The sequence below is a fragment of the Melozone crissalis genome, unplaced genomic scaffold, assembly GCF_028551555.1.
Source record: "Melozone crissalis strain CALT ecotype California unplaced genomic scaffold, PUWL_Pcris_2 ptg000081l_1, whole genome shotgun sequence".
Classification (NCBI taxonomy): domain Eukaryota; kingdom Metazoa; phylum Chordata; class Aves; order Passeriformes; family Passerellidae; genus Melozone; species Melozone crissalis.
The window spans coordinates 8,228,067-8,372,245 of NW_026535858.1; the positions used below are offsets into that span (position 1 = coordinate 8,228,067).

A 144,179-nucleotide genomic window follows, 5' to 3' on the forward strand; every position below is an offset into this window, starting at 1 on the left:
ATTTAAACTGATATACATCTGATGAAGTGAAGTTTAGCCATGCAAAATTCCACTGATTGAGCAAATGCATAAACAATGAACATTATTCCCCTTCAGTGTGTCAGAAAAAGATACTGTCTACTCCTTCCAAAAAGATGATTTTACATTTGAGACACGTATCTATAAATGTCTGTATTTTGCAGTTTTGAAAACCTAAGCATGGAAATGTATTATGTTAGACATTCCACGTGCTTCAAGGGATTGTCTTCTACTGAGCACATTATTTTTGAGAAGAGCTAAACCTTTCATTAGTTTTATCTGCCTGAATGTGTTGCCTTAATTGTGTGTTTTATTTGCTCTATAATATCATATGTGCTTACTATGCTTCAGCAGGCAAACATAAGCTGGGGTCAGAGTGCAGACTCAGACAATATTCTGCAATTTTCAATACCCTGCAAGATTTGGGATTTCATTAGTAATTTTTGGTTTTATTTTATTATTAAACACAGAATGAGAGCACCATTGAACTGATTCATCTTAGGCAATGTACTTATATGCCTGGCTTGGAATTGAAAAAATATATTTTAGTGACAACTTTGCTTCTGATCTCAGGGAAAGCACTGATGGGAATTAGTTAGCTGCTGTGCCTTAAAAAAAAAAAAAAGGCACATAATTAGAATTCAAATTTTAATCTTGCTGCCTTTGAAAGTGAAACAAAATCAGCAACAACCTAAAATCATGTCCCTTGCTAGTTTTCCCTTCAGTCAGAGGAAGATTCCCACTGATGCCAAGAACAGGACTCCACGTTCACAGGTGAGCTCTGGTGAATTTTGCTGATTGCCTGCTCACATTCCCCTCAGCTGGATTTTGGCTGGGTTTGCACTGGTCTCTCTGCAGGGATGGAAGCAAAGACTTCTGCTGCATCAGGTGGAAAAGCCTCCTTCAGAAGGAGAAGTTAGCTGAGGGTGCAGCTCCTGAGTGAGCCACAGCCATGCTCATCTGGCAGAGTGGTGTGTGACAGCTGTGTGTCAACAACAATTAGACAAAAAAAAAAAAAAATTAAGGGCTTCAATGGCAAAATAAACAAAAATGTACCTGTATGGAAATAAGAGAAAGGCAAAATGCTTTGAGGTCCAAACATGGTGAGTAAAATGAGTATCTCCTTTTCCAGAATTATTTTTGTTGTCATATGCACAAGGGCCATGTGCCACCACACCAATGGTGCTCAGTCCTTTGGTTATCTCTGAAAACATGAAAATGACACTTGGAATGAAAGTGCAAGAACACTGTGGCCTCCACTGGATCTACCACCTGCCATTAGAGAAAAGAGCTACCAGCAACTTTCAACATTTGGGGTGGCACCCAGGCATGCCAGCCCTAACTAACTGTTCTTGGTCTCTAGACCTACTGGAGACTTGTTTGGACATCTAACTTCCTAATTAATTATTCACCTAAGTCCTGACCAGAAGCAAAACACATTTGTCCAGCAAACTGTGCAACCACTCTGGGAACTGCTGAGCTCCTGCCTTTTTGGTGTGCTGTTGAAAATCAAATTATATAGCTTGAGCAACAGAACTGTAATTAGGGTCAGTAGAAAACTGTGGGTAGGATAATATTGTGGATTCTGCAATTTTTTGTCATGTTGCTCCAAAATATGCCAGAAACCAGAAGTTTTATTGCTTGACAGTGCATTAACACTGTCAGGGAAATATCCTCTGCTTCCTGATGTGGAACTGGCCCTCCTGTGAGCCTGTTGCCAAGGCTGGCCTCAATTTACAATAATTCACAACTGTGCTCCTCCTGGAGTTGGTGGCAAAGCTCTTTGTTAACTCCTGTAAGAACTGGACAGGTCTAGGCAGGGAAAATAGGGAGGGACAAGGAAGATGATGGAGCAGAGCTGAGGAGAAAAGAAAGCAGGCTGTGGTGTTTCATCATAATCTCTGGCTCTCATACTGGTACCACCAGCAGGCTTTTTCATGGATTAAATTTACTTTGTAACTAAAAGTTAATCAGTTCTTTTCCTGTTCTCCATCACACTCAGAAAATCTCTGCTCCAGGTCACTGCTGCTCCTGCCTCTGGGCTCTTAAGCTCCTCCTTTTTCTCCTTACATTTTCTTTTCCCAACTCCTCATCCTTCCTGCACATCTTTATTCCAGCTGTTGCCAGATCTTGCCTCTTGGGGGGCTCCATTCTCTCCACTTGCACCATTCCAACCCCCAAAACAATCAGCCGTGGGCAGGCTAACACTGACTGATGTGTCATTGCTGGCCCTTTCAGCCAGGAGAATACACCTCTTGAGATCATTCCTTCAGGATGTCAGCAAATTCAGGCAAACTTTACAAGGCTGATATCATAATTGGAAGGCTGCCTAGGATCAGTTTTCATAGAAAAAATATTTTTATATATATATATATATATATATATATATATATATATGTTTTAACTCTTGTGATTATAGTGGTGGTCTGAAGATGTAACACAGGGTCAAATAATTATTAAGATAATGCAAGATCCAGGCTCAAGCTTCATTCTTTCTGACAGAAGAGGGAAATAAAAATGAAGAAGGAAAAAAAAAATAAAAGAGCTAATTGTGGAAAAGAAGCACAGAAACAGAAGAGGTGGAAAGGAAAAGAGCTATGAAGAAATATAGAATGCTTTCATTTTTTGTTTAAAAAGTGTGAAAAAAAATATAAAACCCCAAGAAGCAAAGAAAAAATAAAAGGAAGAAGAGTAGGAAGAACAGCGAGATAAGCTGGGGGTTGGTTGAGTTCTATTTGAGCACTGCAGTGAAAAGTTCCAGCTATGGAATTGCAGTCCAGAATCTTTAGATGGTGAAGCAGCCCATGGACAGCCAGGATCTCTGACTTAGGGGATACCACTGCCCAAACACTTCCCAAGAATAAAAGGCTGAAGCAACTGAGGAGCACCAGAGGAATTGAAGGAACCTCTGCACGAGGTGGAAGAAATAGACTGGATAAAAATGGAAGTGCTCAGAGCAGCTGAGCAATGGTTGAGCTGCAATTGTTGTATTCCTGCACTTCCTGCTTTCTGAAGGCATCACAAGTTCCCTTCACGCTGCTTTATGTGTGTGTGCATATATGTACACAAACACACACATATTGAAGAATTTCTTAGCTTTTTAAGGAAGGCAAGTTGGTTTCTTTGCACATGTTACTACATTGAGTTCCATTTGTTTCATTGGTAGGAATTCCAGATCCACAGATTGAAGCAGAGGTTCATGGACAGCTCTCACTGTGCAGTAGTGTATCATCCCTGTGCAGGCTGCAAGGAGAAAAGGAATTTCTTTTTATTTTTTTTTCTTATTTTTTTTCTTTTTTTTTTTTAGTAGATCTCAGTAGGAAAAGTAGAAAAATATGCAAGTCAGAAATTTTGGATTCTAATCCAGATTCTGGGAGGAACTCATCTAGGCACAGTGTCAGCTCTTAACACAGCTCTGAAGTGTCCAACTCCTACCTACTCTAGCTTTTCCTTCTTACACTCCCAGTTTAGCCCTTTTAGCTTTACATCTCCTTGTCTCCATCCCTGTTTTCACTCTCCTTTCAGCTTCAGGTTTTAGTCCCCACCATTGCCATATTCCACCTGCCAGGAATTCTAGACTGAAATAGAAATAATGAATGTACAACCTTTGGGTTGATTGGATTATTTCTCACTGAGAAAAATAATACACCTATCCACAAGCAAATTTTCAAAAGAGACAATGAAGAGAGGTCTTCTTCTAGCCCTCATCCTAGGCTCCCTTGCTTCCAATCTCTGTGGTACTCCAGGTACCCCAAAAATCTTGTCACAGGGATGCTCACCCTGCATTTATACCCTGCTCTGTGTCACAGCACACAAGTTTAATCCAAGCCTGCCCATTCTTTAATGAATGACTGAAAATCAATTGGCAGAGGTTTGCTCTAACTGAGAGAGGCTTCTGAAAAGAACAGTAAAAATTGCCTCCTTGATATCAGCATTTGTGATCCATCAGGGTATGGATGGCCTTGGATTACTTGGATTACTACAGGAAAGGATGTGAATGTTTTTAAGGCAATACAGTAACCTTCATTTTTGCTTGGGTTACTTGGGTTAGATTTATTCCAAAGAATTGAGGTGAGTTGGATACCCAGCAGTGTAACTTTCAGCTGTCATCATTAGTGCTTGCAAATGTTGGAATACTGTAATTCAGCAAGAAAACAGTGAATTAAATGGCGAGTGTAACAACCTCAGCTATGGGAAGCCTTATCTTTATTATCCATAATGTCACAACCTCCTGGATGAAATAGCCACATCTGCTTTGAAAATTGCAACCAACGACCTCAGCTCACATTAAACACATTTACAGGCTCTCAGACTTCCTGGGATGGGGAAATGATCACCATGAAGGCAGAAATGGAGACACAGAGGCATCACAGGGCGGTTTCAGAGTGCCACAGGGGACAGGAGGGAAAAACAGATCCCACATTAACTTCAATCCTAAATATCATCATTCTCTCCCCATGGTGTCAATGGATTCAGGGAATTCCCAGTGACTGAGGCACAGTGAGTGCACTCCAGGTGTGCCAGGAAAGGAGGAATCACTGAGATGGTTTTGAGCTCTATGCCAGAGAGACACAAGCAGGGATCACTGAGATGGTTTTGTGCTCTATGCCACAGAGACACAAGCAGCTCTTTTCCCAAAGCTTTTTGCTGCTGTATCAGTTATGCCAACACTTAATTCATGACAGGGCCCAACCTACTCAAAAATCCTTATGACTTGCAGGATCATGGCTTGAGAAATGATGTTAAAAATCAAAGCCTGAAAGTTTTTTGCTGACTCCACCATGCCAGCTTATTTATCATTTAGCACATGAGCAGGGCTGTCACTGATTTACATATGAAACAGGAGAGGTTCTTCTCCTCAGCTCCTGATGTCCCAAGGCTATGCATGTGTACATAAACCATATGTAAAAGAGAGGAGCTCTGTTTTCCAAGTGTGAGAAGGAAATTGTTCTGCTGTGAGACACAGGTCATCCCTTTGCCTTTGTTCCCAAACATGGCAAAGAGCAATAAAGCTGTTTGTGGACTATAATGTGACGTGGAGTAAGAACACCCAGTTCCCATTTTTCCTGCCTGTATGTATATAACAATGTCAGTGTGGGCATCCAAAGAATGAGTGGTTATGAAATAATGCTCAGCAGCAATGTATAAAAGGTAAATGACACACAGCAAAGGAATCTCCCTTCAAATCACACAGCACATGGAACCATTTTGGTCTGTGACAGCTACACCACTAGATTTTTTCCATGTTTATCCAAAGTAGCTTAGTAAGCATAACATGCATGCCATTCACTAAGTCTGTGCACCAAAATACAGAGTATGATGACCCCAAGCAATGTCTCCAGTGCTTGTAAGCTTGTCAGAAAGGAGGACTGGCTGCTGCTACCTCTGTAAAGTATCTATTGCATTTAATTTTGGTGAGAGAAGTGACAAAAATAGCTCTTGTTCTACTACAGCTATTCAACTGTTATTTCAGTGGAATTACACCTGTGTGGATTTCTTAGAGGTAGGAGTTGTGCACATGTTCTGTGAGCTAATGAGACTTCAGAAAAGGTTGTCAAGAATGGCACAAGACATATCTATTATTTTTGATTCAGAATGAACCCATTTATCTTTTCTCTTTGCTAAAAAGGGCAATTTCAGGGTTTTTCTGGTGACTGAAAGAAAAAAGCAATGCTAGATGCAGGCTTCCTTCTGTCCCATATGTCTTAAGTGTACAAAGCTTTTTTTAGAGAATAGCTTTCTTTCAGGGTAAACCAGTTCTTACTAAAAATAATTCTTAGGAGATCAGATAAAATGAGAGGAATGTTGTTGGCAGATCCTGATGCCTTATTTACAAAAAAAAAAAAAAAGGCTAAATCAGCCTAATCCAGGCCTGTAATACAAGGAGAGAGCTGAAGAACCTCCCCTGCTCCCCAGGGCTGTGGTTGACAGCTCCAGGGCTATTTTGGTGGCTGTGGCCAGAGGATGCAAAGTGCTGGGACAGCCCTCTGCACCAGTGTGCCTTGACCCCTGGGAATGCCCCACAGAGCCACTCACAGCCCCATGCTGAGGCCTTTGGAAAGGCACAGGGACAAGCTCCATGCCCAGCTGGGGGCCTGCAGACACAAAGCACAGCAGCATCTCTCAGATTGGTCACACCTTCCTTGATATGCATCTGTTTAATGAGAAATATTCAGGTCTGGCTGAGACAGAGCTCGACATACAGCGAGGACCTGGTGATTCTCCCTCCAGCAGGTCTTGAGCTCACACCCAGTGTGAAAGCAAAACTTGGATGGGTTTTGGTGTTCCTGTGCCCTTGGCTCTGAACTTCACACTTCTGCCTCCTCTTCCTTCATACCAACATCTTCTCTCAAGACTTTAGTACTGAGCAGTGCCGGACCCCTGCTAATTTCTGCTGCTGTGTATAATTTTCCATCTTTTTAGCCCATTTTGGAGGTAGATAACAAACCCCTGAGGCGGGGACTTGCGTCATCTGTTGAAAAAATGCTCAGTAATTATTTGTGATTCATTTGTTGCAGCATTTGTGTACATTATTTAATAACAGATACGGACCACAAGTGTTGAGCAGACAAAAAGATTCGTGCTGTCAGGCAGACTGAATGTGATTTTGCAGACTTCACATGTTGTCAAATACCTACATCAGTGGACAAACTTACTGCAGGTCTAAATTCAAATCAAGCCAAAGCAAACCAGTTGCCTTTTCTGTGAATTGGTTAACCTCAGTTATTTAAACTTCATCAAACAAGCTGACATGCAACTGTTTGGCCTGGTTTTACATGTAGCTTTACTCTTTGTTTAAGAGCAAACCAGAAAGGTCTGAGATGGGTTGGGGTCTTTTTTCTTCAAATAAAACATTTCCTTGTAAAGAATTCAATGACTGAATGCGTTTAAAAAGTGTCCCTCAAACAGGTTAATTTTATTTTCAAACTAGAAGAATGCCAGGATCCAGTTGTTCATTTATAATTCAGCACTAAGCTAAAGAAACAAGGGCAAAAAATGCATTGCTGTAAATCATGCTTGCAGCCACAGAACAATATAATGCAGAGCAGCCATTTTAGGTTTTTTGGTTGCTTTATGCCCTTTCCACATAATGAAGCCTCTTAAATGAATCCTTATGGGAATTGTTCCCAAGGTTTGTGTTTTGTCCATGAAATTCCAAATACAAGAGTTGAATTTTGTGAAGTAAATGGTCTGTGTTCTGTAAAAATTGGTCCAAGGTACTCTTTGTTTGGAAAGGCTTCTTGCTTTCTAGATATAACAACAGCTTTATCCTTTTAAATAAAATGTAAACCCAATGACTCTGGAAAAAAAATATTTCAGTGGAATTATTTCTGTCAGAGGGAATAAAGGTGGCAACTGCAAATCCTCAGAAGAATTCCTAGATTGTTTATAGCTAAATACATGGACCAGATCCTCCTTTCTCCTCTATTATGGAAATCTCAGAAAGAAATAAACTGTTGCTGTTTCACTTCAGTCTTCAAAGTGGAGCCCTAACAGGGGATAGAGTAGAGGCTTTACTCAGTAAGTGTGTGTAATTCTAGCCCACTTTTTTATCTTAATGCTTTTTTGATGAAATTATCACACTCTCTCTTCTGAAAATTTGCTTGTGGATAGATGTATTATTTTTCTCAGTGAGAAATAATCCAGGTGTCCAATCAACCCAAAGGTTGTACACTCATTATTTCTGTTTAAGTCAATTAGAACAGTGCAGATGTCTCTTCTATTTGATGATTTGCTTCCAGAGAAAGACTAGAGAATTAATTAAAATACACAATCTAATTGAACGGAAAATCACAAGATTTTGTTTCTAGGAAACAACTTGTGCATTTATATCTAAGAAGAGAATATATCATCTCAAGCCACCACAGTTTGACTCTGAGGTCAGTTTTCAGGCTTCAAGTCTAATTTAGTTTCAGAGTGGAGCTTAAGGTTCCCAACATGCAGAGACCTGGGTGGGGGCGTAGGGGGCAAACATGTGATTTTGGTTTCAGTTAATTTCAGATTTATTTCTGTTTAGCAGATCAGTTTTCTCTATCTAAAAGTGTTTTTATTTTGGCAGACTCCTCAAATGAAAGGCTTATTTCGAGACATTTCCTGTGGAGTAACTGCTGCTGCTGCTGAGAGGTGAAGGGAGACATCCACAGTGCTGAAGGGAACGTATGGAAGTGTCATGGCAATGACAGGCACGAAGTCAAAGGCTGCCATTATCTCTCCTTCCACCCCAGAGGAGCTAAGCAGGCAGTGCAGAGGGAGAACATGGCATCAGCAGATCCATCCTCCAGCCCCTTGGGTGCTGCCAGCCAGGTACACTGAATGTGGGCTCTGATTTGTGTTTCATGTGGCCACGGCTTCCAACCCTTCCCTTTGCTTGCACAAAGATTCCCAGTAAGCTTTGCAAAGGCATGGGGATTCTTCAGCATTTATTTCCACTGTGCTAAAGACAGCAGAAACCAGAATTCTGCACAACACTCCCATTTGGACAAACCCACTGTAAAGAATCTGTCTTTTGAAGTGAATATTCAGCAATCTTGGCATTTTGATGGATTATGGAAGATCACGTTTCCAACTAAGCATTTCTGTCTTTCCTTACTAATGACCACCCTTCTGCAATTACTCCATAGTTTCTATACCCATCTGTCACAGCCCTAATTTAATTTAATTTAACATTAAACAAAATTTTTCTTTACAGAATAAAGGAGAAGAGACAATGAAGATAAAATCTTGAGTGCTTAGGACGAACTTTTTAAATTGCCTTGTGGATTAACAGGATTGTCTCTGCTGTTACATTTAAGTCCCCCGAGTACACTTGGACAAGCCTTTCCCTGATTCTTACAACCAGCCAGAACTCCTTGGTACAGTTGCTGTAAGAATGCAGTAGCTGGAGAGGAATCATTGAACAAGTGAGGGCAGCATCTCAGGAGATCCTGTCTGCAGAACTTTGTAGGTAAAACCTCAGCTATGGAAAATTCTCAGCTTTTGAGGAAAACCTGTTGTGAAGAATTTAGCAAAAGTACACACAGCAGGATGTAGGAAGAGAAACACATTTTTGGCTGCTTGAGAGCCCTCACAGAAACCAGTAAGATGTCCAAAAGGTCTAAGAATTTGAGGGAGAAATGCTTGTGAAGCTGAGCAATTTTGTGAATTGCAGCTGGCTTCACAGAAATCTTAGATGAGGAACAAAAAATGCAAGGCAGTCTCTTGTGTGCTTATTTAATGTAATTAATTAATGCATTTTGAACCACTTTTTTTTTGGTGCAAAGAGATTTTAATTATAGCATAAAATTCAGCTGTAATTGATGTAGAAGATCTTCATGTAAATGAAAAGATGAGCTGCTGTGTTTGAAACTGGAGGGGAGAAGAAATGCCCTGTTGTAAGGTCACAGTTTGTGTGGGTTTGATTTATGTTAAAGGTTAACTGACACAGACAGGACATGCTCAGGTACTTGTGGAGCACATGAACCAGCTTTGCTGTCCTGGCTGATATGTCAGTAATGCACTGATAATGAGGGTAACTTGCTTATTTCTGTGACTTAAAACATCCATTCCAAAAATTGCCTAAAAATGCTAAAATGAAGAGGTTGGTAGAAAAAGCTTGTGGGTTTAGCTGTGTTCAAGAAGAACTTCTGTGTCCAAGACCTTCCTGCAGCCTACACCACACTGATCTTCCCAAAAAAAATCAACAGCTTTGGGCTTTCCTTAGTGATCTGAGTGTAAGTGGAAGCAAGAGCACCTCTTTCTTATTTAATTTAATTTAATATGAATGCAACCAGAATTTATTTACTAGGGTGAAATTTCCTACATCTCTGTAGAAGTCACAGAGCAGGATTCCAAAGCAATGCTTTCAGTCCCATTTTCAGGTTCAGGTTCAAAGGCATCACTTCTTGTGGTGTGCTTTGACCTGACATGATCTGATTCATGCATGAAATCCCTCTGAGATTCCCTGGGCTGGTTCATCTTCTGAGCTTTACCTGACTCCTCTCCCTTCCCAAGCAAATCCTGCAGCCTACTCTGAGTTACCACAAGTTTGGTCAACCTGAAAGGACCCCTGTGAGACAGGAATCCCTGTGCTTTGGTGGGACAGGAGGCACATATCTGCCTTCAGCTGTCCTCTGGACACTCCATCTGTCCCAGATTATGGAGAAGAACGTGAAGTTCATGATGGTTATTGTCAAATGAATCTTGTCATGTGTCTGCTTTAAAACTCCTTTTGAGTTTTTCTGATGAAGTTAAGAGATGGAAGGGGAATGCAGAGCAGCTTTATCAGAGTAACTGGCCTCCTTTGGTTCAAAAGCCAAAATTAAACTGATAAATGCAAAGCCCACCTCTACAATGGCAGACTGACTTTGGTATTATATTTTCTCTGGATTTGGTTTAGAGTAATGGTGTTATGTTTAGAGTAATGTCTATGAAACATGATTATATGGTAATTCCTAAAAAAAAAAAATTCATTCCCTGCCTTTGTAGATCAGTGACTTGTTCTTTTGTCAGGACAAATGCTGAGGAATTCATACAGGGTTTTAGTATTGTAACCTCCCCACCTTCTTCAATTTTTTAGCATTGTAACCTCCCCACCTTCTTGCTGAAGCCCCATTTCATTTCCTGCTCTTGTTCTCAGCCATTGCTCCAAAGGAGCACACAAGGATTGTCCTTGCTGCTGGGTTCTAGGAACAGGCTGGCAACCTTGCATGGATTCCCATTTAATTGTGCATTTTCCACCTTATCCATCACTTCTTGTGAAAAGAGATGGGCATGTTATCTTCCTAGCATTTTTATCTGAACATGTTTTTACCAACACATTAGCTCATATTTGTACAATCACAGAATCCTAGGATGGCTTGGGTTGGAAGAGACCTTGAAGACCATCTAGTTCCAACCCCTGCCTTAGGCATGGACACCTTCCATTGCAGCAGGTTGCTCAAAGACCCACCTAAACTGGCCTTCAACACTTCCAGGGGTGGATGCCAAGATCCAAGACCTTACACTTGGCCTTGCTGAGCTTCACAAGGTTCAGGTAGGCCCAATCCTGTCAAGGTCCCTGTGGTGTCCCTTCCCTCCAGCACCACTCAGCTCATGTCCCCAGCAAGCACACTGAGGGTGCACTCCCTCCACAGTCCCTGTCCCTGATGGAGGTGTTGGAGATCAGCAGTCCCCACAGTGACCCCTGAGGAGCACCACTCATCACTGGTTTCCTCTTGGACATGGAGCTGCTGAGCACAGCTCTTGCAGAGTGACCATCCAGCCAATTCCTTATCCACCAACTGCCAGCTTCACCAGACTGCCACAATTTCTCAAATGTGATGGATAGTGGCTCAGCCACTTCATCCACTGGTGTCCTCAGGACCCATGCACCTCATGCATCTCCTCAGGTGCCATGGATTTCACACCTTCACACTCCTCAGATGCTCTGGTACCTGTTCTTCCCTTACACTGTGTGGTTCTTCATTCCCCCAGTCACTGCCTTTGCCTTCTGTGACTTGGCTGGTGTGGCTGGAGCCCCTGCTGGTGGAAATGGAGGCAAAAACATCATTGAGACCTTACCCTTCTCCGTGTCCCACCTGGGTAACCAGCTCTTCCATCTCCTTCTGAAGATGGCCCACATTTTCCTTGGTTTTTCTTTTATCATCAATGTACCTGCAGAAGCCTTTTTTGTTCTCTTTGATGTCCCTGGCCAGGTTTAATTCCATCAGGGTTTTGGCTTTCATAATCTGATCCCTGGATACAATTCTGTCTATGTTCCTCCCAGGCTACCTGTTCCTCTGTTCTTGCTTCCATCCTCTGTAGACTTTCTTTTTCTGTTTGATTTTGTCCAGGAGCTCTTGGAGGATTTTACTGATGATTTTATGAATATACCAAGCCTATCAGATGCTAATGGTTATGGCTGCTACCAGTTTAGGATGATTCTAAACCATGAACAGGTAAGCAGTGGAAGGGTTTTATTTCTTTGTGCATGTGCCAATACCCTAGTACAGTTGTTTTAATAATAATAATAATTTAAAACATTGCAAAGCTGGCATTTCCCCTTCACCCACTGGTGTAGTCACAGCAGAATGAATGGATCATTGTTAGAAGAGTCATTTCCCTGCACAAAGCAACCTCTATTCACAATTGGAAGTTTAGAAATGTTCAATCAGTCATGACAATTAAATAAAATTATTGTCTGAGCATCTCTTAGGGTTACAAATCATTCTGTCTCCAGTTAGTGCTACCTGTGCTTTATGAGAAATCCACAGAATCTTTAAGACTGACAACAACTTTAGTGGAAACAATCTCTTGAAATATGATTTCTCTTTCCATGTTCAGAAGCAAAGAGCAGTTGTTTGTACCTTGAATAAAGAATAATTTTGTGCCCTTGTCCTCAGGACTAGAGACATGGGAGGGAGCTTAGAACAAAACCACAAAGTGTCAGTGGAAGCTTTTGAGAAAGTGAGCTATGGGAACAATGAAAAATTTGGTTTGGTGACAGAGAGCAGTTGATATTTTTGGGATAGTTGATGTCTGAAGAAATCTGTGATAAAATTTACAGCTATTTAGAAGAGAAAAAAATCAGGGAAGATAGAATTTATCTAGACACAGTAAGCCTAAGAGAAACAAGGGAAGTTTTACAAAGAAGAACTTCTGACAGTAAAATGTATTCCAGTTAGCAGAAGGCTGTTTTTTGAATACTCTGAAAATTTTGATTGGTCTTTTCCTACCTCTACTTATTTACACTGTCCAGAAGATGAATCCTTTCTTATTACCAGTAAGAAAGGCCAGCATTCAGCAAGGATTTGGATGTAGAGTCTCCAGCAGCACTGTTTAATGAGTGTATTCTTGGAAAGCACTCAGTTGACCGTAGTAGCTGAATTCCTGACTGCAGCACTCCAGGCAGTGTCAAACACTCAGGATGAGTTGTTTAGAAATAAACCTGTGACACAGGAAATAGGCTACGAGGTGGTTCTGTGCTGTCTGAGGGTGGAAGGAGCTGGAGCAAATCCATCACTGTTTATGTGGTTGTATTTGTGACACATGGGAGCTGAACTAACAGAGGAAGTGCAGAATAAATAAATACTCAGCAGAGAGTGATTATGGTTAAGATCCCCTAGTCCTGTGAGCGTGACTTAGGGCCAGTTGCAAGGAATTCCTTCTCATTGATTTTATAGAGTATATCTACATTCTGAAACAGTTTCCAGCTAGTTATAGTAATAATAATGGCATGTGTTAATGTTGTAATCTCTTAAGAGCTCATTTCTTCACATGTCTTTTTATAGAAACATTAATTCTTCTGGCAAAAAAATTTTGTGATGTTCTTTCTAAAATACTGAGGAAGAATATTTTTGCAACTGCTGCTTTGTATATTTTGGGTCTCATGCATGATTTATCACTTACTAAATTTGAAATCCAAATTATGGAACTGGCTATAGCTATTGCCAGAAAGCAGAATCTGCAGTGCTGGAAAAGGACTAAAAAGGTTATCATCTGACTAAGCTGCAACCTTTCTTGGAACAACATTTGTATTGTAGGTTACTAACAGCTTTGCAATCCACAGGTGCTCCCTCACAATAGCAAAAGTGTTGTAATTCATCTATAATCAGGACATTATTTTTACTGCAAGTTATTCTGACTTTGCAGTCAATGGAAACTAACCATCTATAGTAAAAGTGTTGTCATTCATCTATAACTGGGACTGTACTTCCATGGTAAGTTATTCCAACTTTGTAGTGAATGAAAACTTACCAGCAATAGCAAGTGTGCTGTCATTCATCTAAAATAGAAGGGAGGAGAAAGGAGAAAGATGGACAAAATGCAGGGCAATGTATTTACAAAGGAATCTGAGTAAAATAACCCCAGGGTAGTGCAAGGTAATGTTAAATTGGTGAAATTCAGTACAGCTGAAAGGCCACAGCCTTTCCTTTGGCATCTGCCTGCCTGATTTCAGAGAGGATGAAGGGGTGCAGTGCAGTGAATGTGCTCTGGTGAAGTCAAAGCTCACTGGGGTTGCAGAAGCTGCTTGCAGAGCCCAATGCACTTTAAGGTAGGGTAAGTAAGGTAAGTATTATCTTATATAATGCTTATATACCTGAGTATTTTAAAGCTGGCTTGGACATGGGAGGCTGCAGTGTAGACATCCCATACACAGCTCTTCTAGGCAAGAAATCTGCCCTTTTTATGCTACATGAGCACTGTAGGCACTTAACAATTATTAATAATAACTAATTAATAATGGTCCCAATCCTTGGCTGTGATTGAAGACCTCAGAGAATAACTCATCTAGGGTTGTAGGAAAAGATGGCTCAAAACAATCTTAACCAAATCCTGGGCCAGCTTTGTGCCTTGACTTTGCTCCAGCAAAAGATAAAGCAGGAGGGTACAATTTGTTCTAAGACATTAGCAAGGGAGGGAGAAGGACATAATGAATACATTTTATTGGTAATGCACAAGAAGAATGCAGAGTGGTGGCAAATAAGACTATTAGGGAATAAGAGTATAAAATTAGATGGAAAGGAAGAGATGAGATTGGTCAATTCCACTGGTCCTAAATCAACATTTCATCTCAGAAACCACAAAAGTCAGCAGCTGAGTGGAGGCGAATGAAAGACTAGGGTCAAAACAACAATCATAATTTATCTGAGTGTCAGAAAAGCATTTTTACACTAAGTACACAACACATCGATTCACACTTGATAGACAGTACTTACACAAAAAGAGACTTCAACCCTCCCTGAATAGCCTGCAGCACAATACAAATTCTTTTCATGGTAAACCTAGGGGGGGAAAACAATCCCTTTCTACACAAGGAATTTTCACTTAAGTATTTGAGTCTACTGGGAACAGCCTGAAAGACACATGCCACACTCCCCACTCACATCTCCAGAGGCTGGTGGTTTGATGTGCTGATGCTGTTTGATATTGTGGGGGGCACTTTTAGGAACCTTGGTGGAAAGAAGCACAGCAGAAAGCTTCAGCTGCTGGTTTCATTCCTCTTTGGAGGTGCCTGATGGAAGATCCAGGAGTTGTTTACTTGCACAACAAGGAGCAGGGTATGCTGGTAGGAAGACCAAGTTTCACCTTTGGGAGTCAAAGGACTGTGTTTGATAGCAAAAGATTTGCTTCCTTTGCTGGTGATGTTGTTTTTGCCTTTTCACAAGAGAATAAAAATATTATTCCTTTAAGAAAAGACCTTCTTGGCTATTGTTGTTGTTATCTGCTGAGTCATGCCAATAATTGTTTATTTTAGCATTCCTAGAGAATTTTAGAGATAGTTTACTCCCCCTTCCCCAGAAGGCAGTTAGGAAAAACTGTGTAATTTCATAAATAAAATAAAACTAAGGAGTTTTTAGTTGAAAGCATTTCCTTTAATGGTCTGCTATGCAACAGTTCAGCAGTCGGCTGACTCATGGCAACCTGAAATTGAAAATGACTTGGGGTTGAGAGAAAGAGAGAAGAGGACAGGAAGAATTATACTGGCCAGCATAGTTTAACTATCTATATAATAGTTGGATCTTCATTTTGTTCAACTAACCATGACCTCACAGAATTCAGGCATCAGCTCTGTGTCTGGTGTAGAGCAAAAGATGTATTTATAAATTAGATTAACATAATCTGATTTCTGATGAGAAAAATATATTCAATTACTTAATTCATTTTTGTTTTGATAATCTTCAATGCTACCAGAAGCACACTGTCAGAGCTATTTTCTTTTAGTTCACCATTTTTGGAAAGCCCTTCACTATCTCTGGAGAGAAAGCTCATGCTTTGTTGTTGCAACTGTCTCACTTCTATTATATAACAAATTGTGCTTTCTTTCTATACTTTTCTATAGAAAATAATCCAAACAAGTGAAATAAAGTATCTTTTCTTATGTATTCAAAAACCAAACTCTGGATGTATTAAGTGAAAAGAACCCTCAAAAAACCAAAACCACCAGAAAAAAAACCACTTTCCCCTGTTCCAGAAGCTTTTTTGACTGTATCCTGCATGATGTCATTTACAGTCATTGAAGAAGGCCAAAGTGATTTTGCATATGAGCTGCTGTCCTAGGACACTGGCTTTTGTAAGACATATGAAGATCTCAGCTACTTTTTCCTTTCTGAACAAAGACTGGAGTGTGAGAGATTGTTTCAGAGAAGACAGGGGAAATCTCACTGTGAGAGAAAGGATTACTCTGCTTTTTGAAGCTTTTGGATTCCCTGAATGTGTCCAGAACATTAGAACATCACGCATCCTCCTCCTGACCCTGTGTCAAGGGTGATCCATACTGATGAGATGTGATGGGATCTGCTGGGTTTGGATCTGCCAAGCCTCTTGCATTTGGCTGATATGAAACAGGAGCTCATCCTCTTCTGCTTTATGCCTGGGTGAGCCATTTCTGTAGCCATCAGAAAGCCTTCACTAGTCAGGTTGTTTGGAGAGCAGGCACACCAAACTGCTCAACCTGAGCTGGCTTAGCTTTTCAGAGCCCCTGAATTCCAGCCCTAACCTGCACCTGAGCAGCAGAAAACGCAAGAGGGAAGAATGCAAAGTGGTTTTGTGGTATCCTGAGCTGCTTGGATCCAGAGGAAGAAGGGCATGAACACAATCCTTGGACACTGAGTGGAAGAACCGTTACGTGGGTTGTCACGGAGCTCGGGTTCTTAGCGTGACACCAGCAGCTAAGAGGGCTTTGTGCCACAGTGGTTTGGTCACTGCCAGAAGAAGGGAGAGCAGTGGGATGGGATGCCGAGGGCATTGACACCCATGCTGTGCTGCTGGAGGGTCCTGTCAGCGAGAGAGGTGACAGCAGGGTCACACCAAGGGACTTGGACACGGGACACAGCGAGCAATTACGGCTTGGGAGCACACAGTCTGCTTGAGAGCAGGCAGATTTCCCAATGCATAATTCAGTACCATAAACATGTACATGACACTAACTCCTTCTCCTGCCAGACTACTCTCATTTCTTGACAATAACCTCACTAAACTGACCTGGAAAGAAAGAGGCATTCAACGTTTATAATTTGATTTCTGCCCTATATAATTTTGTCTCCTCTCCTCCTCATGTAGCTGCTAATATGAGTTACTGCAGATTTAGTGTTTTGTTACAGATTAATTCAATGGGATTTTTGACTAAGCTAGCGTCCAAAATGACTTTGCACTTGGTGACATCTGCGATGCCAGCATGCAAAATGATTCTTCTGGCATTTTTACAAATTCTATTGTACCACTGAGTAGGTCTTGAGAAATCCAGCTATGACCATATCTGATTTGGCTAAGAACACCTAGTAATATAACACAAATAGCGATAATAGTTATTTTGCAGGAGTAAAAGCTTCTGGCTATTTTCATTCCCTCTCAGGCAGACGCGGAGCCCAGGCATACTTTCAGTGGTTTTTATATACCTGTCACAGTCAAAATTCTTTTAGGTTTGACTAATAAGACCAGACAGTTGCATCAGGACAGACACATTATGATGCTGATTTTTTTTCTGTTATAGAACAATTGGTGTCTTTGAACAAAATCCTCCTTCTTCTGTCTCTGCCATCCCTTCTTCTCATGTACCTGCTGAAGCCCATTAGACATACATCTTAGATGTATCTATATAGATACAGAATTTAACATTTCTGCTTGGCTGCCTTCAAGAGACTTTTCACTGCCAGAATGGCTTTCTTTCCAAACCTTTTATTTGGAGGATGTTCTGGTGGTAGGAAGCCCAGATCTTAGAAAATTCATTATGCCTTAAGAACTGAGGTCCACTGCCAGTCATTAGAGTCCTCAGCATTTGTTGAAAGCAATTAAGGTAATTTTATTTATCAGATTCAATTGTGTCCCTTTTCCAGACTGTCTTTACATTGTTGACAAAGGTACACAACTTTTAAGATCACAATGTCACTTTTCTTCTGATTACTCATCTGCATTTTGTGATTCACCTCTACTGCAACATTTTCATTGACATCATCCCTTTGCCAGTAAAAACATGTTTTCTTACTAAACTGTTCTTCATTAGCTTCAGTTTCAGAGCCTGTCCTTGTTCCCAAGTTAGTGTTTTCTAACAATTGGCCATTTTTTTCCTCATTGATTAGTTCATCTCTTACTGTGCTACTGACACCATTAATTGACAGAGAGCAATTCTGCCTCACTGATCAAGGAAGAGGTGGTGCCAAATAGCTGAGATTCATGGTAAAATCCCCTTACATGTGTGGAACCTACATCAGAAATACACATATATTTTTTAAATTCTTCATTTTTTATAACTAGAAGTCTAGACATTTATAAAGAAGATGTTTGTTTCTTGTGTATATTTTTACTGCTAGACCGTAGAAAGCCCTGGTATTCATTCGGGAAAAATTAAATTGGAGGTGTGAAAGCACCAAGATGGCTTAACGGCATTGGGAATTGCAAAGACGCTTTGCTCATCACTTCTATTAACCGAGACGAAAGAGAACGGGCATTCACTCGCTAGCTGACAGCAAGGAGCTGGGTTAAAGTTACTTGCACAGTGCGCTGGGTCCGCTGCCGGTACCGACAGCAGAACGTAAGCCCGCATTTAGGGCAGGCGCTTTTCGGGGCTACCGAAACGTGCAGAAAGAACATTCCTGCAGAATTCCTGAGAAAGGCTTGGGCCACCGGCTGCCCGGGGCACCGAGGGGCCGCTGCCCGCGGTGCCTGCCGAACTCGGGACGGGGGGCTCGGGGGCTCCGTGTTCGCTCCCGCACCGGGCAGGGACTGCGGGCCGGCCCCAGCCCGGAGCGGGCAGCGCGGGGCCGAGCGGGGCAGGCTCAGCGGGCGGGCGGAGCTGTTCACACGCCGGGACGCGGCTCTCCGGGAGCCCATCCCGCCCCTCCGCTCCGGGCACACTCCCGACGCCGCCGGGGAAGACACTGCCGCGGGCGGGCGGTCGGTTCTCCCGAGGAGCCGCCGCTCCTGCCGCCGCCGCTCCTGCCGCCGCCTCACCTGCGGCCGGGCCGGGCCGGGCCGGGCCGGGCCGGCCCGTCCCTCCACCCCCGCCACCCCGCGCCGGGGCCGCCGAGCCCCAGCGAGCCGCCCGGGCACAGCGCGGCGGTGGGCGCGGCCTCCTCCGCCGCCCGCCCCTTCCTCCCTCCCTCTCTCTCTCTCTCCTCCCGCCCGCCGCCGCTCCCGCACCCCCGGCCGCCGCCGCTCCCGCGGCCCCGCCGGTGTCTCCGGCCGCCCCCGCCCGCCCGTTCGCGTTCTCCTCCTCCTCCTTTCCCCCCGCCCTTCCCGCGCGGTGGTTCGCTCCTCCCCGCCCCTTTCCCCCACCTCTCCCGTCCCCTCCCACCCCCGGCTCCCCGCGGTGGTCTGGCCCGGCCCGGCGGCGGAGGGAGCGGCGGAGCGGGCGGGCGGGCGGGCGGCGCTGCCGGGCGGGGGTCTCGCTCTCCGGGGGTCTCGCTCTGCGGGGACGCGGCGAGTGGCGGAGCGGGGCGGGGGAGGCGGCGCAGCAGGGAGCGAGGCAGCGGGAGCGGCTCCCCGACCGCGGGCAGCACCATGAGGTGAGCGGCCGGCTCCGGAGCGGGCGGCGGGCGCGGGGTGGGGGGCGATGCTCCGTGCCCCCCGGCTCGGACGGCGCACGGCCGGGAACGGGAAGGGCACTGGGAGCCGGGGGGATCGGCCGGCGGCGGGGGAGGGGGCCGGGCCGAGGGGAGCCCCGCGGTGGGGGAAGGGCCCATTGTTAGTGGCGGCGGGGGAAGGGCGGCCCGCCGTCCCCGTCCCCCCGCGGCGGCGGCGAAGTTGCGGTCGGGGGGCGGCGGCGGGGCCCGGGTCCGGGGTTGGGGGCGGCCCCGCGGCGGCGCCTCCCCCGGGCCGGGCACGGCGTGAGCCCCGGGCGCCCGGCTCCTTTCTTTCTCTGCCGGTGGTGGTTTTTTTTTTTTTTCTTCTCCCCCTTTCCCTCCGCCTTAGCCGGCGCGTGTTGCATTGCAGCAGCAGCTGGGCTTTTCCCTCGGTAATCAATAAAGAGGCGCCGGGGGGAAGCGGGGAGGGGGATCCCCCTCTCGGCAGCCGGGGAAGTGCCGCGTTCGGAGGTGCGCGATGTAAACACAGAGGTGGCCGCGGCTGGGGGCGGCAGGCGGGGAGGTGGGTGCCCGCCTGCCGCCTTCCCGCCGGGAACTCCGCTCCCCGCCGGCTTCATTCATTCGAAGGCGATTTTCTGCCTCCCCCCTTCCCTCCCGCCATCCTCCCCCCAGCTCGCTTTTAGCGCCTGTTCTGTTTCCGTAATCTCCTCTGTGGATTGGTGCAGGACCCGGTGAGAAATGCGGCTCGGTGGCCGGGCCAGCGCCGGTCCGGCTGCCCGGGGACGCCGCCGTGCTCCCTGTAGGCCTGCCCCTCTCCCAGACAGCTGGGGAAACGAGTTACTCATGCCTTCCCTTTTCTTTTTTTTTTTTTTTTTTTTCCTTTCGCCTGGAAGTTATTGTCTGCCTTGCAGTTGGATATGAGCGTTCTTTGTCTTAAAAGACACGACTGTGAGGTCCTTTGGAGTAGGGGTCCGGCAAGGTTTGCGTGATCAAAGTGGGCAAATTCCTCTGCTGCGTAAAACTGACGAGCCATTGGAATTCCTTGTCAATTACAGGAAAATCCTAATAAATTTTTTTGTGCTGCGAGGATTCCCTCTTGCAGTGCACCTTCAGTGGAAAGGGTAGCGTTGCAGCGGGAAGCATGGGAACAATCTCCCCGCTGTTTTGTTTAGAACTGTGTTCCTGTATTTCCCTCTAGCTTTCTTTGTTAACTGTAGGTATTTATGTCCCGCGTTATTTTAAGCTTTGTTTTGTCTTGTGATAATTTATTTTCAGTTATTCGTGTTGCTCATGTAGAAGTCAGATATCCTGCGAACGAACTTGGAAAAACCTACAAGTTTGTATGCAGGTCCTTTAAGCAGAGGTGTTCTTTTTAATTATCTTGACAGCCTTCAGCGCAATGAACGCTGCTAACCGAGCAAGGCTTGGCACAAATACCTCGGGAAGCCCCATGGAAGTTTGGGATTCGTGCTGGCAAAAAGGTTCTTTAATTGTGAGGGTGATGCTGAGTGAGGAGAGCTAGTGTAGCTGTGTAGCTGTATGTGTGCTAGGACTTGTGCCAGCTTGGAGGGAGCACAAGTATTCCTCTCAACCAGCACAACAGGAAAGTGTCTAGGCTGAACCTACCCTTAGGTTGCTTATTTAGGTGTTTGAATAGCTGACTTGCAGCAGTGAGTAAATGTAGGTAAACGAATATATTACTGGCCTTGGAGCTTTCTGCCCTGCCTGGAGAGCAGAGGGAGGTGCAGTTGTGATTTGGAGGGCTGCTCTGATGAGTGGTCGTGGGGTGTTTCAAAGGAAACTGACTTCCAGAACGCTTGGTTCCAGCCCTCTGGAAAAAAAGAAACAAGCTGTACCAATTAAACTACACAGGCTAAAAAAATGATGTGGTTAAAGAAGTATTTTCTCTCTATAGAGGCACTATTAAACTCCCTCAGTTTTGTTTAATTGGTCCGACTCCAGTGCAATGGCAAGCTTTCACTGCACTGCTCTCTCTTTGGGCTTGTTTAGACTATGGTTGATGGTATATTTCTGAAACATGTTCAAACAATATCTTCATGCTGTACATTGTTCAGGCAATGACTTTTAATGTGCATTTGCTGGTCAAGGCGAGGTCTGATGGGTGAGGAGTGACAGGGTGGATGGGACGAGCAGCCAGCATTTCATATACAGCTCCTGTGTTTGCAGATGCTGTTAAATCTTAGCAGTTCATACCAAAAATATACTTTTGGCACAATATTGATGGTCTCGTGGGATGAGTAAACTGCATTCTGTCATTGCTCTTGGGCAGGTAAGTGTGCATTCTTCAGCCATCATGAGCCTGAACTAATTCTGATGATTTTGTGTTAGGATCTTGTGTCTTGTCTGGGTGTTTAGCTGGTCAGTTACCAAAGAGGAAACTAATTTTCCTTTTGTCAGATAATACTAAACATCGTTGTGAAGAGCATCTTTGAATGTTCAAATAACCAGCAGCTCTGTAAGACACAAACACCGACACTCCACAAGAATTAATTCTTGCAGAAGTCTGCTTTGTATTCAAATTGAAATGATATGCTATTTGAATAACATCTGTTCAGGGTTTTAGGTTGCAGAGAAACCCTGAATATTGAATATCCCAGTGAAGTGGTCTAGCCTGAGTATGAGGTTACTTGGTGCTTGAATAGGGCTGTGTGTATCTGTGTCTCCTGCCCTAGGTAAACAGCTGATTCCCACGGACACCTGTTGCTCTCTTTGTGCCCTGCTCGGCTGACAGAAGTGCTGCCCCTAATCCACTTTCCTGAGAGCACTTACAATATAATAGGTATCCAGGAATGGGCATTTTCAGGGGAGTTTCCATTCACCAGCTGACTGGAAGGTGGTGGAGGTGCAGGTAACAGCAGAGTTTGGTGCCCCTGTTCTAGTAAAAGCATGATTTGCCATCCTGTTTGTACAAGAAGAACGTGTGTGAGCAGACTTTTATTGTAGCATATGTTGAAGTCTGTTACAGAAGCTGGTAAACACAACTCTGCTGCTAGAGCTGGATTCTTCACTGAAGGTTAACTGAATTACCTTCTTTTTTTCTTTTTTTTTTTGCATATCAGGCTCATTTTGAGTGTTAACTCCAATAAAAACAAATGAGCTTTACAAGATACTGACTTTTTAAAAAATCAAACTGTACAGCCTTCTCTTGGGATTACTACATCCATTTCTTTGTGTGGGAAAGAATTGTTTTTCATTAGTGTGCTGGTCAGAAAGCAGGCTGCTTAGTCGGGTTTCATTACCCAAGTTCCCAAGAACTGGGAAAGAAACAGCATTTTTTAGAAATTTTAAATTTGAGTATTTCCAGAGCTCAGTATAATACTTTGTATTTGTGATGGGCTACTATGCCCATCTATATACTATATATGTGAATTTCATTCCATATGAATGAAATAGGCAAACAGCTAAGTCACTATAGATTTTGCCTTTTCTGAAAAGTCATGTTGTATCCTTGCTTGTGTTTTCCAGCTAAAAAGGTGGCTAAATTTGTGGTCTCTAAGCCACACTGAAATTTCCATTTACTTACAATCAGCAGCTTTTCTGCTCAAATATATTGCTACAGAATGCACTTCATGTTATTATGTAAAAGTCAGCATTTTTTGTGCCTGGGTTGGTAAGCCTTCATTGTGTTTTAAGTGTTGTGCTAAGAAAACTAATCCCATACTCAGTGTTTACTGAGTGCAAGCCCACAGCACAAGTAACAAAACATGTACCTCCATTAGGACTAGGAATGCTTGGAGGAACCCACACACATTTCCTGGGGTTTCCAGGAAAGTGGGTACACCAAAAGTATTATTAGAGACAATAGTACACTTCAGTCTGCTGCAATAACTGCACTTATTTAAGGTGGTGAAACAGCGCAGCAGCAAGGCCATCAATTTGATGGTGACATTAAGTTATTCTTGGATACGTAAGGTAACTCTTTGGAATTGTGCCTTTAGTTTTAATACTTGCCCGAATGGTGTATTTGAAATAGGAGGCTTAATTTAGTTGAGAAATATTTGACAAAATGTTGGAAGTGCAAGCAGGCAGTTAAATTAGACTGGATATGCATAACTGCAAGCAATACAGTTCCTAAAATTGCTTGTATCTCAAGAGAAAAATTGGTGGTGTGGGCAGGGTATTTTTTTTTTCAGGTGGATACAAAAATTCAGGTTACTTTCCTTGTTCTTAAGTATACTAACAGATGGACTGAGTCATCTGTCTGATAGAAGTGTGGTCTTTAGCTTGCACTTTATTTGTGACAGTTGCAAGTAATTTTTGGACAGGCTGTTTCTGCCCACCTGATATGGAATCTGACAGCTGTTTTGCCCCCAAGGCCTCTGGACAGTTTAGTGAATTATTTTGATAGTAAAAGTATAAATCTTTAAAAATTTGCCCTGTGAATGGAGAGTTGCAAGAATGAGAATCCAATTTTTTTAGACAAAGCTATTTATGACCATCTTAGCAATTGTGTTGTCAGCCTCTAAAAATTAGAAACAGTCTGGGAGTGTGTATAATTGAGGAATGCTCTCTGGAAAGGGCATGTACGAGTTTTTTCTTGACTCTGGGTCAGGGTTTCGTGTTTGCTGTTGGAGGTCAGAAAACAAGAGCGGGTTAGTTGGCATCCTGCTTCAGGCCACTCCAGCCTAAAAGCCTTTTTTCTCCACTTCCATAAAAAGCAGAAACATTTTTCTCCCAGCACCTGTTTCAGTGGATGCTTTGCCCTAAGTGACGTCTTTGGGCTGTGCCTCAGGCATGTGATTGGAAATACTTTGTAATGAGGGCTGCTCCTTGCCATGCCAGGGAAGCTCATGTGGAGCTATTATAGAAGTGGGTTATTGAACCACTGCACAGAGTCATTTGCTTTCATTACTAGAGAGAGCAAATGTATTTTTGTGAAACAGATATTATTCCCTTCTTTGCTTTGACCTTTCATCTAGAATTGCTTTTGACAGTTCATGCCTGCTTCCACTCAGCAGTGGAGAAATCCATGTGCCAGCTCTTTAAACATCAGGCATGTTTCGGTTTTAAGAGTGCTGTAGTGGTGAGAGAGAGCAGAGGATTGGTGCTTTTTGTGTGCAATTAATAAAAAATTGATTTCTAGTCATAGCTTACATTAAGTGTAGCAGAGACTGAAGTCACATCAGCCTTGCTGAGCTGTCAGCTGTGTTCTTTGTTGGTGCCTGCCTCGCTCTCCCACCCCACCTTGCCCTGCCTCTCCTTGGGAATTCAATACAGCTACTTTGTGTTCTTGGGCTGTTAGAATCTCCCTTGGGATTGATGTGGGAGTGAGGTACAAACTGCTTTTGTACCTGCCTGTATTTAAACCTGCAGTGAGGAGCCACTCTTGTGTCCCTGCTGTGCCTCTCCTGCCCAAACTTCCCATGGGCTCTCACAAACCTGGAGAAGAACATAGTTTGTACGGATCTTTTCTTGGTTGGATAATATACAGAAACTTTTCCCCCTTTTAGAAATAGCTGCACCACCTTATTTTACCTTTCAAATTTTCTAACATGAGAAATAAAAACGTGTGTCTAAGTAATTGAGTCTGATTTGAAAATGCTCCGTAGCAATACTGGTTACAGAGGAAAAGGTTGAATTTTACTTCAAATACTCCTAATAAATTGTCCTTCTAATTGCCAAACCTTTTCCCTGCTATCATGTATTACAAGTCTCCTTCACTGTAGCTGCTTCATGATAAAAGTGTTCCAGAAGAGAATGGGGATGTTGTGCTTAGCAGCCTGTGCTGGTTTGTGCTGCTCCTGATGTTATGGCTCTGTATGGCAGCTTATGGAACTGCTGCTGGGGAGGTGATGTGACCTCTCTCTGGGGCTCCTGCCCAAGTGCTGGTGACAGCCTGGTGGAGAGCAGGGATGTGGGATGATGTGTCAGTCCATTTCGGATCAGTCTTTCCAGCTGAACTGCTTGTAACAAGCACATGTTTTGGGAATCGGTGCACAAGTTAATGTGAGGAATGGAAGTACAACTCTCTTGTCTCTGTGAGTAATCTTTAGGCAAGGCTCGTTAAAAGAAAACACCATCAATATTCAGGCAAAAGAAATAATGTGCTCTTGGTTTTACATATTGAAAATTCTCCAGGCAAAGCTGTTTTATGTAAAAGAAGAATAGTAAAAACAATTTCGGTTTAGTCCAAAACTGGTCTGCTTCTTTGCTGAGTGTGTGAGTTGGTGTTGTGTGTTGTTACTTTTTTTTTATTATGGTAAAGAAAGGTGCTGACACCAGGTGAAGTATGGGAGAAAGAAGTGGAAACTGATTGCACTCCAGAGGGTGATACAAAAATGCTACTTTGCTGGACTGGTATGCTGCCAGAAATAACTCTATAAACTTCTGGTGTGCAGCACAAATGCAATTGGAAGGGTTTTGTTTGAAATTGTTCTTCATTGTCTTTTCACAAATTTGAAATTTCTGTTTTCCTGAACTGGGTTACAAAATAATCTATGCTTACTGCAAATTCCACACAGAAGGTAAGGCAGGGTTGTGGTTTGCTGAAATATACGTGGTACCTAGTTCAGAACAGAACTTTTAAAACCTGAAATTAAGCAGAATGGTAAAAGAGCAAGAGTAATCATTGATATAGCTGAGGCCTATATTCTGCATTAGTTGCAGTTTTATAGCAAGTAAAGAAAGATTTAAATTTTCTTTTTAGAGGAAATAAATTTCTATGTAGGTCCTTAAAGCAATTTCCTAAAATGTAGTTTAACTGACTTCTATCAGTTTATTGCTGGTTACAATACAGTGAAAGCAGCTTTTAAACTGAAATGCTTTGAAGGGCATGCAGTTTAGGTAGAGTTTTATGTGGTCCCATCTGGCTCCTGGTGAACACTTTTCTATTTCAGTTGTGTAGACCAATATGTCTTTGTAAGTGGTCATGTCTGCTAGAACTTTATATTTTGTGGAGATTTCCATTAAGCTGCATTTTTTTTTTCCTGTCGTATGGACTGAAAATGGAAGTACTAAATGGAAAGATGATTTAAGACTCTGTTGTAGTTCATGTATTTCCAACAAAACTTTCAATAGTGCTGCATTAGTGGTATTTTTACTGGCGCTGGTGGAAAGAGGTGGTTGGTAGTTTTAGGTTCCTTTCAGCTCTCTGGTTGGCTTTGCAAATGTGACTTAAGCAAAGCTCTGAGTAAATCTGGGCATTGAACCCGGCACTATTGCTGCCTAAAATCACTAGTTCTTCCAATAACTTATGGTGAATATGTGGCTTTTTTCAGGCTCCAAGCTTTCAGCTCCAGATGAGCAAGAATTTTCCTTTTCTAGCTAGTGTATGTTTTTCATGTCAATAATGTATTACAATGAACACTATACACTGCTACTTATTTTGAAAACTTGTTTTCTCCCTGTATTTCCCTGTTCTATAAAAATCTCATTGCCCTTTGCTTTCTTTTAAAAGCTTCTATAAAAGAGTCTTCTATAAACATTGCATAGTGATGTGTGCACCTTTTATTATATCTCCTGTGTTGAACTCTTGTTGATATTTGAGGAAAATGTATGATCCATTTGGCAAGCCTCAGTCCATTAAACAGTGCTGGCTCTTCTTTAAGAGTACCCAGCCTAAGTTTTATTAAAATTATTTTATTTTAAATATTGTTGGATTTGTATTTAAAACTGTACACAGTGAAGCTTTCCTAGAAAACTTGTATTGTGTTCTTGAATGCATTTGCAAAGCCTGTTTTTAGAAATCTGCAATTGGCTACTGTGGATGATGGTAAATGAACTTCACAACTCCAGAATAAACATAGTTACCTATTGTCTGAAATAGATGGTGTGGCCAGACTGACCAAACAGTGAAACCTGATCCAAACGAGCCCAATTTTGGCAGAGATAATGAATCAAAATAGTGAATGACAGCACTAGGGAAATGAACAGTATTGAAATTTACCATTTGTATATGTAAATTTAATCACTGAATGTGCTACTTAAGAGGTATGGTTTGGGTTTTGATATGTACTACTCTAGCAGAAATACTGACTTATTTTAAAAAAAATTATGTTTAGAGGTGCTTTTTTTTCTACTTGAGAATACTTCTGCTTTGATAGAAATCTCTGAATATGGTCAGAGATTATATTTTATTTCAATTTATTGTTATACACTGATCTACTTAGTTGAATCACATTAGGAGGATGGTGCAGGAGGTGTGTGATGTATGTACATGAAATAAACATGTTTGGAACACAGGACTGCTTTCCAGTCAGATATGAACAGTCTGGTCTGGAGGCAGTGGTTCTGCCCCTAGTCTCTGGTAGCCAGCGCTTTCCCCGTTGGTCAGAGCCTGCTGTTCCAGGGCTCAGGGAGGACTGAACTTTGCAGCTCAGTGTTGCTCACACCAAGGCAAGGCTGAGGAGAGAGGTCCGTTTTGGAAAACGAGCAGGGAACCTGTGTCTAGTCATGAGTAGGAGGATGAGGAGATGAATGATTAGAGCACTTGAGTAGTAATTGCTTGAACTTTAACATAAGTTGTTGTTCAGCTGCTTCTTCAGTGTTGTGTTTGGGAGAGTAATTGACAATGAGGTTTTGTACCATTTCAATGGTTTCCTTGGGTTTTGAGTGGAAATGCAGTAGTGGCTTTTGGATGAAAATTTTTACTTTGGGGTTGAGCAAGAAAACCAAAGCAGTAAGCACGTAAAAGAAGTCAGTCAAATGGATTTTGCATTTTCAAGATCTCATGCTGCAGTCTGAAGGATTGTGGTGGAACCATTGTTCTAATTCCACACTGATTGATGAGTCCAGTAGCCTTTGGTTTGGTGATCAGCTATGTTAACTGCATCATGTATGAATTATCCTCAGAATGATTTCTGCTGCACTTTACATCTGACCTTGCATTGAATTGTGAGATGAAGAAATCTGGATGCTGCACTCAGGGATTTGATTTTGTATTCTGTCAGTATCTTTGAGTAGTCTGTTCATAAAGTTTGGAGGAATAGGGTGGCTTCAGGCTTTTTCTTTGGCATACTGTAAAGGTGACTTTGAAACCAAAGGGTATTCCTTTTATTTTGTGTACCTTTCTTAGTCACTGATGGAATAGGTCTGTGCTCCTGTAATTGTCACAGGAACATAGCTTCCAACAATACCTAAATCCACAAATGGATGGCAGGATGACAAACACAAAGGTTGCCTTGCAGGTTATGAATGCTGTTGCTGTAGCTCTGTTGCTCTAAATTTATGAACATGACAAAGGTTTTATAAGGAGAGGCAATATATTTCATTAGATCACCTGCTGCAGTGGTGGGGAGGAGGACATGGGCAATTTCACACACCCAAAGGCTGAGTTCCTCACAAAGTTGCTCAATTATTTGGAGACATCATGTGGAGGTTTTGTACTGTGTGGATTGTTGCAGATACAGGTAAATGTTGCAGTGTGGTTTATTTTTTTATAGGTAGCTCATAGTTTTGATGTCTGACCTCATAGCAATATTTGGTGTAATTCTTATTTCAGAGATTAGGAATTGGGTGCTTGAAAACAGGTTATCAACTGTAGGATCTATTTAAACTGCAATTTGTTTTTGTATTACTCTACAAAGACGATGTCTGTATAAAGGAAGTGGAGATGGCATTGCAGAGAGCAATGTCAGAAAGCAAACCTGTGAGAATACTTTTCAAATGTCACTGTTTCCATCTAAAGCATCAAGATATATTTTCCTACTGGAAGCCATTGAGGGAACAGGATGCTTGGAATGCCTTTTTTAAAGAGCACATGTTTGTTATTTTTGTGGAGACAGTCTTGGTCACTGGTGTGACTTTTGTGTAGTAAATCTGTAGGATGCAGATAGAAGTGGATTGCATTGCAAGGCTTGCATCTTTAGACACGACTAATGCTTAATAACACTTAATAGTAGGATTTTATTTTCCCTCTTGAAATCCCCAGTTACCACAGGATAGAGGAGTGTACTGTTAAGCCAATTCTGAGTACCCAGGATATCTTGCCTTGAATTTCCATGCCTCCTTTTCTCAGGGCAGATGGATGCAAAGCAAGAGACCTCTCCTCTTGTAGTGTTCCCTGCCCCAACAATGAAAAGAAAATCTTGATATGGAGACTGTTCATGTGAGGAGTGTTTGCAGCTTGGGTGATCTGTGTGTTACCCGTCTCAGCATTCACCAGATTTTGAATCCATTTATTTGAAATTTCACATTTTTCCATCTTGAATTGAACTAACTTCCTGGGCCTTGAGTGTGTCTGTGCTTGGGGTGGCTCTAGGGACTAGACTCACCCCAAAGCCCATTTATCTATCAGGTATTTCGGTTGTAGCTCTCAGTGAGCTTAGCCTGGTCTTGTCTTGGAATGGAGAGGGTGTTTAAGAAAGAACTAGCAAAGAAACAAAAACCTGAGAGAGGATTTTCTCCAATTTGCTGCTGCATATTTTTATATAATTTATGATGGATCAATGTATCCATTTCCCAGCCTCTTGAGTGATTGTAGTTTTCTTGTTCTTTTGGGAACATGGGGAAATCTTGTGCAATTCTTACTGTCTTACAAAAAACTTTCCCATGAAGAGGCACAGGGTTTAAGTGTGCATACATTGTTATGAAATCTGAAGAGAAACTAATTTTAATTTCAAAGTAGTTTGGGTAGGTGCTCATTTTTTATATTTTGTAAGACAAAACCAATCCCCCAAACAAAACAAAGCAAAACCATTTGGAAATAAAGCCATAGGCTTTTCTTTCAGAATTTGAGTGCTTTATTTTTTTTTACGTAGTATGACAGGAATGTTGTAAAATGACAAAAGCATTTAATGCTTAAGAATGGAAGTTTTGTGCATCTAAGAACTTTTTATTGGTCATTATTAAAGAATTAAAATGTTGCTGGCCATATGCACTGCAGCAGGGAATTTTCTCTTGGCAGCACCCTACCCTCCAGCCACTTAAATGCACAAAATCATTTTAATATAGAACAGAATAAATGCTGGAGGTGGTGAACTGGTGGCAAAGGTAATGTTTATGCTGTGGGTATTCTGTTTCTCAGGAAGACTGGGGTTAATTGTAGCTTGGCAAGTGGGGAGGGGGGGGGGAAAGTTCCATATTGTTTTTCTGCAGTAGATTCCTGTTGCTATGCAACAAACAGAATGTCACTTAGTACAGGATATATTAAATTGGTATTCCCAGCACATATCTGTGCCCGTTCATTTTATACTTGAGCAGGAGGGGATGGTTTGGTTTCCTGTAGCCCTGGAGTATGAGATGTGCATGGGAGCTGCTATTCTGGGGCTGCAGTGACGTCAGCGCACTCGCAGAGCCTCTCTTTGTCTGCATGGATGGGACACCTGTGCAGCACAATCAGGCTGCCAGAAAAGGGCTGCTGGTTATCCTCCCCGAGGCGGGGTGGCATTGCCAAGCAACATGTCAGCGCTTCCAAAGGGAGAAATTTGTTATGTGGGGGAAAGATGGTTGGGCTGTGAATTGTGAGGACCTTTATGCGTGATGCAGATGGCATTGTCTGAATCTTTAAACCAAAATATGTGGTTAGTTTTTAATTATTAGATTTAATATTAATATTTGAATGTGTTCATACCTCCTCTGCCTACCTCCCCATTCCCTCCAGTGCTAAACCCAGTCTCAGCATCTGAATTCTGCACATTTGCTTTCAATGGATTCTGGAATAAATGTTTAGAGCGTGTTTGGGAAAATTACCCTCTGTGGCTCTGGAAGCAGTAATTAAGTAATGGACAAATGACAACATCTGGTAAGGCATTATTTTATAATCTAGTTAGTCTTCTGTAGTGGAAAACAAGGCAAAAGTAATATTTGAAATCGAGGAGGATGTTAATTTGATCTTTGCTTCAAAATCTGTCAAGCAGTATAGATGTCTGAAATACAGAAACTGGAAAGCTGAGGATTTGTAATACTGTGCTTTTTTAACATATGCATTGTGTCTCAGGCATGATGTTTATACTGTGTAATCATCTTATTTTAGTCAGTTTTCTGAATTTTTGTGTGGGTTTTGAAGGACAATTCACAAAATCTAAGCTGAAATTAAGGTAGATAATTTAAATTAGCAGGTCAAATATTGTCTCTTTCTTGCTCTTAGAACTGTATAACACCTCTTCAAATCTGAAGCAGATTTGAAAGTAGCTTTTCTTTAAAAAATACTGTAGTATGTGTACTTATGTGTAGCTTCTTAATAAAGCAGAAACCAAAAGGAAGAGTTGAAGTAAAGCTAGGAAAAGGTTCAAAACCCATCTCAGTACTGTTCTCTTGCTTGTTTTGCCAAGGGGGTGTCTCTAATCTATAAAGCATCATTGAGCAAGCAGCCTTTAGTAGCACAAATGCCTTTCTGGTAGTCTGATGCTTAATTCAGACCTCAATGCCAGGGAGTTGTGTGCCTGTTCTCAAGCTGGCCCCATAAAAAACATTTGTGTACACAAAGAGAATTTGATGCAACCTAAAAAAATTCTTGGGGCATTTGGTGAGATCAAACCTGAGCTCTGTCACAGAAATTATTTAAGTACAGGGACGGGGATGCTTGGGGCCTTTTTGCTTTCTGTTTGGGAAGAGGGATCTCTGCTTCTGCTGCACAAATGTTTGATGAGAATAAAAAAACTGCTTGTGACTTTTAATGCTGTGATGGCTTGTTTTAGTTCTGTCTTTTGGCACAGGAAACAGTAGGAATTTGTAAAAATGGAATATTAGGAATTTGTAAAAATGTCTCCACTTCTTGAGAAGGGAGTCAGAATGAAATTTATTTGAAAATAATATTTTGATCTGTAATTTTAATGAAATGAACTTATTTTAGTGTGTAGATGGAGAAGTTGTAGAATATACCCAGGGAGGTGAGAAATTAGAGCTGTAAGTTTTAAGTAGTGTGCTGGCAGACTGCTTAGGTAAATCTTAAAGGAACTCAGAGTAGAAAGTGGATGTTCTGGAAACACACTGACTGTAGAACAAAGAGCATTTAAAAGTTAGGGTCAGGTGCTGTGCTCCTATAATAGGGCCATGACAACACAGTCACCTTTTCCTACCCATCATCTTTCCCCCCACATTGAAATTAAGTTGGGGAAAATCTTGTAGGTTTGATCCCAGTGGTCCAAAGTTCTGTTTGGCTGTTGAAAAGAAATCAATACAATCTTTGTGTATAAGTGAGCAGTGACACCACCCTGCTAGTTCTTGGTCATTAATTAATACCTGTATGCATACACCAGATGCAGAATTATCTCTAAAAGGATGTTGGAGCCTGTGAATGGTTTTATGCTGTTTTTTCCTCCCATACAATAGAGCCTGGATTCTGGTTTGCAGATAGAAATAGATGAGGGGTTTGAAGCCTGCTTTGTTTTGTTTGTTTGTTTTTTAGTTTCTTTCTCTGTTGCACAGGTTGGAAAGTCTCTAATGAATGAGACAGGGAATTGCTTGGAGGGAAGATGATTTCATGGACTCAATGCTTTCTGCAAGCACTGACTGCTTCTTATTTTTCAAAGAATTTCTGTCCTTCGGTGCTGCTTGAGAGTTGTCAGGGGTGTTCATTAGCTGTGTCCCAGCTTGTTTTCTTACTGACTAACTTAAGGCTGTGGGCCTGATCTGCCAAAATATTAAATTATTCAGCATCTACCTTAGTCCTTCAAAGCAGAGAGAATCTTAGATGGCCACTGAAGACAAAGGCTCCTAGATCATCTTGGATTAAATGAGCAATATCAGAAGCCTGGGTGCCCCAGCTGTTGTGCTTCAGCCCTCCCATGGAGGAAACCTCTTGTCTGTTTCTCTTTTACCTCCCAACTTTTGCTAATTTCTTAAAAAGAAGCTGTGCTCAAGTTTGAAGCTCTCAAATGCTATATTTTATGACACTGTGCTTAAACTGTGAATAACTTCTGAATTTGGTATTCAGAACAAGTTTTGATTAATGTGCAAAAAACGTCACTACACATTGAATAATGAAGAAACCTACTAGCTGTTCGTTTACTCCTCAGTTCATCTATCCAAAGTCAGAGGCAGTCTGAGAAAAAAGGTGGGAGGGGTGAGAGGAGTAAGTATGTAACTAAGACTTTTTAATGGTTTTACAACTGCAAGTCTCTTCTTCCTTCATATATAAGCAACCAGAACTTTGCAGGGCTCTTAACTCATGTACTTTTTTTAAACTTTGGAGTTTATTTTTAAACCAGAATCCACTGTAGATTTTTATGTTCTTTAAAAATGGAAATAATAGGCCAAATATAATGTGCTATGATACTTAAAAGGCACCTAGATTTGGAACAGATTGTGTTGCCTAAAATCACTGTAACTCTTGGGAGTTCTTGTGCTGTTAGCAGAGCATGCACATGAAGGAAACAAAGTGTGATCACAGCAAGGTGTGCTTGCCAGGAACCCAAACTCCAGGGATCTCTGCTCTCCTTGTGCTGTGCTTAATCAGAGTTGCTAGCTTCAGCCAATTAGCATCCATCAATAGTTATCCATCAGCTTTTAAGACAGGACTGGAACACTTTGTTCATTGTCCTAGTGCTTTGTGTGGGTTAGACCTGGTGGCTTTCTCTGAAGGTGCTTTGGATTGGATTAAATTGATCTCCCCTTTGCCACACAGATAAAAGATGGGTGATGTTCACCTGACTGGGGCAGTCCACTTCACTGACTCCTTTTTGGATAACTGGAAGTGCACAATAAATGATGAGATGGGTCAATTTTGTGAGTTTTGGCTACATGGCAGATGTAGGCCTGGTTGTTAAGGAAGGAGGTGTTGTGGTACCATCTGAGCAGCAAGGAACAGCTTTTCAAAATATCTGTACACATTCTCTGCCTAAATCTGTGGAGAATCCAGAGAAAAATGATGCCAGAGACCATCCAGGCAGACAGATTCTTCCTGCAGGCTCTGGTTTGTAGGTTGCAGTTTGGGCACCTTATTTAAATGTATCTTTAATCTGAGATGGTATCACCTCTATTGTGAAACTTTTTCCCATTCTGAATTATGATTGGAGGCTTTGTCTCACTACATTATTTAAATCTTCCTTCTGTGTATTAAGGCTTCCATACTCACTAACCATGGATAGTACAGACCAGCTTATTCTCTCTGAAGCTACTCTGGTGTATGGGAGGCTTTGTGTTTCTCCTGAGTCTTTTGAAGATTGAGCTCACCAATTTCATTTATCTCTCATTGTGGTCTGTTTTTAAGACCTCCTGCCAGTTGTTACTACATTTGGTCCCCTTCATTTGGAAGCTAAGGCTGATTGTTGTCCAGTCTGTCACATCCTGATTTGCATCTGTTCCTTTCCTAAATTTCTTTGTAGCCTTTAGACACACTGGCATGTGTCTAAACATAGACCTGAACTTGTTTTTTCTGTCACTCTTCCAGTGTGCCAATATTAGTCAGAATTCTTCCCCTGCTTGCATCTTCTTCTGGGCTCCTCTCCTCTCTGGTAGCAAGAATACTCTTCCATCTCCTCATGGCTCTGCTGCAGCACAGGCATTGCAAAGCTGCACTTGATACATTTTCTCTGAGTGGAGCATCTGGTGTCTGAATAAGGTTTTCAGATCTCCTTTCTGCTCTCCTTACAGTAATTTTGTGCATAAATCTCTTACAAAAATGCCCTGTGAATGCTGTCAAGAACGAAGTCATTTGACAGCATCTCTGCCCTGTTTGTAATTCATGTAGAACTCCAGAAGAACTGAAGGAAATTCTACTTACTTGACATCATTAGTTCATAAGTGGCATTGAAGATGCAATTGTTACCTTTTAGCAAGTTTTTACTGATAGTTTGTGCTGGTGTTTTTGTTGTGATTGAAGTTAAACACATAGACACTTTATGGACATGCCAGCCTGCTTCCTTCCCCATTCCAGACCTCACATCTGCTCTGGGTCATGGGTTCTGCAAACATGACTGACATCCCTCCATGGGCTGAGCTCTGAGCACCAGCTGAAATGTAGTAGTTTCCTGGAAAATGTTGCTGAGTTTCACAGCTTGGAACTGTATCTGTTCAGTGTAAGCCAAACAACTGCAGGCTCCTGAAAACTGAGGCTCGTAGCTGTGACATTCAGGTTTTTCTCATGGGGAGAAGGTACATTGTAAATGCAGACACAAAATATACAAAAAAAAAAGTCATCAGTCGTGGTTGTAGCTTGCAAATTTTTGCACAGTTGAGAAGATGAGCTTTGTAAAAGCAAATCTGTTGCTGGTATCTCTGTCAGTACTGCAGGGAAAAGACTGAAGCATAAAGAGTGAGAGTGGTGTGAGCTCCCCTGTAAAGCTCCTTTGTGAAGGATTCCCCTCCTGGGATCCAAGCAGGGTGGACTGGTTTTTGGGGTAAAATGTTGGGCTGCAACCTGCTGATGATAGCCTGAAAGAAGGGAGGAGCTTGGTTTTGGAGGAATCACCCTCTTTTTACCTTAAACTCTTCTTGCTGTAGTTACACAACTGCACTGTGCTTCAAGTTGCATTCCCTTACTGTGCTACCAGTGTGTTGCAGGCACCTGATTAAAATCCTTTCAGTCTGGCCCAGGCTGTTGTTTGCTGCAGTAGATTGTAGCAGAATCTTAAATTTGCTCTCTACTGAATCTTAAATTTGCTCTGCCTTGAAGCAGAAATTCCATGTTTTCATCAGAATGAGGTGTGTTGTCATAAAAGGAATCTGCATAGTTTAGAAACCTTTAAGGAGGTCTAATGCATGAGATTTTGTGATTTGTAGTATGTTCTTCTACAGTATAAAGTCGATAAGTATAATCATTTTTTTAAAACAAAATGTTTTACTTGAAAATACACCTGTGCTTGAAGAAGCTTTGTGCTATGAGAGATAATTTTGCTGAGATGTAATTAGCAGTGCTTCTGGCTTCTGCACCTAGCAAAAATACTATAAAATAGTTTAAGAGACAGGTGGTTTGTCTCCTTTGTACACAGCTTATTTGTGTTTCATAATTGTCAGGAAGTGTTGGAAATACTGCTAGACTGGGTTATCAAATACTAATTTTCTGTGTAGCTGCTTGGTACACTTAGGGGATAAGCTTTTAAACTGATAATCATGGATTATTTACTTCTATTTGAAACCATTTGAATTTTTATTAAAAACGGACAGTATCACTACTCCTGTCTGCAAAACAGCTTGAAAATGTGAGAACCTTTGCATTTTACTTTCCTTTTGTGTTGCAACAAGCTGCTATTTGTAGCTATTGTCTTTCCATGGAATTCCTTTCATCTCCTGTACAATGCTGAGCATCTTCAGGCTTAAGTGAGTAACTTCAGGCTGGGTGTCTCCCTGTTGGATGTTAGGCTTAAAAAGCTTCGCAGACAGTATGGAAAAAGAGATCAGAAGAGGAGTGGGAGTGGGGAGAATGCCCATTTTTTTTAACCAGCAAATTCCATGTACAGAGAGAGCTTAACTGGGTTTTTTTTGGGGGGGGGGTTGTTGGGTTTTTTTTCTTTTTCGTTTTGTTTTGGTTTGGTTTTTTTTAATTGCTGTTTATTTAAAATTACTGTTCTAAGTAAATTCCAGAGGGCGAGGTAAGTGGCCATTTTTCCTATCAAGATTATCACATGCCTTCCAAAAACAAGCACTGCCTTTTGCTCCCATCTTAACCAGCAAAGGCACAAGTGAAAACCTGAAATAGATGCTTGCATTTTAAGCCTCTCTCAGTGGTATTCTTAATGAAACAAATGTTCATTTGGCAGTGAGTGCCTTTCTGTCAGCTTTCTGCCAAGGATGCTTTCCAGGTGGTTACTGCAGGGTTACAGATACCTGTTGATGGGATGGATGAGCAGGAGAGCATCCACATCTTTATAGCCCTGCAGTTGTGGAGCTGCTACCAAAATATGTAATAGGACAAAGAGGACTTGATTTGTAGTGGTGTTTTACAAGCTTGTGTAAGGCATTTAGCCATCCTCCTTGTTTTCTGTGTTTTACCAATAACTTAGCTCAAGGTTTTGGAGTTTAATTGTGCTTGGTGAAAATAAATGTTGTTATGAAGGCTTACCTGATCACTGCTTTGTCTAAGTGCTGATGAGTGATGCCTAGCACTTGCTAAAATTGTATTTCATTGCAAGCTTTGTAGAAATTAGAAGCAGGATTTTTGTTATATGCTTTTTTCGCCATTCTTTTCCTAAGAATTCTGAAGTTAATGGAACAAGTTTTCTAATGTTAATTAAAATTATTTTTAAAACATTTTATTCCTCTTGAGATCTTTAGTTTTGGGGGGTTTTTTTCTGTGATTTGGACTAAGTGGACAAACTGAAATATCAATCTTAAATTTAGTTTGCATTTTAAAAGATCTTTTATGTGCCTTGTTTGCAAAACAGGTCATTGTCTAAAAATGAGAATTTTTGTTTCCTAGCTTTAGAATGTCTTGCTCTATGGTTTAGGCAAGGGTTGGTGAGCTCAAACCACTTTAGAATCTATTTGCTCATCTTCAGAGATAATAGTATAAAAAGCCATTTTAAAATAAGACTTCCCCCAGTATTTCCCCAGTTTGGGGAGAACTTCACTGACAGCCTGTGTTCTTTCTCCCTGTGACCGTGGCAAAAAATGCTGGGATTATTTGCAGCTCTATTTGATCCGTGGAATGCACTGCATGTATTGTTAGCTCTCCAGCTGAAGCAGGAGCTGGAGTTGTTTTTCTCTTTTGACACTGCAGCAGGTCTGGCCAGGCACTGCTGCTGTATCAGCCTTGAGTAGTTAAAGGTGATGGGATTGGCCAACTTCCCATCCTTTTAGTAGCTGAGATGTGGGAGATCATAACTTATGGAGCTGGGATTGCTTTAAAATTCTTCAGAGGACTGCAGGCAGTGTCTCCCTGCAAGCCTGTGAAGTTCTCTGTGTTCAGCTTTCCTGTTGGGTTTAGTGTCTCTTGGAAGTGTAAGCTCTTTTCCTGGATAATTCCTTACCACAGAGATTAAACACTGTGTGTGTGATAGTAATGAGGGCAACATTGGCACATCTTGCCTGTAAACACGCCAGCCCCACTAGCACACAAACACGTGCTCCTTTGCTGCTGAGATCATTTCTTTTTTCTTTTATTTTCTCTTCAGCATCAAATTTGGGTGTTGAACTCCTCGCAGTTTCTTCACAGAGCTCACAGATCTGTTAGTTGTCTGAAATTCAGTCTTATTCTGCATTGTGCTTTCTGAATTCCTTCCATCTGACAGCCTGCTCTTAGAGGGGCAGTGTTTTTCTGGAGTTTCTTGATAACCAGAGAGCAGGGCTTGTAGGGACTGCATTTAGGTTGATTGGTTTATTATGAAATGATAGATAAAAATATATCAAAAGTAGTGTAGCAGTAGATTACTTGTGAAATAATGCAAATAGGTTTGAAAGCTGTTACATCTAAAATTAATGTCAGATTAAAAAAGAAAGCTTGCCAGCATTTCCCCAGTGGTGATCCCTGGGCAGAGTGGCTGTTTATTTAAACTGGGACTTCCTTCTGACTACTTAAAACAATAGCAAATGACTTTTTATCTCAAAGACTTTGCTTCCTATCTTAGATTTAACTGCCTTGATAACAAGACGAAGAAAACAGGATGTGTAATTTAAACAAGACAGATACCAGCGTTCTGTGATTCCCTGCCTGTGGAGGGAGTTAGGCTTTGTGTGAACTACAGAGATTTTAATATTAGCACTGAAATTGGAGAGGTGCCCTGCTGGGGCCGACCAGTGCTCAGTGCAGTCCCATGCCCCATCCTGGGGAGCAGCAACAGGAGAAGCTGCTTGGCAGAAATTGCCAGCAGCCCCCTGGGGATCTCTTTTCCTCTCCCTCTGCCAGCACCCTAGAATCCATTGTCTGTTTTGAGGTGTTTTGGAACATGCCTATGGATTCCTTGTATTATTATTTTTTAAGAACCTGTTACCCATGAATTCCTCTAAATTCCTTTGTAGCTTGCTGATCTTATCTCTCTCCATAACTTCCTGTAGCAACAAAGTCCAGAAATTCACTATCTTTGTATGTAACTTTTTAACCTTTGGGGTGGTAGGGATTTATTTAGGTGGAGTCAAATCAGGAGTTCAGATTTGCGTCTCCTTCCCTTTGCCCCTGTCATTGTGAGTTCTGCTTCTTTTAAGCAGCCTGGTTTATGGTGTACAATACAGTGAATATATTTCTTTGCAAGTAAAATAAAAAGGAGGAACAATCATGTTGCTCCTAAAACCAAAAGGGCATTGTTAATTTTCCTCACTGTGGGTTAAGTGGATATGCAGATGAAGGAGTTTAAAGTATCCAAACATCACCTTCCAATTTATTCCTTTTAGCAAATAAAGGTCTGCACTAGTAAGGGAAGCTCTTTCTAAACATTTTGACAATTTTTTGACAGGTTCCTTTGGTGATTGCTCCAGCAGTCTGTAATATTTTTATGGCACAGTTTCTATAAAAGTGTTCTTTGTGTGTCTAGCACAGAGGCAGCGCGCGTTGCGTAATTTCTATGGCTGGAGGGAAGAGCCTGAGACTTGCACAGCTCCTGTGTGTGATTTACAGTGAGCAAGAACAGGGCTTTCCTGCAGCTATTCCTTGCACCAGGTCACTGTCCTGCTGCTCTACCTGGTTCATTATTCAGATTACAGGTCAGTTTTCCTTGTTTTTCTTTTTCCTTCCCCCCTTTTTATTTTTTTAGTTGTCCCTAGGTAGCTGTGTTTAGAGCAAAGCACAGAAAACTGAATAGAAATCCTGTGACACAGAGGAATATTAAAATTTTAAGCTTAGAACCTGTAATGCAGGAATGTGAGTTTTAAGACCTTAAACTTTAAATTCACAGGACCTTTGTATGTCAGGAAAAAAGTCAGTAGATTTTTATGGTGTAGTAGTATTGGTTGGCTCTTTAACCTGCCTTCCCTTTATCTCCTTGACATGAGAGTTGTAAAACTGAAGCATGGTGACCTCAGAAGATAGTTATGGTGGCATCACTCTGTATACTGTGACTTTGATAGAAGTTTTTTAGTGTAAGAGAAATATTGACTGGAAAAAACCCCAGCATCTCTGATATGGTTAAAGTGTAGTGAAATGCTTGAATTTACTCCTCTTTTAAGTTGTATGCTGGCCATTGCACTCATACTGCTTATATTTGTGGATTGGCATAGTCTGTGTATTGTGAATTACTCCAGGAATTTTCTCACAGCATTTCTGGATGTTTTAAGTCTAAATCTGACACTAATGAAGGTTTTGGGACTTTGATAGAAGTTTTTCAGTGACTTTGATAGAAGCTTTTCAGTGTAAGAGAAATACTGATTGGAAAAAACCCCACCATCTCTGATATGGTTAAAGTCTAGTGAAATGCTTGAATTTACTCCTCTTTTAATTTGTATGCTGGCCATTGCACTCATACTGCTTATATTTGTGGATTGGCATAGTGTGTGTCTTGTGAATTACTCCAGGAATTTTCTCACAGCATTTCTGGATGTTTTAAGTCTTAATCTGACACTAATGAAGATTTTGAGCTTGATTTCTCTTACATCCATGGTTGTCATAAACAGGAGTAGGAGTAATTTTTCAGTGATGGAAAGTGGAAATTTTGTAGGCTTTAGATATTGAAGAGGTTAACAATCTAGTGTTGAAGTACAGGCAAGAAACTGATGAGTTCCTGATTTGTTGTGGGGAATCTGAAATGCTGTTTAAAACCTTCACAGGTAGTGTGCACCCAGAAGGTGCAGGTAGCTACAGCAGAATTTCTTTTTTTTTTTTCTGTTAAGATGCTGGCTGTAAAGAGACAATGTAGCTGTGTATAAGAAAATGTGCTTGTGTTCTAGTTAATTCAAAATGCAATGATGTTTCCATGTCAGGACCAAAAGCTGTCTTTATTTACAGTTGTAAAGCTCCCATTGAAAGGAGCTGAGGTTATGTAATTTAAATTTAGGCCAAATTAGGTTCTTTTGGATTGTAAAATGGAGCAGTGAACGATGCAGGAAAGGCCTGACTTGTCCTGTCTCTTGGAATCACACCTAGTTGAGGATATTTGCTGACCACAGTGAGTTGCCTTTACAAATAACTTACACTGAGCTCCCATTTTAAGATGGATAACTCTTTTTGATACAGAAAACCTCTGCCTTGTGTTTCCTTTGAAAGCAGTTGAGAACTTAATTCATTACCTCTCTGATCCAATTGAGACCCAACTCTGTATTCAGCTGTTTTGTTTCTCTGCAGTATTGTTGCTGATGGCTAGCTGCAAAAATCAGAGTGTACTTAGGTGTTTTAAACAGCTTTTTTTTCACATGCCCTTTTTTTTGTCCTGGAAAATGGAACTCTTGATTGAAAAGGTGTTCACTGTTTGTTTGGGGCCATTTAATAAATGGATATTTTTTCTGCTAACTGCTTTCATAGGTGCATAATACTAGGACCTAGATTAAAATCCAAAAATACTGCAATAAATTTGGATTCCTACTCAAATTGCAGTGACAGCAAATTGATAATGAAATGTTGTCTCGAGGTACTTGCTATTATAACTGAATCACTTGGTTTAAGTTTTATCACTGGAGTACCCAGAACTGAATATTAATGAAGGTTAGACACGATTCTGGCTGTTGTTGCAGCATAAATTTTGCAGAGAACAGCATTTTTGGCTGTTGGGATTCTACACCCTGTGTACAGCAAAGGAACTGAACAAAAAGTGTTAAGCAGCAATAAAATGAAAATGGAAATGATGGCATGGGATTGTTAGCTGAAGGTAAGCATAGAGATTATGGGTGAGTTAAATCTAGGCTGAATCAAGTAAATTCAACTTTTTTTAAACAGCCTCAGAATCAATCATGTGAGGCTTTGTAAGGTGGTTTTTGTTTCCTCACAAAGTTTTATAGTTTTCAAGTCTGGAGGCTGCTGTAGAGTTGTGACATCAAAAAGTATTCAAAGTACTTGTAAAAGTTTGGGGAACCAGAACTTTATTTAAATTACATTATGGCTGTGGTCATGCAGGCTCAGACAACGAATTCACTGATTCAAGCCAACAATTGGTATGTGAAAAACAGAGACCTGTTGTCTTTGGGATTGCACTTTGAGTCAAATGGCATGCACAGGGCAGGAATTTGTGTAGTCATTCTGCAAACAGACCTTGTGTACTGTCTGACAGGTTTTTTTAAAATGCACTTTGTTAAAAATGTAACCTCTCCATATATGCTGAAGTCAAGACTTTCAAAAATACAAATTTGCTGGTATGTGCAAATTTAAATTCTAAGCTTCCTTTAGCCAGTATTTCTAAAAATGTCACTTTGTATATGGAAGGGGAGCATGGATAGCACCGACCTGATTCTAGCACAGAGAACATCCATGCAAACTTTGCCACACAATTTTCTTCTCTGGTTTTCTGCAGACAGATTCAGACCAATCTGTTACAAAAAGGAGGAGAGAAAGTTCAACATCTCCTCTTCATCCTTTATGTGTATTTATGTACCTGGCATGAAGGACCACTCATAGGGGCTGGACCTTTAGAGAGCAAAAGCTGATTTCAGAACCAACACCAAATACCACAAGCCCAGAATTCTCAAGCTCTCTCTTTAGGAAGAGTGTTTTTATAGTTATTCAGCCTTCAGTGGTCAGGTTGTTTGAATCTAATTATCAGAGCTGTCCCAAGGTGTTAGAATACATCCAGACACTAGAATTACACAGGAGAGCTGATACCAAGTTTCTCAGGGACATTGGGAAGATGGACAGCTTGGCCATTTGTTGTCACTTAATGCTCTGGCAGAAGCAGCAGCAGCTGGAGGATAAACATCTGAAGTGGTTGATAATGGGAGTTAAATTAGGCTTGAATGAGGACTGCAGCATCTGAGAAGCCGATGCATGTCTGGAGGTGGTGAAGAGCCACAAATTGCCATAGTTGGAATTACCAGGCACTTGCAGATGTTTGTGTAGTCCTTGGGTTTCTGGAACAACCTTGGTGCCACAGAATATTTTCACAGCCCTGGTCAGTCAGAAGGAACCACTCTGGGTCACCTGGTCCAGCCTCTCTGCTCGAGCTGGGTCACCCCAGAGCACACATGATGGCACAGGGTTGTGTCCCCACGGCTCTTGTGTGTCCCCAGTGAAGGCGACAATGTCACCACCTCTCTGGACAGCCTGTTCCAGTGCTCAGGCACTGCACAGGAGAAGTGTTTTCTCATGTTCAGGTGAAACTTCTGTGCATGAGTTTCTGCCTCTTGTCCTGGTGCCTGGCATCACTGAGATGAGCCTGGATCTTTCCTCCTGGCACCCTCCCTCAGATACTGTGGCATTGGTGGCATTGATGGCACTGATGGCACTGATGGCATTGATGGCATTGACATCCCCTCTGTGTTGTCTCTTCTCAGGGCTGAACAGGCCCAGCTCCCTCTACCTTTCCTCAAAAGGGAGATGCTCCACACAGCAAAGCTGCACAAAGTTCTTCATGTACAATACATGAAAAATTCTTCATGTACAATACATGAAGCTGTGCATGCTCAGGACTTTGTCAAAACCATCTGTAATCCAGCATTTTTAAAAGAAGCAGATAAAGATCCAGACTGTTTGACCAAAAAATTTGCATATTCTTATCAGCTGGAACAAATACCATTTGAGTAACCACAGTGGAATGAGTTTCATCAGGCACCTTAATAATTGAAACCACTGAAACTTAAACAGAATAATACTAAAAACAAAATTATTATTTTACTATATTAAAAATTCTTGGGAACTGTAACCAGGAGTCTGTTTCTAGAATGTTTAGGGATTAATTTGGTTTCATTTAGGGATTCATTGGTTTCATTTTGTTTCATCTTAAGGAATATTATTGCTAAAGGTTAATGGGTTCCAGAAATGATAAAAACAGATAACACTTCATGTTGATTATTCATCTTTACTTTTCACAGTCCCTCATTGTTTATGAGGACCAGGTTTCTGGTTCTCAGAATAGTAAATGCCTCCTATGATGGTAAAGGAAGAACTTCTGTTTTGTTTCTTCCCCCCTACCCAAAAAATTCTCTTTGCATGTGCTGCCATGTGTAATATTTGAAACTCGGAATATTTGTCTCTTATATGGAGACAAATTTCCTATTTCATTTTCATAGAAAATATGAAATATTTCCTAAATATTTCATATTGTCTGAAATATTTAGGAAAAATAGTGCTTTTTGAGCTTGAAAACAGACAATTTAGTGTTTCTGCCAGTGGATGGGAAACACTGAGTTAGAATCATTATTATGCAAGCCCTGCCCTCTTTTTTTTGGTGGGGAGGGGTTGTTTGTTTCTTTGTCAGCAACCTGAGAGTCTTTGTGTGTTGTGAAGTCGCACGTGTAGGGAGGCAGAACGTTCTGCTCCAACCATGAAGAGTTTGTTCTCTAATCTGTTATCCTGGGACTCTGATTTAATCAGATGCCTGCTCATAATTTACCAGCATCATTTCTAGACAGTGCTGCGTTTGAGGGACTGTTTATCCTGGGCAGATAAGTCAAAATAAAAATCACTTGGAGAAGTGTGAGAAAAAACAGAACACTGCTGAGCTGTGTCTCACTTATGTTGATGAGATATTCTGAATTCAGAGAAGACTTCTCATTTCCTAAACCATGATAAGTGAGTGTTTAGATCCTTGCTCAGTTGATTTCCTACATGTAACTTTGTCTCTGGAATGCTAAAGGAAGTTGGGATACTGTAGGCATCGGGGTTTTTTTTACTGCCACGGACATTGGGAGGCTCAAATGACACAGCACGGTGCTTTGGGCCACCAGCTGGTGCCATAATTGCAAATTAGTTGAGCTGTAGCTTGGGATCCTAATGAAGTTATGCATGCTCCTTGGGTGTTTCTCAGACATGGGAGCAGAGCCATGGCCGGGGAGCATCTGAGCCAGATACATTTGGCTGATTGATTCTTCCTCTGTGCCTTCTGAGACAGCCTGCTGCTGCCCTGGGAGCCATGAAACCAGCACCTGAGTGCTGCAATCCATTTTGTAGCTCTGCTGCTGGATCCTGACCTTGTTCTGCCAGGGCTGCTCTCTCCTGTGCCGGGGTTCGCCTGGGGTGGGTACCTGTGGAATTCCATCACTGCCTGCAGGGGTTCGTGTGATGGGCTCTGAAAGGGGGGCTGGCACCTTCTGCAGGGGTGCTCTGCCGGCTGTGAGGTCAAGGGGTGCTCCAAAAATAGCAGCTGGGAAAGAAAGAATCCAATAAACCCATCTTGACATGCATAACTTTTTCAGACTCTTCCGTGAGATTTCACAATATTTCTTCATAGTCTGTTCTAGTATTTCACTGCTGTTACTGTTAGAGGAATTTTCCTGTTGTTCTTGTTTATAGAGGATGTTATTAGGGTTTTTCCCTCTGTGTGGAATGCTTTACTCTTTTATTTTGTAACCTTGTGACTCCTGTGTCTTTTTTTGATGCACTTCTGCCTTGCCAAGTGTTTTCCCAGTTTGTGTGTCTGCTCTGGTGGAAAGTGTGCTACTTTGTGCTCGTGTTTGTAGAAAGCAAACTGAAGTTACTTTCTCTTTATGCTTTAGATTTTACATTATATGGATAGATGCCAATACCATATACTTAGCATGCAGTGCTTCCCCCCTGCCCTAAATAATTTGGCTAATGAAGGAAGGCAGTGCCTGTCACTTCTGTGTGATCTTTTGTCCTTCCAGGCAGGAAGGTGGCACTTCCCTTGTAGTCTTGTTTGTGCCCACATTACCTGAACCAGATTGTTACAAACAATTCCCAAATGACCACTAGTAACTACAGTTTTTATTTCCCCCCACATTCACTATTCCATGACAACCTCATGGATTTGTCACAGAAAAGGTTATAATGTTACATATTATATTACATTAAATCTTACATTCACAGGTGACTGGGAATCTTAGTTTTTATGAGCATGATTTACTTGGAGGTGGATTTGCCTCTCAACAGGAAGCCTCTGCTCTTGGCAGTAATAATACTATTTGAATTGTTTTGGCCAAGCCATTGTTAATATCTCTAGATCTTGCAGTGTGAGTGTTGGTTACTTAATGGAGGTGAAGAAATCGTTTGATACATCTGTACTTAGTACAATTATTTATCTTTAAAAAATTTAATATAAAAGTGTTCCCTATAAGCTTATACTGCACTATAAAAGACATGCCTGTATTTTCATGAGGCTGTTCCATAAACTGAATGTCTTTATGTGATGCAGCAGTATTTTTAGGTGTTTCAGGGTGCTGCTTTACCTCTTTGAAGGCTTTTCTAATTGTTTCTTTAGCTGTGGAGGTGAAGCAAACACAGGTGCTCATGGTGGGTCCCAGTGTATGCTGTGTTTTGTGAGCAATTGTGAATAGCATTTGCTCTGTTCCCAGACTTTCCAATTTGCTTTGAATGCTCCCTTATATTGTGTTGGCTACTTTTCTGACCATTGTTAGGCAGGAAGAGGTAAGGCTGCATGCTGGTGCTTGTTATTGTATTTTTCATTTGAATATTTTCTTCAAAATGCCTGTGCTTTTGTGTTGGTTTTGGGTTATTTTTTTTGAGAAGTCTTGCTCCTGTGGACTTCTCTGTGTGTCCACCTAATTTAGCAGATATTAGCTGTTAAAAAACACTGCCTGATGTCCCAGCTGGTGGAGGGAGATGTGTTGCCATGGCTGGATTTAAATAACCTCTGTCCTGCTTTGAGTGCAGATGCTGCTGTAGGTCTGACACAGAACCATCAGGAAAACAGCTACTGACATCCAAACTGCTGCTTCTGACAGGGCCTGGCTTTCATTAGGCTGCCTAGGTTGCTGGCAGCCTTAGGTGCCTGGAATAAAAGTTCCTAAACCAAATTCAGAGCATTGTGCTGCTGGGGTGGGTAACCAGTTTGCTGGGGGTTCTTTTCTCCTTCAGCCTGGAGCAGCCTTTCTGCAGCTTTCTGCTTTGCTCACTCTAGCTGGCAATGGGAACCCCAAGTCCCCCCTGCTTGATTTTGCTTCCTATTTGTCTCAGTTTTGTGAAAAACATCACCCAGTTCCAACCCCTGATACTTTACATGAGACTGGATTGCTCAGAGCCCCGTCCAACCTGCCCTGCACTCATGTCAGTGTCAGCCTGGTGTTTAAAAACAAGTGTCAAATTAACAAAACCCGGTGTTTAAAAACAAGCGTCAAATTAACAAAAACTGGTGTTTAAAAACAAGTGTCAAATTAACAAAATATACTGATGGGTTGCTTTTCTTTCCAGGTGAAATTAAGTTTTGGGAAGAAATTCCTTCTTGTAATGAATCTTTCCTGTAATGAACCATGAATTGCGTGTTCATATGTTAACACTGGGGCTAGAATGTGTCGCTCAAATATTAGATTTTGCTTCTGAAGCAACTTGCACAAGGATGCAGAAGCAGAAGAGCTCTTCCATGGAGCAGCATGTGCTTCTAATAGTTCATGGTTGCATTGGCCTCAGTGGCATGCTGCTGGATGGGTTCAGGAGTAGTGTGCAGTCTGACAAAATGTGATTAGTCTGCACTTAGTGGTACACGTAGTGTCTGGGAAACCCTGATGTAAGTCTTGAAAGGCTTTATCTCAACAGTCTTGCTTGATAGCCTTTGGGAGCTTTTTTCCAAAACAAATGACTCACAGCCCTTAGGTCCTTCATGGAGGCAGTGAATGCTGTTCTTTGTGCATGGGAGGAGGGAGAACAAGCGGTTTACCTTTTTGCTTTTAAAGATAAACTCTATAAACAAAACAACCCCCACAAGTAATATGCTGATGTAGGGGAGGAAAAAGGTCACAGTGGAAAAAAAGTTGAAAATATGTAATTTTTTGCAGCCTTTTTAAAGGTTGTTAGTGTTTTCTGGAACATTACCTGTTCATTTTGTGCACAGAGATGTGTTAACTGAGTTCTGTTGACTTTGTGTCACATTGCATTAACCAAATTTTATCGTTACATTTCATCGCCTGCTTTTTAAGAAATTAATTTGGACAATTGGATATGCAGAAATGGAAACTGAATTACACTATGTCAGGGACCAGCTAATTAAATTGTGGTTTTAACATATAACCACATATGGCATAAAGCTGGTAATAAAACTTCTCTTTTCCCTCTGTCTCCTTGCAAAATACCTATTTGGGGTTGGTAGTGCAGTCTGTTTGCTTACCTTAGCTTAGCAGCTGATCACATAATGTATTCTGGTGTATGAATGCATAACTAGTCTGAAAATGCTGTTTGGTGTTAATCCCCTTGTCTTGTATATAATTTCCCTAAAAAAAGGCTTTTGTGAGGCAGGTAATAACTGAAGAGAACTAAATCTTGCTAAGTGTGTAGTTGGTGTTATCAAACTGAGGTGTGTGCTACAGCATGGAGATATTCTTGAGTTAAAGAACAAAAAAACTGTCCATTAACACACCAGAAAAACACAAAACAAATAAACAAAAAAACCCAGACAAATCCCAAAACTGCCTCAAAAGTCCTTATGTGCAAACAGACCTGAAGGCCCTGGTTGGAGAGTAGGATTCCCAGAGTTTCTGTGAAGAGGGAAGCTGCAGAACACTCCCTGTGTGGTTTAAAGATTAAACCCGCTGAGAGAGAGTGTAGTGACACTGGAAAAACCCAGCCTAGGAGTAAGGGCTGGAAACAGCAGCCAAATGTTCTCTGCCATAAATCTCAAGTTATCTCAGCACTGAAATGAGTGTGAGAGACAGCAACATCCTAAAATGCAGGTTCTGACGAGGCAGGGCTGCCTGGAAAAGGTGGTTTCCAAAAGCTGGAGAGGGAAGGGAGTACAATGGTTGGAGTGTTGATCTAGAGCAGTGAAAGGCACGTTCCATTTGGAGCTGGTCTTGTACAATGGGAGAGGCCCCTGGATGCCAGCTGGATTGTGCTGCCTTTATGTGTTAAAAGAGCATTTTCTGATAATTGCTGCTGGATTAGCTGAACCAGTGAAAATCCCTGCTCAGATAAAGCTTTCTGGCACTTGCAGCCAGCACAACCCTAAACAATGGATATGCTGATAAGGAGTCTTGATTTTCTAGTGTGAGCAAAATTGTTCTTCAGCTCACCTTTGCGTTGTAGTTTCTCCTCTAAATTATTTATCAGTGCAAATAATCAATGAATATATAAATTTGCTTTTAAATACTCTTTTCCTAGTTGCAGTTTGCAAATCTTTTTTTTTTTTATTTGGAACATATAGTGGTTAGTATAGGCCTCTACCTTTTTATTCCTCTGATGTATTTTTAATACTTAAAACCACAGAATAAAAGCCTTAACTGGCTTAAGAGCTGCTGTTCTGTTTGGGCTGTTTGTGTTCCTACTTTCTAGATTGAATTTCTAATTTCAGTTTAATGAGAATTACTTCCTTGTATGTAATGATTCACTGAATAAACTTGGGTAAGAAAAGATAAGCAGTAAAATTAAGTACAAAGTAATAGTATTTTCAGTTTAAATACTGGGCTCTCAGGGTGAGATAAGGTGTAGTCAGTTATGATCCTTGAAAAGGAGGAAATAGAATAGCTGACATCCAATTCTAACTAATATTAGAAGAAAATGTCTAAACGTATCTCCCAGTTTTGATAGTAATGTAATAAATGTACTCTTGCTAAATCAGGGGGTTTTTGGATCTAATTGCTATTTTGAAAACTTCATTTTCCTGTTTTTCTAGTAAAGGAAGCCAGTAACTACTTTTGTCCTTGCCCTAAAGAAAAAAAAAATTTATCAGAACTTTAAAGGACTTCCCGACCTGGTAATACCATTGGGTACAAAGGACTTACACAATGGAATTTTTTGTAAAATAATGTATTATATGTACAGCATAATATATGAAAACATAAAAATTGTAGGCTTTTTTCTTCTGAGTGATGTTTTTAATCGAATTTTGGCTGTCCCATAGTTAAGTCTTAATTGTCAAGACTCAGTTTCTATCTGTGCCCAAGTACAGATAGAAATTCACATGCAGAGGTTTTGGATTTGTTGAATAATTATTTGTATTTGTTCATGCAGATATACTTAAAAGTGTGATTTGTCATGTCTGGGAAAGTTTCAAATGAAAGGGCTCTTGGGAAATACAATCTCCTTTTGCTATCACCAGGAGATGTGATGCAATTTGTTCTAAGACTTGGGGGTAGAGGTAGGTGGTATTTTAATGGAACAGAACATGGATATGTGCCTGTTACTGTAGATCCTACTGTTTAACAGATTTAGCATATTGTCCTGTTTCCAGCTGGGACACACATTTAAGATTAAAGTAAATGTGAGAGAGAGTTGCCTTTCGAGTCTTAAAATTGAGGTTTTGTCTCTAAACATGAGCATTTGCAAAGCAAAGGGAACAACTGGAGAGACAGCTGAAGTGCTGAGGAATTGGGAGCAGGAAAGCAAGGCAAACACAGTTTCTCACTGTTTAACTTGGGAACTGTTTTTCTGGTGTGAAGGCAGATCTCAGTGACAACATTTAAGGAGCTAACAAGCAAAGCATCCTAAAATGGGGGAAACAAAGTATTGCAGTCTGAAGCAATAATTACTTTGCCAAGAGGTTTGAAATGCTACAAGAGCTGCTCTCTAGAAGAAAAACCGGTGTGTAACTCATGAGAAAGATGTTGATCAGTATAGTAACTTTTATGACCTTGCATAGTGGTTGAGTAATTTTTTTTCTATGTGGGTGTTGTCTGCTCTGGAGTGAGACTGCTCTTTCTTTTTTTATTTTTATTTTTTACTCTGTAACCATTTTGCTAGAATTTTGATACAGACCTATTTGAGAGAGGTGACAGATGTTGAAAAATAGTTGGTTTTTTTTTTACAATGGTGCAAATGTGGATTTGTGTGGGTAAAACCCCTCCAAACAAGTGTTTGAAGCACACATCTGTGTTGATGCACTTGTGTTCAAGGGCTGTGTGCTTACTGCCACTGCACTCTCTCTGCTTAATTTTTATTGCAAGAGATGCTTGAAATAGCTGACATTGTGGGAAAATCAAATAGCTTCTACTCAGTGTTTCATGGTGCATGTAGATCATCCAGTTTTCTAGGACAGAACGTTGGAAGTAATGAATGCACAAATGTAAATGTTAATTATTAACTAGATTGAATTAGTTACTGCAGTCGTCTGTTGGTGTTCAAAGTTAAAAGTGGGTCACTGAGTCTCAAAATACTTTTGCAATGAATTCTAACATTGATTTTCCTATTTCTTCTTGTGCTGTTCTTTGCCTGCTAGTCTGGAGAGGAAGAGCAGAGCACTTCAAGCCTTTTGCTTGTGCAAGTAACAATTAGTGTACAAATAACCTGTCCCTTCTGTTTGAATTACAGCAGCACATACATGACAGCCCAGATTCCTCTGAATCCCTCTGCCAGCTCCAGAAAAAGCATTTAATTTATAAATAAATGTATAAATACTGGTAGAATTTTTAGATCATATTACCTTTACCACCTTATTGTTATCAAAGTCATTAATTGATGAAATCAAGGTTCAGACTTTAGGGGAGTGCAGAATTTTGTGCAGAATTTTTTTGGGATAGGAAGGATATTCAGAGAAAAAATTGATCACAGGTTTGAATGATTATAGGTTAATTTAAGCTGCATTTAATAAAAGAATATGTGCAATTGAGATTATACCTCAGGGACTAGGTTTTAATGGCAAGCCTTAGTACCTTGAGGGAAGTGTATTAGCAGGCATTGTTGGGAGAAGGGAGGAAGCTGGGGGATGGTGGATGAGTTGGAATCAGGAATTTCTTCAAGTTAAAATCTTGACTGACTTGCAGTCAGACTTGGAAGAAGAGCTTCTGAAGTAGCTGTGTGAGCAGCCACGTCAGGAAGGAAATTACTAATATGTAGGGTATAGGAGGAGTGAAAAAAGAGTAGTTCAAAAAGTGATATTGAGAGATAAAATGATGTGGGAAAGAAATCAGAGTCTTATTCAAATAAGACTGACTTAGCCTTGCCAAAAAGTAATTTGGATCAAAGAAGAGGAGAGTACAAGAAAAATGTGCTGTTCTATGAGTAAGTGCAGTAGTTTGGCAGGAAAATTGAATTCATGTTTCGATATAGGTGGTAACTTTGACTGCATTCAGTGGCAAATGTAAATAACCCATAATTGAAGTGAAAGCAGAATGCTTCCAGATTGTGTCAACTTGATGATGATAAGCTCTCCTTGATTTGTGAAATTTGTATGTGGAAACCTGTGCTCAAAGAGGAGAGCAGACCTCTACAATGGAGAGGCATTTAAGTGGAAATTTATTATTCCTTTGTTTTACACATTATCATAAACATCTCTACTGAATGCACAACGTAAGGATGCTCATTAGATTTTCCTCTACAAGGAAGCTGTTGTAACTGGGGTAATTTTTACACATCAGTGTTTGCTTACTACACTGTGACAGGTCTTGGGTTGCTTAAGGATTCCTTTGTTTTGAGCTGCTTGAATAAGGCCCAGAACTTTGCCTTATCCTGGTGCCCTCGGAAATGAGGACAGGATTGTCAAGAGCTCTGTTTATAGTTGAAGGATTTTGTAGTACAGACTCGTTAAGAGATGTCAGAAATTCATGAATCAATCTTAGGTGTTTTGTTGGGAGGAGAGTGTGAAAGAAATTATTGCTTATTATTAAATATTCTGACATTTATTTGGTAGTACACATCAGTGATATAAATACTATGTTGTTTATTTAAACCTCTTACTTTTAGGCTTTGAATATTAGAACCACCAGCAGTCTCTAAGATCTTCATTTAAAGGCTACAGAAGGAGAGGCTGCTTGAAACTTCAAGTGTGAAATGCATGTTGTTATTTTTGGGAAGAGCATTCCAATAAAATGAGGTGCTAAGGCAGAAATTATCACAAATAAAGTACTTGTGTATCTGCAGTTCAGTGGGATGTTCTCAAAGAATTTTATTTCTTCTCAGGCCACACACTGTCTTAGTCAAGGTGGGAGTTCTTGGGGTTCATCTGCTCCCATCACCTTGGCTGGGTTGAATTTTGAAGTCCTAAAGGATGGAGATGCCACAGCTCCTCTGGGCAGCCTCTCCCAGTATTTCACTGATTTCTTGGTGCAGCTTCTCCGTGCCTGGCTAAAAGCTCCTATTCTGCACTTTCTGATTATCTCCCACCTTTCTGTAGTGCACTTTTGAGAAGACTGGGACTCTTGTTCCCTGTAATTCCCTGTTGAGTAGTTGAGAGTGGCCATTATGTTCCTGGCACAGCTGTGAAGCCACTCCCAGTGCATCTTTTCCTCTAGCCCCATTAATGGCTTTCTCTTTGATTTGCTCCAATTTGTCCAAGTTGCTCCTTCCACTGGGGAGCCCAAAATTGGGCACAATGTGCCAGATGCAGTCTGAATAGCGGGGAACAATCGTTTTTTACATCATTGGGGTTATTTTGTCCTGGGTGCAAGTTTGAAGCCCTTGCCTCCAGATTTGAAGTTTCTGTCGCCTGATTTCTCCAGCCTGCTGAGAACCTCTGAACACCATATCAGTCTATCCCAGTTTACAGAAATGCATGCACAGACTTGCTGAAGTTTCATTACATCCCATTTTCCTGCTGATAAATGCATTAAACAGCATTGTAGTGGTGCTGATCCCCCTGAGAAATGCTCTAGTGACACTTCACCAGGGGGATGTCAAACTGCTGCCTGCAGCCCTCTGAGCCTCTGGCGCCCCAAACCTTGGTTCTTGTTCTGCTGGAGCATGGTCATGACATTTCTCTTTTCCAGGCTGTCAGGAGCTTCTCTTGATTGCCCTGTAGAGCTGTTAGAGTGGCCTCACGGTGTCACCAAATGGAACCTTCAGGTTGTCACCACATGGCACACCTTCACCTGTGTTGGGTGCTTGCTGTTCAGTTGGATGGACTCTGTGTATCCAGTTTATCATTCTGGAGTCCCTAACTGTATTTCCCTCTAATGCAATACTCATGGAAACCTGGAAACCCTGGGACCAAACTTGGTTTTGAGACCAAGGCAATTACATGTAGCCGTTTCTTGTACTTTGCTGCTCACATTTTCATGGTTAATCCATAAAACCATGGAAGGTTTGGGTTGAAAGGGACCTCAAAGATCACCCATTTCCAACCCCTGTGCCATGACACTTTCCCCTGGACCCAATCCAACCTGCCCTACACTCAATGTCAGCCTGGTGTTTAAAAGCAAGTGTTAAATTAACAAAATATGCTGGTGGGTTGTTTTTCTTTCCAGGTGAAATTAAATTTTAGGAAGACAGTTCCTTCTTGTAATGAATCTTTCCTGTAATGAACCATGACTTGCATATTCATGTGTTAACACTGGGGCTGGAACGTGTCCCTCAGAGATCAGCCACCTTCCCTTTACACAGCTCTCTACATCAGAGGCTGCCCTTATATATTAAATAGGTGATGTTAAAATGCTGCTTTCTTGCTGTTCAAGAGGAGCTGGGCATTGGTTGTCTGAAAGTAAAATGAGCTACATGATCTGTGCTGCTGGTAATGTAATGGTGGATTCTGTTGCAGCACATTCAGGAGCTGGGATTGCCTGGAGAATCTGGGCTCTGAAAGCTGTGATTTGTACCATGTGTCAGAAGCTTAGGAAATAACAGAAGAAGGTCACTTTTTTGTTAAAATATGTATAGAACATAGGAGATGTATGAATGTTAAGTGGTTTTTCACAGGAAGTCATCAGCTGTCAGTCTAGTTGTTGGAGATGTTGTTTTTCATGCCTGCTTAGAAAGGTTTTCCACAATATGTTGGGCTCAGATTCATGGAATTGCAGCAAAGAAGGCAGCAAACCCTCAAAAAAGAGGCTGTTTGTAGGAAAGAGCTAATATGTCTTGCTAGCTTTTGGTCCTGGCCTTTTAAGGCCTTCAGGTTAAAAGCTTTGAACTTTTCAATCCATCATGATGGCTCCTATTCAGTAAAGATTCTGATTTTTATGGTTGATAGCTTTGTTCAATTACAGGGTACCCTGGTCCTTAAGGTTGCTTCATTCCCAGATTTTGCTCTAGAGATTTTTGTCCATTAGCTTTGACAACAGAGACAAAGCAAGAAATTGATTTTTGATAAAAATCTGTCTTGAGATGGGTGAAAGGTCATGGTAGGAATCTCTGCTCCTGTTGTAGTGTTGAGTAAAATCAGTACCCAGACAGAATTAGCCTTTACTGTGGCAAAACCTTTGGCTTGTGGTGCCACAGAATTGAATCTGCTTCAGTTTCTGCATGGATTCTGCACTGCCTTTTAGTGCAAGCAGAGTGGTAAATGCCCTGAAGAAACATGTTTGAAAAATCAGTGGAAAAATGGATTTGATTATAACAATGTAATATTTTCAGCAAAAAAATCAGGATAAATTACCAAAAATGCCATGTCTAAGGGAACACCCCTGTGTAAGAGGATAAAAGAAAACAAGGATATGGATGAGTGCATGGAGGAAGCATAAACTGAATTATCTTATTTCATGGTTCTGTGGAGTCTAAATGCAGGACTTTATTTTACCAGTATAAAAATAATGGCTAGAAAGATTTCCCCTGTCAGTGTAAATGTGTTTTAATGAAATCCTTGGCCTCTGTATAGTCCTGATTTTTTTTCAAAACATCTGTTGGAAATATTTATTGGAAAAAAAATACCTTCATGATTCTCTGTGGGATGAAGAGATATAGAAAATAGTGGAAGAAAGTGGGAAAATGTTGCTCTTGTCTCTTGCAGGTTGTTTCATTGAAAATCTTACCTCCAAGCTAAAATAATGAAGGCTTCTAATAAAGTATATCCATGAAGTTACCACTAAGTTTGCATACAAGGCAAAGACCAAATCTGTGTATAAAATTCTAGTATATATAGAATTCTAGCATATATTCTTCTCTGTCTCAAGCTTGGAATGATGGAGGATGAAAGTTCAGAATTCTGTACTTTTTAAAGGAAGGAGACAGCAAATGGTTATTGCTTCTATCTGCTGAAGGAATTGTTTAAAAAACACCTTTACCTTTGTGTATGTGAAAGGATTTTAATGTCTGTTTCTCTTACAAAACTGGTATCTGGTTTTGGGTAACTACACAGTCTGTTTAAATGAGAGCTGAGAAGTGAAGTATCTTAATATCATCTTTAGTTGGACTTCAGGGAATATTTTTGAATTTAAGGGTAGCTAAAATTAGTCACATATGTATATTTTATTAATCCTGCACGACATTATTTTATATATAGCTAGCCATTGTTAATACAACTAGTTTCATGCTACTCAAAATCCAGTTTTTCAGTCTGTTCTTAATTCCTATTAATACTTCTGGGGTTTTTTTAAGGTTTGTCTCTGTAGAGTCAGTGTTTATTGGTTTGACTTGTTGTGTTCTCTCCTAGTTATTTTTGATTTCCTTTGAGAGAATAGGTGAATTTTTATGTGAACCAGCATATGACAAACCTGGAGACAATATTGAATTGCCAACACAAAATTGCTTTGTCCATTGCATAAAAACATGAAATACATGAATATGTGAAATGTTTGGGTAAAGAAAATTTTTTTGGGCTTTAATTTGGGAGTTCTGTGTAAAATGTAGACTTTCACTTGACATCAACCTGCTGTTCTAAATAATATTTCTCTTTCTGCCTGAAAGTCCTGCAATGATTTCTTTCAGCTGTTTGATATTCACCTGCTGCTGTGGAACAAGCTACAAATGCAAAATCATCAAGGAACAGATTTATAGCAGCAAGAGAAATTTATGAGACTTTTCTGGCTCTGACAGCAGACTTCTCCTAAATTAATGTTAAATGCTTTTATGCACAAGATGAAAACCAATTTTCTTTCAGTGGAAGGTGCTCATTGAGCAAAGAAAGTTTGTCCTCAGCAAACTGTACCAACTAAAACTCTGGAGTGTTACAGAACCCTGTGCCAGGAGCAAAGCACCTTTCCTTTGCCAAATATTAATCCCAACTATTTGGTTTCCCCTGCTTCTCAGCAGTACTAGTGTTATTTCTAGTTGGGACTTTCCATGCAGGGTTTTCTGCTGCTTTCTGATGTTGCAGCTAATCTGTATTCTGAGTAATTCATGAGAAGAAAAAGTGGGAGAGATGAATGAATCTCTGGCTTATCAGAGACAGAAAAGTGGGAGAGATGAATGAATCTCTCAGTTATCAATCAAAAGTTTCCCAGGCACAGGCAAGCACAGGAGAGCTGCTAGTGAAGCAATCTGGGATTTTTCCCTCTGCATTCACCTCCTGTTCCAGCAGGCTCTGTTGTTTGAGTTGGATCTGCTGGAAGGAATCAACAAGGACTCTTGTCCTATGGGGGGTTGTGGTGTCTGAAGAAGAATCTGCATGGAAGCAGGTCAGATGAATCAGCTGCTCCTAAGTGAATCTTCTTTTAAAACCTAAATAGCAAGTGAATTCTGGCCTGGCTGAAGTGTTGGGGTGGGCAAGCTGCATCATTTGAAGTTGGGTACAAGTGCACAGCACAGCTCAGTTCCTGCTGCTGTACCAAACATGTGATTTTCCCTTGCCAGCACCATGTTTAGTAATGCAGAGAAAGTTGAGATTCTTCCTTTCCAGCTAAGGGTGAATTAGAGAAACTTCACTTATTGAACTGCTGTGTTCACCATGTTCTGCAGAGCCCTAAAGGTCTATATTTTTCCATGATGTCTTGTTGGCAGAAGGAGGAGAAGAATTGTTATACTCAGCCCCCTCTGAGACACCCTTCTGGCTGAAGTGCTAAAAGTTTAAGAAATGAATAAAATTAAAGCAGCTGATTATGAGTTAAAAACCTCAAGTAATCCGAAGTTCTTCCCCTCTCCTCACTCACACCACCCCCATCAACAAAGCCAAGCCCTTTCCCCTGCTCCCAAAAAATAAATATTAAGCTGTGTAATTGAGTTCAGTCTGGAGCATATTTGAGGGCATAGGAAATATTTCTGCGTTAACTTCAAGATGCTAAAAAATAGCCTAACTGTAAAGCCAGATGAGCAACTTAGAATACATGGCAACTTTGTCTAGAGTGTCTGATTTAGTTAATAGAAAGTAGTGGTACAGTATATGTGGGATTTTTTTAGTTTTTATGTTTTAACTTTTTAATAGCAAAACAGAGAACACACATTTCCACTGTGATGTGCCAGTTGGGATTTAGGAACAAGCAGGAGAAATCACCTTGCAAAACACCACCACTGAGATAGAGAACTTTATATTTCCACCAGCATTTAGCTGCTTTTCAAAAATATGTATTTTTAAGATGTTAGAATTGAAAATGTTTAGAGTTTCTTTCTAGCTTTGTGCCACATGGTTTGAAAATCCTAAACAGGCGTTTGATGAATCAGTGTCTCTTCCCATTCCTTCTGCCCTGCAAAGACTGCACATTTTAAGAACATGTTGTTATGTCTCCGTAAATTGAGAACATAGCAGGAAAAAAAAACCAACCTGAATCACCAGAGGCAGTGGTAATGGGATATAATTTTTCAAACCCCTCATTGTTACATTACTGACAAAAATAGCAAAGGTTGAGCATCAGAGCTGTCACAGCTTTTATTAGTGTATTTAAGTGGCCTTTTCTGTGGCTGCAATTGCGCTGTGTTTCATATGAGTTTGGTCCTTGAAGTATGTTTATCCTTTTTACTTCTTGAGGGAGGAAAACCAAGCATCCACTTCTTGTGGAGAGGGAGAAAAAAAAAATAAGGCTTAGGTCAGCAGACTGGATTGGTGTCACTGTGCATTGAGCTTAAGAACTCGGGATGTGAAAGAATGAACACATTCCATCTGGGCAAGAGAATGATGTCTGCTAGGGTTCAGTTTGCTATGGTTTTTGAGCTTTTTGTATGATCTCATCACTGGAGGAGGAAAGTATATTCTCCCATAAGAATAATCTTATACTTATGATTCATTACTACTGTGGTTTTTTGTGTGAGCCTTTTGAGTGCCAGACCTCCCCCCACTCTTCCACCCCAAATAAAAACCAGCCACCCTGTCGTTGGCTTTATATGGTATTGCTGTAGGTGGACTTACCCAGAATAATGGCTGGCTTTAACAATCAGAGCCTTGCATCTTTGTCTGGAGAATAACTCCTCCTAACATATATTTATCCAGCTATTTGTCAAGCTTTACATTCTGGGAAGAGAGCTTTGTACACTTTGTCTCCTAAGGTTTGGTAAGCACTTTTTTTGCATGAATGTTCCCTCGTATGAATTTTTTGTTTTCTGCAAATAATTTCATAGACTTGGTTTAGTAAGTTTGCTTGGGAACATACTGAATTCTCAGTTTTTCTTTGTTAATATTTCACTGTAGCTCCCCAGCACGCTGCCCTAATAATCCAGCAATCAGTTCTTGGAGCAGCTGTGCATTTTGGCAGTAGCACGTGAAGCTGGAGATGCTCAATCTCCCACATCCCCTGATCAACTCACACCTTGAAAAGGTGCAGGCCGATCCAAGTCTGATGGTTTCTGGAACCATTACACCCCACCAGGAAGAGGAAAATTTGTAGATAGGCAAGGAAACTCAGTAGGATGCTTTTGAAGGCCTAATGACATGGCATTTTTCTCTTGCAACATAGCTGGAGACAATTTGTTTATTTGCCACCAATGTAAAAAAATCTGCGTTTGTGATCAGACCCAAGTGATTCTGGTGCAGTGAATGAAGGAAGCCATCCTAGCACAGGTCATGTAAGGGACACAGGTGTCACAGCAAACCCTGGGGACTGTGAGGAGCTCATTTATAGATGCTGAGATGGGTGAAGATCTGTTCCCTAATACAAGTACAACAGGGAAGTGTCATAAGCAGGAAAAGCAAGAAATACAATAAATGATACCATTCTTATTCACTTGGCTCTTGCTCTTTTGCAAGAGCTCATATATATTTGGATGCAAGAGGCTGGTTGAAGTTCTAGTAACAGTGTGTATGTTAAAGTCAGAATTTTCCTAGAAAAAGGTGGATCTTCAGAAAAAAACCCTAAACTGTATTTTTCATTAGACCTGTCAAAGATAGTCATGAGCTAACAGTGTGGATTTTTTATTTGGTGTAACCCTTTGAAGTTAATGGATTTCTAATATGCTTTTCTTTTTGCATTTTTAAATACTTTATGGTGTCTAATTATAATGTACAATATACAATATTCAGATGCTAAACTAGCAAATTGCCATTGAAGAGCAGAACTAAAGATTCTTTTCACTAAAGCTCATGCCTCCATGCTTTTCTTTTTTTCTTCATTTTAGAGAACTTATTACTAAGAGAGAGTAATGGAATAAATCACCCTTTCACCTGATAATTATTGAACCCTGGAAATGGGCTAGCATCCTGTGGTGGTTTCATTTCTTTCTGATGGGGATCTTTTCTTTCTTTCATTTTTCCATCTTATTCTTGCAGCCTGATAAACAAAGTGCTGTGTGGTGGGAGCTGTTGGCAGGAGGGGAGCATGTCACCTTCAGATTGATACCTGGATATGAAAATGACACACTTGGAACACTGAAATTTTAGTTACAGGATTTGTATGAAGTGAAGGCAGAAGGTTTATTATGTAGCGATTGAAAAGGTCAGCTGGAAATGGTTTGTATTTGTCATTTTTAAAAGTTTGTGAATCATCTCATATTTTTATATGAATAGGAGTAATTCCCTGTTATGAAAATTTTTGTTTTAAATGGAACATGAAGCAGTTGAGATCTAGACTTGGTTAATACTTTCAGTTGTAAGACATGGCCTGAGAAGTGGAACTAAAAATAGTTTAGCAGTTGTTAAAGAAAAGCTAGAAATTCAATTCAAGGTCATCTTATTTGCACTTGTGAAGAGTGCCACTTGAATACTGAATAGTTCTAAAATAAATAGGTTCTTCTTTATTTTTCAATTCTTTTTGGTATGTTAAATAAAATAGTGTAAGAAGTTTTATAAACTTAGGCTGAATAAGAGCACCTGAAATTTGATGGTCTCCTGCTCACTGTACCATTACTCAGTCACTCTCTGCTTCTACCTCTGTTGTAATTGGAACATATTAGCTTAGAATCACAGTCTCAATTTTTAATAGAATCTTTTTTTTTTAAATCTGTCTGGCACATGACTGAGTAGAAGTTACTTTTTGGCAAGAACTCTGCAAAGCAAATCAGTATCTAGGCCTGTCACCTATGGTTTATTATGCCTGTGATTGATCCAAATTAAAATATAGCAAAAATTTATTATGGCTTCAGAAGTTTTCCAAGTTTACTATCAGGCATTTTAGAAAAACCACTACTGTTTGTCATGTACTTTGTGAACAGTACAGAATGTTTCTAGGTTTGAACTTTGAGATGTGTGCCAAAAATATCTAAAAATAAAGAAATCCAGTAGGTTCTTGCACTGTCCTCTTCTCAAGTGAGTGAACTGTATTTCACTGTGGTATATATTTAATGAGACTGCAAAATGCCTAAAAGCTGTACCAAAATTTATTTTCTTTGCATTTAGTCTTCGTGTTTTGAATGTGCTCCTTCCAGTCTAAACTATAAACTATGCTTGGAAAAGAAGCACTTTAGTTATGTATATTATTACTTTTTTATCCCTAAATTGAAGTAGAAAAAGGGTGGTCTAACTAAAGGTTGTAATCCCATTCTGATCTAGTTGTTGAATAGGTGATGAGGTTAGAACTCTTGCATTTTTAAAATTAGGAACCTTTTTCCTCATTTGATCATGAGTCTCCCATGTGCATGAGAGACATGATCTCAGTGTTCTCTCTTCTCCATGAGCCCTAAAGAGCATCCCAGTATTGAGCACTTTTAGAATTGTTAGAATGCCATGGAAAGTGTGATAGAAATTGATTCTGTTTTCTTTAAAATGTCAGGATTGAAAGTTAAAACAGCTGGATGTACTTCAGAATTTTCTTGTGTTAAGAGATATGAATAAGATACTGAAAAATCCAGCATGGTCTTTTGAAAAAAAACCCAACAAACACACACACCCCTTCCCAAACCAACCAACCAATAAAAATCACAAAAACAAGATGAGTGGGGGAGGCATCCTTTCCCTCTTCCATCAAATATTAAGAAACATTCCTTTACTTTCCTGTGTCTCCTCAGCCTTCTCAGTTTCCCAAATGTTAGGCCACATTCCTTGCAAGCCAGGCATCATGTGCTTCCTATAATGCTGGATGTGCTGGAGTGGTATGTTCACAGAATCTGACTTGCTGATAAGAAATCATTCCTTTCTATTTTGGTTTCCTGTCTGCATCTGGACATTACCCCCAAAGAGAACCTGCATGGATGGTATCACCCTTTCCCCTCCTAATAAATACTCTGTTTCTGGTATGCTCTGATTTCATGTGTTTCTTACATGATGACATTCATGATGTGCTCCTTTTTAACTTCAGGCTGTAGCTCAGCTTCCAGATGACTGGCATAATCAGGATTAGCTACCAATAGCAATCTCCTGATGAATTTGCACTTTCTTGTGATCAGTAGAACCTTTTCTCAGGGAGAAAATGTTACATCTGGGTGTCAGCTGTTGTAAAATGTATCAAAACCAAAATGAGTTTTATTTGTGAGCTGATGCAATTTTTGTGCTGGACTTTATTCCCTGTGTTTGTTTCCTTGTCTAGATGTAAAAAGGTGCAAGGGCCTTCCAATTCTCATTTCTTGTAGGAGTAATTTCCACTGGGAAGGGTAGATTATGTGAAGCTTGTGCAACTCCATATTCTTTGCTCTTTGTACATGGTTATGGCATTTAATGAAAATTCATGGCTGGTGGTAAGGAAAAGGAGGAGGAGAATAACTGTAAGGGGGAAAAGTGCAAAAAGAAGAAGTGAATACCTTCTTGATCTCTTTTATTAGTTGTTAGGCCTGCCTGTCTGGACCACAGCTTTTCAGAATGAACTCATTTAAGCAAAATCTCAAAATCCTGGTGATATTGTATTCAGAAACGTGGAATTTCAGCAAGTTGCAAGGGCTGTTGCTTTAACATTTTAAATCAAAACAACTTAACCAGAAAGATGATGCTTTGCCACAAGTAATTTTATTTTTTCCTCCACTTTGTATATTACCAGTGAACAGAGTATCTGCCAAGCACGAGCTGCTGTCATGGTCTACGATGATGCCAACAAGAAATGGGTACCAGCTGGAGGATCAACTGGATTCAGCAGAGTTCACATCTATCATCACACAGGCAACAACACTTTCAGAGTAGTGGGCAGGAAGATTCAGGATCATCAGGTGAGGAAATCTCTGAAAATTTAGAATATTAAGTCTTCAACAAAATTATTTGGCCATAATTTAAAAAAAAAATTGTGTTTTTTAACTGAAGTAGCAGAACTTTTATTACTTTTTCCCTGTGAACTAAGCACTTTGCATAGCCCCAAGGCAATAGTCCTTTTGCCATTCCTTCCTACAGATATCTATTTATAAAGGCTAGTGGTGTACACAGAAGTCACCTGGTTCTTTTTAAGGCAAAGTGGCAACCTGGAAGCTTCTCTCCCCCACTCTGCACTGTGAGCTGCAGCCTGGGTAGACACCAGCAGTTCTTTTAGCTCTTCCTACCTCATGGAAACTTGGATGTATGATGTCTCATATCCCCAGGTCATTTTGTTCAAAAAACCTTCTGATGTTTAGTAATGCTGATCATCTAGCACTTAAAAGAGAGTGAGAAGGGAGTAACAGGGATTACATCTTTATTTCCTTGATGAAGTTACTGGCTCATGATTAAATAGCAAATTAGCACTCTGTCTGTAAATGTGCTCTGCCATGTAATACTTGGGATGGGGTTAAAACCTAATCTTTTGTTTGAGAGAAGCTTATATTTGTTTCCCTCCCTTCCTCCCAGCATCTAATAGAATTCTTTTGGTCTGTTTTTGGTCATTTATTACACACCTGAAGCCTAAACTGGTAACCCCCTGTGTGATTTGTTACTAAATATTTACTCCAAGTAATAAATAGTCTCTGTGCATTCATCTGAGAGCGAATCTGGGGGTTTTTTTGTCCCATTATTCAGCAGGAAAAGGTGAGAGGATATAGTTATCCAAGTGCAATGGGATCCTCTTAGTGGATGGTTTGTAGTAAATGGTTGCCCTAATAGCTCAAATTTTCATCTTTTGTGTGAGCCACAGCAACCTTGCAAAACGATACCCTGTGATCCATGGTACAAATCCAGCAAACTGCTGCTGAGAGCCCTGCAAGCCAAGGGGTGCAGCAGCCACAGGGAGAAGGTGATAACCTGGTTAAAAAAGAAACCCAACAAACACCCTGTGAAATTCATGGGAAAAGGAGTTTCTGCTTTTCAGATGTGTGTTTCAGTCATCTGCTGCTGGTGTTGCTGCATTGCTGTTAGGAAACGTGGCTGCATCTTTTGAAGTGAGAACACTTTAACTACAAAAGTTGATACAAAATATCTCATTAGTCCCCTTGTGTATTCCCACCGCTGATTACAGACAGTGTTGGAATTAAAATTGAAATGTTTTGTGCTTTCAGCCTTGTGTTTCACAGATTATGGGTCACGAATTAACCCGTGTGGTGGAGGAACAAAATCTACACAAAGCTGAAACTTCTGCTGGAACAGCAATTTTAAACATAAGTAAATTTTTTTTTTTTTTTTATGATTCTAGGTGGTAATAAATTGTGCCATTCCAAAAGGGCTGAAGTACAATCAGGCTACACAGACCTTCCACCAGTGGCGTGATGCTAGGCAAGTGTATGGTCTGAATTTTGGCAGCAAAGAAGATGCCAACGTCTTCGCAAGTGCCATGATGCATGCCTTAGAAGTATTAAATTCACAGGAAGCTGGTAAGAGTCTCTTCACTTCTTTTCTTCCCCTAAGATTGCTCAAGTACAGAAAAATTCAAATGTTTATGTGTAAAAGTCTATAAGCCTTGTTTTTAATCATGAATAGGCCCCTAGGTGTTTTAATTATTTGGATGTTTTGTCTGACTAATTACTGCTTCTTAACAGTGCTTCTCAACTCAACTGGCATCTCTGTAATTGCACTTCCTAGCAAGTAAATCAATTTACATATTTCTAAATTAGATACAGAAACTGCTGGCTTTGCCTTTTTTTTTTTTTAAGGAAGCAAAACAAAAAGACCTGCCCAAGAAGCATAAGGAAGATACTTTTCAGGATTTCTAGATACATCCATGTTCCTATTGTGTGTTGGTAGTTTTGCTTCTCATGGGTTACTAGTTTATTATAAAATTGTGAAGGTTTTTTTCCTCCAAACTTTGCAATTCTCTGGCAGTTTTTACCAGCTCAGAAACCTTGAATCCAGGGTTAACATTCAGATGAGCACATACAATTTAGACACCAGGTTTGTAGTTTCATTTGTTTGAAGTTCAGGGTGACATAGGCTTTAAAATAGTGGTGGAAAAATCCCTGGCTGTCAGTATTCTGCTGATATCTGTAACATATTCTGGGTAGGCTCTACAGCAAATTGATCAGTGTAACACTGTGACACACACAGAGGGAGGTTCTTTTAGAAGACTAAGAGTCTTTTGTGTTCTTGTAACCAAATAGAATTCTTTTGTCCTCATTAAAGTTTCAAGATTGCCTGTGTAACAAGAGATAGTACTTGTGTGCCAGTTTTCTTTCTCTTGTGTGGAAGAGAGGCTGTAGATAACTATACCAGGGCTGTCTCAGCTACAGCAAAAAAAAGATGGTTTTATCAAGTTGGTGTTTTTTCTGGTAGTCCTTTCAAGACTTTTACCTTTTGAAACTAATCTGTCTAGGCTGTGGATGATAAATTCTGCAGTGCTTACATTGTTACACAACACAGGAGGCCAAAATAGAAGTGGTAGCTAGAGTTAGGTGGTTCCTTTTTGCCTGCTAAAATAAACCAGTTGTGATTCCCAGTCTCCTACCTCTCAGCTGGGTGTTTTCTCTTCTACATCCCTCAGTTCTGCTTTCCCTAAGGGTTACTCAGTTGTAAACTTTCCAAGCATTCTGACTGTTCATCGCCTTCTCCCAGCCAGTATTTGGGAACACATAAAGTGTTGGTTTTCATGAAAAAGCCTGATTGATGGTAATTATCACAGGTTTGAGGGGTTCAAGTTCTTTCCCATTACCTGTACTTGAAGAATTTGTGTGTTCAGTGTGTATATAGGCATATACACATCTTTGTAGTTCAGTTTAACTCCTCATAACACCAAACCTGAGCTGCTGGAGAGGCTGAAATGACATAGGCAGGCATGACATTGCTCATTTTTTGTTAGACAGTGTGTTCTTTTTAAATTTTGTGCCTTGTAATTTGTCTAATGACTTGTTCTCTTGCTACTTTATGCAAGGTATTTGTGGGCTGCTGCATTTTTATGTTGCTCAGTAGTAGAAATTTTATTATAAACAGAGATGCCACTTCACTATGTAAAGACTTGGATAAAACTAAAATTTTCTGACTGTAAAATTTCATAACTGGGTATGACTTATCACAGCCTGGTTGCTGACTACAGTGCTGTTGTCCTCTGGTTTGTTCTCAACAGTTCTGAGCTGGACACGAATTAAGGTTTGTAACCATGTTTGAAAGTGACTGGGTTAACCTTTAAGCATTCTTCTGAATTACAACATTGTCACTTTGTTTCTCCTTGTTGTGAATGTAATTTGGTGGTAGCAGCAGGCACAAGTCAAAATGCATTAATTAGCTGGATCACCAGCTAATGGTGAGCACAGGAGATAATTGTTCTTCCCTGGCTGCTGTCTGCCAAGGCTGTGGTGGTTTCAGATGAGCTGTCACCTGTGCCACAGATAGGTGCTCTAGCTTCCACCAAGCTGAAATAAAACCAAACCTTCACATTATCAGCATTGTTTCAGCAGATGAGCAGTTTTGCACTGCTGCTTCTAAAAAAAATTCCTGATAAGGCACTGGGAATTGCTCTCTCAGCCTCATCTCACTTCCAGACAATGTTTAAAGATAAATGTTCATCATGTTTCTGTGTTAGACTACTGTCAACAAGTTTTATCAGCTGGGAAATTTGTCACTGTCTGATCTAGATATTACTTAATTTTTCTGAAGTATCTTTCTGAACATGCTGCTTCAATAATGGAAATAGGTTGCTAAGTGGCTTGCAATTTATAATCCAACTAATTATGCTCCTTGCTCAAAGCTCAGTGAATTTTGCTTCTCTGTAGCTGGTATAATTTCCTGAAAGTGCAGCTAGAAATGAATCCTTGGTGTTAGGTTCCCCCCCCAGGATCTCTGAAATAGATGAATATTTACTTAGACAGGTCACTGGCTCTGAGGCTCTAATATTAGCTCTTCATTTTAGGGAATGGATTGCAGCTGCCTCTCTTTTATAAACAAATTACTCTTTCTGAAAAGGTGTTGAGAGGGTGTGTGTCATAAAATAAACTTACACTGACATATGATGATCAATACATTATATATGATTAGTTTTGTTTCTTTCAATGTATCTGCTTGGCTTTTAAAAATTTCTAGCCCATGCTGTCCTTGTTGGTGTTTCGATGATGCTGCTTCAAAAATCTGTACTTGAAGATGACAACTTGTCTCTATTAGTTTAAATAAATTGCTGTGTTTCCTAGTGCATCCAAAATGGCATACAGAACCTCCAACTGAAATAAAAATAAAGAGATCCTACATAGATAGATTCCCATTTATTGTAGAATTGCATCCAGTTAAAGTTAGATTCTTGCAGTATCCTTATTTTCTGCTGTGCTTTCTCATTTTGGCAATTTCTTTTATTAGGTTGCTTATTTTATGTTGTATTTTATTCATAAAAGGAAAGCAGTTTTAGTGTTAGCTGAGCATACTATTCAGAAATTCATAAAGCTGCAGATGAATTTTAAATTTTATGCAAGGGTTCACAGAAATCTAAGCGACTTCTGAGGGATATTAAAGATTAAGTTGTGTACATCCTTTCGCTTTGCAAGTCAGCTGTTGGGTAAGGCTCTCTCTTTTTAAAATAAAATTAAATCATGGTCTCCTTCTCTTGCATATATTTGAAAAATGTCATTGATCTTTTAGTTGGCATCCTCAGCTGTTCTGCTGCCTGCTGGCAAAATTGGAGGTTGTTTAATTTAGGATCTCCCTCTAGTGGATCTGCTGGAGTCGAGGCACCGCTGAGCTCTCAGGGACAGGTTTTTGTCTTTCTGATGAGTTCAGAGTGCACAGTGAAAACCTCTGAAGTGAAGAGCAAAGGCTTTACTGCAAGTGGCAGCTTTAGCTAAAAAAGCAATGCAGGTTTGTCTCAGACGGCTCAGAAGCAAAGGCTGCCTTATCAGTGGAACTGCTGCAGATGCTCTGCTGATGTAGGATTTCATCCTCTCCCTGTGTTACAGGACTGATAAATGAACATGCTAACTTCTCAAATGGTTGAACTCTGCTTATTTAAATGCATTTATTTTATTTTAGCTCTGTTCTGGTTTGAATGATTGCATTAGCAAACCCTGTTTTCCTGCAGGCTAGTCGGGCAGATTGTAGGCAACCAGCAAGTCCAGAAGAGTAGGACAACACAGGACTGCATTTTGTCCTGGTATCTTAAAGAAAATTAAATGAAAATAATTAATTAAATAAAATTAAATATTGCAGATTCCTGCCCCAGACTGTTTCAGAAATGCAATTAGAGTAAACCTAGGTTTTATTCCTGGCCCTCATTTGGGAAAATTTGGAAAGACTTACTACTCATTACATTAAATAACTGTTTGACATGGTCAAAAGGGACACCTTCATCAAATGCCAAGTGCATGTCATCAAGTTTAAGAGGTCAAATGAAGAGGATTTCTGGCTCTGAGGCTGTGTGTTGTGCAGGGTGTTCAGATATTCAGTAATTGTCTTGTCTGGAGATGACAGCTTGCTGCAAAGGTTTTGCATTGCATGACAAAGGAAATTTTCATATCTGCATTAAGTAGGGCTCGTTGCAATCAAAGTGGCTCTGGAATGAGAGAAAAGCTTCAATGAGGGGAAATCAGACAGCTGAAAATTCTCTGATGTGTGAGACAATGGATTATTTCTTTGAAGGAATAAGGTCACGTAAGGGAAGCTTGTGTTGGGAGGAACAAAGGAGCATCATTCTCAGTTCTGCTGCAAAAAGCACCTCCTAGTTCAGCTGGGATCACTTCTGCTTTGTGTGGCATCTGTCCTCAACCTCAGGAAAGCCTTGCTGAGAGAATGTGGGGTTTCTAGATGTGTGATTTGCACCTGGGGAGGTCCTGGGAGTTGTTTGTTGCAGAAGATGAAAGCAGCAGAAGAACTGAAGCAAGGATGTCACAACAGTAAATAAATCTATTTTTATTCTCTCTAATAGAATTGTATAGATGTAAGATTTGTGATGCTTTTTGTGCTAATCTGGAGCAGTTGTATATTGGTTCTTGAAAAGATTTTGGAGTGTTCTGGATGTAAAGGCAAGGTCATGAAGGGCTTCAGTGAATCTGTTCCAGTGTTGCCTTAGATCACAGTTAATTCATAGGAAAATAGGGAGGAAGAAAAAGAACCAGAGGGGTTTCTTTGTTTCCAAGGTCTCATTATTTTATCCTTCTGACCTTGGAGGGGGAAAAAGCCCCCGTGGTTCAAGTTTTTTGAATTCCTCTTGAATGAGTAACTCTAGAAGTTAGGTTGTCCAGTTATTAAATAAACAAATCTTTATTCACAGCTGTACATTAATGTCCTTTCTCTTCCAGCAGAGATAGGTAATTAAATCCTTGCTGGTAGAGGAATGCACTCAAATAATGGATTGAATAATTTAATATCTTTGGGAAATGCAAACTGAAACAAAAATTGGGGCTGCCTAATTTGAATATATAGAGAGACTACAGAGGACTGAAATGAGAAAAGTGTATGTGGAGCTTGGGGGATGCTTTTCTTTGTACTGCTTTGGTTCATGTCATGCTAAAACTTGTTTTGGGAGAATAAAAATTCTGCAGCAGTGAAGTAATGATGCTATACCTGTACTCTCAGCAAGCCTCTGGAACAGGCTGTCAGCACTCCCTGTCAGAACAGGAGTAACATGATGGTATTTTTATTACCTGTGTTGTCAAAAGTTGGATAATATCTCTGGTCTTGCTAACAAGATTTTCCCCTTCCTTTTAAATGTGGGATTAATTAAATAATTTTTTTAGGTCGTTACTAGGTGTTAATAATAGCTGATACTGATTAGGTAATCCTGACTTATGTGCCAAAATGCTGATCCTGCAGGAAGTTCTACCTGTTGATTGGGCAGAGTATTTCCTCTTCATGGTAATTGCAGATAAGATTATTGAAAGCATCATCACTGTCAGTTGTGGTGTTTGGAAGTGAAGGGAGAGTTGCTAAGTTTTCAGAGTTGTGCAAACTTATATGTTTGTATAACAAAACAATAACTTTGTGTAACTTATATACAAACTGTATGTTGTTTCTAATTTTTTTTCTTTTGGTTCTTCAGAATTAGTGGTGTATCATGTGAAAGCATTAAATTTTAGGTGAACAACCTGAAGAATTTAATTAAAATCTGGTAGCTGGTCTAAACTGCATGGCAAATATTAATAGAAGTACATTAACTTCTGGATAAAGTTTTGTTTAATAAACATAGAGGAATGTCAGCCTATTTTACAGTTGGGGGTTTATAGTGTTGTCTTTAAAAATATTATCCGTAGAAGTTGTAGATAGATTTAATCTGCCTTTTGGGAGCAGGGTGTTTTCATAAAAGTCATGAAGATAGCTGTGAAATACACCTTGGTCAGGCTCATTTCTGTGCTGTTATCCCCCAGCAGTGACAGCCATCACCTATAACATTACTATTTAATCAAATTTTGGCACAGCAGATGGTGGAGGGGAGCTCTAAATATCCCACAGTGGATGCTATTGATAGATTTAACTTCAATATTTCTCCTTGATATTTGTGGTGTTGTAGTTTCATCCAGCAGCTGCAGCTCCTGCTGGTGCAGCTTTGTCCCTGGGCATGGGAGGGTGGCACAGGGATACTGGGAGCTGCTGATGTCCCCCGAAAATTGGGTTTGAGCCAAGCCTGGCTCCCAGGTTATCAGAGCCTGGTGTCCAAGGCACTGCTGGCTCTGATAGGGGCTTCTGCTGGCACTGATAGGAGGCTTACCTCTGCTTAAATTCATGTGTGCTTTCATGAATAGTTTTGTTGTTCTTGTTGCCTTTTATTGCCTTGATCGAGTTAAAAGAGCTTGTGGATTGAAGTGGAAAGTGTTTAGCTTCAAATTTGGAGTGATGAGTGAATTAACTCAGCTGAAGTGAGTGAGGAGGAAGGGGTTTGAAGGGAGGGGAAACCTTGGCTAGGGGTTGATTCATCCTAACAGAAGTACTAGAGAAAATTAATGCCCAGTTAATGCCCTGGTTTTTGGCCATCATGGTCTTGCATATAAACCCATAACACCTCTTAGGAGGGTATGTGTCATAAAATAAAACTTTTACACTGATATGATGATCAGTACATTATATATGGTTAGTTTTGTTTCTTTCAATGTATCTGCTTGGGTTTTAAAAATTTCTAACCCATGCTGTCCTCATTGGTATTTTGATGATACTGCATCAAAAATCTGTACTTGAAGATGACTACTTGTCTCTGTTAGTTTAAATAAATTCCTGTGGCCTGAGCAGTGAGGTGGTTTTGATTTTGCTCAAGGCTGGTTAGAAATCAACCCAGCCTTTGTTCTGGCATGGCCTGGAGCAGGGCAGGCTCTGAATGGAGCTGGAGACACATCAAAGAGGGATACCACAGTTGTTGTTCTTATTGCTTCCTGCACAGATCTCTGAAAAGCCTCATTTCCATTCATTCAGAAAGCCTTTAACCATTTAAGCACACTTTTTTTTTTTTGTAAGTTCTTATATTTCCTAACAAAAACACATCTTTTTGGCTGTAGCTTTGAACTCTTGCCTGGGGTGTGGGTTTTCTTTAGTAGGAGTATTCAAACTGTCCTTAAAGAAAATATTTTCTAAAGATTATAATTAGCCAGGTCACTTATGTTTATATCATATAAATGTATAAATAAATTTGCTGTCCACTTTCAGTCTTGAACTTCTAAAAGACTTCTAAAAGACAATTCACACTTTGATTTGGATATCAGACTGTATAATTGGAACACTGCTTAGTTTTGGCACTAACATACTGAGAAGTGAAGGAGTGGGATTTCTTAGTTACTAAGTTGTTTATATAAACTTTTTCTCTGGGGAGAAAATGGAGATCTTTACCTCAAACTAAAATTCTTATGTGTGATAGTTGACCAGCCTTAGCAGATTTATTCAAAAATTAGGGTGAGAATAAGCTGTGCTCTGAAGCACAGTAATTGCAGGTGGGAGGTTTTCTGTGTGGTTTTGCCTTCTTGATTTAGGGAACATGAGGTTCTGAGGAAGATTTCACATGATCTGGCTGCCCCTGGTTCCCCCAAACCCCTTTTCACCATCCTTGTGTTACAAGCTCCCAAGTGAGCCTGTCCAGCCCAAGGAAAACACCCAGTGCAGAACCTGCAGCACATGCGTTGTGCCAATCTTGAGCAGCTGATGCTTCGGGGTTTTTTAGGGCTCCAGGAATGTGATATTTTCACTATCAGCTAGTGTCAGTGCTGATAACATCCAATGCAGCTGACAGGAAAAGAAGTGGGGTAGGGTGGGGTGTGACACTCCAAAAGAGAGGAGGTGACTGAAGGAGTGTCGCAGACATCTTTTATGAAAAATCCTTTCCTTAGGATTTTTCCTCCTGAGAAGCTGACAGGCCTCAGGAACAAAATGTAAACATTGATTATCTGCTGCTGTGGAATGCAACAGGTGCATCTGTGATTGGTCTCATGTTGGTTGTTTGGAATTAATGGCCAATCACAGTGAGCTGGTTTGGACAGAGAGCTGAGCCACAAACCTTTGTTATCATTCTTTCCTATTCTATTCTTAGCCAGCCTTCTGATGAAATCCTTTCTTCTATTCTTTTACTATAGTTTTTATGTAATATATATAATAAAATAATAAATCAGCCTTCTGAAACATGGAGTCAAATCCTCATCTCTTCCCTCAACCTGAGACCCCTGTGAACACAAAAAAGGAACAAAAACAGAGGAACAAAAGGCATTGAGGGAGGACAAACCCTGTGTTTCCTTCCTATGCTTCCATAGGGTTCTGCAACTGAAATTGTTTGGCTTTTGAACAGAGATACAAAGTAACCAGTCAATTAGGGCTAAAAAAATCTTGGAGTTTGATAAACTCCAACTCTGGTTGTGGTTTGGAAGGGTGATGTTGGGGATGCTTGGTTTGGTTCAGGCACTGCCCAGCGGTCTGATGTTGATGTTCTGATGTTGATGCCACCATAATTGTCTGTGTGACTGCATGAAGCACCAGCTCTGGCTGTCATCTGGCTGGTGGAAATGTTTAATGCAGGCTTTTTTCCCCTGAGGTTTTTAATGTGTTAGATTGCCAGTCCATTTCTCACCACACAGTTGCCTGCACTGTCATAGAGGACGGGTGATGCAAAGGTGAAAATAAGCTGAAAAACAGAAAGCATTGAAACTGGAATGGCTGCTGAACAAATTAGTATAAAATTATATCCTCTGTCTGTCAGAATGTGCTGCAGAGTGCACCATCTGTGCTTTTTTAGAAAAAGAGAGATGTTAGGTTTTCTTTAAAACTCAGAATGAATAGACCATTCAGCCTCATCTCTCTCTTGGCTTATATTGGCTTCTGAAGATAAAGTGATCCTGTAAAAGGATCAGAGTTCTTTTCCAGGCAGTATCTGAGTGTTTTTCATGGGGGTTGATGTTTCTTTGGTATCTTAAAGTGTTCAGAAGCCTCTGAGAGAGGTTTTCACTACCTAGTTTCTATTTATTTAATATACCACCTGTCCTGCTACCCAGGCAGCTGTATTTTAGCAATGAAGTGAGAGTCTTGGCTTGCTGTAGTAAACCTTCTAGGATAAAACATACTTCTCCACCTGGCATGTACCTTTAATTTTATAATGTTCATTAGCAGGGTGGCTGCAGAGGGAAATTTCATGAGAAAACAGGACAGATGACTTGGGAGCTGAACTTTCCTTTTCTTGAAAGCCTTTGTTATACTCAAATTGCATTTCCTTGAGGCAAAAATGTGTAAGAAGTATTGGAACCACCAGGTTAATTGCCAGCAGGGGATTTTTTTCCTCTTCTGTGTGCAAAGCTGTGAAAGAAGCAATCACGGGAGTAGGCTGGCCAAGCTAAAGCTGCCTTGGCTTGCTCATGTTTGCCTTGTGCAGAACTGATGGATAAATTGGTGGTTTTCTGAAGGCCAGTGCTCTGGAACAAAGTTTGAGGCTACAAGAACAGGTTTTCTCACAGCTGGGTGTGTTGGAATGGCCAGAGCAGATGAAGTTTGGTGTTTACTTTCTGGAGGTGTTGGCTGAAGAAGGATTTAAAAGGTTGGAGAGTGGTGGTCTGCACCCAGCTACTGCAGCATGATAAAACCTTCTTCAAAAAAACCTTTTAAATACTCTTGAAGATTAAATTGGCTGAACTGAACTTTTCATTTCTACTGCATTTTTAGCACAAAATAGTTCTGGTTGGTCTACGGATGCATTGTGACCATTTCTTTTCATTTTTGTTTTTCGTTATTAACTTTCAGGTCAGCATGTTCCATTTTGAGGAATAAGACAGGAATTTCATCCTATATCTGATACTGAAATGCTGCTTGCATTTTGCAGCTCAGGCTGTGAGCCTTGACTTACCCAAGTGTTCTGCTGGGCATGGCAAGCAGCAGAGCTGGTGTTTGGTGTTTACAGCACCTTTCACTGCTGCTGGATTTGTCTGCTTGTGAAAGGCCATGAAAGGCTGCAGGCAGCAAATAGCCCAGCTGCCTGGGAGCTGCTGTCATGGGCATTACAGCTTTCCACCTCTCTCACAGGGCAGAGGAGAAGAGGAGGATGCGTGTCTTATGGAAGTTTTACAGCATAAAAAGTTTTCCAGATGAGCCATGGGGCAGATGTTTCTGTTTAATGATCATTTAACTGCAATGATAAATTAATAATTAATTTTTTTTTGCATTTAAAATACAGGTTAAAAATATATAGCTTTTTAATATTGCACAATAAATATATAGTTTTTTAATATTGCATTAAAATATAGGTTTTATACCTGGAGGTGTCTCTTGGAGATACTTCAAGCAAAATTAGTGCATCCCCATCAAGACATTGGGAATAAGGGCTTGATGCTTGCTGAAAGAATAACTAAGGAAGACACCACCCCTGTAGTACACTGCCTGCTTTCATCCTCCACAATGAAGTCCCATTACTTTTTGTATTTGTAGGGTACATTGATAGTGTACACTTTTATAATTTTCATGATTAAAGATCACAGTGGACACAATACTGTGGCATTCTGAGGAAATTAACCTTTTTGCAGGGCTTTTAAACAAGGCACTTGTTTGCTGTGTCTCAAGCAAAATGCCTGTCCTTGATGTGTATCACACATGGTCTTTTTATGGGTTTGGGCGACTTTCACCAATTCAGACAGCAAAAAATTCTGCATTTTGGTATTTGAGATGGGGAAGATCTCATTACAACTCCATAACTCTAACTGGTTTGGTGGAATATCAATGGGAAATCAGTGCTTTGCTCCTGGACATTTTCAAAACTTGATGTTTTAATTGATTTTAATTCTTGTTTCGTATAAATTCCATAATCTTGAGCATAGCTGTAGTCTAAATAATTTCCTGGATTAGTGCCTGATAACAGCAGTGCATCCATGGTCTCCTGTATTCCATTCCACACTTTGTCCTTCACTTCTTTTTACACACTTCTTTTTATCACAAATGTAAATACATTTGTGATTAAAATGGTAAAGCTTTTTGTGTTTCTAGAATACAGATCTCACATAGACAATTACTTGAAAGTTGTATGGCTCAGAATTTCCCATCAGTAAAGGCTGAAGATGATTTTGCATGACCTTCCCTTTTGCATCTCTTGTGCTTAGCAGAATTCCCAGTTTGTACATTTGTTATATGCCCCCATTCCTTTGGACACAATATTTACCTATGCAAAAAAGGTCTTTGATCCAAATTGATGACCTGAAATCTGAATAAATTTTGGTATGACCTGTAGAAACATGCTTTATCTTCCTTCTCTCAGTGTGGTGATATGGTTCTGATGGTTTTTCTCCTGTTCTTTTGTTTTTTTCCTTTTTCTGTTTTCTCCCCCTTTTCCAGTGTTCTATTTAGGTGAGTGGTTTCATTTTTTGAGCCTTTCCTGCTCCTCCAAGAGTATTTGTTCATTGTTTTAAGAAAAACAATCAGACTTGGAGTGCTTTTCAAAGCTTTTGTCAAATTCCATCATGCAGAAAGTTTGGTATGCATTTTTGTGAGACCTTTCCATCCATGTGAAATAAAATCATTCTGCAGATGTGTGAGGTAACATTGTACATGTGTGAGGTTGCAGTTTTTATTTGCTGCATTATGCTGTTGAGCTTGTTTGGCTTAAAAAGCAAAAGTGAGCAGTTCTTAATGTTGTGTGATGGCTGGCCTTTTTCTTTGATTTTGTGCTTTTTTTTTTTTGCATGGTAAAAATTCAAACCATTGATTTATGATCTGTCTTTGCTCTTAGGTCCTACATTGCCTCGACAGAATTCACAGCTTCCCTCTCAAGTACAGAATGGTCCATCACAAGAAGAAATGGAAATCCAGAGAAGGTATGGTATTAAGAGTGAGCAGCTGTTCAGTTCAAGGAAGTGATAACTCTTTATGAGGAGAAAATAAATGTCAAGGACTTAGAATTGCTCTCCTGCACGAGGGCAGCATTTGTATGTGCACAGTTTTCAATGCCACTCTGTAAAGATGTAAAAACTTTGTTGTTGGATCCCTTGTTCCTGCTCTCCACCCATTCAAACAATGCAGTTGGAATTGGCATGCCAGGGAAGAGTTGAAGATCAGAGGGGAAGCCTTGGGAGATTTCACTGTTGTCATTTTCAGCCAGGCTAATTAATTTTCCAGTGACTGTTGTGTGTTCAGTTTTTGACACTGAAAAAAGCAGCAAGCGAGGAAGGAAGTTTGAGAAGCAGAGAACTGAGTCATCATGAATGACAGGGCTTTTGTCCTGAGCGTGGATGTGCTAGATCAGAACATTCTATTGCAAATCTTGTTTGCCTTTGCAGTGTACTATTTAGCAAAAAGCCTTAATTTTCTGCTTTTAGTGTATAAATTGATGGAGCTTTTAGCAGTGTAATTTTCAGCTGGAGCATTGCTGGTTATATCTGTGTTCCCTTGGTCAGTTGGTGCTTCCTCCAAGTTTACCTGTTCCATTCAATTTCTCTCCCTGTGGGATATTTTTTCAGACCTGTAGCATTTTGAACATACAGAGTTTTTTTCCCCTTCCTTTTAATAATCATTATGTATTGATGAAGTGCCCAGTTTCTACGGACTCTGTGGTTGCCATCTTCCCACTTTAGTTTTGTGGCAATGTGGGATGAGTGTGGGGGTTATGGGTGTGTGACATGGCAGAGGCTTGTAGGACAGTGCTGTCACACTGGGCTAAGGGAAAACAGCAAGACCTTGGGCTGTCCCAAGCACACTGCCTGTGCTGCAATCCTGGATTATTTTACCATCAAAACACTCCCAGGAGATTAGCTGTTCCCTTCCTGAAGGGATGCTGGGAATGATTCACATGCAGGACAGATCCAGGGAACAGGAGCCTTGGATAAATGGGAGGTGGTCCAGACTGGTGGTGTAAATGTACCTAATAGTTTTTTGTGCTGACTGGGAGAATGCTTAAACATGTTGGGTCTAATTAGCACTGAAGCTTTTTCTATTTTGCTGTTCAGCATTTAGAGGTGAGCAGAACCCAATTGCCAATTTAGGAATAATTCATTTGATAATCAAGCTATATATGTTGAACAAAGAGTTGCCATCAAAATTGGCCTCATACTTGTCTGTCTATTTTCTTCTGTGTCTTCATAATTCTGAGCAGGAATCACTTTATCTGAAAGTTACCTTGTTTAAGAACAAATAGCAAGAACCTCATTACAAATCTGTCTGTTTGATGTGTTTATGTGCAAGTTTGCTGTCATGATAAAAGTCTTTTATGTCACTTCTTTTGACAGACTTTTAAAAAGCCTTTTTTCTTTCAATATTTTTTTCTGTCCTACATTAGTGGTTTTTAGTATTTTTTTTTTTTGCTCTCTGTTCTTTTAGAGAGCTGCATTATCTGAAATTTATAATGCTGAAATACTTTAGAGAGAAGCATTGTAGAGTGGCGTCTCCTCAGAATAAAGTGCTGCCCTATATTAAGAGCTCTGAAAGTCTCTTGAAATTTTTGGTATGTGAAGGCCATCCTATCAGATGGCATTCTTATGGCTTTTTTGATCAGTGTGCCCAACTTGTTTCCATTTAATGCAATGTTCTCTTTGAAGTTTGGGTCTGGGTTTGTTTTGTTTTTCCCTGAAACAAGGATGGAGCACTGGAATGAGTTTACTCATGCTGCTAGACAGATTGCCCGTGGAAGGACTATTGCTGCTGTGTCATTAAGCTTAAGAAGAACATGTAATTTTGTTAAAACATTTCACAAATGCTTCTTCAGTCTCATTACTCCTGTAACTACATGGTGATAATAAAGTTCAATTAACTCTAAGCTAGAACTTCTCTTCTGTAGTAACTGTCTTGCAGCTTTCAGACTCTTAAGAGCAAGAGTTACTACCATCATGTAGAGAGTAGTAAATAGTTGGGAAGAAAAGGTTGAAGTATATATTACTTTTAACATGTCTCCAAGTGACATTTCCAATCTCACTAAAGGGTAAAAGCAGTGTGGGCAGGCTTGAATCCTGTGGGGAGCAGTAAGACTACAGGGAATGCAAGAAATGGGAATAAATGTTACTGCGTGGGAAGGAACATGGGGTTTGTGATGGATCAGGAGAAAGGCTGTGCCAAGTCTGTGGCTTGTGGAATGTCTGTCTGTTGGGTGGGGGTTTTCTTTAAAGTGTGGCTTGATAATAGTTGTCTTTGAGTTCTGCTCTCCCATCCCTACTCTTAGGTGTGCCTGGATTTAGCAGTGTGTAACTGACTCCCCTGTTAAGTGCAGGAAAATGTTTTTTAAATTATTCTAAGCTGGAGAAAAATATCTGCTTGCATGAAAATTAAAGGGACCCTGTGGAGGTCTAGTCTAACCCTCTGCTCAGAGGAGGACTAATTTCAAAGTTAAATTATATGTGGCTTGGAGCTTCAGGGTTTTCCTAGGCAGAAATAGAAACATTTCTTCAGAAGTATTTTGCCAAAGGACTGACCAGTGAAGAGTGGCATAATAAAGAGAGCTCCTCAGCCATCAGGGTCTGATGTTTTCCTTTGCTTTCATAACCAGTGTTCAGGAATCCTGGGAAAATTGGGAATTGAAGAGTGAAATTAGTTCATTGCCAGCAGAATACATTATTTTGGTTCAGAGATTTTTCCGTTTTAGAAAGGATTTAGATGCCCTTACATTTTTGGTAAAACTGCTTTGTTTATTTTGCTGCAGAGCTTCCTAGTGAATATTTGTATTGCTTACTGGGCAGTGGTACAGTTCCTAAGGCTGCTAGGACCAGATGTGCCATCTGAAACACTGAGGTTTTTATAAGGCCAAGATTACAACAAAGGTGTAATGAAGTAATTTTTTCTGTGAATTGATAACTTTGTTACTGTGTTTTAAGCAACCTTAACACATGGTGGATGCTTTCCCTCTCAGGGAGTACTTGAAGCTAGCTGTAATTTTCCTTAATTTGCACTCACTTCAGTACAGTAATAGCAGGCTTTAAAACACTCCAGCTTCCATTTTTGATCTCAAAACTGAAGGGATATTTTCTTCTGTGGGCCGGTTTTCATTTTGTCAGAGTGGTGGCCAGGCAGTGTTTATAAATTCCACTGATGGATAATGAGCCAGCTTCAGTTGACATACACATTTGTTAATAACTGCAGAGTTACCTAATGCCAAAGACCATTTTAAAATACAAGATTAGTTCATGGCATGCCTGTGTGTGCTACTGGTGCATGTAAATTTACCTTCTCTCCCAACCGTGGTAAATACATTGTCAGGAACATGAGTCACTGAGTTGGTATCTAAGATGACACTTGGGAATTTAATGAGTTAATGTTTATAAATAACTTCAAAATGGTCACTGCTTCATAAATAAAGAGCTCCAGGAACAGAGGAGCTGTACAGATCGTAAGGAATGATGAGGGTGTACAAGCCCCCTACTGCCCTTCAGGGGCGTCATGGACCAAAACTCGACCGAATCCTTTCGTAAGTACTCAAAAACATTACAGGCTTGGAAAATGCAACAGCAGAATATTGGGAGGGATTGTAATTATTAAATACTTTATTGGCTTTGGTTTAGCTTCGTTTGTGGTAGTACTGTTAAAGAAAACACAGGGTATGCCTGTGCTAGAATTTAGTATTGATATAGTGTGGATTTTGTAACATCCGGTGGAAGGATTCTTAGTTTTAGTCCAAGTTCAGAGGCTGTCAAATGTAGCAGTTTCTTAGTAAATAAGAGACTTGAAGGCAAGATTTTTATTTTACAGATTAAAACATTTTTTCTGAATTTTGCTAATCTTATTCTTTAACTATAGTAAAACATTTCCCCCCTTGTAACTTAGTAATTATTACATACTCCTGAGCTGTTTTGAAAACATATGTAGAAGTGCTAAAAGAAAAAATCCTGCAATTCAGTGTCAATGTAGCTATTGTAGTTTAAAGGAATAAAAGTTTGCCCATGGCTGTGTGTCCCTGGTAACCTTGTTTCTACTGATTTCCCACAGCCTGTGACTTTTCCCTAGTTAGTGGGCAGATGTACAGCTTCCAGCTTTGCTTCTGAAATGGTGCCATTTATCCAACAGCTTCTTCCAGGGAAGTAGGATTTCTTTAGAAGGCAAGTGGATTGATTAGATAATAACTGAGCACACAGCTCTAATCTGAGATACACATGAATATGATGGAGTTGTTGGTTTTTTGGTTTAGGGTTTGAGAGGTCAGTAGCATCCACTCATATGATTGTATTGTTTGTAGCTGGGCTTAGACATGGTTTAGATGGAATCAAAAGGGCTTTTCCTTTTTTTTTTTTTCTTTTTTAAGCCTAATTTTCTTTCCATTTGTAGTGAAGCTTTCAGAGACTAACCTGGCTTTATGGGTAGGTGTAATGGGTGTTGTATGGTTACAGCATAATTGTAGATGCTGGTGACATTGATCTGCTGAGGAGACCACTCTTCCATTAAGCAGTATTCTGATGACATCAGTAGAATTGCTTTCAAATCTTTCAGTTCTGTGAGCTTTTTTCTGTTTAGTGCAGAATATGAAACTGGAGTTGAAAGTTGTTCTGCATTTTCCCAGATTTTTGGTTATTGTTGTTCCCTTTTAACAAGTTGTGTTCCAGTTGTACTCACTGGAATTCACTACTGAGAGGGAGTTGCCAATGAAAGTAGGTTTTTCTAGTGCTGAGATTCTTCTTTTTTCTAAAATTCCATGAGTACAGGTGTCTTTCTGTGATCTAGCATCTGCCAGAAAAGCTCATGTTCTCTTAGTTTGAGATAATATTATTAAAAAGATGGAGATGAGGAAAATTAGGCTTAATGAGGTTTATCCAAGAGCTTTAATAGATCCCATAGTCTGTTAGAATTCCTCTGTCTAATGCATTTCAAGTTCCTAGTTGTCTCTTCATGTCTTTATCACAGTGGCTGGCTACTAATTTTGTTTGACTGATAAAACCTAGTTCTTGCTACTTGCAGCTAATGCATTTTTAGCTTATAATATAAAAGCTCCTTCTTAAACCTTAAATCCCTTTTGATCAAGGAGATGAAAGCCTGTTAATTTGACTTTGGTAACAGATAAAACATTGGACAGTAAACTGGACCCAGACAGTATTTTCTTCACAAAAGCAGAAAGGCTTTGGTAAAGCATTTGACAGATACCAAGAGGGAATTTTCAGTTCATGTAGAAGAGAGGAGGATTGCTGTGGAAGTGTGAGGAGCACAAGAACAGGCATCAGTGCACCAATGGGACTTGTAGCAATCAAATTTCTTTTGGTGTTTTGCTGAACGAAGCAAGTCCTTGTTGCTGATGTGAGTTGAGATACGTGAGAATGAAGAACAGGAGGGGTTGGATGATATATGATATGATATATGACATTGCAGATTTTGATGATTAGAATAGAATGAGAGTTCCTAGTAGGTATCCTGTTTTTAGAGGGAAGAACCATCAACCTGTGGACCACATTAATGTACAGGGAAAATCAAATGGACATTGGAAGTGTTACTTGCAATGGTGTCTGATCAAGAGAAAGCTGCCTGAACTTTGGAAATAGCTGTAAGGACCTGGATTTGTGCAGTGTTTCAAAATCATGATAAATGCAGTTAATTAATTACATCATCATTTCACCTTGTGTAAAGTGTTTGATACAAACCACAATTTGAACCAGTCTCACCTCTCAGTGCTGCTGAAGCAACCAAAGGTGCAGAGCACAGTTCAGAGTGGCAAAAATTGTCATTTCCATAGCAAATACAGCAACTCACTTCACAAACCTCTGGCATTTAACAGTCAGACTTGGCAGATCTTCTGAGTTCCTGTGTCCTGCTCATTGTACCAAGCTGACTAAGTCTGGTCTGGGTTTCTCTGGCACCATGTGGATTATGCTCAGGTAGAAACTGTCCTGACTGTCAAGCACTTGACAGAAAATAAAGCTGACCTGGTAAAAGTTTCAGGGCAGGAGTTTAGTTTAGATAATGCAAAGTGAAGTTTATGCAGCTGAGATTGCTTAGGAAGATGCAAAGAGGTTAAATATTGATCACTTCTGCTGAGCTTATGTTATTGGTGCATCCTGAACTTCTTATTTATGAAGATTCTCAGTCTCTGTGGAGGCTGCCTGTGTTTGATGTCAATACAGCTTGCAAATCTCCAAGATGTGGATGTATTTTCTCTTTGTACATGAATTATGAAATTTGGGGGGTGGTGTGTGTTCATTCCATGGTACATAATGTGTGGGCACTGAGATATTGTAAATATTCAGTAGATTTGCGTGACCATACAGGAGAGTGAGCTCTGTGGCAAATGCTGAGTTTTGGAGTGGTGAATAAATATTTAATATTAAAGATGGAAGAGCAAGTTTAATGCTTGTACCTCATTTTGATTACTCAGATAAATTCCTGCAAATTTGAAGAGCCATAACAGGACTCATTTTCCCGAACTTGTACAGAAGATGATCAGGGGATTAAACTATTAAAAATCAAGCTAGGAGCTAAGTTCAAAATAACATGTCTAAGCACTTTTTTTCCCCTGTAATAGTTTCAACGAGGCTCAAGTAGGTTGGCTGTGTGTGTATCTACTTCTGTGGATGTCCAGATGTTCCTGGTGATCACAGGGTAGAGGACAAGGTGCTTCAGATGGAGCTGAGCTGAGATCAGCCTGCATCTGTGTGCCTAGGAGCTAAGTTCAAAATAACATGTGAAAGCACTTTTTTTTCCCCCTACAAGGCTAAAGTAGGTTGGCTGTGTCTGCATCTACTTCTGTGGATGTCCAGATGTTCCTGGTGATCACAAGGTAGAGGACAGCATGCTTCAGATGGAGCTGAGGTCAGCCTGCATCTGTTACTGGTGCCTGTGCCTAGGAGCTAAGTTCAAAACATGTTAAAGCACTTTTTCCCCCTGTAATAGTTTCAACAGTGCTAAAGTAGTTTGGCTGTGTCTGTATCCACTTTATCTACTTCTGTGGATGTCCAGATGTTCCTGGTGATCACAACATAGAGAACAAGGTGCTTCAGATGGAGCTGAGGTCAGCCTGGTGCTGGTGCCTGTGCCTAGGATCTAACTTCAAAATAACATGTCAAAGCATTTTTTCCCCCTATAATAGTTTCAACAGGGATAAAGTAGCTTGGCTGTGTCTGTATCTTCTTCTGTGGATGTCCAGATGTTCCTGGTGATCACAAGGTAGAGGACAAGGTGCTTCAGATGGAGCTGAGGTCAGCCTGCATCTGTGCTGGTGCCTATGCCTAGGAGCTAAGTTCAAAATAACATGCCAAAGCACTTTTTCCCCCTATAATAGTTTCAAGGCTGAAGTAGCTTGTCTGTGTCTGTATCTACTTCTGTGGATGTCCAGAGAAGAGTTCCTGGTGATCACAGGGTAGAGGACAGCATGCTTCAGATGGAGCTGAGGTCAGCCTGCATCTGTGCTGGTGCCTGTGGCTCAGGCAGACATTGTGTAGCCTGTGTGCAGCCAGCTGCTGCTGTGTTTGCTGCAGTGACTCAGTGCTGGGAGGAGGAGAAACCATCATGTGAGATGTGTTCTAGTGAGTAGTGACTGTTGGATTAGATAATGCTATCTGTGCCCACATGCTGGGGCTAACAGCATTTGAGAATAAAACTCCAAACATTGCTGGCTTGCTTGTTGCTCTGCAGTTTGGGGCTGGGTTAGAGGAGCTCAGGGCAGCCCCAAAAGTCTGGGTACACTGAGGCTCCAGCTTGAGCAGCCTAGTTTGTTTGGATTGATGAGCCCAGCTTTAATAATAGCTGATGTGATACATTTACTTCTAGAATTTAGCATAGTATTATTCCTAGATTTCTTGCCTTTAAAACTTAAAAAAAAAACCCTAGTGAAACACAGAAAGAAAGATGTATAAGCTGTTGAGTACTTTCTTAGAACCACATTTGATTTCTTATACTGAATGCCTGAATGGTAACTTTCAGAACAATAAATGCAGAATATTACTGCAATACTTACAATCAGCAATAGTCTGGCAACCTTCATGCTGCCTTCTTAGTGTCATCTTTAGGTCTCTCTTCTGACACACTTTGTCATTTTAGAAAAAGTAACAGCACAAGCAAGAAACTATTTTTCAAAAAAGCAAAAAAAACACCATGTGAGACACAGAAAATCTCCCCTCAATTGTATATTTTTAAGTCCACGTTGTTTTTTAGTAACTCAAGTGATGGCTTTTGGTGTCTTCTTTTGATACACATATTGAAATTCTTCCCCCTCCTCCTCATTTGCCTTGTTTTTGTATCTTTAAGCAGACAAAACAGGGATAGTGTTCATATTGATCTTTGAGTGATTTGATGCCCTGCTTTGACACCCAGTTTTTCTGCCAAGAAAGAATGAAATGTGAAATTGGTGTGTTCATAAATGACAACTAACAGCTGTCAGATATTACGAATTGTCTGCCTGCAGCTGACCTCTTCATTCAATGCAGCAATTGCTTCAGTCAGGTCTGTTCCTCAAGATATTTTGTTTTCTGCAGGCTTTGTCTTGGATCTTTGTTTTCTACAGTGAGTTTTAAAATTAAATACTTCAAACAAGTTTCTGTTCATCTTGGAGTGTCTGTCAGCTCAGTGCCTCCTGAATTTGGATGTGATACAAAGATGCCTTTGTACTGTTCATGGAAATACCTCTGTTTTTAATGTATCTGGCTTTGTGACAAGAAGCCTTCCAGGTTCGTGGCTGAACTCTGTTATTCAGGTTGATATATGTGCTCCTCAGTGCAGTTTCCTATCATCTTTTTAGGAAAAAACGTAATGGCTTGATCTCACAGCCAAGAGCAAAGCAAGCTAGTGTTAGAATGCTGAAGATTTATGTGAATGTACAGCACAACTTCCACTTGAGGAAGCAAGGTGACCTGCCAGAGCAGGCAGCTCTTTGCTTTGCAGACTGTTTCAGCTCTGCATTTGTTACTCATAGGGTCTTTTTTCCCTCTTGGTGCCCTTGTGACAGAAGCTCTGGGTTTTGACACAGCTGGAGTTTCTTCATGTTTCAAGGCATCCTTGCTCTGGTGGAAGGAGTTTTGTACAAATCCAGTGACTCTGCTGCTGGTGACAGAGATATGGAGGCTTAGATGTGCAAAGTGTCCCAGGAAAGGACAGATTGCCTCTGGCTGTTAACTCTGCTCTGAACCAGAATGTTGTTTTACCAGTAAACACTGAAGTCTCTTAATCTAGTTGAGATCTTTGTCTTCTCTTCAACCTGTGTGGTAATGGCCACATTTTAAAAGGAATTAACTGAGGGCTCCATTGTTTTGATTGACTGTGTTGAGGTCTTCAGCAAAAGGCCCAGAGGATCTCACAGCCATTCACCTCAAGGAGGAGAAATTAAAAAAACCCATCTGTTCCCTTCCCCCTCCCCAATACAGATCAAAAAAAAAAAAAAAAAGAATTAATTTGAGACAGCTTCCTAGTCACCCATCACTCACACTGGCCTTTGAATGAAGTGGTGCTACTTGCTAAATGGAAAGTGATCTCAGTGTGTGCATGTGGTGCTTGCTCATTTCACAGAATAACAGGAGCTGAGACAGCAGGGCTGCTGAATTGTTATTCCTTTTTATGATCAAGAGCCAGCCAGAAAGGCTTTGTGTGTACCTGAGTAAGTAAATTAACTGCAATTCTGTTTTGCAGTTGTCACGTAGGAGAAATTCTAAACATTGTCACCATCTCAGAATGTGGGGGGATTTTTTCCAGCAGGGATGCAACAGTGTGTGCTTAATTCTGCTCATTGCATCTTTTTTTTCCCCCATGTGTTATTTCAAGAATGTAGTCATGCTCCTGCTGCTTGGCTGCCCAAAGAACTGCAGGATTAATGCTCATATTAAGTCACGAGTTAATATTGTAAATATTATTCTTTCTTTATCCTCAAACAGTATCTCCTTAACTGGACAAAATTATAAGGGCAAGAGGGGAAATAATTTTAAAAGCTGGTGCAGTATTAAAGTAAGCTAATTTAAAAACAGCACTACCAAAAAAAAAAAAAAAATAACCAAGAGCCTCTCCCAAAACACCCCAAAGTGAAGTTTCCCAAAATGCTTTTGGCATGAAGCTAATTAAAATCCACAAAGAAAGTGTCATGAACAGTCACTGTGATAGAGCTCCCAGCTATTCTGAGGTTCTAAAGTTGACTCTGAATCTAAACATGAGTAACAGCCCCTTGTGTGTGACTGACATGTGCAGCTCTACAGCAGGCTCAGCTATTTCATGGAAATTACCTCTTACATTTAATAAGTCACACTTCTGAAATAGTTGGAATAATCACATTGTCTTTGCATAACAAGCATTTCACTACAAGACAGCTCTCTGGGGCATTTGGAGTATCTCTTTAGCTTTTTCAGAAGTTGTCCTGGTGTCCAGATGTGCTTTCCAAGACTGAAGGGTGTTCAGGTATTGCTTTCACAGGGTTCTTGAATTACCAGTCTCGACATTCAGATGCACTTTAATTGGTGTGTGATGACTCTCCTTAATCTGCTAATGCTTTTGTCTAATATAATTTTGATCTCTGACAAAATTTTAAAATAAAATTATACTATCTAATGCTGACTAAACAAAGCTAAAGGGATTTATTTTTTTAAATTTTATCTTTAATAATCAAATGTGGTCTTAATCTTTTAGCTACAACTGTAACACTTGCTAAGATCTAGTGTGTAGCTTTTGGAATCTTCCTTGCTTATTAAGTTGTGTTAAAGCAGCTTGATTGCATTACTGGCATCTGACCTATGCACCTTTTGGTTTGCTATTCAAAAGGTTTATTAAAATTGTTAAAATTACAGCAGAAGTGTAATGAGTTGTGAGGTGTGGGAGTTTTGGTTGGGTTTTTTTTTTTTGTTTGCCTGTTATTTTGGCTTCTCTTTTTTTTCTTTGTTGAAAAAGGAATGCTTCAGTGACATATAATGAGAAATTATTCTCAACAATGGTGTATTTAATCTCATATTTATAAGATATGCTTGCAAGGTGTTTTGCTGCCCTCTCTTGGTAGAGATTTTGCATTGTAAGCTAAGTGCTTAACTTTGTTCCTGGCAAAAAATTCTGGGCTTATTCCTTTTATTTTCTGAAGAAATGGGGAATGGGGATTCTTTTCCAAAAAAAAAAAATAGTTAAATACTGCCTTACTCAATATTTACTAAATTATGAGTACTTTGTTATTCAGGTGGATAAAAGTGGTTATTTCACTGTCTTTTATCTTATTTGGCCAATATAATTTGATAGTGTTCGTTGCCAGTTGAAATAATTTTTGCTTCAGACTAAATTTAAACACTTAGATGCATTTTGCTATTACACAAACCCTTGTGGGCCAGGCCAAACACCTGGAATGCTTCCCTCTGCTGCTCTCCATCCTCTGGGTATCCCTTGGTTCAACAGCTTCTGCATGATGGAGTTGCTATTTTCTCAATAATTTCCCATGGTTCTTGGTGGGTTTTTCCCCCTCTGTGGGCTTTTTCCTGCTTTTTGTTTGAATCACTCTGGCAAGGAGTTCCATAGCTCATCTCCCTGATGGGCAGGGCTGCTCTTTTTTTTGAGCTTTGCTCTCATTATTTCATTGACTCTTTACTCCCAGCTGTTGTGAAGTGGTGTCTCCATCACTCAGGATTTCATACAGCTCCTGTTGTCTTTCCCAGAATGCAGAATTACAGCTTTCTAAATTTTTTTTTTAGTTGGAAGGTGTTGAGTACATTTGATAACAGTTTTCTGCTGCTCTTAAAATCTTTTCAGCTCTGATTTTCTCCCTGTTTTGAGGTGGGAACAGGGATGCAGGGATTGTGAGGCAGGGTGGTGCTATTTCTGAACTGTCCATAATCCTTTCTTCATGTTTAGTGTCTGGTTAGGGTTTTTAAACAGGACACATCAATGAAGGGATGTTGTTGTAACCCTTAGATCTCGCTCCTGGGTCCATAGGCAACTCAAAGTCCAGCACTTTGTAAATTCATTTAGCAGATATTTCCCTCTCTCTGCTCTGCTTCACTTCAGTGAAGGCTTATTTGCCAATTTTATTCCCAGGTTAGTTGGAATTAGAAGATCAGTAGTTCTTTATAATCAGCCATCATCTTTGCTGCCCTAAATAACTAAATATTATTAAGGAGCTTTATGACAAGCACCTCACTTTTCCAAGTTGTTTATGGAAATATGAAATTATGGCAGAGCCCTTGGTATGGCTTATTGCAAAACAGCCTTGGCAATGCTGCCCTTGTGTGAGGAGTGACCTATACTGAGCTTCTATTTATGTAAAGAAATGAAGAACTTAAGAAAAATAAATTTTCTGGCAGTAGCTTGATGTGTTGTTAAACCCAGGGAATTGATACCTTCCAGTATTATAAACTAAATATAACCTGAAATGTTTATGATCTCAAATGTCATATCTACATTTTAGGTTTGGGATGAACAAAGTGTACATTTCTAGGTGGAATATGCTCATTTCTGGCAAATGGATGCAAAAGAATGATGGAAATAAACAAAGCTGCTTTGGAATCTGTCAGTGTTGTCTTCTGCTCTGAACAGTCTTTTAGATAAAAACATGTGCATCCACCATTTTTTCCATTTCCTTTATGGAAAAAAAAAAAGAATTTTAACATGACCAAGCTGAAGTTAGCCTTGATGAAAACCCTGTTTTCCTCTAATAATAGGTTTTATCTGAGGAGAAAAAGGAGCACATAGTCAAATCAGTTTTGTACAGAACAAGCAAAAGTGTAACATCAAAAATATTTTTAATACCTCTTGGAGGTATTAAATTAATATTTCTGTGGTTTGTATTATATTCATTATAATATATTGTATTATATTAACATTTCTAAAACTCCTCTACTGGCTCAAAATCTGTATGGGTCAATCACCAGACTTTTTAGTGGACTTGAGATGCTAAAAATCAGTCATTTAACAAAAGCTGGGTTGCAGCTCTGGTTTCATATTGACTGTTCTTACATCTTTGGTTTGTGGCTGAGGGAGGAAATGGTCAAGGAGCAGAACTGGTTTTTTGCTTCTGATGGGTAATGAGTTAAGTAGTGAAAAAAGTCCTTTTGTTGTGCACAACAGGAACTTACTTGGTTATAGAAATAATAAAATTTCAAAATTTGTAATTTTTTTTGTTTGTAATGGAAAAACAATGGTCCGAAGATGGAATGGATTTCAATTACAATAGTTCATGGGCTGGAGTTTCCAGTTATGCTGGTATTTTCTGGTCATGAAAAGGAGTGAAACAGCTGAAGTTCCCTTCCTTTTCAGAATTCTGTCCTTATGACTCTACATACACAGCATAATATTGCCAATGACTGTCCAAATTAAATTGCCCAGTATAGAAAACACACATCTGTTACTTGAGGTGTGAAAATTCAGGTCTCCTCTCTGCTTTATAGTTAAGAGCTGGATGTGCTTTTTGTTTGTTGAGAAGCTGTCATCAGTTTGCTTCTGAAACATGGCAGAAAAAATGGCTCTGTGCTTTGTAGGCCAGATTTTCTTTCTAACTGTTGTGATTTTTCTTTTTTTTTTTTTGAAACAAGTATTAAATAGAGAACAACAACTAGCAGCATTTTCGGTGTTGTGTACTGACAGGAACACACTGGCCACAGCTGGGAGGAGGATCAACACCATTTTGTTTCATCACTGAGTTATCCCCAAGAGATGAAAAAGCTTTGAAAATCAAGAAGCTGTATTTTAACCAACTAGGAAGATATGTCTTTTAAAAAGCCTTAAAACCCTAAAGAAAATACAGAACAAGTTGAGAAGAAAGGATCAGACAGGTGGTATATAGCTTTTCCCACTGCATTTTTTTTTTCATGAAAGTCCTTTCAGCCAACCCAGTGGCTTTGGCAGAAAATTTTGGAAGGTTTCTTCTTACCCTTAGGGTATTTCCACTGCCTGGCTTTTACTTGTTTTCCTCCTCTTCACATCTTCCCCCTCTTTGCTTTGCTTTGCAAAGCCTCCCATGAGCTGGAAGCCCTGCAGTGTTTCCTTGGCTGCTGCACCCTGGATTTTTTTTGACCATGTCCATTTTTCCTGTGCCTTCAGGGTGTTCTCATGTTGTTGCCAGTTCAGCTGTGTGTGTGTCTGTTAGGATGCAAGTGGGGATGGACACGTGCACATTTTGATGGATATGGAATAAAATAAAATATGGATGAATTCTATCTGACTAGTTAATCCAAAAACCATAATTTATTTGAGGTGTTTCTTTTTTTTTAATGAGTATTTGTGTTAGCGCTGTTTCACTGTACTTCTGTTCACTGCTGTGAGTATAAAATACTGTGCAAAGAACAAATGTAACTCCATATCCCAAACTGGGAAGATTGTATCAGTTATTAAATGAGCAGTAAATTACCTCTTGAAGTTTGCCTCTCAAAATGTTCAGTTAGTTAAGGGGAAATCAGATATGTGATTCTTTCTACTGTAAACATAATAAAACTATTATCCAGCTCAGAAAAGTGGCATGTTAGGATTAAGACTTCCAGGTAGGTACAAATGCTGTGCTTTTGTTCTGGCTGCTTCCAGGATTGTTGGTTTATCTCCTTGTCCTTTGAAGAGCTGCCTGATGTGTTTGATTTTCACTTTGCAGCTGAGTCTCTTTCCTTTTCTCACCACTGCAGACAGTTGCAAGAGCAGCAGAGGCAGAAGGAGCTGGAACGGGAGAGGCTGGATCGCGAACGGATGGAACGGGAGAGGCTGGAGAGAGAGAGGCTGGAAAGGGAAAGGCTGGAAAGAGAGCGCCTGGAGCAGGAGCAGCTGGAGAGGGAACGGCAGGAGAGGGAACGGCAGGAGCGCCTGGAGAGGGAGAGACAGGAGAAGGAGAGGCAGGACCGTGAGAGACTGGAACGACTCGAACGGGAGAGGCAAGAGAGAGAGCGGCAAGAACAGTTGGAAAGGGAACAGTTGGAATGGGAAAGAGAGAGAAGAATTTCAAATGCTGGTAAGAATTTCAAAATCCGAGCATGTTCTACCACCAGACCGGTCTTGATGTGTTTGGGTGATGGAGTGGGAGAGAACCAACAAATGGCAAGGGTGTACAGCTGTGTAGCCACAGTCAGTGTTTCAGGCTTCATTTGGCTGGAATCCCTTCCCTTTTTTTATGGCAAGAAGTCTAAGACATTTGACTTTCCTGTCATAATTTTCCATTAATTCTGAAATAAATTTTTTTGCATTCTTTGCTCACTCCGTTGCCGTACTCTCTGATTGCGTTGAAGAGCTTGAATCATTTTGGGCACCTCCAACATTGGTTGAAGTGTGATGAGTTAAACTTTCTAAATACCTTATCATTGTTTGCTCTATTCAACAAATGTGTTGTCATTACATAAGTTGGGAAAAAACCCCTAAAAGGTATCAGGTTGAGTGTGTTAACATAGAAGGTATGTTGCTATATAAGGCAAAGTAATAGTGTGAGAAATGCTTTTCAGTCTGATGCCTTGCCTAATCTATCATTGTAGTAACATTTCAGTGAAATGTGTTGTATGTATTTGTAGATAAGATAATGCTCTGCCTGTGGAAAAGCATCCAGTGATAACTGAAAGCTTTCTCATTTTGGTAATATAATGGAACATTAGTCAAGTTCTTGGTTGTTCTTCAGTCTCAAACTCAATTTACATAAGTCAGCTCATGGTGAAAGTCAAGGAATACTATGTAAGTCATTTTAGAGCAGAGGATTTTATTGGTAGCTTTATTCCCAGTACTTTCAATATTTGCTATGCAGCTTTTTCTGGGGAATAGAGAGATGACACTTGCTGCCTATGGTAAGAGTTTTATTATTGGAGTTGAAACAAATGATCGCTAAGATCGCTAATGAAACAAATTATCACTAAGATCATTAAGATCGCTACATTTGCTTCCAGTTTGCAACCAAACAAGAAGATAAAAGCTGGTAAAAGACTGATTGCTCAACCCTATATCTAACCCATCTTACAGATGGGATTTGAGAAAACTTCCTCTAGAACGTACTTGTAAATTCAGTTGTTGGCACAAAAAGAGTTGGTAAATTTTAAGAGCAGCTGTTGATAATATGTAAAACTTTCCTAACAGTATTTTCACTTGTGCCTAATCCTCTGGTACTAACTGTAGTCTACATTTTTACATTTTGTTCGAATGCTGGTTTTGTTGCTTCATTAGCTCCCTTTTTCTCTTTCTCCTTTTTTTATCCTGCCTTTGCTGCTGCTTTCCATCTTCTGTCCAGCTCCATCTTTCGACAACTCCCCGTATAGCACTCCACTTCCTGAATACTCCAGTTGCCAGCCTCCTTCAGCACCTCCTCCATCATATGCAAAAGCAGTCTCAGCGCCAATGGCCGAGGCCACACCGGAGTACGCTGTAGTGACTTCTGCACCACCGACCTCCACTCCCCCTACACCGCCTCTAAGGCACTCTGCATCGCGTTTTGCTACATCCCTAGGCTCGGCTTTCCACCCCGTTCTCCCCCATTACGCCACGGTTCCTCGGCCCGTGAACAAAAGCTCCCGGCCCCCTTCTCCCGTGGGCGCCGCGGCCACGTTGCCTCCCAGCAGCAGCAGCAGGCCCGCGGCCTGGGCCGCGCCCAGCTTCGCGCCCCTGCCCCCGTCTCCTCCGGTCATGATCAGCAGCCCTCCGGGCAAGGCCGCCGGGCCCAGACCCGTCCTGCCCGTGGCGGCTTCCAACGCAGCGGCCCAAGCGTCCACGTCTTCTCCCACGGCTCCCAACGGGCTTCCCGAAAACCTGGCTTATCCGGTTCCTTCACCTTCTACCTCAGGTCCAACGCCGCCTCCGCCACCTCCTCCCCCCCCGCTGCCTTCCTTTCCGCCTCTGTCACTCTCTGGGCCTCAAGCTTCTCCTTCTCCCAACTCCCCGAATGCCTCGACTCCCTCATCCAAGCCTAGTGTTCTCCCTTCTCCCTCTGCAGCTACCCCTGCCTCTGTTGAGAACTCTCTAAACTCTGTGCTGGGAGACTCCTCTGCTTCTGAGCCAGTCTTGCAGGCAGCCTCTCAGCCGGTTGAAGCTCCGAGCCAGCAGGGTAAGGCTTTCTGTTATTGCTACTAATGCGCTAAGCAGGGCAGGGCAGAGCCCTGACTGCCCCCAGGCATGAGCACGATGCTCCCCAAGCTGCACTGATCCTAATGCCCAACACTGCTGGGGTAAGGGAAATGGAAGAGCTCTGTGCCTAGGAGCTGATGTTCTGTGGCCTGTCATGAGTAAAATCCTCATTTCTTAAGAACTCGCCTTTGGAGAACACAGTTGGTCACATTCTTGCTTGGTAAACCCCGCACTGTTGGTTTGTTTGGGAAGTGGTGTTACCACTTCATAGTTCACAGATCATTAATGGCAGCCAACATAGAGGAGCACATGTGTGGCTTTGGACATGTAAATGGCCTTCAGTGAGGTCATGGTTTATTAGGGAAGTGTTGTTACCACTTCATTAGTTCATAGATCATCCATTTCCTAATGGCAGTCAACATAGAGGAGCACATGTGTGGCTTTGGACAGGTAAATGGCCTTCAGTGAGGAACAATTCAAATTTAGAAAGTAATGTGTGACACCAACATTTCTTTCTGGGCAGTGGTTGTATTTTGATACATTACTGTGTGCACATACACATGTATGTGTGTATTTAGATATAGAAAGACAGGTATTTTACCAGTGTAGCTAAGAAGACTTTGGGCAAAAAGTTTGATTAAGCAGGTGACAGCCTTAATGAACACTCCACCAATATGATAGAAATGGATTTTACATGGTAATACAAGTCTCTGTTAACCTGAATCCTACTTTTATACTGATTTAGCAGATTTAGGTGGATTTAGTTGATGTAGGTCTTTGTACAGAACTCTGCAGTAGCTCCAAAGGTGTGGGCAGAGGGGTTCCTGGGGGATAAGCAGCTTGGTACAAGCCATGCAGAATGGACCCTGTTTATATCCTCCTGTCTGAAATGAAGGTCTGAGCTGCTTTGGGATGGAGTGGAAATAGAATAAATGGCCTCACTTTAGTATGGAATAAAAGTGTGCACTTGGACAGTGAGTGATGCCAAGAGGGTTCAACAGGCTTTTGAATTTCTGCAGTGGTAGCAGAGTAGGAGACCAGGAAGACTCATATGTGAAATCTCTGCCTTTGAAGATTAAGGTAGTTGTGCAGTATTTTTCGTGCCTTTTGGTGGCTTTGGTGAGACAGAGGTAGGATCTGTGGAGGTGTGGAGCTGTTGTCTGCATCAAGATTTCTTAATAATAATAATAATAATAATAATGTGATCATCAGAATATTCTTTTTCCAAAGTATACTTTGTATTTGGATAACAATGTGAATTTAAATAAGTAGAAGAGCAATAGATAAAAAATAGAAGGGCTTCTTCCCATTAGCTTGAAATATGTCAGTCTTCTAACTCACTAATTGCTGTTTGTGTTAAATTGTAAAAGTTGATTGCTGGAATTATTTTAAAGGAAAGATTTACATACAGCTTAGAAGTTAGCATTGGCACTGGAACAGTGCAGGGGTTCAGATGTTTGGGTGGTGTGTTAGGGTTTGTTAATGCAGTGAGGTACTGCTCAGCACCATGTGAGCACACCCTGTGGTTCTCCTGCTACAGATGCTCATGCCTGACTTTACTCTCTGCCTGTTTCCTGGTGTAAAGCTGTTCTTGGTTGCAGCACAGACCCTGACTGGATGGGTTTCATGTAAATATCTCTGGAACTGTCTGATCTCTCGCAGCATGCTGTGTAATTTTTTTAGTATATTATTTAAGAATGCTTCTCTCTTGCTGAAGTTCAGTGTTTCCTTGCCCAGTATCTTACCAGTTTTAGTATCTCGTACACTGACCAAAAGAGCCACCATTTCAATGGAAGCAAGACCTTTTGTTTTCCAAATCCCTAATGTCTTCTGTTTGTTTTCTCTCTGACACTAGGTGCTGTCCAAGGACCGCCTGCACCTCCTCCTCCACCTCCCCTGCCCCCTGGCCCAGCTCAGTCTTCAGTAGCAGCCCCGGCTCCTCCTGGCCCTCCGCCACCTCCTCCCCTGCCGCCCTCGGGGCCGCCCCCGCCGCCGCCGCCGCCTCCTCCGCTGCCCAGCCAAGCCCCTCCCGTTCCCCTGCCCCCTCCGGCTCCCCCCCTGCCGGCCTCGGGCTTTTCGGCGGGGTTCGTGGCCGAGGATAATCGCCCTCTAACTGGACTAGCAGCTGCACTCGCTGGAGCCAAGCTTAGGAAAGTCTCACGGGTAAATAGAGCTCTGGTTTCTTTTTCACCTTCCTGTCCCCTCTCTTCTAACCTTGGGTCAAGGTAAACAGCAGTGTCAAGGCATTTGGGGTAGGCTTAGTTCATGAAGGAAAAAGCATTACAGGATGTGCTGCCAGCCCATGCCATCCTTTATGCACTTGTGCCTGTGGCATTCATGTTCTCTGAAAAAATCCCTTCACCCAGAATTTTTCTCCTGGGAACCTGAGAAGCCTCAGAAAAAAGGATAAGAATGGATAAGAATGCTTCTCTCCTGCTGAAATTCAGTGTTTTCTTGCCCAGTATCTTATCAGTTTTAATGTCTCATACACTAAACAAAGAGCCACCATTTCAATGGAAGTAAGACCTTTGTTTCATTCACATTCTCTGAAAAAATCCCTTCCCCCAGTATTTTTCTCCTGGGAAGTTGAGGAGCCTCAGAGAAAAGGAAAACAATTCTTATCTCATTTGCTTCTCCTGTGTTGTGCTCACATGTGGACTGTATTTGGAGATTGGAGATTGTTTACCCAAAGGTTTCATTGTTTCATTAGATTCTGCTATGAATTGTTTTAACTCTCTGGCCAATCAGGGCCAAGCTGTGTCAAGACTCTGGAAAGAGTCACAAGTTTTCATTATTATCTTTTTAGCATTCAGTAAGTATCTTTTCTATATTCTTTAGTATAGTATAGTATTCTTTAATATAATATTATAAAGTAATAAATTAGCCTTCTGAGAACATGGAGTGAGATTCATCATTCCTGCCTTTGTCAGGACATTCCCAGCAAATACAATATGTGCCTTTCTTGCACGTGAACTTTGCTGGTTCCATGAAGTCAGCTCTCATTCTGTTGGCACATCTGCTGTCTTTTTGTGTGCTCTCAAGGGTGAAGACTCCTCCAGTTCGAGTGGAGGAGGAGGAGGAGGCTCTGCTTCATCCAAAACAGACGGTGGCCGTGGAAATGGACCCCTTCCCTTGGGAGGCAGTGGGTTGATGGAAGAAATGAGTGCCCTGCTGGCCAGGAGGTGAGGAGCTGTTCCTGCTCTGCTCCAGCTGCTTAGTCATCATCACACAGGTGGGATTTGGGCTTGCAGCTGGCTGGGGATCAGATGGAGAGCAGCTCAGGGCTGCTTTGGGAAGCTGATCATGTTTCATGAATAGCCATTTTTATGTGAGTGTAATCCAGTACTTCTGTGTAAGCCTTTGTGCAGCAGCAAGGGAGGGCATGCAGACTTCAAATTGCACAATTGCTTTGGCAGGAGGGCCTTGCCTTTGAAGGTGTTTTGAAAGTACTTCTTAAAACACTAATTTTCATGAGGCTGTGTAAGTCTTTAATTGCAGTAAACAACATTCTTCCATCTTAAAGCCATGATGAGCTTGGTAACTTTTGTCTCTGCTTACAGGAGAAGAATTGCTGAAAAGGGATCAACAGAACCAGAGCAGAAAGAAGATAAAGCTGTGAGTTGAGAAATTTTATCTGATTCACATTGCTCAGTACAAGGATTAGCAGAGAGATTCCAGTGGTGTACAAGGGATTATTTATACTTTACTGTATAAAATATACATATAACCACTCGTCTGTGAAGTGCTTGCTCATTTTCTATATACAGTTCTGCAGAGCCATTTTAAATATATATATAAAAACTGAAATATTTAAACAGTTGAGATTGGTTCTTTTGAATCTAACAGATTATAAAGATTATTTTTCTCCTTCCCTCCTCTCTCCCTATTCCCTCTCTTCTCCATTTTAATCAGGAAGAATCAGAGTCTTCATCTTCTAAGGTTTCTTCAACAAGCACACCTGGTAAGTAGCTCAGGTTTGTGAACTCTGGGACTCTGTAATGCTAAAATCTAGTGACAAATCTTGGTCAGCTCTGCTGAATTTTGGAACCTCCCTCTTCTCCCATGATTACAGCCTGGGGTTTTGCTGTAGAATGGGTCCTGGTTCAGAAGATGATGGATAAAAAGACTATAAGTGAATAAAGAATATAAATGCAGAGTGCTAAAATTCTTTGCCCATGACCCCTCTGCTGAAGAGGCAGTGTTTGGAGCTCTGTAGCCAACAGAGTCAGTGAGGAAAACTTACACATTCTGCAAGTGGCATGCAGATGTAAAATATGTAAATTATTGTCTCTCAAGAGACACTCAAAACTTTATTTTCCTGTCCTTTAGTAGTCCCTTGTTGTACCCTCAGTTTCCCTGAGCACCTCTCAGTACATACCTGCAAAAAGGGGGGGCTGTGCCGTAGAACCCTCCAGTCTGTCACCCCAAAAGGCAGTGGAAGCAGAAAGGAAATAACTGGATAATGAATACGCCAACTTCCAGTCTGTTCCAGCTTCCTCTGCTGATTGCTTGCCCATGTGTGCACTGCTCCTCCAGATGGTTCAACCACTTGATGATGTGCAGACCTTAATATTGAAAACCACTGCTGTAGTGTGAACAAAACCTGGCTGGGGAATAAAAAGGAGTGCCAGGGGTTGTGTGTCCAGATGGAAATAACTGGCAAAGTTAGTACTGAGATATAGGCACTCATCTAGAGAAGTCAGACTGCAAGGAAATAAATGACATCACACAAATCAAGGTTTTCACACACACACACACCTTTTTTTTCCTCTTCTTTTACAAGAGTCTGCTTCATTTTGTTCAACACATTCTGTTAAACAGAAAGGACATCAGCCTTGAGAAAATGACTGCTTTTGGAACACTTCTAATAATATAGGCCCAAAAAGAGGGAAATTAAAACCTCTGGAACTGGTTTCTTTAATTGGTGATAATAAGAAGCCTCACCAAACCTGTTAAAAATGTCAAATGGGTTCAGAATTTGACCATTCCCTTCCAGCTGAGAAAGTTTTCTTTGTTTCTTGCTGTGAGATGCTCTGGTAATGCTGAGCCTCATCACTGGAACAGGTCTTTAAAGTGTTTTAAGAGGAATATTTGGCATCCTTGAGCAAACTGCAGCTATAGCAGAAGTTTCTCAGTTTTGCAGATATAGCTAAAATCCTGCTAAAATAACTCCTATGGCAGGACAAGTTCTGAAAACTGGTGGATAAAAATTAAGTTTAAGGCTTATTACTAGCATAAGTAGCCTGCACTTGGCTGGGTTACAGACTGTGCTGGCAGACTTGTGCAATTTAGATATTCTCAGTATCCAGCTGCATCCCAGGGAATTTTCTGGTCAATAAGAAACTCTGAAAGGGCCTTTCTGCCTCTCTGCTTGCCCAGCTTAGCAGAGCTAAGCAATGTGAAAGAAAGGGAGCACACCAAACAAACTCCAAATCTGAAGTGAAGACTGATAAGATCACTGGCACACTGAAGTCCTGAGTAAGTAATGATAGCAATTAATAACAATCCACACTACAGAGAGGCTGTTTTAATTTGTGCAGGTTGTAAGGAGTGAACCTCCTTCTTTCTTGTTGCTGAAAGATACTGTGGTTGTGTCAGGTTGTATCTGCTGGCACTTCACTGAAACTGGCACTGAATTAATTATCATTAAGAGTTTTAAGAAAACTCCTTTAGCTTAGAAACCTATTCCTCAAGTGTTTGCAGCTGACTGGTTACAGAATTCACAGCTGAAGCCATCCAGTACCTATAAATACCTATAAATAAATCAAATGCCTATAAAATATAGGCAGACCTTCTCCCAGCTGGATCAAAAATCAAATGGCATTGACAGTGTCTGGGAGACCAGTGACACTTCAAGATGCTCTCACTTGATGCATTCACATGTCGCAGACATCTTTTTATGAAAAATCCTTTCCTTAGGATTTTTCTTCCTGAGAAGCTGAGAGGCCTCAGGAATAAAATGTAAACATTGATTATCTGCTGCTGTGGAATGCAACAGGTGCATCTGTGATTAGTCTCATGTGGATGTTTGTAATTAATGGCCAGTCACAGCCCAGCTGGCTCTGTCTGAGCCACAAACCTTTGTTATCATTCCTATCTATTCTTAGCTTAGTTGGCCTTCTGAGATGAAACCTTTTCTTCTATTCTTTCAGTATAGTTTTAATGTAATATATATCATAAAATAATAAATCAAGCCTTCTGAAATATGGAGTCAGATCTCTGTCTCTTCCTTCAACATAAGACCCCTGTGAACACGGTCACATTCACAGATGAGTACAACAAGAGATAGCTGAATGTGAAAGAGATAAAGCAATGTAATAAAAAGAGCAAAACACCAAGCAGCTGACTTGACTTGCCAGATGCTTGAAGTCTCCTCACATAAATTACCCAGTGGATAGAAAAAAACAATTTTTTATCTCCTCACTCTGTTTTTCAGAACTAACAAGAAAGCCTTGGGAAAGGACAAATACAGTGAATGGAAGCAAGTCACCTGTTATTTCCAGGTATTCCCCTTTTGTACCGGCTGCTTTTCCTTACATTTGTTATTGTTGCACATGCTGCTAAAGATACTGAACTAGAATAGTAAAGATCACCTTTATGGGTTTAAAATTGCTGCTATGAACCTGCTTTAAGCAGTTTTAAGTAGGAATGAAGAGTTACTTTTGGAGAATGCTAATAAGAGAAATTTTGACAGTAAAAAGTTTTACCCCAAAAAGTTTAACAATTTTTGGTGTATAACCTGAATTAATAAGGTCTATATTTGCTTACAGCAATGTTGAATTTTTTATTTGAAGTCTGAAATTTCTAGCAAGGTGAAACCAAATGTGCTGCAGTTCACATGTTCAGTAGTAAACCTAGAGAATAGGTGTTCTTTCTATTTCTCTGCCACTCACAGAATGCCTTTGTGGATATTTCAGTTATCTTGGTAAGACTTGATTCTATGACAATTTTCAGTAGCTCTCGTACCAATCTAAGAAAGTCCATCCTAAAGAAGTATAAAAATGTTTTAAATCCTTCAGTGCATCAACCAATCTTTGATAACTTGTCAGCTGGAACTCTGGTAGGCAGGGAGTGTTTTGAAAGGCATTTTCAGCAAGTGAAATGGCTGCTTTAGCAAGTTTTTGGATATATATTTGATTGTAATTTACTTTAGGCAGAAGGCTTATTCATTTAGAATTCCTGTGTATTGTGTACACAGAAGTTAAAGGGTTCCCTGATAATCTGAGGAAGTTCCCTGAATTTCTTGAGAGAAAGCAAGAGAAACATGTTCAGCTTGGGAATGCTGTGTTTGAAATTACTTGAATTCCCATTAAAATCTGGCTGTTGGACACAGCTATAAAAGATTTGATGATCAGAGTATTAAAAACAATTATTCTGTGAGTGGCCTCACTTGTAGCTGAGGTTGCCCTTGGGGTATTCAGTTCTAAAATGCAACACTAAACACTCTCTTGTGAAGAAAGTATCTCTATTTTAGAATAAATGCAGGAGTCTGAGGTGTCTGCAGCCTTGGTTCTGGTTGCTTGCTGTGTTTTTTGTCCATAAGCAGGTGCCATTGGTGGTGATGTTCTCTCTGCCACCCTGTCAGTGTAACAAAATCCTGAATCACCTTTGGCCTTGGCTTTCCCTGCCCTCGCCAGTAGCTCTAACCTGCTTTGACCAAGGTCCCTTATGCTGATATTTTGATCTGCTTCGAAAGGTGGCATTGAGGGGGACCTTGTCACAGAAAGAATTGGTGTAAGGAGTCCTAAAGAGCATTTTAGAGCTCATGTTGTGTGAGACAGGTGCTGACCTGGCCCTTTGGCTGTAGGTACTTGGCTCAAATTGCTTATCCATAGAGTAAAGGGATTAATAAGTCGGGCAACTCTCAATGTCTGACTCTTCTAGGGAGTCTGGGATGTTCTGAAGTCTTGATTCTACAGTAGGTTTTTGTAAACTGTTTCATGCTTCCAGTTTCTCTGATCTTTTTCCAGCTGGTGAAATTCAGAAGTTGCTGAGGTCTATTTAAAAATGCTTTCTGACCTAGAGGAGTACAGAGGATTTTTAAGATCTCTCTTGGATTTATTTGGGCACTCTCTCCATCAGGCTTTTGTCATCATTCATCCAGTGGAAAATGCAAATAGAATTTAACTTGATGTGAATTTCCCTGGGTGTATACTCTAATCCAAAATAGGAATTCTGTTTATTTAATGTCAATTTTCTTTCCCAGTGCTGTCACAACCTGCTGGAAGGTGCCATAGCACATACTTCAGGCCTGCCGATACCATTTTTTAGTCAGTGTTGACAGCATGCTCTGCCAGGATGAGGAAAATTTCATACAAGGAGAAGCTGTTAGAAGAAGTCTCTCTTGAATATCCTTGTATTTCTCTTAACTCTCCACATTTGCCAAGTCCCTCTCAGCAGTCTGCTTGTTAAATTAGCTTTGTTTAGTCAAGGGGAGCTGCAGTTTGAAGCACTAACACTGTGTTTGCCAGGAGGGGATTTCTTTCACCCTTTAGGATGTGAGGATTTCTTTCACCTGACCTCTGCAGGGAGGATGTGAGTCACACACAGGGATTAAGCAAAGCACACTTCAGAAACTGGCAAGTCAGCAAAATTTTCTCTTCAGAGCTTCCCCAGAGGTAGAGGATCAAGTTGTTGTTATCCAGAGAGAATGTTAGAAGTATTTTAAAACAAGTTAGTGTCCTGTCTAAAATCAGGTCTTTGCTTTTTGGAGCAAACAGAAAATACTTAAGCTGTGGATTTTTAATATTTCCTGAAACATGCAAATAGAACTCTTGAATCTACTGAAACCCCATGGTGTTTAAGGTGCTAGAAGTGAACAAAATGAAGAGCTCTAATAGCTTTTAAAGGTAGTGTTTCTCCCCCTAATAGACGGGAATCTCCATGGAAAAATCTGCTTGCTTCTGAAAACAGGTTCTATGATTCATTAAACAGGTATCATCCTGTTGGGATTTGAGACTTCCTAACACCTCCTTTGACCAGTTCAGGGTTGGACTTTTTCTACATGGGTTGGTAATCACCACATGCACCACCAGGTTCCTCTCCCACATTTTGTTTGTCCAGTTGAGCCCATTTTTAGACTGGTTAAAAGGCAAATTGAGATGGCTGAAGAACCAGGTATGAATTCATATGAAATCCTTGTTTTCTGGCAGTCTCCACCTGCAAAGGTACAAATTCCTGTTGAATATGCCAGGATTTAGTGGACCATTTGCAGTGTTTTAAGAAGCAGGTTTTCAAAACTGTTAGTTCAGATACAGAGGAACAGGAATTAATTTTCTAGGTGTGTTTTTACATCTGCTTTTTGATTGAAGACTTTTAAAACATAAATTAATCTTTCTACTTGGAACATATTCACAAGTTGGTTACCATCATGTGTATTTTTTGCTGGAGATCTTAAATTTCACTCTCTAGTGGTCATAAAGTGCTGACATTGAAACCCTTCAGGTTTTGAGAGCTTTCCAGAGGTAAATGTTGTTCCAGAGCCTCTCAGAATTACTGAGTCAAATTCCAGCTTTGTTTCTCATGAAGGCACTCCTTGTGGTGATTACTTAATCTTTTTGTATGAAAAGTTCCCCTTTTAGCTACTTATCTTGAGTGGTGTATTCTGCATGTTGGCATGGATAAGAGCTTTCCTTTGCATGCTTGGTTGAAGGTGTGTTAGGGACTGTCAGGCAATGCTTTGGAAAACCACATGGGAGAGCTCTTCAGCCACGTTGGGATGTTTGTATTCACTCAATTTCAATAGTTCATGTTTGCCTAAGTGACAGCTGCATTCAGGCTGAAAAAGGGAAAAATTAGCATAATTTGGGGAGGAGCACAGCTAGATTTTCCTGAGATTAGAAATTATCTATTTTGCTAATTATGGTATTTCAGTGTTTGAATTAAGAATGTCTTGCAATTTGGAAAGCAAAAAGGGAGCACATTGTCAAGATTGTTCATAAAGAAGCTTTCCTGTGGAGATTTTTAACAGATAGAAGCAGTAGATAGTTATAGTGGGTAAAACTGACACTCTGTTCTAAAGATATGAAGAAAAGGAAGCAGTCAGTTTGTGTAGAGCTTTTCTTTGAAGTCATCTTATTAATACATTGAACTCATAAGTAATTTTAAAAAAATATTAAAGTATACTATTGATTGGGTTTTTCCATTAAGGCAGCACTAGGTGACTGTTACCAATTGCAAGGAGCTGCATTTAAGAGGATTTTTTTCAGTCATGCTGGATAAATGCTGTCATGCCACAGTGTATGGGAGCAGAACTACAGTCAATGGAAATTATCAGAAACTATCTATGAGCTATCTGAAAAAATCAGTGTTCTGCCTGGAGCAGGTCAGGGCTCGCAGTTTCAGGTGTAAACTGCAAGTAACTCTTTAAATAGCAGGTACCTGCTGAAACAGCAATGGCCAAAGGTGTCAGCTGATGAATGTTTTTGAGCAAGGAATTCTTCCATAGTGAGCTAAACACTGTAACATGTAAAAAGTTCTGTAAAAGATCCTAAACTGTGGTTTGCCTTCATAGCATTAGTGCACACTGTAGTTTCTCTGGTGGTTGCAAGGTGAATTCTATTTTCCAGCTGCTTTCACTATCAAGTTACTCAATATTTCATCTTCTGTCTTACTCAGTGGATTGTGTGTTTCATTTTGGTGTGTTTCAAGAAAAGTAATTAGCAATTTCTCTCTGGGAACTTATATTTAAACTGTGTGGACTTAAGTCTTGACAGCTGTGACAGCTGAGGTCTCTGATCCCCAGGGAAGAACAAACTTCAAACCAACATTTTGATATGTGCACCCTGTTCTGTGGGAATCACATTTTTGAGTGTTCTTCTTCATTTAGCAAGTCAGAACACAATCCTGTCAGGTTGTAAAAGCCAACAAGACAACCCAGTGTGAGGTTCATTCAGCTCTTACTGAACAAAACCAGCAGAATAGTATCATTTCCTCATAACTCCTGTCTTGTAAGGGAAGATGCATGAAAGCTCAAGGTAGGGTAGTGATTTTGTAAAACAGACAAAGAAATAAAGTCTTTTTTTCATTCTTATCCACCTTATGTGTCTGCAGCCTCATGTAACAAATGCAGAAAAATGCAGTGCTGAATGAATTTCTTCTGTGTAGGAATTTTGAAGGGACACACTGAGTGTAGGCCAGAGATGCCACATACAAGGGCAATGAAATTAGGACCCAGCTTAGTCTACTTTGTACTCTGCCCTTCCTTAAAATTAGCATGCTGTGATAATTCTAAACCCCTTGAGATGAATTGTCAAGAAAAGGCTTGAAGTTTTATAGGTAAGGGAGGGAGAATGTCAGCAAAGGTGTAAAATGTATTTAAGAACATCAGAACATTCCTCCCTCTTGGGAGAGCTCTTTTGGTATTCCTGCTGTGGACATCCAGGCTCTTCTCTGCTCACAGCTCTGTAAGTCCCTGAGTCTGAATTACCCCTTAAATGAAACAGGGGATCAGGAAAGAGAAGTGGAAAGGCAGGAAAACCCCCTTCTCTTGGAATCTGTGTTAAAAATGCAAGGTGATCTGGGTAAGCATCTGGTTTTTGATGTCTAAAAGAGAGCATTTCATAAGAAAACATGAAATATGACATTGTCCAAACCATTAGGACTTCCTCTCAAGTATCATAAATAAAGATAAATCTTGGTGCTGTTACAGTATTTGCTTTTAGTAGCTTTAGAAAGCAACTGATGGAATAATTGAGGTTGCAGAGGAGTTGGATAGCATTGCTTGGGTCTGTCAAGTGTTGAAAATGCCCCAGGGTGATTGCTCAGCATCCATACAGTCAGCATCAGCATGCAGTCATTAGTTGGTGGGAGTGTTTCCTTGGGAGACAGAGCCTCTTTTGAATGAGCCTCAGTTACCAAAGCAAAGTGCTTGACATTTGAAGGAGTTCAGCTTTTCATGCCCATTATGAAGAAATCAGAAACCACTGACAGTGAAATCTGTCTGCTGCTTTGAAAGTTCTTGGTTTGAACTAATAACTCTTATGGTAATTAATATTTCCATTGTGTGGAAAACATTCTTGGGTGTTGCTTTCTATTCTGTGTGGTATTGTGGGTCTGCTTGATTTTTCCCATCCTCCCACTCCCAATATTTTTTTGTTTTCCATTCTGATTTTTTACTATATTTTTGTTATACGAATATCAGCAATTTTGATGGGGGAATCTCTTATGTATCCTGTAATAATGAGCAACCAGTAACTCCTGGATATGTTTTTGTGCTGCAGACCAAAATCTACACCAACGGGACAGCCCAGTGCCAATGGAGTACAGTCAGAAGGTCTAGATTATGACAGATTGAAGCAGGTATGTGGATAATGCTTTAAAAAATGTTGCTATGGAAGTTGGATATAAGAACTTGCAGCTGCCCGATACCAACTTTTAGCTGTTTTGTTAGTTGCAAAGTTTTAATGATTTAGTAATTATTAGTCTTTATTTTTGCCCAGGCATGTGTCAGTGTTCTTAGGAGCTGTAGGATGGAGGCTTAGACAGCCCTGCTTGTTTCTCACAAAATTCCTGCTTTTGCATTAGGCAGCACTCACAGGATGGTGTTGGCATTATAAATGGAACTGGGAAATCAGTAAGCCTGGAAAATCTTTCTCTTCTCTGTTTCCAAACAAACACCAAGCCCTTGGGGCAGCTCTAACAGCACCACCATGATTTAATATCAGATGTGAGCACCTGTGGTCACAAGTTTGGGGGTGGCAGAGCACCCAGGGATGCTGAATTTTGTGCAGCTCCCCAGTTCAGCAGCAGAGGAATCCTGTGTGAGTTGTGGAGTTGGAGGTGAAGGATCTCCAGGTGGTGTTTGGATCAATCATCCCCAAGTGGGGAGAGAGGTTCTGGTGCAGGCTGCAGCTCAGTGGGTAATTCTAGAGCCACTCCTACTTTGGCAGCGACTTTTAGTTGCTTCTAGACCATGTCCCCACATAGTGCTTGGCTTTAGGTTGGTTTATGGATCAGTTTTGGTTGGTTCTGTATTGGGTCCTGGTTCACCAGTTTTAGAGTGGCTTCTGGCCTGGTGAGTGGTTCTGGAGGAGCTTAGAGGAAAGGATGGAAAAAACAGCAAGCCAGGGACAGCACTTCACTCTGTTCACTCTCTTCTCTTCATTCCATCACATTCCACTGGGACTGGGACCTTGATACCTTGATTACCTTTTTTTTTTTTTTTTTTCCCTTGAAATACTTCCTTGGCTTGTGGTGTTTGGTGAGCTCCTTTCTTTGCATTCCACATCACATCTCACCTGCAGCAAAGCTCTCTCATTCTTATCCCTTCTCCTCTCATAAATTCTACAGGAATCGATTTGTGGCACTTCTAGGGACTGTTTTTTCTGTGTTGTAACTGCACTAATAATGTTCTAGGGATGCCTCAGGTTTTCAGGATTAACTTGGAAGCTGAGGAGTGGGTTATGCTTCTCAGAAGGGTTAAGGATTAATGGGAAGAGTTGTAGTGGGATAATTCTGGATTTCTTTCCACAGAAATTTACAATTTGCTAACACTAATCTCTTTGCTAATTTGTTATTTATGCTTTGACACATTTTTAGGATATTTTAGATGAAATGAGGAAGGAGTTAACGAAATTAAAGGAAGAACTCATTGATGGTAAGTATTGCTCTGTTCACTGCTGCTGCTCAGTTCTAGAGTAGCTGCAGGTGCTTTAAAATGTAAATGCAATGTATTGGTAGCCTGAGAGTGATTTATTGGTAAAAGCAACTTTGTTCTTTGTCTGGTGCCAAAGCTCTGGTGCCAGACCTGTTCCAGTTGATGTGCTTCAGGGATTTCCCTCCTGGGGGTTTTGTTTTAGTAGAATATTGACACAAAGGTGTCTTTTAAGAGTGGTTGAAGTGATGCTGTATTTGAGTGATTTGAAGTTATCTTTAATGTCATGTGGTGGTAGGTGGGTTATTTCTAAATAATCCAGAGCTGCTGAGGTATGTATTTCAAAACTAGAAATATTTAGAAGAGAATTTGAAAGAATTTTAATGAAAGCTTCCAGCTTTCAGTTACCTCTTTGATCTGTAACAAATGATTCAAAGAAAAGAAGTCTCACAGTTTTAATTTCTATTTTAACAGAAGCTATTTTCCTATGTGGTCTTCTGTACTTAAGGGAAATCATTGAGAAAACATAATCCTAAAGGTTCACTTGTCAGGAATGAAACAAAACTCTGTATATGATTTACTACCTTGGTGGGCCTTTTGTTCTTTTTGGCTTTGTGGAATGTACCAAAACAAAGTGCGGGGAGGAAAAAAAAGTCATATTAATCTAATATCACTGCTGATAAAATATTGAATGTCATAAGATATGTAGAAAGAACTGGCTGGTTTGGGACTAAGGAGAATGTAGTGCTTTTCTCTATATTTTGTTTGTGCTGTGTTGTACCATGGCCTTTTAGACCAGTAGAGTGCAAACACGCCCCCGAGGCTGCTCTTAAATTTAAAAAAAATTAAAATAAATGAAAATTTCTTTGAAAATCCCAATGTTGGTGTTTCCCACAGGCTTGCTGGAGGTGGGAACTAAAAATTAGGATTTCAACATAAATTTTACAGGAAGAAACAAGGCAGTGCCTGGTTGCTAATGCCACTTATCTGAAGCCACATGGGGCTGCCTTGGGTGCTGGTTCTTCCCGTTGTGAGAGCAGGGTGAGGCTGCTTTGAGGGGTCAGTTGTGTGTCCAGCTTGCTGCCCTAAAGTAAAGAATTGTTTATTTGATTTGCTAACCCTGTCTCTGTCTCTCTGCAGCTATCAGGCAGGAACTCAGCAAGTCCAATACTGCATAGAAAGACTCGTACTAAGCCGATGTGACTCTTTAACTTGATATAAAACTGACTACGTTTTGTGAGCTGTTAGAAGAAAACGGAGACAGACAGACAGACACTTGGAAGGAGGGAGAAACAACCTATTCTGAAAAGCTTCAGACACATCACTCTGGTGATAATGCTATTCCCCTCCTAGTTTGCAGCTTTTTTCTGACCTTTACAGCAGGGTGGAAAAGACTCTTAAAGTTACTGTAATGATTATGCAGAAATTCCTACATCTATCAGACAAGATCACAGTGCTTTGAAGTCTACTCATATCAAGATAAAATTGCACACGTTTCAGAATTTGTTGTTGAGACAAAAAAAAAAAAAAAACAAAACAACAACAGGGAAAAGCTTGGGAAGGCTTTTCAGAGAGGTTTTCTTTATTAATGAAGGAGTTAGCAAGTTATACTGTTGTACTTCAAATGTATCTCAGGTTTGTCTTCCTATCATATCTGATGTTTCCATGAGTAATTTAAGAGATCAGATGTGTAGAAGTTCGGTTCACGAGACGAGGAGCAATTGGAGACACGTGCTTTGAAAGGGCAATATTTGTAAGTGAGGGTGACCTAGATGGTGATGGCATATCAAGATTTTGGAATTTTATGATAGGAAGCCTCTCTAGTTAGCCTTCATGCAATTTTCTAGGAAAATTTAAAAAAAGAAAAAAAGCAAATACAGTCCAGAGTTTAAAGATGTAGATGCCTTCCTACATTGTTACAATGCTTTACCAAATCTAAGACTTCGACATAAAGCGAATCAGCAGTCAAATGTAAATCATTAGTATGTTGTAGATTTACAGTAGATTTTGGGGCTTTTTTTAGATTTATGCATGTGGACATTTTGTAATGTAACACAACACAGCCAGCTTTTTAATTAAAAGAAAAATTGCATGTCACAGAGTAGCCTTTTCATTTGTAAGGCTTAATTTATGCCCAGGAAGATGTGGGAAGAGGGAGGGGGAAGGTGACACATTTTTATTACTTTCTACACTTTTTCTTCATCTTACATGCATGTGTAATAATGAGGAAAACATGACTTTTATCAGTAACCATGTTAATGGAACCAGGTACTTGATCCTTTTGTATCTTTTTTCAGTTTTCTATTTGAAATTCAGTAATAACTTCCAGTAATGGTTCTGAAACTCCCAGGTGAACCAAACTCGTTTCTCGGTGAGAGAAAAAACGTTGTAGGCATCTGACTTGCTGAGGATGCCCCTGTGTAAGTGCATTGTCCTTCACCTTTTCACCATGACCCTCTGCTTCACTCTTTTCTGAGACTCCTTTTTTTTTTTTGGTTGTTTAATGAAACAGAACAGCAGAAGTTACCTGAGAACCATCAGGTCACAGTAAATGGCCCCTTCTCCTAATTTATCTGCCACCCTCCTTTCCAAAAAAACTCAAAGCCAACAATAAACCCCCACAGCTCCACACAAGACGAACCCTGAAAAATAGCAATGAAATGCTATTGGTCTTGCTCAACAATTTGAGAGTCATTTTTAGGGGAGGTGAGGTGATACCTCTCTCTTTCCCACGGTTTTCAATCTTATGAGTGTAAATTTTATTTTTTTTATTTTGTTTTTTAATGTGGTAAAGTTCAGTGGAATAGAAATTCTGCAAATTGGCTTTGTAGTGCTTTGAACAAAAAATATGGATCAAAATCTTCCCTTTTTCTTGCACTGTCCATTTTTTCAAGCCCTGTTTGCTTTGGAATCTGTGCTGATCCAGAAGAAAAGTTTACTTACAACTTGTGGAGAGATTTGCTTACAAGTACAGGCAGCTCCATTCGTGGCACAGATTCTTTCAATAACAGAGTGTCTAGAGTGCTGAACACCAAAGCAAAACAGCACTCAACAGCTTCAGAAAGGCTTCACTAGGAAATCTTTTTCCCATTCAAACATTGCCTGATCCTTTAGGTTCAGATTCTAAGGGAAGATGACAGTGGAAATATTGCCTAACTCCATTTATTAATTTTTTTTTTTTTTTTTAACAAAGAGGAGAAACAACATCACTTTTCTGCATGCATTTATTGAAGGCATTAAACAGAAAAAATCCATAGTAAGCTTGTCAAGTACTGTTTTTCTCAAAACAAGAGGAGGCATTTTCATCTTTGTTGATGTAGCTTTTTGTTTTACACAGACTTTTTGAGCAGTGAGGATGTTTACCCTTGTCAGAAATCACGTTTGATTCGTTTCTAGGAGGGTTCAGGAGTTACACAGTGGAATAGCATGGATGGCTATAAGTGGTCCAAAATTAAAGGCTGAACTTCTAGATTGTGCAAGGAACTGGCTTATGCACTAAACGTTTTGTGCCTTGGTCTACAATTAACATGATTTCTGTTTAAAAGAAAAAAGGAACAGATGTTGTCTTTTTGTGCTGCTTCTACATCCATACTTTCTGTAATCCCAACCTGCAGAACTGGTTCTTTCCAGGAAATTGGATTGAATTAAAGATTACTGTAGACATTTCCTGACCTACTGACAGTTGCACCGTTTCCAGAGATTTCAGTATTGAAAATGAACTGCAGAAGCTGCGATTGCTTTGCTTACCGGTGACTTAAGTCCTTTAAAAACCATATTGTGGTGGTTCTGTGCTTTTGTACATGGATGTCTTAAGCTGAGGGCAGTTTAAGGGATCCTTCCTAATGCCAGGAGGGCGTTGCTTTCCTCAACACTGTGATCTGACCTGTGATAAACCTGCACTAGAGACGAGTGGCTCCCGAGTCAACCGCAAACCAACTGAATGTAAAACCCTTAGTGCTGGTGCTGAAATCTCTTCAGACAGTCACAATGATTTCCAGTTCCTTGTTTTAAAGTTACCAAGTGTCAATCAAAGACTGAAGCTGTTCACTAATGAATGTTGACTTTTCATGCATTTAGGTTTACCTTCTTTTTAGTTTCTCAGTTCATTCTCTGCTATTTTTATCATATTGTGTCATTTTAAATTTCTTACATGCTAACGTTTTGTTTGAGCGAATGAAATAAAATTGCAATATATACACGTTGCCACCATTTATTTCTGGAACCTCATAGAAGATTCTCTGAGATTCACTGCTCAAAGTCCCCAAGTTTTTAATGACTGTGATCATTCCTTACTCCTTGATTCCACTTCCTTTCTGTTTCTCCATCAGAAGATCCAGTAGAGAACAGTGAAGATTTAACCTTATAGAGAATGTAACTGCAGGGACTGTGTACATCCATGAACGGTGACTGCTGTACATAAATTAAAATTAATTTCAAATGTATGATGTGATTTACATTCTCACATGGCATATACACACTTTGGTCTCTGTATCCATGGAGAACATGGAGGGAGAAGGAAAGACTGGGAGGGAAATAATTGCAGCCAGTCTGGCTTTTTCTCTTGCTGCTTTTATGTTCATGACTTACTTTCAGTACTGGTAATAAAGCAATGATCTACCATGGCAGATCATTAGAGGTTTCTGTGCACTAAGGACAGTTTCCTCAATTTATCTTGCAGCAGAATCCTGAGCAGAGCTGTTCAAATGTCCTTAACTTGACATCCTGAGGCTGTACTTCACTGCTGCTGCTGTTTGGCAAACCTTGGTGCCAGTGCCAAGTTTGGCACCAACCTTAGTGAGTTATAAAGGTTTGGGGTTTTTAAAATAAAATTATCACTAGATTCTGAAATGATCTGCTGTTTTTGGGGCAGTGTTTAGGCATCAAGTGTAAACATTTCTGATTTAAATGTCCTAACAGTGTTACCAACTCAGTCCATTGGTGTCAAGAGATGGATGGTAGCTACTTTTTAAAGCTGTGTATTCAAAGGTAGGGAGATGGTCTGTGGTTGATCACAGTGGGGATTGCCATGGGCTCTTCTCAAAATGTTCAGTTTGGCTCAGTTCCAGTCCTGAATATTACTTGCCAATGTCTTTTACATCTAGTCATACAAAGAAAGTGCAAAATCAAGAAGATTCCCTCAGTTTTCAGTAGGTGACCAAGATGGGAAGCAAGAAGAATTTTCCCCAAACTGTTTTCTTACCAAAGACTTCACAATTCCTTTTGAAGCTGTAAAATTGTCTTGATTCTGTAGATTCTGTAGGCTGTTGCTGGGCAGGAGGTGATGGAGAGAGGGTACAAAGGGAAAAGTCGGTGATTTTGGAGGAACTGGGGCCACTTGAAAGTTCTTGAAGAATAGGCTAAAGATCACTTAAATTGTGTGAAGGGATGATTTTGGGAAATGAGGCTTCTTTTGCATGCTGTCTGTGAGTCTTAAGGGAGAGGGAGGTTGTGTGTGAAATCAGTGCTGTCACAACATCCATTGGCACACTCAGAAGAGCAGGTTTTGAAGTCAGCCTCCTTGAGGGCCTACCAGGAGTTAATATTTATTTGAACACTGTGGAAATGGTCACCTGAGACTTGAAATTGATACACAGGAGATGTATTCAAGTCAGTCTAAGTTTATAATCTCAATTAAAAACATATAATTTAGAAATGGATGTAATTTTCCAAGTTATGGCAGAGGAGGGGTGGTTCTGGATGTTGGAAAAGCTCGGGCAAACCCAACAATCTGCAGGATACCTGGAGATCAGCATCTTCATTGCACAGGGCCTTCCTTGGATGGTTGGTTGTCACAGTGATGAGCTTTGGAAATGGCCTCCCTTTCATGGCTGGATCCCAGTTGAACTCTGTCATTATGTAACTGTGTTTTCTAACATTTACATTGTAGAAGTCAGTGTCCTGGATCTCAGTGAGTGTTACTCTCATGTCCTGCTGATAAATGCTCAGAGGAGGAGATGTGGAGCAGCTGCTGCAGCTGGGTGTGCTGCTGCTCTGGCTGTGGCAGCTGCAAGCTCACATCTTCTCTGAGATGCTTCATTTTGCCATCATTGTTACTCAGTGGTGGGCACCACCACCTCCTCCCTTCTCAGCCTGTTTGAGAGCTCTCACCTGTGTGACAATTTCATTTCTCTTTGTGACTGCAGGTCCCTCTCTGCCTCAGCTGCTCAAGTAGAGTTGGAAGGGTTCTCCCATCATCATCTGGTGTTTGCCATCTTTAATGTAACTTTTTATCACCAAGTCCCCAGCTATTCCCTGAACAACAAAGCTGTCTGTGCTGATGTGCTGGGAGTGTGCTGAACTGCTTTTGCTTGCAGAGCCTCTGGGAATTGTCCTGCTGACACAGGCAGAGGAAATGAAAATAGAGGTGAGGAAGCGGGTACAGGAGGAGAAAGCGTAGGGGAGTCTGGAAGTGTTCAGGCTGCCTGCAGGGAAGAGTGCTGCTGGAATGAATGGGGCTGGAAAACACAAACAGCTTTTAAACCTACTCTGGATGCTGATGGAGTCCATAAATAGAGATAGTCAAGCTTTCTGGGCAGTCTGAAGGATGCTTGTCCATCACTCTAGGGCTAGGAAGTTAAAAAACAATATATTACCTCTGTTTTGAAGGGAAATTTTCTGCTACTTGGCATTTTTTTCCCCAGTCCTGTTCTTGTGAAGCCCCTTAGACCCCACATAGCTCAGTGAGCCCTGGGATGCTGCAGAACCAGCCCCAAAAGCCCTCCAGATGAAAAGGGAGGTGCAGACACACTCATAACTCCCTCCTGACTGGATCCAGGGCTGTCTGTCACTGCCAGGAAACACAATTTTCCATGGCTTTTAGGCTGAAATCTTTCTGCCAGTGCTCAAAGGTGAGCATCAAAAGCAGCTCAGTGATGAGAAAAGCCCTGCCTGGCTCTCAGTGCCACAGGGGAACTCTGCAGTGTTGGAAGCTGAGAGGGGTCCCAGGAGTCCAGTGCTGATGGAGCTGCTTCATCAAGGAGTTCATGGGGTAAGTGAAAAATCCTTGTGTTCAGAGGGAGTGAAGACTCACACAGAAATGCAGCCAGTGTTTGGATTCTCAGAGGTGAGAACCTTTTTTTAGCCTACTCTTACCTTCCTCCTTGTTATGGGAGTGAATATCTCAGTTGCAGAGGCAGTTCATGTGTTCCACCTCCCCAGGGTGACTTGAAGCAGGAGTTGGGCACTCAGAAAACTCAGATTGGTTGTTCTGTGCTTAATGAAGTGAGGAGGAGGAGGAGGAGGTGACCACCCCACCCAGGAGCAGTGAGGAGCTCAGTCCTGTTGGGCACTGGAAGTTCAGGGACATGGGAGGGGCAGTGCCTGATGGATTCTGTGTCCCCAGAGGGAGAGGAGTGCAGTCAGCCATGGGTGCAGCATCAGAGGAGAAAGGAAATCCACTGCTTGTCACCTTTTTTATTTTGTTTTCACCTTAAAGAGATGAGTCAGTGATGCCCAGCAAAGCTGGAGATTGGGGGATCTCCCTAACATGGCAGCTCAGGGGGTGCACGAGAGATTTTTGGAGGCAGCAATGCTGAGTGAGGCCTTAAAATTTGCTTTGGTTGTTCTGTTCCTTGAGGGGAAACAAAATCCTTCAGATTTAAATGATTTAACACTCTTCTCAGGTACTTTAGTGGAGCTGTGGTGGCAAATCTTCACAAGGTCCCATGCCCACACAGATCTCAGAGGGAAAGGAAAGGGAACACTCTGCATACCAGTGACAGCTTTCAAGTACTCTTTAAATTAATTTCTTTTAAAAAAGACAAATAAAAGCACTCTTTGAGGGCTTTTAAAAAATGACTTGCAAGCTGAAAATGCAGTTGTGCAATTTATTGGTTGGCTTAGGGATGGAATTGGGGTACTGCAGCCTCAGGGAAAATAGGTGGAGAAGTCACAAGTCCTCAGCAGTGGTGGGCAATGAGAGGACTCCACAAGAGAAAGGGTTTGGCTGCCAAAAATGCAAATTCCTTACTTGAAAATGAAGGAGTAGAGTTGCAAAGGGCTTCAAATATGGTGGCAGAATTAGCATGGACAAAACAACTAATGTTGATTGGAGCATCTGGGGTTTGTGTGTGAGGAAACCAGAGGAGAAGAAGAGAAGGGGAATGAGCACTTTAAAATTACTGCAATTTCTTGCTGCATTACTTTTCACTTTTATGCCTTTATTTTTTCATTAGAGGTGAACTACATGACCAAAATCATGCCTTTGACATGTCTGATTAGCACAAAGGGAGGTGAGTTCAGCTGTGGGGGCTGAGCCCTGCAGGCTCCAGCACAGCCTGGCCCTGCAGCCCTGAGCACCATCAGGAAATCTTTGTCATTGTGCAATAACTGCATTTTGTGTATCTGCTGAAGGGCAGCCTCATGGCCATGAAGTCATTGCTCTTCCTCAGTGTCAGCCTGCAACCTTTAGAGCAAATAAATCAATAAAAAGACCAAATTTACCTTCCATGTTACTCTAAAGGCAAAAGGGTTTGTGATTTGTTTACTGGACCCAAATCATGAAGGTTTCCCTGTATAACTCTCACCTATCAGGATGAAAAACATTGCACATGTTCAAGCCCTGAGTATTTTCAGCTTCTCTGAAGTCAAGACCAGTTTGGGTTTTTTTAGTGTGAAATGTTCCCAGCCATCAGATGTAATTGTCTTGTAGTCACTGCAATCCAGTAATTGTAGAAACTAGTAAATGTAGTAATTGCCCAGCATTTTTTATGCATCTTTGAAAAATATTTTAAGCAATAAAATATAATGTGAATTGCAGGAAATGGCACCTTTTTGGGTTTTTTCCTGCTGAATAGCTGGAATAGCTGAGCCAGAGATAGTGGATAAATAAACAGCAATTGCTGACAAGTCAGGGCTCCCTTTTGAGCAAGGAGCTGGAGGGCATCTCCAGCTGGTGCAGTTTGGAGCTGGCATTGCAGGGGAATGCAGCCTTGGAATTTGGAGCTCTGCTGCTGAGTTTCAGTAGAACTAAATTTCTACTAAATTCAGTAGAACTAAATTTGCAACAGGTAAGGGAAACTCCTTTTTAGGGAGAGGTTCCTCACTAGAATCTCAGAAATGGCTACAGGTCTGATTTAAAGGGAATGAAAATAAAGATGTTTCCATTACAAAGTTCTCTCAGAGGGGATTTTTAATGTCATTGCCAAGGCTAATGCTGCCAGAGAAAAACTTCACTGAAGTGCTGCATCACAGACTGAAATTCTGTATTGCAAACTGACTTAGAAACAGTCCTTTTGTATTTTGTGAACTTCACAGAGATTTCATGTTCCAGTTAATTTCAGTTCTTCCTCTTGAAGATGCCCTTTGGAGCAGCTGAAAGCATCGCTGAGCTGTTAATGGAACTGCTTCCTTCCCAATCTGGAAAACAATTTCCAAGGTGATTTTAGTCCTAAAACAGCTTCAGAAGAGGCAGGGGTGACTGTTCAGACTGTTCATGGTCTTTTAAACCTTAAATTCATCTTGAAAGGTAGGCACAGGGATCTGGATCCATGTTTTTCCTCCAGGCTTCCTAAATCTTCTCCCTTCGCATCCTCTCGCTTGCCTGTTGAGAAGGTTTTTGCAGCTCATGGCAGAGCCTGAGCTGTCTTGTGCCTCCCTTGTTTTCCTTGGGGTTTATTTCTCTCCCCATTAGTAGTAGTAGTACTATCAATTATTAACCTGCTCTTATCTCAGCCCATGAGTTCAGGGCTTTTTGCATCTTTTTTTTGTCCTGATTCTCCTCCCCATCCCGCTGGGGGAGCAATGAGCAAGCAGCTGTGTGGTGCTTGGTTGGCTGCTGAGGTTAAACCATGACACTTGGCCAGGTGATTTGGGTTATTGGCTGCCAGGAATCAGGTTTAGGCTCCAGGAGATCTGTTCCTCTCTGGGGGTTTGCTGGGGCTTTACAAGCAATCCTGTGTTGGTGGTGTGCTCATTGTCTTCCCACCACAACAGGATCTTCTTCAGCTGTTGTCCAAAACCAGTGATGGCAAAATAAATAAATAAATAGCAATAAATGGCAGAACATCTGTCTGGAGCTATGGAGGAGAGGGGGCAGGTGAGATGGGCTGTGCTGCTTGGCACAATGCACTTTGTTGCCATTGGACAAGCAGGAAAAACACCTGGCAAGCCTCAGGGCACAGCAGTACAAACACCCAAGTACTTCAGCACCCAGGAATACAACTTAAAAATAAAAACCTATGGAATTCCCTTCAGGAATGCTCAGGCTGGAGGGTTGTGCAGATGATTGTGTACTGAGAAGTAAATTATTGCTGGTAAATCCCTCTGCAAAGGGCAGAGTGTTTCCCTTCCAGATACAATGCCCAGTGTTGTGCTGTGTCATGGGAAAGGTGTAAAAGAGCTGGAGCTGAGGAAGAAGGAAAATAAGGTCTGTGGGAACTAAGGAATAAATTGTAATGTGTGTGTGATTACACCCTGCCAGCCTCAGGAAAAACACAATGGGCCCATTAGGGGAAAATGTTCAGTGCATGATCTCTGTTCTCAAACACCTGAGATTCTGCTTAAAATGAAAAAATGATCAAAGATCTTTCCAAGGTCTCAGGATAAAATGGGATTGATGAGCTGGCAATCTGTGTGGGACACAGAGACAAAAGGATCACTGACAGTGTTGGACCAAGACAGGAATAAGGAAAATGTCATTCTTTTTTTTTTTCTTACAAGAAATTATTAATATAACTGTAACTTCCCAGCCTCTCTGTCTTATGCTTTTCATAGGAAATAGTGGAAATGAGTGGAGTTTCCCTGCATGACCCCTCCATAGCCACATTTCTGTTACATTTTTCCAAAGAAAATCCATCCATCTACTTTGTGTCCTTGCATGGATTTTCTCTGGAAAAATGTAACAGAAATGTGGCTATGGAGGGGTCATGCAGGAAAACTCCTCTCCCTTCCACTATTTCCTATGAAAAGCACACCATCAAAGTAGAATGTGGCAATAGAGAGATTTTGATTAGAGGATCTGATTCTTTGGGTCTCATTCGAAACTAAAGCTTTGCTTGTGTGAGGACTACAATTTAAAAGGAATTTTCCATACTCAGGTTAAATATTTGTAGCAAACTACATAGGGGATATCACAAGAAATTTGTGGTATTTCCACTCCTTGCATCAGCATCTGTTATTTTCTTAGTCTAGCAAAGCAATTTAATTCTTGATAGGCTTTTCATCCATAAATCCGAACTCCTACTTAAGCCTGTGATTAACAATTTCCACTTTTTTCAAGTGTAAAAAAAAGTTGCAGATGAGAGAACTCTGTCTGTGGACAGCCAGATGGATTCTGTGTGTTTAGTCTGCTTTGTCTGTGGACCAAAATTTATATTGAGCCTGCACAGATACTGTCATGTTCTAAAAGATCTGTTAAAACAAAAAGTGGAGATGGTAGGGCACCACTGGACAGCAATAGTTGCTGGGGGGAAAAGAAAAATCTGCTCCTGCTGCTTCAGTTCTGCCAAAAATGCAGTTGGTGCTCGTTGGTGATGGTTTTGCCCAAGTGCATTCATTCTTCTAAGGGATTTTATTAAATATTTCCTCTGTTTCTTTTGTTTTTCTCCCGTGACTGAGTGGCCCTTGAGCTCAGCTGTTGATGTTACATTCAGGTAGAGTTTTCTGAAGGGCAAAAATAACAATCTTTCAAATAATCACCCATTAAAAAAAATATGCATTTTACCTTCTAGCACAAACCTGAGAGTGACACTTCTACATTTCTGAGGGGCTGACCCCAAAACATGCTGCTAAAATTTCAAGAGAAAAAGAAAGGAGAGGAAATGTTTCTGTGGTTTGAGTTATTTCCTGCCATGAGGCAACACCTTTGTGTGCCACAAACACACAGTTAACCAAAAAAGTTAGCAGAAAATTGTCTGGTGAGCTCCTGACCCTGCCCATGTTTCCAGTACAGATGGCACCATCCCATGGCCAGCGGGGTTTGAGGCTGGAAGGGCAAAAAGGCTCTGGGGGGTGGGTGAGGTGAGAGTTGTTGCTGAAAGGAAATTTGATTTGTTAGGGGAATGTTGGTGCTGGGGGTTACACCCTACTGCAGGACAGATGCCACCTTCACCTGCCCAAAAGTCTGCTCTGACCATGGAGAGATGAGGAGAAACCAGGAGTGGGGCTGAGGGAGAGGGGACATCCTCTTCTCCTATGGGTGGGAGAAAGCATCTGGGGAGCAGGGAAAATCCTGAGCTGTGGATGCCAAGGGTCAGGCTGGGAGCCCTAAAGGAAACCTGCAGCTCCAGGAGGGGCTGGCACCACCTCAGCTCTCACACCTTGGTCAGGTCTCCAACTCCAAACTGCCCAGCCTAGAAAGCTCTGGAGAGAACCAGCATCTCCAGAGGATGGAGGCTTCATCCATCCCTCTCAAACTGGATTGACAACAGGGGACCTCATTTGCTCAAGAAGAGCCTTTGTGCTCTTCATGCCAAGGGATTTGCTCCAGTTCCCTGACTGCTGTGCTGCTGGGGGGTGGTCTGGGTGCTCTTGTAAGGAGGATTTCATCATTTAACTTGAGATCAGGGAGATTAAGAAGGAAAAGAGGCTCCTTACACAAGGAGTGGACTCCTGTGGAGGCACCTGTGGAGAAATTCCCTTCTGAAAAACCCAGGAGCCTGGGGTAGAATCTTCTGCTGGGAGGTGAGCGTATCCCTCCTGTGTCCCTCTCCACCTCCTCCAGAAGCTGGTAGGATCCCTCAGTTCAGAGGATGCCCAGGAACTGTGTGGACACCTTGTTGTTTAAGGGTCCATCTTGCTCCTATTGCCCTTTCTAAGGGGTTTTCTAAGTGGGTTTTCTAAGGTTTTTTTTCTAAGGTTTTTTTTTTCTAAGTGGGTTTTCTATGTTTTCTTCTAAGTGGGTTTTTTCTCAACTTCCTGTGCTCACTCAGAAGCAGAGACCCCTTAATTACTGCTCTGCAATTTGCAGGCCCACCTCCACATCCTCCAGCCTTTATCAGAGCACAGGACCCACCACTCCTGATCTCCCACCACAGCTTCTGCACTCGGTTTTGTTTAAAAACAAAGCCAGGGAGCAGGGGGAGGCTGGGGTGTGGTGGCTCCTGCCTGGCTGCTGCCTGGATAAGTCCCAGGCCAGCACTGCCCAGCCCCACAGAGCATTTTGAGCCTTATCAAGGCTCCTCAGGCTTCTGAGCTGGCAGGAGTGCTGCAGCAGCTGGGCTGCTCCTGTCAGTGTGTCTGTCTGTCTGTCTGTCTCCAGAGAATGTAGGCCAAGAAAAGCAGATGGGTTCTCCCACCACCTCCCCAGGGACAGCCATGCATTGTCTGAGCAGTTCACTGGCAGCAGTGCTGCTCTTCCCTGCTCTGAGCAGTGTCAGGGACTGAGAGCCTCAGCAGGAAAATGCTCCAGCAGAGGTGGAGCCTGGCCTTGCCCACAGGAGGCTGCTGGTGCCTGCGGATTGCTGCATTTCCATGCGTGGGCCTGGCCAGGCTCCTTGTATCAAGAACCAACAGTTCACAGAGAAACTTCAGCAAGAAGCTAGCAAAAACCCCAAACACTTTCCTGATCCCTTCCTTAGGGAAGGAGCTGAGAGAGAGGGTGGGATTCTTGGGATGTCCTGTGCAGAATCAGGAGCTGAACTCGGTGATCCTGATGGATCCCTTCCAACTCACATTATTCCATGGTTGTGTGACATCTCAGGCTGCTGAGCACTGCAGGTCTCTGAGGATTTGGGCAGCACAAACTGGGCTGTACCTTGGGATTTCTGGTGGCTGTTCCTTGGGGTTTCTGTTGTGTCCTCATTGTTAAGGGCAGTGAGCAGCATCTCTCCTGTCCAGCCCCTCTCTGCCATGCTGAGGTTTCTGCACCAACCCCAAGATAATTCAGTTCCCTGAAAGGGGGGGACAGTGATGCAGGACTTAGGAGTTCTTACCCAACCATCATCTTTTGATCTAAGCAATTCTGGAAAGCTGCTGGGCAGGCACCGTGACGTACCAAGTAACAAAATGTCCTAATCTTGGCTGTTTTATTTATTTTATACCAAATTTCCTGCAGTGGCGTCTGCTGGCAAGGTTGACAGCTGCAGGATTTGCAGGGATGTGATGCAGGGTGGGACTGCTGGGTGTTGGTACAGGCACTGAGGAATGTTCTGCTGACCTATTTAAAATGCCATAGCAAGGACAGTGAAAGCTCTGAGTGAGCAGGCCTGGACTTACACCTGACCTTGTTCTGAGATGAAGGTTAGATGAGGCCTGGGTCTGTTCCAGCAGGAATTTCCCTGCAATCCACTTTACAAGTGAGAGTTGTTGCTGAAAGGAAGTATTATTTGTTAGGGGAATGTTGATTCTTTGATTCTTTGCTTTAAATATCACGGAACAAAACTCACTGATTCTTATTTCCTTTAAGGATTTGCTTTCCTTGAATCAGTGTCAGTCCTAGAAGATGAAGCCCAGCTGAAGTCACTTTTCTCTGATGTCTGTCACCAATGAAAAATGCCAGATGTGTTTCCCTGCTCAGGCTGGGTAATTTCAATGTTCTTCACTGGGATCCTGTCCAAGGAAGGAATGTGTCCCAGGAGCAATGCAAGGAGGAGAAAGGACTGAAGGGTCCTGAGCAGGTCTCCAGCTGTGTGAGATTTTCCCTGGCACTCATCCAGATGTGTGCAGCCCCTCTGAGGTCACCCTGAGCTGATGTGTGGAACACAGAACAGACGTCATGCAGATCACACTCAAATTAAGATTGCTGTGAAAACCCCTCAAACTCCCTGCAAGCTTAGGGAATTGTCCTTCACCACCAGGGACAGACCTTGTTTCAAATGCTGCAAGAAGTCACTTCAGAGACAAATGTTCAGTGATTTGAACTAAACAAGAAAAACTCTGCTTTATTCACCCCCAAGGCTCCCCACCAGAAAAGACACAGACTCAACTGAATCCCACACATCATGTGGATGAACAGAGTCTGCTTTTAAAGCAGAAGGGACTCACTCATCTCCAGGTGATGTAAAAAGCACTCAGTTCAGTTAACACACCTCTTCATATGTAAAGTCACTGGTAAATGAGAAACAATTGTAATAGAAGCTTTAAATCCTTGTAGTTAATTTGATTGTATAATTCATAGCAGCACTCTGGTACTGCTGTCTTTGAAGACCCAAATTATATGTTTGGTTTCAAGCTGCATATTTTATCTAAAACAGCATTAAATGTATTTTAAATAATAAGTAATTATTAAAGTAGTAAATACGTAATTACAAAAAAGAAGGAGGGGAAAAGCCATCATCTGAAATACATGTTTTTCCCCTGGGAAAATTTTAACTTGGCATAGTAGATCTGCTCAGATGTTCTTTAGATTCAGTGTTTCAGATCTCTGTAGAAGAGATCTACCTATGTTTTATAATTATAGAGTGAAACACAAAATTAGTGTGAAAACCACCAATCATTTGTTTTCAAAATTTTAAAATTTAATAGTAATGAAATGGATATAAAAATAGTAATACAATTAGAGTAATAATTTGGACAATTTGGATTAGGACAATATGAGACAACAGAAACTAAGAGTTACAGACAGTCCGGGTACCTCTTTCTGGGCAAAATCAGCCCGAAAAAGGACCCACGTTAACAGAGGATTAACCCTTAAAAGCAACAGCCTGTTGCATATTCATACACCTCATCCATGATGCATAAATTCCATTCAAACACAGGATTCTGTCTGGTCAGTGTCAGCTTCTTCCTCTGAATCCTGGCTGCATCTTCAGGGCTGAGCGAGGTGGGAAGGAGTTCAGTTCTTGTGATAAAGGAGCAATAAATTCTTTTTGTCTGAAAGATTGAGGTGTCCTGGGGCTGCTATCTCAGTGCCACTCCTTTCTTTAGAAAAAATATCCCACATAGCACAGTTTCTATTTTAACATTACGTTATAACCCAAAACTATATTTAACACGGTACTTAAGAAACTCAACACAGCGTAACTTTCTAACACAACGCATACAATACCCATGTCAATATTTGCGAAAAGCCAACCATACAATGCACATTTCCCGCAGCCAGCTCTCGGATTAGCGGGGCAGCCTGTACTCCTGCACAGCCGGAGCTCGGGAGCTGCTGCGGAGGTTGGGCGAGTTCAGGGCCGGGGTTCGCAGCGGGGCCGGGCCCGGAGCGCTCTGCAGGAAATGAATGAGCCCCGGGTTTGGCCCAGCGCCGCCCCCGCCCGGCCCAGCTTCAGCTCCATTCGGCATGCCCTGGCCCTGGAGGTGTGGGGCCAGCGGCCGGGGGTGTTGCCGGGGTGTTTATTGGAGATTTTTGGTGCTGTGGCCGCCGATGGCAGCGCGGTGCCCGCGCCCCGATGGATTCCCGAGCGCTGCTGTCGCTCCGGTGCCCGCCCTGCAGAGAGAGCTTCCCCAAGGAAAGCGCGTTCTGTAATCTGTAGGGATTCGCCCCCCAGATGGCAGGGAAAGAGGTTTTACAAAGGAATATATTGGGTTATTCAGGTCAGCGTTAAGCTGCTTTATGCCTTTTGTTCTTCTGACCCCGTTGTAGTGTCCCCAAAGTGTGACAAGCTGTATCAGAGCATCGGTCCTGTTGAGTTGCCTCAAATGAAAACCTCGGATACTGCTCAGACAAAAATTGCTCCCTATTAAAATAATCTCATTGCTCCCTATTAAAATAATCCGAGTTGTGCTGGGTTTGTGCTGCTGCAGCTCTGAAACAACACCAAAACTTTTTTTTTTTTTTTTCAGAGCACAGTAGGCTTCACAAAGGTCCAGCAGTGCTTTGCTGTGTCATTTTGGTAATTTCCTGCTGCTGAGGATGAGTTACACATAGAAATGGCTCTTGAAACTCTGCAGAAAAAAGGTAAATGGTATTGTTATGGAGCAGTAGGCCCATCTAGCTAATTGTGAAAAATGTGCATTTTATGATTGGCTTTTAACAAATATTGAAATGAATATTGTATGCGTTGTGTTAGAAAGTTACGCTGTGTTGAGTTTCTTAAGTACCGTGTTAAATATAGTTTTGGGTTATAACGTAATGTTAAAATAGAAACTGTGCTATGTGGGATATTTTTTCTAAAGAAAGGAGTGGCACTGAGATAGCAGCCCCAGGACACCTCAATCTTTCAGACAAAAAGAATTTATTGCTCCTTTATCACAAGAACTGAACTCCTTCCCACCTCGCTCAGCCCTGAAGATGCAGCCAGGATTCAGAGGAAGAAGCTGACACTGACCAGACAGAATCCTGTGTTTGAATGGAATTTATGCATCATGGATGAGGTGTATGAATATGCAACAGGCTGTTGCTTTTAAGGGTTAATCCTCTGTTAACGTGGGTCCTTTTTCGGGCTGATTTTGCCCAGAAAGAGGCACCCGGACTGTCCGTAACTCTTGGTTTCTGTTGTCTTGTATTGTCCTAATCCTAAATGTCCTAATTTATATTACACTAATTATATTATATTTTTATGTCCATTTTATTACTGTTAAACTTTTAAAATTTTAAAAACAATATAAACAGCCAAGTGATTATCATTTTTCACACTGGGGAAGAGGCTCTGAACTCCTGCAGCCCGCTAGGTAAATGGATGGGGAGTCCTGGAGGTACAGCTGGTGCTTTGGGTCCCGTTTCTGGGAAGGCCCTGCCCTGGTTATTTGAATTATAGGAATTTGAATACATGACATTGAAGTGTGTGCTGTTTGTTTTGGGGAAGGGGAGGAAAGCAAGCACTAAATGACCCTACTGGAGGGGTACCTGCACCCAGAAAATCCCAGGAACCAGCCTCTGCTCCTTTTATCTAGGGCAGGTTCTTCTAGAACTAATGCTGCTCTGCTGCATGCTTGTCTAGAAGTATCCCACTTTAAATGGGATACAGTAAAATCTGGCAGGCTCTGGGGCTTGGCATAAAATGCTGTATCTCGCCCCAAAATCAAAACGTGCACAAGTTGCTACCAAGTGCAGCTGATGAAGCCACAGGTGTAATGTTAAAGGGATGTTACTGCTTTTTCATGTGTAGCTTCCCATATGTTAAAATTTCAGATTTTCTGAACACTGTAAATGCTTTAAAAATCTTTTACAAAATATGTATTTCAATAATCAAAATTTAAATCATCATTCTGTCCCCTGAGTCTAAGGTTTAATCAGAATGATTCCTGCATTTTTTGCCTAGCAACACAAAAACCTTCTGGAGAAAAATTTACTCCTGAATATTTTCAGAACTTTATATAAATCCACATTTAAAAATATTTCTAGTGCAGCTGAGTGTGACGGTGTTCACAGGGGTCCGAGGGTGAGGGAAGAGATGAGGATCTGACTCCATGTTTCAGAAGACTGATTTATTATTTTATCATATATATTATATTAAAACTGTACTAAAAGAATAGAAGAAAGGATTTCATCAGAAGGCCAGCTAAGAATAGAAAAGGAATGATAGCAAAGGTTTGTGGCTCGGCTCTCCAAGCCAGCTCACTGTGATTGGCCATTAATTACAAACATCCAAGATGGGCCAATCACAGATGCACCTGTTGCATTCCACAGCAGCAGATAATCAATGTTTACATTTTGTTCCTGAGGCCTCTCAGCTTCTCAGGAGAAAAAATCCTAAGGAAAGGATTTTCCAGAAAATGTGTCTGTGACAGCTGAGGTCTGAAGTGATCCAGCTCAATCCCATCCATGAAGCAGTGGGGTGTGCATGTGTTTGTTGGTAGTCTGAGATGGAGCTAGCCCTGGATGTACAGATTACAGCTGAGATCAAACTTGAATTAAAAGAAATGCCAGTTTGATTCCCTCCTATCTGAGTTGACCTCCCTCCTCCTCGAAGCACATTTCAATAACCCTCTTGTTGTCTCCCTCCGAGTTCCCGGATGCTATTATTGTTCTCATCTATACATTCCCTCGATTTTGGCACTGCCCTCTGAGCCTGTCAGGGCTGTGGCTGCCTCATAATGCCTGCAATTATTGCTCCGTGGGCTGCCAGGGCCGCTAATGATGCTGTGCTGGCTGTGGGAGGCGAGGGCAGCATGCTTACCCTGCAGAACGTGCTGGGAGCAGCAATGCAGAACAGCAATGCAGAGCAGCAATGCAGAGCAGCAATGCAGAACAGCAATGTAGGTCACAGCCCTGCCAGGATCCCCCTCTGGGGGCAGCGATGGGGCCAGGGGCGTTTGCATCGGGTTCACAACCACAGATTCCCCTGGAGTCTCCTGGGCTTTCCAAAGGAGCAGGTTCTTGTGTGTTTATGTTGTACTTTTTGATGTGTGTGGCACCCGCAGCTTCTACTGAGATCTGCTCCCTCTGGCTCCTCAAGGTTGGTGTTTTCATGCACTCTCTCCAGGTAAAAATCCATCTGCTTGTTCAAAGCATGCTGTTCTGAGCTGGGTGCTGTTTCCTGATCTGCAGCCCCACATTTCTCTTCACAGAGAAAAGCAAGGCACAATTCTTCCCAAGAATATTTCTGAGATTAGCATTTTCTGAACCTCAGAGAAAGAAAACAAAATTCTTATCACTTGCTGTGCCTGTGTTTGTGCAAAAGGAGAATGCAATATGGAGATTGTTTACCCACAGTGATGGGGTTTTGTTTCCTTGGCCTGTCAGGGCCAAGAGAGTGTGTGTGTGTGTGTGTGTGTGTGTCAGGACTGTGGGGTGACAGTCATGAGATTCAGTGCAGAGTGTGAGAGTTGTGTGCAGGGTTGAGTGCTTGGCACGTTCAGTTTTAGATGTATAGAATAATAATATAGCATAATAAAGTAATTAATTTGCCTTATGACATCCATGGAGTCAGATGCATCATTCTCCCCCCTCATCAGGGCCATCACAGCATTGCAATACTGATCAAAGGGTGTGTCCAAGAAATTCCTCCAATTTGTCAGCCAAAGCAGCCTTCCCTGCTTTTTTTGGCACTGTGTGGAAGCTGAGGGTGGATCCAGGCAGCACAAGAGCAATCCTGCATTCTCACATGTGCATTAGCCTATGTGCAAACTGTGAACCTCACAATGCTGAAATCCCAGCTAAAAACTGGTACCTTTTATCACTACAGACTGAAATTACTCTTGTGAAGTGGTAGAGAAAGATTTCTGCATTTTGGGTCATTAAAACCATGTTGCAGAAGTACAATATGGTAAATAACACACCAGTTATAACTGGATATTTACTATACCAGTACAGTAAAGTACCAGTATGGTGTAGTACAATACTATAGCAGTGTAGCATAATATAATTCTGGTATAGTAAATAACAGAGCATTGCTGTGGCACAGCAAATCCAGGATTTGCTCTTGGAGGCCTCTAAGCAGCATCAAGCACAGGTGTGGAAGGAACAGACCATGGAAGAAGCATCAGGACAAGATTTTGTCCTGTAAGTTATTTCCCACAAGCACGGGTGGGGAGGGAGAAGTAGCAGGGATGAGAAGTGTCCAGACTTTGTAATTTTTTTTGCACAGCCTGTTAAAGACCAACACCTCATCAATCAGACTTGGCTTTGCTTGGCTAAGCGGGGCATAAGCCCAAGAACAACATCTAAAGTCAGGCAGGACAAGGTCACAGCTGTGTGCTGGGGAAGGCAGCAAAAACCCTGGCTCCCAAACCCTCCACACAGACACACATCTCCCACAGGCTCCCAAACCCACCACACAGACACACATCTCTCACAGGCTCCCAAACCCACCACCATTCTCCCACAGGCTCCTGGCTCTGGAATCCAGCCCAGAGGTGCATCCTGGACCACTGCAGGGAGGGTACCCCAGGCCATGCCTTGGTGGCAAACCAGGTCAAACTGCTTTGCTGCCATTCTCAGCTAATGAACCCTCGATGATCTGCTAGTGACTGAGGAGAACAGAGGAAAATGAAGAAACTCACGCTTTTGTCCAGTTCTACCTCTGCAAAGCAGTGACTTCCACTGAAAATAGAAAAGAAAGTTGAATTTTGTGAGTTAACTTGTATCTAGCAAGTACTTTCTCCCTTTCCCAGGAGAAGGCAGGGCTGGAGCCTTGCTGCAGCTTTCCTCACAGCTAATTGCCATGAGTTTAACACACACCTAGCGTGAGAGGTCACAGCAGGCACTGATTGCTCGGCTTTCCCCTGCTCTAATTGCAGCCTGTCAAGGCAGAAACCACACGTTCGTGCTCCAGCGTGCAAGGCAGGGTCTGGTGAATGGTCTCTGGTGCTCTGAGAGTGTTATCCTCTCTGGTTTTGTGTGTGAGGCTGCTGTGGACGTGGGCTTTGCTGAGAGAAGTGTAATTTGCTTTGAGCTCTGTCAGTACTGTGCGATTCTCCATCAGAGAGGGCTGCCGATGATGCAAACCCTGATCTTTATAGACTCCCTTCGTGCACACACCTGTGAGCTGCTGATTCAGATGGATTTTTAATGAGGGGAGTAAATTCAAGAGTGGAGGGAATTCACTTGCACAGTGAGACCTGGAGGTTGTTGCAGAGTGTTGGTGCTGGACACAAAAGCACTCGGAGAATATCTCTGATCTCCAGGTGGGCATTTCAAAAGAGGCCATTTTAATACTGAGAGGTATCCTTCAGTTAATAATATATTAATAGCACCAGCACAGGGCAACATTTCTCAGCTCATGCCAGTGCTGTATTGTCAGCTTGTTAGATGTACACACCCAATAAATCCTGTTTTTCAGGCAGAATGTGATAAAATAGGTTTGCCTCTACCTCAAGTTGCAGTTGAGGGGGCTTTCAGATAGCTTCCTCAAAGAAGAGATAGAAGAAGTACATAAATTGAGAGGGCAGTAGGTGCAGGTTCAGAAATCACAGCATGAAGTCACCCAATTCTGGTTCTGCAGTCTCTGAATTTTGTGGTTTTATCCAGTGATAAATATCCCCTGCAAGCTTTAGTAATGGAAGCTCTTAGAAGGGAGAGCAGCAACAGCCACCGAAGCTGTTACAGATGGGATTTGCTGCTACAGTTTCAATCGATAAAATGTAGAGGAAACTTTGTTTCCTGAAAAAAATAACTTATCAAGCTAGTGAAACAAAGCCTTTTTCTTTTTTTTTTTTTTTTTTTTTAGGTCTCAGCAATTCCTGGGGTTGTCCAGATATCAGGACAAGTAAACTATGGCGTAAGAGCTGCTCTTTTTTCTTCTATCTCTGTGAAAGCTTTTCCGAGGAGCCTCAGAAAGCACGGGAGAGGAAGCGCTGGCTGTGGCAGCAGGAGGAAGATGGATCCTGCCCCAAACCCAGTGAGTGCCAGCTCAGATCCAAACCCCTGCAACAACCTGGTCCTGCAAGGGACAGCTGAGAGGTGAGACTTGGAATGAAGGAGAGGGGAAAAAACACACCAGGATAACTGTGTGAGCCTTTTCCTCCCATGCTGTGAACGTTGTGTGGGCTGCTCATCCCCAGAACAAGCTGCCAGCCTGCAGCAGCCAATGTCACCAGGTCACCAAGGCTGGCCCTCCGTGTAGGGACACAGAGCAGGCAGCTGAGGGGGCTGTTGGCATCTGCCCAGTGACAATCTCACACAAACTGCAGCAGTGGGAATGGGTGTTCCGAAGGACCATGGAATTATAGCAATTCCAGTGAGACATAGGACAGCCCACAGCCTCCATGTCCTGCTGCATATGGATAATGCTCCCATGTTTCCTACCAGCACAGTTCTCCAGCTTCCACCAATTTAGGTGGAGGTCTTATTCTCATTACCAAAACCAGATTCTTCCTAATTGACCTGTGTATTTGTTAATTTTACCCCTGCTCTTTTAAAATTATTTTGTTCTGTATACCAGAGAGCAAATACAGCCTAGATTGGACTGCATAGACTAGACTGCAAGGGTACCACAGCTGTGACTAAAGTAGCTGTGTTTTGTGCAAAAGAGGACAAATTCATTATAGAGTTTCTCCTCTCTGCCTTGTCCAATTTCCCCCATCTCTATGGTCCTGCAGGAAGCCACCCCCTGAGACCACAAGGTGAAACCCAGAGGCAGCTCATCATGATCTTGGTGTCTGTGATTTCTTTGATAATGTCTCTAAAAGATATTTCTACTGAATGTAACAGCCTGCATTAAAAAAATACAAAATAATTTTAAAAGATCTCTAATTTGTTGGAATGGTCCCAAATCCAAGCTGCTCAATGCCTCACGTTGGAAACTGCTCTGCGAGGTTGTGGTGTCATTGCAGTAATGCTGCTCTGGGAAGGGCACAGAGATTCCCTCCCTGTGCCCCTGCTGTGCCATGCAGCCCAGCACTCACACCCCGAGCATGAAATTCAGGGAGCAGGAATGGCTGAGGGCTTGTTTTGCTCCTCACATGAAGTTATTTAAATCCAGAACACAACATCAAAGCTCAGCTCTGCTCCTGCGCCACCGGCGTAGATGTTGGGCAAGTTTGGCTGCTTTGTAAAGGCATAATGAGAGGTGGGAAGAAACCTGCAAACAAGTAATGAAAGAAACCAAACAGATTAAAATCAGAAGCTTGAAGTGCTTTTTTCTTTTCTTTTTTCTTTCTCTTTTCTCACTTTTTCCTTTCTTTTTTTCCTTTCTCATTTTTTTATTTTCTTTTTTTACCCCCTTTCTTTTTTGTGTTTTGTTTCACATTTGCACTGTGCCATGCTCTCAAACGGGGCCATTTGCAGGAGAAATTGCTGTGACAGGCAGCATGTTCCAAGACTGTATCTTGGAATTGCCCTCCATGCAGCAGCTGCTCAGGATGCCAGGGATACAATACTTTTCCTGTCTGAGAAACAAAACAATAAGGCTCAAACACATGGCTTCTGGAAACACTTACAGGCAAACTTATTACACACTGAATGTGCTGAAACTATAAACTGGATGTTGAGAGGGCTGGGCAGATTTCAAGTAGAAAGTGCTTTCAGGAATTTCAGAGAAGGCTCGTAGCTGTCTTTACCATGTAAGTTTTGTATTATAAAATTTAAAAAGTGTTTATATTGCACACACACACACATATATATGTGTATATATATATATCTATATCTATATCTATATATATATATATGTAACACATGGGGGTTTTATATTATAAATCATGTCATTCTGCATAACTGTATAGTAATGAATTCTCTAGCAGTAATGTATTGTGGATTATTTGCAATATATAGCCTATATAATGAGATAAATGTGCAGTTACAGATTTCTTATGTATTTATAAACAGTTTCTTCCATGTTTATAAGCCTATAAGCTCTGATTTATTTTAACTATTGAGTTATAGAAAACTTCTCTCCAGTGTATGACTCCAATCCTCCCATGCCCCTTGGGAGCTGTGACATTTTGTTTGCCTGCCCATGAAAAGCTATGGCAAAGCCATAACAGCTCTACCATGCCAATAAAATTAAGGCAGAAGAAAGAGAATGAGTAGGAATAAGTCACTAAAGACTAGCAGGGCTCTCATTTTGCAAAGGGAAGTCAGTGGAAATCTTTGGTGCTGACTTATGGACACCTGGGGAGCATGAGGCAAAGCAGAAACTGGGCTCCCTTTGGTCTTAAAAGTGATGACTTTAAGTCCTTATCCCCACCCTTGCAAGGAAAGGAAAGTTTAGACTAGTACAATTAATGACCAAAGCTACTGAATACATACAAAGTGGCCAAACAATTTGTATTTCCCTTTTTTTTTTCAGTTTTCGGAGAGGCTGTATACAGTAACCAGATGTAGACTGTGGTGTGGAGAGTGATTTGATGCTTTGAAAAGAGGAAATTCCCCTCTCCCAGCGAAGGAAACGTGCTGTGCCTCAGAAGGCTCAAGGAGCGTTTGGCTGTTGTGAGCAGGAAGAGAAAAGCATTTCATTTTGAACTTGAAAGCAAAACTGGGTTTCAAGTGAACAGCAGAGCAGCAGTGTCACTGGCAAAGTCTGCAGCTCGGGTGAGCTGCACAGTTCCTTCACTGAAATGTAAATATGTAGGCAAGAAAGGATATACAGAAAGGCCTTTCCCTGAGGTTTTCCTTTGAAGGAACGGGAGAAGCCTCCCCAGATTTTGTGCATTTCTGAAATTGACCTTTTTGAAGTGAGAGCTGCAGGAGAAAGGGGGATCTGCGAGAGATGCTGGATCAGTAGCTGTCTACAAACTGGCTTTAGTGATCTGAATATTATGGTGTTTCTGAAAAAACATATTTTCAAGCAAAAAAAACCCCCCAAAAACCTCTCCTTCAAACTCAAAAATGCTGTAAAACCCCAGCTTTGAAGCAAAGCTTCAGTGTTGATCTCCTGATTTCTGTTTAGCCTTGCCTGCTGCAGCCTGCAGAAGCAGCCCTGGCTTTCTTTTGGCCATCAGGAGCTGCTCTGTAATTCTGCCTGAATTTTGTCTTTTTCTCCCTCCATCAGGTGAAAGCTCTCATAGTGTCTCAGTGCTGAAGTGGCAGGTGAGGATGGGGTGGCTGCTGCACCTCTGCAGAGCCTGAACTCAGCCAGGGCAGGAAGTGGCTTTGCAATGGTTGTAACAGGGGGAAACGTGCTCTGAGAAATGTCATTATATATAGCAGGGAGGAAGGGAACAGAGAAGTAACCAAGCTCTTCAATTGCAGCTTGGCTTTCAGCCCTGCTTGCCCAATCCCTTTGCACCACGAGGATCTCCTGCCGTGTGCCTCCACCAGGGCTGTGTGAGGCAAGGAACAGCAGAGCTTTACAGCAATAACCTCTGAGTGGGATTTTCTTCATGAAACAAGTGAGGAAAAGGGTAAATAACTCCAGTGCAGCACCATGTTATGCACAGTTCAGATCCATGGGGGTTCCAGCAGGTGGATTTGGGCACCACCTGTTGTAGCAGGAGGGATCCATCCACACCAGCTCAGCCAGAGCCATTTTGAAGGGAAAAACAAAATTTAAAAGTGAAGGCAATGAGTCACGTTGCCTGCTGGCATAAATGCAAAGCACTTAGGAGCAGGAAGTGTCTTTGTTTTGTGCAGGGGAGTGTGCTCAGGGCAGGTTATCACTGAGGTGCATTTCTGGCTACCAAAATAAGGGCTTGCCCTAGCAGCATGACCATCCTACCTGGCAGGGGGAAACAGCTTCATGCAGTTCGGTATCAGGTACCCAAGATTCTGCTTTTTGTTTTTAGCACTGCATTTAACAACACTGAATCTTAAACCAGCATCCTGCCACTTACTGCTCATGAAAATGCCAGATGTGGAGTGTGCACAGCAGTCTCATTTTGGACTCAAAAAACCTCACCAAAGCTCTCTGGGACTGATGGTCTGGTCAGCTCTGCACAGGTTGGGAAAAATATCCTGTAAGCCATCTGAATTGCCCTACTGGGACTCTCAGCCAGTGTAATGATGTCTGCAGCACAGCCAGCTTTCTTGGAGAACAAAGTGCAGTTTCCTTTTGTGTGCTGAACAAACAAACATTGTGTGGGAATTGGTCCTAACTGAAATTTATTATTTTTTAAAATATCCAAGTCACTTTTTTTTTTTTTTTCCCGGAACACTGACCCTTGGGAATGCCTGTGACTGGTTTGTGAAACTCAAAAACTACAGAGGTATCCATGGTGGGAAAAAATAACTACTGCAATAACGTCAGGGATAGTTCTGCAGTTGAAATTAAGCATAGAAATGTCTGAAAACTGGCAGTGTGCCTAGTGCTGGAATTCATTATGAATTCAATTTAGTATGGTTTAGGTACGGAATCATCCTAACTCTCCTTTCTCCTTTAATTAAATGAGAGGTTTGCCATTACTCATATTTTGGGCTGAGCTTGTCCTGCCTGATAAATGGAGAGAAAGAAGGGAGAGAGAAAAAGAGAAGACTCTGAAGTATCAACCTTTGCTGCTTATCTGTCTCCAGGTACTGGCTCATGGAAACTCAGTGGAAGTTTTCATGAAAACTCAGTGGAAGTTTCCACACTGACAGTGTCTTTCAGCAATTCTGTTCCAGCTGTTGGATGCTTAGTGCTTCACCAAGAATGTGGACACAGATTTGTCATTGTGCTTTTTTGTCATAAATGGTCCACATATAAGGCCATGGCCAGAGCAAACAGATTGTAAAATGTAGGGAAGGAAGGTAAGAGAGATGTGTGGCGATGAGGGAGGCGTAGGCTTGTACATGCAAATCCTGCCCTGAAGCATCTTGATTAATTTAGTGAAATTGCTTCTGACAGAACTAAATCCATGTGAACATTTTTTGGAACAAGGATTTTAAATGTTAAACAATGAACAAGGATCACACATATATTGAAGCCCTTCTCTAACACTTCTTACTAATACTTCTGGAAATGCTGAACTTGATGCATGTATGCTAGTTTGGTTTTTAGAAATCTCTTCTAAAAAGTAAACACCACATCTGAATCAGTTTAAACCCTGCATTTTCATAAACCACAGTAGATACATTAATAAGATATATAAGATACATATATGAATATATATCTTAACATGTTATTAGAAATATAGATATTTAAGTTCAAAGAGATAATTAATATTTAAATTACTATGCTTTAAAAAATTAAAAACAGGACTAGTTGAGCAGGTTTAATCAGAGAAGAAGTAAATTTTGTTGAGAGTAGATATGCAGTGATACCAGATCCTAAAGCCAAAATATGTGAGCTCATCTTTTGCTAGATGCATCGAGCTGATTACTTCATTTATCACTTCTGGTTTAGGCCTGTTTGGAGTAATTAGATTTTATTTTTTTTTTCTAGAATAAAGGTAGGAGGATAGCAGTAGCACCAAATACAAGAGACAGAATATGAATGCCATGTTAAATAAAATCATATCTTTGGTGTCTGTACCCTGGTAAGAATTACCATCTATTCCACATATCCCAGTGTTATAAATATTTGTTACAAATGTGTCCAAATTTACCCTGGTTATTTTCCTTAAATATTCCCCCATAGTGCATTGAATTTTAAACACAATTTAGAAAACTGGAGGTGGGTGCAACACTGTGCCTTGATGCAGGGCCTCATTTGCCACTGGCCCAGTGAGCAGCCTCTGATCCCTGCTGATCCCTCCTGGCTGTGTCCCATGGATGCTCCAATGCCTGCTCACTCCAGACCAGAAGCTTTTTCAGCCTGTTTTACAAATAAGTAAATAAATTTGAAATGTTAGTTTTTGTCTTACTGCAGGGACTTGCATACAGTGCCAGCCATGGGCATAAAAGTCATGCACTGGTTGCAAAAATAAGGCTGGAAAGTGAATGTTGTTTTCATTCTTTATCTATATACATGAATATTTATGTGTGTTATATGCACATACACATATAGACATGTGTATTTGTTTGTGCTGACACTTCAAAGCCTTTGGGCTCTGTCTGTTGCATTTGCCACGTGTTTCATTTGTTTCTTTTTCCTCAGGTACCAGAGTGCCTTCATGTTTAGGGATGGAACATTGTTCATGTGCCAGCAGTGGGGATTGAGGCCAGGCTTCTCCCTTCGTGCAGGGCAGGTTGTCACACAGGAACCAGGAAAAGGTAGGTTCTGTCCCTCCCTTCCTGTGGAGATCCCTGCAGAAGTCACTCTGCTCTGTAACCTCTTTCTGAAGACTGAAACACAGGTTTAAAAGCCAGGAGATTTCTGGGAAACTGCTTGTGAGTCAGGAGTACCCAGGGGATGAGAGTGGCTTTTCTTTGTATTCAGAATAAGCCATTTAAACTTTGAAATTTTCTCTCTTTCTCTAGAATGAAAGCCACTTTCTGTTTAAACATTTACAACCCTTTCAATGACATAACTTTGCTACACAGAAATGGGTCTGGATTACCAATGCTTGCAAATCCTGTAGTCTGTGTTTTCCATAAACCCTCAGAAACTCAGCTGTCCCCAGGGCTTTCTGCTGGAGAAATTTAACAGCCATGCTGCAAAATGGCAAGGTAAGCAGCCCAGCAGAAGATCCAGCAGCCAAAACTCTTATCTCAAGAGCCATTTCCTAGAGAATTGCATCAACTTCCCTCAGTCAATAATGAGTCTTATTTATAAATTCACATACAATACAGAAAGGAAATTTGTTGCACTGTTGTGGAGATCAAAGTTTCAATGTGCTTTTTTTGCCTCTTTCTCCTGTTTAGAGAACTGGAGTCAGTTTGCATGTGTCTGTGTCCCTCTTCTTATTGCTGAGCCCAGCATGCTTAATAGCCTTGAGTATTTTGTTAAAGCTGTTCCCAAAGATAAACATTTTGCAAAACTTCCCAGAATGCAAGTGTTCAACCTAATTTGCCCAGAGCAGCAGTGTTTGTTGGCAGGCTGCTCCTTCATAGGCAGGCTGAAGTTCCAATTCTCTACATCACAAATGAATATATAATGAGAAACTTTTTCCATGGTCAAGGGTGGAATCCCTGCCTCATTGAGGTCTGGGCAAACAAAACCTTTATTGATTTAGTTAGGTAACATTCAGAGGTTAATCACAATTCTCCTGCTCCTTAAATAAGAAACATTCAACCACTGAAAAAAAAAAAAAAATAGGAAGCAAATTAAATATAATAATGGAAATCCCCAAAATGCCTGAACACACTCAAGCACCTTTAAGAAGTGGATCATCAGCTTTTCAATGCTTGAGAAGCAGAGAGGAGATGGGTTTTGTACAAATGCAGAATTTGGTCTGCCTTTCCTTCCAGTTGTTTTGTGATGTGACCCAGTGCATGCGTTCCTCATCACCAGCTTGGCTGCAGCAGGTAAGTGCTTGGCTTCGTGTCAGGAGCACAGCTGCCAGCCAAGAATTTTCCTCTAAAAAGAAGATAAATTTTCAACAGGCAGGCTGGGATGCTTTGATCCAATATGACAGAAGAAGAAAGAGAAAGCATATAAATAAATATATATAGATATAGATATTATATATTTTTTAATATATATAGATATAAATACACACATATATATATACATATATAATATATACATATTTATTATATATATACACATATATATACATATATATTTATATATATATTTATAAATGTACACAAATTTTTATATATGTAGAATATATGTAAAATACATATATTTTATACATAGAATGTACACACACACATGTATATATATTTATTAATATATATGAATACATGAGTTGTTTAACAGACTACAAAACCCACCACACCACTGAGTCCTATGGGTGTTTTCTCAGCAAAGGCCTAATCAGGAGAGGAAACAGAAGTTTTTACCCCACCCACTCCAGCAGACTCTGCTAAAGGCATTTATCAGAATGTTTCTCAACCTCCTTGTGTTGGCAGCTTTAGGTTTTTGCAACTTTTTTTGGGTGATGGGTGATTATGGTGGTGCTGGGGTGGTGGCTGGACTAAGGGACTTTGAGGATCTCTTCCAACCTTGATGATTCTGGGATTCTCATTAAAATGGAATTATTTTCTTAGTTTTACAGTGTGGGATTGGGATGCTTTATTAGATCTTGGCAAATTTCAGACCTGACTCGCAGCAGATCGTTTTGGTGGTGGTGGTCCTGATTGGAGCTCACATTTGTCCAGTTCTGTTGCTGTCCCATAAATATTTCAGAAATGATCTCTCGAATGTATCTCAATTATCACTGGCAGAATTGAAATAAACAGTTCTTAGTGGCCCAAGAGCTTTCTAATCCAAGCTGAGTAAACAATCCCAAACCCAAACCATTTCTCTGAAGGCAAGTTTATTTTCTAAACAAGATTTCAACTGAAACCCTTCATTATTTAAACATATTAATTATAGGCCTCTGCTGCCAACAAAACAAAGCAGGCTCATTCCAAGCAATACCTGCTGTAATTTGGACTGAACTGCTGAAAACAGTTCTTAACAGTACAGTTCTAAACTTTGCAATAGTAAGCAAAGCAGAAATCTTAGCTGGAACCAAAATATTCATTATCTGAAGCCAATTTCTTCTGACTGCATTTATTAAAATCGATGCTTACACGTAGCTCTGGTTTGACTGAGTAACTTTTAACCTTCTTTAGACATCTTTTACTGTATCATGTAGTGAAAAATACAATGAATCCTTGACAAATGAAACTGGGCCTCTGTGGTACAAACATAGGGGACATACAAATGCAATTTAAAAAGAATTGCCTGTGAAAACTAAAAATTCATAAAAATTCAAGGACAAGATAAGCAAAATAAATAATAAAATATATCCATTTTTTATAATTCGCTCAGGACATCCCATTTCCTGCAATCACTTAAAAGAAACAAGCTTGCCATACTCTTTATTCAAAAATTATAGCTAGAAACTTAAACAAATAGAAACAAAGAAACAAACAAACCAGCAAAAACAACCTCCCAAATACAACAATTATATCTCAGACAAGTTCAGCTCATGACTACCATGGGGCCTGTTTATATCAGTTCATTTTGGCTGTGGTTTTTTGGTCCGGGTTTTTTTTTTTGGTTTTTTATTCTATGATGTTGCTGTTGTTTCAGGGTTCTTTTTTTATCTGAGATTTTTGCTGTGTCTGCACAGCACTGGCAGTTTTCTGTACGGGACAATGGTGGTCTTGTCTTTAGGGAATTTCTCTTCATTTAGGAAGCTTTATTAGCACAGAGCATCACTTGTTAGCTAAATTTAGAAAATTTGGGAGGGCCACAAAAATTGTGCAGACACAAACACTGTATTTCACTCTTAACACTTCTTAACACCACTTTTAACATCTCAACACTGGAAACAACTCATTTGAACACAAAACCTCAATGTTAAGAACGATTTGTTAACTTTTTCACAAGACATTTTGTTTCTGTCTGCTCAAGTATTGCTTAGACTTCCTGATTTCAAAACCTGGCCAGGAACTCAAATGGCCTTTCTGGAAAAGTTGCCCCAAAAGCACAGGGGTAACCACACTGCACGCTGCTGTTTTGTAGCCCATTTTTTATTTTCCTTTTGGAGACAGTGGGTGTGCTTTTACTACACTTTATTACCGTATTTTTGCCATATTTTGACTTTGTCGAGTGGTTGAGGTGCAGGGCTGGAGGGAGCACAGCCTGTTCTGTCAGTGCAGGGGCACTTGCCGTCTCACGGCTTCAAAAGCCTCCTCTGCTTTTATTTTTGTTTTTCTTTTGGAGAAAAACGGGTGTTTCAGCGCGTTTTCACCCCATTTTACCACATTTCGGCTTTGTTTTCACCCCATTTTAACCACATTTTGGCTTTGTTTAGTGCTGGAGGGAGCACAGCCTGTTGTTCGGTCAGTGTAGCAGCGCTCGCTGCCGCGCCACCTCCGCTTTTCAGCCCTTTCTAATTTTTCTTTTTGAGCGAGGCAGCACTCGCTGCCTCGCCACTTCTGCTTTTAAGACCTTTCTGTTTTTTCTTTTTATTGTTTTCTGCATTTTTACCACATTTTGTCATTGTTGAGTGCTGGAGGAGCAGGGCTGGAAGGAACAGAAGCTGTTGTTCGACAGCGTAGGAGCACTCGCGGCGGCGGAGGCGGCGAGACCGCGAGCGCTCCGTAAACAAAACGCTCCGTTTTGTTTACCCGGGCGGCGGGGCCTGGGTGGCGCAGGCGGTCTGAGCCTGCCCCCATCGCCACGACAGCGACCTTTCCGCCCCGCTCTCCCTCCCCTCCCGCCATCACCCGCCGTGAGGGGCGGCGGTGGGGGGGGAGTGCGGGGGGGCGAACGCGCCCATTTCCCTCACGCCGGGGCGGGGCCGGGCGCGCGGACCGCGCCATCGCCGGCGCAGCCAATGGGGCGCGGCCACCCCACGATTCAAACGGCGCGTCCCGGCCAATGGGCGCGCGGACCGCGCCATCGCCGGCGCAGCCAATGGGGCGCGGCCACCCCACGATTCAAACGGCGCGTCCCGGCCAATGGGCGCGCTTGGCGGGGCGGGCGAGGGGGCGGGGCCGTGCGCGCGGCCGTAACCGTCGCTCGGCGGGGCGGTTGTTCCCCTCAGCGGAGAGCGGCGCGCGCTCGGGCCCCGCTCCCGCCGCTCCGCGGAACCGCCTCCGGCCCGGCCCGGCGCGGGCGGGCTCCAGGTAACGGCAACGGCGGCGCGCGCGGGCCCGGATACCCCCAGCTCCCACCCCCTCCCCTCCCCCGCAGCGTTTCCTTGGCGGCTTTCCCGGCGGGAAGCGCTCCGGTTGATGGCCGCGGCCCGCGCTCGGGCCTCGCTGCCGGCGGGCAGACGAGCGCTGCGGGCGCCTCTCTCGGAGCACCGGAGGTTGGCGCGGCGGAGTCGAACAAAGCGGGGCCGCTCCGCCGCGCCGGGCTCCGAGCGGGAGTAGGCCGCTGAGGGGCGGTGCGGCCCGGCCCCTCCCTTCCCCCGCGGCGGAGGCGCCGCGCCAGGCCCGGGCCGCGGGCGGGGCGGGGCTGAGGGGCCGGGCCTGGGCGGCACGCGGGGCCTGACTGTCAACAGCGGCCGCCGCTCCCGGGCCCGCCCTGCCCGGCTCCCGGTCCTGCCGGGCTCCGGGTCCTGCCGCGGGGTTTCTGGTAGAAGGGCTCTTTGAAGGGAAGATCCGCGGTTCCCGGCCTCGGGGTTGATGCGTTGTTGTTTTTGCCTCGAGGCTTGTTGATGCTTGGTTTTAGTGGTGAGGTTAAGTTGGTTTGGACAGGGATAGGTGCCTCCACTGTTCTGAACGTGGAGAGAGTAATGGTGTTGCTAAAAAGGCCCTGCACAGCTCTCTGTGGTGAATTCATAACTTTCCGTGTGTTGTTAGCCTTGACTGTCGGCGTTTTCTGTATTTTCCTGCATTTCTTCTTGCATTCAGCTGGCTCCCTCCTCTGACATCCAGAACGTTACCTAACAGTGGTGAAATGTCAGAATTAGTAAATGGAATTACTGAACTTTTTTCTCCCACGAAGGAAAACTTGTTTATTGTTTATTTATTATTAAAACTGTGTGCCCAACTTTGCTGATCTCCCTGTGGCTACAAGGTAGCAGTCATCACTTTCTCCACACTGAAATATCTTCCCCACATCTCTAGTGAGAGAGTCATTAAGCAGACCAGAAATTCATGCATGGGGCAATAATGTTTCTCAGCCAAGTTTCTTTTTAATTATTTCATTCTTGTTTGAGTCAGCAGAAACTTTTGTTCTTTACCCACTTTCAAGCTCCGGGGAGATTTGCATTAATTGGCTTGGCTTGGTATAGGATACAAAGTCCTTTTGAGCCTTTCTCTTAGACTCTGGATTCCTGAAGGAAAATTGTAATGGTTGAGAAAACACAAGTTTCATCTCCTGAGTAAGTGGCTAAACTTGCTCTCAGGTGTCTGTGCAGTGCAGGGTTCATTGTATGAGATGATTTTCTTTGGATTTATGTTTTGAAGTCCTGGGAGTTCAAAAGTTTGTGCAGAGCTGCTGGGAATATCAGGCTGATGCCAGCTGATAGCATGAAAATCATCAGGGGTGTGTAGAGCTTGAAAGAGCAGTAAATTAAAAATGTAATCTTTAAACAGAATTTTTTTTAAAGACTTCCTGTGTTTTCTCTTCTGGATGCCAGTAATTGTGTGTGTTCATCTGAACAGATGAGGGCTGCCTTGAAAAGGTGCAGCTTTTGAAGTGGGATGTCAGGAATAAAGAAAAGGGTAACAAGTTACATTTGCTTATTTTAATGTTTAATATTTGAGCTCATTATTAAGCTGTGATATTTAAGGAAAAGAATTGAAAAATACATACATTTTCCCATTAATAAGATTTGAGTCAGAAGATATTTTCACTTGCTGATTTGTTATTTTGGGATCTCATATTGGCAGTATCTGCCTCAGGCTGAATTACATGACATGGATTTAGCTACAGGTCTTTCAACCACATTTTTCAATTTTTTAAAGCTAACTTTAACTCCTTTTGGGAGCAAAGTTGGAGGAAGGGAAAGTCTTTCTGCCTTTCACAGTAATTAAATCATCAAGTTAATTTTTCTTTGGACTTCATGTTTGCATGCAGAAGTGCTGGACTTTGAAATCTGGCAGAGAATTGCATTTTATTATCCTTATGAATTCAAATTCAGAAATTGTGTCTAAATTCTGGAGTGGTTGCTGTAAATTGGAAAAAAAAACAGTGTACATGTCCTCAGTGACAGCTTCATGATAAAATGTTACTCTCTTTGAGAAAAGATGTGTTTTGTACAGCTCTGTGTGAGTTCAGCTTCGTCCTGCTCAGGCTCCAGGGCTGCAGCTGTGCCTGAGGTGCTGCAGCTCAGGAGGAGAAGGAGTTGGCTGGGCTGTGGGAAGTGCAGCAAACAGAGGGGAAATGGAGTCGTGGTGACATCTGGGGACAGCTGTGAGTGCTCTCAGGCTGTTTGTGGGAGGGCAGGAAGGAGCTGTGGCTGCAGGAGGCTGGCAGAGAGCAGGGGCAGCTCTGGGCCTCCTGGGGAGCTGCCTGTGGGTGAGGGAACTGCACAGGGAGACAGGAATGGGGAGTGAGAGCAGAGTCAGGCTGAGGGGGCAAAGAGGAGCCAGGACTGGTTTGGTCAGAAAGAGCAGAAAAGGCAGAAAATCCACAAAGACTCCAAGATTGGGACCAAGGAGAGAATGGAGAACTTGAAATGAAAATATGGAGTTCATAAGAAGCAGGGCTATGAATTTGAAGGTGTTCAGCTGACTGGGATAAAAGAACATTGGAGGAGTGAGAATTCAGAAAGAATAAGACAGAAACAAGAAACTGGGACAGCAAACGCTTGTTAGAAGGCAGAAGAGCTGGAATAGCACAGGCCTGACAAGCACAGACTAGAACTCATCATTTTTCTGACTGGCAAGTGTCACTGAAACCAAATTATAAAGCTCTTTCCTTTTCTCCTTCAAGTATTATACAGCAGAGGAGATGGCCAGGTATTTCTGGTCTGAAGCAGTTTGGAGTATTAGTAATAAAATCCACATGAGGGAATTCTGCTGAATTTGTTTGATTTTTGACTTGGAGAGCTACACAGGTATAAAATTTATCAGCAGGTGTAAAATTTATCAGAAAATGCCAGAATGAATGTTGGTTGTAAAACCTCACTGAGCCCCATCCCCCAGTGAGGGATAAAGGTCTGTGATTGAATATTAACAGTATTTTTTCCCCAAGAATCTTAACTTTTCACTGCAGGTTAGTTAATATGTAATGATTTACTAGGTAAAGACTTGTATTGACCTTAGTTTGTGTGGTTTCACTTTCTTATCAAATTGATAAAGCAAACAAGTTAAAATTAAATACTTTGACACCAACATTTTGTGGTTTGTGTTTGTTCCCTGTCCTTGCCATCCCCTCTGAGTTCCTGTGGGGTTCCACGGGGTGCCAGTAGAAATGTTAGTGTGTATTTCACCTTGGTTATTTAGTGTATATTTATTTTATATTAATTATTTAGTGTATATTTCACCTTGGTTATTTAGTGTATATTTAATTTATATTAGTTATTTAGTGTATATTTCGCCTTGGTTATTTAGTGTATATTTTACCTTAGTTATGTTAGTGTGTATTTCACCTTGGTTATTTAGTGTATATTTATTTTATATTAATTATTTAGTGTATATTTCACCTTGGTTATTTAGTGTATATTTAATTTATATTAGTTATTTAGTGTATATTTCGCCTTGGTTATTTAGTGTATATTTTACCTTAGTTATGTTAGTGTGTATTTCACCTTGGTTATTTAATATATATTTATTTCACCTTAGTTATGTTAGTGTATATTTCACCTTAGTTATTTAGTGTGTATTTCACCTTAGTTATTTAGTGTATATTTATTTCACCTTAATTATTTAGTGTATATTTCACCTTGGTTATTTAGTGTATGTTTATTTTATATTAGTTATTTAGTGTATACTTCACCATAGTTATGTTAGTGTATATTTTACCTTTGTTATTTAGTGTATATTTATTTCACCGTAGTTATTTAGTGTGTATTTTACCATAGTTATGTTAGTGTATATTTCCCCTTAGTTACTTAGTATTTATTTACTTTACCTTAGTTATTTAGTGTATATTTCACCTTGATTATTTAGTATATATTTACTTTACCTTAGTTATTTAGTGTATATTTACTTTACCTTAGTTATTTAGCGTATATTTCACCTTGGTTATTTAATATATATTTATTTCACCTTAGTTATGTTAGTGTATATTTTACCTTAGTTATTTAGTGTATATTCACCTTAGTTATTTAGTGTATATTTATTTTACCTTAGTTATTTAGTGTATATTC

The 144,179-nt window shown here is 41.2% G+C and overlaps 2 protein-coding genes across 9 annotated transcripts in view; both read left to right on the top strand.

Moving 5' to 3' along the window:
• Nucleotides 1–19,358: 19,358 nt before the first annotated feature.
• Nucleotides 19,359–110,491, top strand: ENAH (ENAH actin regulator). Of its 8 annotated transcripts, XM_054290307.1 has the most exons (16): nucleotides 19,359–19,478; nucleotides 63,153–63,318; nucleotides 64,704–64,881; nucleotides 76,190–76,201; nucleotides 76,584–76,668; nucleotides 91,309–91,628; nucleotides 92,883–93,431; nucleotides 93,582–93,692; nucleotides 95,568–95,875; nucleotides 96,755–96,894; nucleotides 97,273–97,327; nucleotides 97,625–97,673; nucleotides 100,149–100,215; nucleotides 105,934–106,012; nucleotides 107,252–107,309; nucleotides 108,447–110,491. In XM_054290307.1, exons 1-16 carry the CDS (start codon nucleotides 19,474–19,476, stop codon nucleotides 108,482–108,484), a joined length of 2,220 nt encoding a protein of 739 aa, XP_054146282.1. In that variant the 5' UTR covers nucleotides 19,359–19,473; the 3' UTR covers nucleotides 108,485–110,491. The 8 variants fall into 8 exon arrangements, with proteins under 8 accessions (XP_054146282.1, XP_054146280.1, XP_054146284.1 ...); XM_054290305.1 differs by having other exon boundaries at nucleotides 92,883–93,692; XM_054290309.1 differs by lacking the exon at nucleotides 92,883–93,431.
• A 29,485-nt stretch (nucleotides 110,492–139,976) lies between these two features.
• The window catches only part of LBR (lamin B receptor), a 17,991-nt gene continuing 13,788 nt past the window's right edge, over nucleotides 139,977–144,179 (top strand). The window contains exon 1 of the mRNA XM_054290331.1: nucleotides 139,977–140,040. The gene's annotated coding sequence lies outside the window, so the exon portion shown is untranslated. The remainder of the gene's footprint in view (nucleotides 140,041–144,179) is intronic.

Coding starts and splice junctions, on each gene's coding strand:
- ENAH (XM_054290305.1), top strand. Junction 96,895..97,272: donor AGTGCCCTGCTGGCCAGGAG/GTGAGGAGCTGT, acceptor CTCTGCTTACAG/GAGAAGAATTGCTGAAAAGG. Junction 100,216..105,933: donor AAGTCACCTGTTATTTCCAG/GTATTCCCCTTT, acceptor TTTGTGCTGCAG/ACCAAAATCTACACCAACGG.